This window comes from Salmo salar, chromosome 06, assembly GCF_965601325.2.
Source record: "Salmo salar chromosome 06, fSalSal1, whole genome shotgun sequence".
In the NCBI taxonomy this organism is placed as follows: domain Eukaryota; kingdom Metazoa; phylum Chordata; class Actinopteri; order Salmoniformes; family Salmonidae; genus Salmo; species Salmo salar.
The window spans coordinates 14,464,502-14,608,680 of NC_138296.1; the positions used below are offsets into that span (position 1 = coordinate 14,464,502).

The following is a 144,179-nucleotide window of genomic DNA, read 5'->3' on the forward strand; positions in this document are numbered from 1 at the left end:
CCGGGCTGCAGGCCGCCGCTGGAGGTTCCGGGCTGCAGGCCGCCGCTGGAGGTTCCGGGCTGCAGGCCGTCTCTGGAGGTTCCGGGCTGCAGGCCGTCTCAGTAGGTTCCGGGCTGCAGGCCGTCTCAGTAGGTTCCGGGCTGCAGGCCGTCTCAGTAGGTTCCGGGCTGCAGGCCGTCTCAGTAGGTTCCGGACTGTAGGCCGTCTCAGTAGGTTCCGGACTGTAGATCATCGCCAGAAGCTCTGGACTGGGAACTGTCGCCGGAAGCTCTGGACTGGGAACTGTCGCCGGAAGCTCTGGACTGGGAACTGTCGCCGGAAGCTCTGGACTGGGAACCGTCGCCGGAAGCTCTGGACTGGGAACTGTCGCCGGAAGTCGCCAGAAGCTCTGGACTGGGAACTGTCGCCGGAATCTCTGGACTGGGAATGCGCACTGGAGGCATGATACGTGGGGCTGGCATAGGGGGCGCCAGACTAGTAACACGCACCTCAGGGTGAGTGCGGGGAGCAGGAACAGGACACTCCAGACTGGGCAGGCGCACTGGAGGCCTGATGCGTGGGGCTGGCATAGGAGGCACCAGACTAGTAACACAAACCTCAGGCCAAGTGCGAGGAGCAGGCACAGGGCGTACCAGGCTGGGTAGACTCACTGGCAGCCGGGTACGTGGGGCAGGCACAGGATATACTGGGCCATGGAGGCGCACTGGAGATCTCGAGCATAGAGTTGACACAACCCGTTCTGGCTGGATGCTCAACCGAGGTTGACAAACCCGAGGCGCGGGCACAGATTGCACCGGCCTGTGAATGTGCACTGGCGACACAGTGCGCATCACCGCATAACACGGTGCTTGCTTTGTTACTCACTTCCCACGGTAAGCACGGGGAGTTGGCTCAGGTCTCCAACCTGACTCTGCCAATCTCCCTGTGTGGCCCCCCCCAAACATTTTTGTGGGGCTGCCTCTTTTGCTTGTCTTGTTGCCGGGCTAGTCCCTCCTCTCGTCGCCGCTCTGCTCTCGCTGCCTCCACCTGTTCCCATGGGAGGCGATTCCATCCAGCCTGCATCTCCTCCCATGTCCAGAATCCCTTTCCGTCCAGAACTTCCTCCCAGGTCCATTCCTTCCCACGCTGCTTGGTCCTTTTATGGTGGGTTATTCTGTCACGGTTGTTTGAAGGAGCGGACCAAGATGCAGCGTTTGTGTAGTTCCACATATTATTTAATCAGTGAAACTTAATGCAATACAATAATAAACTTGAATTTTACAAAAAAAAGCAACAAACCGTGAGGCAGAGAGAAAATAAACACTACTCATAAATGAATAACCCACAAACCCCAAGTAAGAAACACCCCTACTTAAATATGACCTCTAATTAGAGGCAACGAGGACCAGCTGCCTCCAATTAGAGATCAACCACAAAAAACCCAACATAGAAATAGAAAACCTAGAACTTAAACATAGAAATAGAAAACATAGAAAACACACAAGAAAACTGTCACGCCCTGACCTACTCTACAATAGAAAATGACATCTTACAAGGGTCAGGACGTGACAATTATTATTATTATTATTATTATTATTGATGGTATCATTAATATTTTGTCTCTCTCTCTCCTCTCTGTCTCTCCTCTGTCTCTCCTCTGTCTCTCCTCTTCTCTCTGTCTAAATTCATCAACACAACACATTCCATTGCAACTTGATGAGTCCACTAGGTGTTGTGCTAAGGATGCTACAATATCATTGAGTTACACAGCTACTTTAGCTACAGCTTTTATATCTTTGTTTTAAAACAACCTTCAACATGAGGCAGACAGTTCTTACTTTTCTCCAGTGTGTCAGCAAGCTCCTTCTGGTTCATTTTCCTCAGGACATGCAGTGCGATCTTCAGAGCCCCCTCTCTGGCACTGCTCTCCTGCTTCTCATCCTCAGCATCCACCACTTCCTTATCCTGCTTCTGACTCTCAAAACCTTCTGGGAGTTCTGAACCAAGAATCCTCTTGAACATCTTCAACTCATTCTTCACAAATGTCATAATATTCTCTTCAAGCAACTGAAATAAATAAAGTAAATAAGTTAAGCAAGAGAAGAAATGCTTTCTCATTAACACATTAATGAATGATTGACAGATCAACTTTACTTGATGTAAACAAAAGTAAATGTACAGAACAGGACCACATACACTGAATATGGAGGCCAGGTCTGTTTGATGACTCTGGGAAGACTGACCACTGAGAATCTCTGACTCTGATCTCTCCTGTTGGTTTCTGTGGACAAAACATGAGATTATCCAGGGAGTGCACACACACACACACACACACACACACACACACACACACACACACACACACACACACACACACACACACACACACACACACACACACACACACACACACACACAGAGAGAGAATGTTGTGTTTGTTTAACAAGTATTAGCCTGAATATTATGAAAATATTCAGGCTAAAAAGAACAAAACTAATTGGAAAATTAGTTAGGAGAAATGACTAGAGACAGTGTTATTTAACTCACTGACCATGACCCAAGAGTTATTCTTACCTTCGTTCAGTAGAAAAGTCTCCCTGTCTAAAATATATAGGAGGTTCCATAGACCGGTCACTCTTCATAGACACACAGCTGGGTACAGGAGAGGCTGGTCCCTCATGTTTGATTGGGCTTCAACACAACAGAGACAAACATTACATCTCTCTGAGCTCAGATGGTGAAACATAAGAGGAGTTTCATTCCAAAACGCTATATATCCAATTTCAGAAATGTTGGTAAATTAGCTTTCATTGTTTAAAGAAATGATAAAAAATGTGTTTTTTCCCTATCTAATCATGGCATGGGGTTTAAAACAAATACATGTCTATCACTTGATGGTTTCATTTTAGAGAGACAAATAATCATGTTTTTTTTTGCTAAATATTTGCCTCAATCTCAGAGAAATAAGTAGTACTGCTATGTTTAACACAGTCAAATGTAACAAATAACTAAATGTTTAATAAAGAACTGTACAAATGATTAATTAGTTATATATATATATTAAATATATATATATTATAATTCAATAAAGAAATATAAGATCTCTATGTAAATATTTACAATTTACATTTCAGTCATTTAGCAGATGCTCTTAACCAAGGCCCAGTTTCGCAAAGGTTTTCAGAGTTAATTCCCCAAACCATCAATATTAACGTTGCACTTGAACACGTCTATAATCTAACGCTTGCCTCAGACCAATCAGAACAGCTAAGTGAGTCGTTAGATACTTTTTTTGCCCTCCTGTTCCAATTTATACACAGAAGATCTCTACTAAACATAAAATCACATGGGTTATCTGTCTCTCTGTGACCATTGATAACTTTAGAACAAAGTTGACTACAAATACAAAGTTGCCAATGTCTTTGCCTATGATGCAAACAAGTGACGTAGAAAAATATTATTCAAATTAAAACAGAGATGACCGCATTAATGCATTAAAATATAAACAGTAGGCTAGGCCTATTTCAACCATATTGAAATACATTTCATGTTCTATCAATTGAGTTCTATTTTGCTACTTGTAGACTATGGTCTGTAATTTCTCTCAATATATTTCATGATGTGTAGCCTAACACGTACACAATGATGTGCCAAGTCCGTGATTGAATGCATTTTTATGGGGTACGCATTAAAATAAGCCGCCTCAATGTTTGCAGCCGTAAGTGGTAATATCTCTCTAGGAGTTGATCCGTTGTCAGTTTTGTGTAATAATCATAATGTTAAGGAAAGATTTGAATGTAGAAAGCTGATTTGAGAGCAGCGATCCCTTTCTTTCGATCCAATCAATTTCGACACATACTCCTAGGACGCACATAGCGACCGTTCTCTCTGCGTGGTGCATGTGTACGTAGGAACCACATGTTACATATTACATTTAAATGATCGAAACAGCCATAGAAGGAATTATGGGTTTGCGCTTTGAACATAGTGTGTCAGATTATTGTTATGTTGTGTTTTCATGCTTTTTGCCACCTGAACAGTCCACATGGGGTAGAGATGCATCCCCCTTCTATAGTCATATGTTAAGTCAAGTATACCTATATATAGAACCTGTCACATTCTGACCTGAAAAGGTGTGATTTGTTAGTGTTTAGTTTGGTCAGGACGTGGCAGGGGGTATTTGTTTTATGTGGTTCAAGGGTGGTTGTGTGTATGTGTCCATGTAGAGAGGGGTATTTGATTTATTAGCCCAGGGTTTTGGTTATTGTTCTATGTTAGTTTTATTTATTTTATTTATTTTATTTATTTATTTTATTTATTTATTTATTATTGTTCTATGTTCTGTCTAGTCATTTGTATTTCTATGTTTAGTTAATTGGTGTTGAGGCCTTCAGTTGGAGGCAGCTATCTATCGTTGCCTCTGATTGAAGGTCCTATAATTAGGGGTGTGTTTGTATTGTGGTTTGTGGGTAGTTGTATTCTGTTTTGTGCTTGTCACATGACAGAACTGTTAGTGTCATTTCTGTTAATTGTATATGTGTTTATTTTGTTTCTCCTTCTTATATATTAAAAAGAGAAGATGAGTATACACTTCCCTGTTGCGTCTTGGTCCTCCACACACGACAATCGTTACAGAACCAGGTGCTATTTACATATGTGGGGATCTTAACAGTCGAATTGGGAACTTAGATGACTATATAAATAATATTGATGATATTCCATCGCATTTTGATTTGGATGATTGTATTAATCATCATGGGGAAACCCTATTAGAATTCTTTCAGGGATTCTAAAATGTATATTACTAATGGAAGGATATGCCCCTTAAGTGATAACTTTACATCCATATCTGGCAAAGGAAAAGCTGTAGTGGACTATATAGTTACCCTCCACAACTGTCTAGAAACGTGTTTGGAATGTAAGCTGTTACCCCGTAACCAGATGGTTGAAGAATGCCGATGTTTTGACTTAATTGGAGAAAAAAGTAGACTTCCTGATCATTCTCTTTTATGATATTCCCTGTTGGTCACAAACTTTCTCAACCAGGTATTACTGTGCATCATTCGGGGCTAAAGATACCCCGTATAGGCCTAAATGTAAGAACATAAATATTCCAAATGACTTTCTATTTTCTGAAATGGCATGTAGAGCTCTGGTGGAACTCATCGAAACTCTGCAAAGATACAACATTAGATTTTTTTTGTAACTTTTATTTACAGAGGCAAGTCAGTTAAGAACAAATTCTTATTTACAATGACAGCCTACCTACAGGGTCAGACATAGCAGTACGGCGCCCCTAGAGCAAATTAGGGTTAAGTTCCTTGCTCAAGGACGCCTCAACAGGTTTTTTCACCTTGTCGGTTCAGGTATTCGAACTACCAACCTTTACGGTTACTGGCCTAATGCTCTAACAGCTAAGCTACCTGCCGTCTCTAAATGTATATGTGTGATATGAAACATTTTGTGATATCATATATTCTGAAATGGGGAACAACGATGCAAATAAAGAATACACCCCGAAGTCCAGGAAAGTTTACAAGCCGAACACGCCTTATAGGAATGATGAGTTAGGGGGTCTATGGTCAGTAATGATAGGAATACAAGATAACATTTTAGGAAGGAATTTAAGAAACAACAGCATATGTTTGATAAAAGACTGTGCCTATTCAAATGGTGATATCAGAGAGGGCACTTACTACACCTTAAGGAGATACAGACAAGAAATCCTGAACAGTTTTGAAGCCAAATAAACAAGTTAGGACCAAAACGCCATAATAAAATTCCAATGGAAGTCAGGGAAGAGCAGGTGGGCTGAACTCTGATATTACACAGGCTCTTAAGGAGTGGGAGAAGGGGTTTGCTAGTTTGTTCTCACGTAACGAAAATGTGGCATATTTTGAAGAATAACTTTTATAACGATATATGTTTCCTGAGAACTAAACTGGAAAATACAGTATTAGAAGACTCTTATAAAGTTGAAGTCGGAGGTTTACATACACCTTAGCCAAATACATTTAAACTCAGTTTTTCACAATTCCTGACATTTAATCCTCGTAAAAGATCCCTGTCTTAGGTCAGTTAGGATCACCACTTTATTTTAAGAATGTGAAATGTCAGAATAATAGTAGAGAGAATGATTTCTTTCATCACATTCCCAGTGGGTCAGAAGTTTACATACACTCAATTAGTATTTGTTAGCATTGCCTTTAAATTACTTAACTTGGGTCAAACGTTTCGGGTAGCCTTTCACAACAAGCTTCCCACAATAAGTTGGGTGAATTTTTGCCAATTCCTCCCGACAGAGCTGGTGTAACTGAGTCAGGTTTGTAGGCCTCCTAGATCGCACCCGCTTTTTCAGTTCTGCCCACAAACGTTCTATTGGATTGACATCAGGGCTTTGTGATGGCCACTCCAATACCTTGACTTTGCCACTTTGCCACTCCAATACCTTAAGCCATTTTGCCACAACTTTGGAAGTATGCTTGGGGTCATTGTCCATTTGGAAGACCCATTTGCGACCAAGCTTTAACTTCCTGACTGATGTCATGAGATGTTGCTTCAATATATCCAGATCATTTTCCTCCCTCATAATGCCATCTATTTTGTGAAGTGCACCAGTCCCTCCTGCAGCAAAGCACCCCCACAACATGATGCTGCCACCCCCGTGCTTCACGGTTGGGATGGTGTTCTTCAGCTTGCAAGCCTCCCCCTTTTTCCTCCAAACATAACGATGGTCATTATGGCCAAACAGTTCTATTTTTGTTTCATCAGACCAGAGGACATTTCTCCAAAAAGTACAATCTTTGTCCCCATGTGCAGTTGCAAACCGTAGTCTATGGGAGCCGTAGGAAGTGTCACGTTACAGCTAAGATCCTGAGTCTTCAATAAACAGAGACAAGAACAACAACACCTTGTCAGAGAGGCCACTTCCTGGTGAGAATCTTCTCAGGTTTTTGCCTGCCATATGAGTTCTGTTATACTCACAGACACCATTCAAACAGTTTTAGAAACTTTAGGGTGTTTTCTATCCAAAGCCAATAATTATCTGCATATTCTAGTTTCTGGGCAGTAGTAATAACCAGATTAAATCGGGTACGTTTTTTATCCGGCCGTGTAAATACTGCCCCCTACCCCCAACAGGTTAACACAGTATCCAAAGAGGGGCCAGAAGTATAAAGAATGGTATCGACTGCATAGAGGTGGATCAGAGAATCACCAGCAGCAACAGCGACATCATTGATGAATACAGAGAAAAGAGTCGGCCCGAGAATTGAACCCTGTGGCACCTCCATACAGACTGCCAGAGGTCCGGACAACAGGCCTTCCGATTTGAGACACTGAACTCTATCTGAGAAGTAGTTTGTGAACCAGGCGAGGCAGTCATTTGGAAAACCAAGGCTGCTGAGTCTGCCGATAAGAATGTGGTAATTGACAGAGTCCAAAGCCTTGGCCAGGTCGATGAATACAGCTGCACAGTATTGTCACTTATGGAAGGAGGTTATGATATCGTTTAGTACCTTGAGCGTGGCTGAGGTGCACCCATGACCAGCTCGGAAACCAGATTGCATAGCGGAGAAGGTACGGTGGGATTCGAAATGGTCGGTGATCTGTTTGTTAACTTGGCTTTCGAAGACCTTAGAAAGGCAGGGTAGGATAGATATAGGGCTGTAGCAGTTTGGGTCTAGAGTGTCTGACCGCGGCAGCTTTCCAATCTTTGGGGATTTCAGACGATACAAAAGAGAGGTTGAAGAGAGGTTGAACACTGCACTGAGGCTAGGAAACACTGTCACCACTGATAAATCCACAACAATTGAGAATTTCAATAAGCATTTTTCTACAGCTGGCCATGCTTTCCACCTGGCCACCCCTACCCTGGTCAACAGCCCTGCACCCCCCACAGCAACTTGCCCAAGCCTCCCCATTTCTCCTTCACCTAAATCCATACAGCTGATGTTCTGAAAGAGCTGCAACATCTAGACCCCTACAAATCAGCAGGACTAGACAATCTGGACCCTCTCTTTGTAAAATTATCGCAACAATTTCGGATGATAATTGTTGCAACAATTTCGGGTGATAATTTTACAAAGACAAATTCTCAATTGTCGTGGATTTAGCAGTAGTCACAGTGTTTCCTAGCCTCAGTGCAGTGGGCAGCTGGGAGGAGGTGTTCTTATTCTCCATGGACTTTACAGTGTCCCAGAACCTTTTGGAGTTTGTGCTGCAGGATGCAAATTTCTGTTTGAAAAAGCTATCCTTTGCTTTCCTAACTGCCTGTGTATACTGGTTCCTAACTTCCCCTGAAAAGTTGCATATTGCGGGGACTATTCGATTCTAATTCAGTACGCCACAGGATGTTTTTGTGCTGGTCAAGGGCAGTCAGGTCTGGAGTGAACCACGGGCTATATCTGTTCCTGGTTCTACATTTTTTGAATGGGGCATGCTTATTTAAGATTGTGAGGAAATCACTTTAAAGAATAACCAGGCATCCGCTACTGACGGGATGAGGTCAATATCATTCCAGGATACCTGGGCCAGGTCGATTAGAAAGGCCTGCTCGCTGAAGTGTTTTAGGGAGCGTTTGACAGTGATGAGGGGTGGTCGTTTGACCACAGACCCACCTTATTTACAGTATTCAGACCCTTTGCTATGAGACTCGAAATTGACATCCTGTTTCCATTGATCATCCTTGAGATGTTTCTTCAACTTGATTGGAGTCCACCGGTGGTAAATTCAATTTATTGGACATGATTTGGAAAGGCACACACCTGTCTATATAAGATTCCACAGTTGACAGTGCAAGTCAGAGCAAAAATCAAGCCATGAGGTCCAGACTACCTCTGTGGAGATGCAGCACTCCCCCAATCAGGCCTTTACGGTAGAGTGGCCAGATGGAAGCCACTCCTCAGTAAAAGGCACATGACAGCCTGCTTGGAGTTTGCCAAAAGGCACCTAAAGGACTCTCAGACCATGAGAAACAAGATGATCTGCTCTGATGAAACCAATATTGAACTCTTTGGCCTGAATGCCAAGCGCACATCTGGAGGAAACCTGGCACCATCCCTACGGTGAAGCAAAAATGTCTAGAAATCAGTTTTTACTATGTCATTATGGGGTATTGTGTGTATATTGATAAGGGGGAAAAAACTATTTAATCAATTTTAGAATAACTTAGCAACATGTGGAAAAAGTTAAGAGGTCTGAATACTTTCCGAATGCACTATATCAAACTAACTCGACTATTAAATATAACAGTTCTATGATAGTTCTATAATAGTTCTATGCCCGTCTTTCCTTCAAATCAATACATTTATCTGACTTGTAATGTTGCATATAAATGTGTGCCACAGTTTCAACCACCATATTCTAACTGCATAGGCTATGAACTTACTTTTAATTTCATATGATGAAATCACATAACTTCTGATGATCACTGGTGCTGCCACCTGTTTTCTTGCAGATGAAGTAGCCTGTCATATGTAATTCATTCAACCAGCCTGAACAACAGTGCATAAAATATGTCAAATGGTTAAACAAGAATGGTCAAAAGAGAATCCTGTCCTTCTGATATAGCCATGTACTTTAAAGGTATTCCTTTCCAGTGCTGTGGCCCTCACCAACAGACCATCTGGTCCATAGAGACTAAAATACTATACACTCTAAGCTGCACACCACATCAAGCCATCTCTGATCTGTACACTAAATAACGGCACTATACTGCATTTGCACTCTGTTCATCTCTCTTAGATATATTTATACTGATACTGTAAATGTGTACATCCTGTGGCGGATGAAACAGAATTAGTTGGGTAATATAGATAATTAAGATGTTTTATTTGCATAATATGCTTATGTGAGATAATTGTCATTAGAATGTATCCCTTTGGACTCTGGTGTTTTTCAGTTGCACTTTTCCCTCAGCTGGGGCTCAGTCACTTGGGGCCCAGAGAGGGGAGAGGTCAGGCTTGTCTTTTACATGTCCCTGGTGCTATGCAGAATATCAGAAAGGGAAGAGGACAGAATGGAACATTGTCTACATATGTGTGTGTGTTTTACTGAGGTGTCACGTCCTGACCAGCAGAAGGAGTAATTGTATTAGTTTTGGTCAGGACGTGGCAGAGGGTTTGTGTTTTGTATGTATTTCTACGTTCTGTCTAGTTTAGTTTTTCCTATGTTTAGGTTTGGGTGTTGGACTCTAGCCTTGAGGTGCGTGTCTCCAGGCTGGCACGTCCAGTACCAGCCCCACGCATCAGGCTTCTAGTGCGTCAGCCCAGCCTCGCAAGTCTGGAGCCGCCAGCCAGTCTGGAGCCACCAGAGCCGCCAGCCAGTCTGGAGCCGCCAGCCAGTCTGGGGTGCGTGTCTCCAGGCTGGCACGTCCAGTACCAGCCCCACACATCAGGCTTCTAGTGCGTCAGCCCAGCCTCGCCAGTCTGGAGCCGCCAGAGCCGCCAGCCAGGCGGGAGCCGCCAGAGCCGCCAGCCAGGCGAGCGCAGCAAGAGTTGCCCGCCAGCCGGGCACAGCAGGAATCGCCCGCCAGCCGGGTGCAGTCAGGGTCGCCCACCAGTCCTCCGATGCGGCCAGGGGCGCCACCTAAGTGGGCGACGCCGAGGGTGGAGCGGGGTCCACGTCCCGCACCTGAGCCGCCTCCGATATAGGTGGGTTGGGGAGGGGGGGTGTAGCACAGTGCCGTCGTTGACGGCAGCCACCCTCCCTTCCCTCCCTTCAGTTTAGGGGGATATTTTTGTTGTTTGGGGGTTTTTGTCTTATCTTTTAGGTGCTTTCGGGGTCTGCACCTTTAGGGGGGGTACTGTCACGTCCTGACCAGCAGAGGGAGTAATTGTATTAGTTTTGGTCAGGACGTGGCAGAGGGTTTGTGTTTTGTATGCATTTCTACGTTCTGTCTAGTTTAGTTTTTCTATGTTTAGGTTTGGGTGTTGGACTCTCAATTGGAGGCAGGTGTTTCTAGTTGCCTCTGATTGAGAGTCCTATATATAGGTGTGTGTTTGGTTTGGGTTTTTGTGGGTAGTTTTATTTGCGCTGCTGTTTGTTTAGCCTGCAAATCTGTTAGCTGTCGTTCTGTTTCTTGTTTTTTCCCGTTACTCACTTTAAATAATAATATTAAAGTAAGAGTATTCAGGTACCCGCTGCGCCTTGGTCTCATCTCTTCGACAGCCGTTACATGAGGATGGGCCTCTATGAGATAGCACTGACAGAGGAGATTTACGATGTCTTTTGATAATAACGCCTAAAGAGCATTCCAGAGGACATGAGCTAATGGTTCTGTTCTATACCGTACCAGGGAGGGACGGTTCCAGTTTGGAGTAGGAGGACCAGACACTAGTCTATACAATGAAAACTGTTGACACAGCAGTTGCTGTCTGCTATGTTTTATAGATATCTTTCATACAAAACGTAACCTTGTGACCCATTCTATGTATCTGTGGTTCGTCATGTACATTGAGAGGGGTGTATCTAGGCTATAAAAGATCTTTGTACTTTTGTGTAATCACTTTTCAATGGTTCATTAGAGATAGCGCATCATTGAAAGTCAAAGTGCTTTTGCAAAAGCTCTTAATGATTAAAGATGTAGTTTAAGTATAACTCTGACTGGTGTGTGAAGTTTGTAACTCTCCCCATTTGGTAATGCAGAGATTAGCCACCACAATCCACTGTATATCAACTGTATACCCACTGTACTGTATATGTGTACATACACTGTATATCAACTCTATACCCACTGTACTGTATATTTGTATATCCACTGTATATCAACTGTATACTGTATATGTGTATATCCACTGCTCATTCTCTTATAGCTCTATGCTCACTCTCCCTAGTTGTGTATAATGTTGTACCTAAACTTTGTGTAAACTCCTCTGTCTGTATTCTGTCTCTAAATGTTTACTGTCACTAGCAGCACCATATCACCATGTAAAGTTATGTGTACAGATGTAGAATCTTAATTTGCCAAATTATTGAGATATGTTCCGTCCTACTGAGAGAGCAACTTCCTGATGACTAGCGCTCTGTATATTCTTATGGATGTGGCCTGAGCTGGAATGTGAAGCTAACTGAAGCTGGCTAGCTTTAGAAAACCAGTACATCTAGCTTGCATCATAGTTTCCATATCAGGCAGAGATCAACAGCCGAGTCGTAGGCTACTACCTGGGTCGTATTCATTAGTTTACACCACAGCCAACAGTTTTAAAATGTTAAATAAACAGTTTACTCCAAACGCTGTACAATGTGACCTAAATAGTCTCCGTTGCCAAACGTTTGCTATGGTGGACACTAATGAACACACACTACCTGTGCCCCTCCTGAGGACAGTGTCCAAGTTGTTGTTAGTCAAATATATACAGTAAAAAAACATTCCAATATCATCAACTATATGAATACACAACAATATCATCAACTGTATGAATACACATAACAATATCATCAACAATATGAATATACATAACAATATCATCAACTATATGAATACACATTTTATTTATTTATTTTATTTCACCTTTATTTAACCAGGTAGGCAAGTTGAGAACAAGTTCTCATTTACAATTGCGACCTGGCCAAGATAAAGCAAAGCAGTTCGACAACATACAAAAACACAGAGTTACACATGGAGTAAAACAACATACAATCAATGATGCAGTAGAAAAAAAATAATAATAACAACAAAAAAAAAATACAAAAAAAAAATAAATAAGACTATATACAATGTGAGCAAATGATGTGAGATAAGGGAGGTAATGGCAAAAAAATGCCATGGTGGCAAAGTAAATAAAGTATAGCAAGAAAAACACTGGAATGGTAGATTTGTAGTTTGAAGAAAGTTCAGAGATAAAATATAAATAATATGGTGCAAAGGAGCAAAATAAATAAAATAAATAAATACTGTAGGGGAAGAGGTAGTAGTTTGGGCTAAATATAGATGGGCTATGTACAGGTGCAGTGATCTGTGAGCTGCTCTGACAGCTGGTGCTTAAAGCTAGTGAGGGAGATAAGTGTTTCCAGTTTCAGAGATTTTTGTAGTTCGTTCCAGTCATTGGCAGCAGAGAACTGGAAGGAGAGACGACCAAAGGAGGAGTTGGCTTTAGGGGTGACCAGAGAGATATACCTGCTGGAGCGCGTGCTACAGGTGGGTGCTGCTATGGTGACCAGTGAGCGGAGATAAGGGGGGACTTTACCTAGCAGGGTCTTGTAGATGACCTGGAGCCAATGTGTTTGGCGACGATTATGAAGCGAAGGCCAGCCAACGAGAGCGTACAGGTCGCAGTGGTGGGTAGTATATGGGGCTTTGGTGACAAAACGGATGGCACTGTGATAGACTGCATCCAGCTTGTTGAGTAGGGTATTGGAAGCTATTTTGTAAATGACATCGCCGAAGTCGAGGATTGGTAGGATGGTCAGTTTTACGAGGGTATGTTTGGCAGCATGAGTGAAGGATGCTTTGTTGTGAAATAGGAAGCCAATTCGAGATTTCACTTTGGATTGGAGATGATTGATGTGAGTCTGGAAGGAGAGTTTACAGTCTAACCAGACACCTAGGTATTTGTAGTTGTCCACAAATTCTAAGTTAGAACCGTCCAGAGAAGTGATGCTGGACAGGCGGGCAGGTGCAGGCAGCGATCGGTTGAAGAGCATGCATTTAGTTTTACTTGTGTTTAGGAGCAGTTGGAGACCACGGAAGGAGAGTTGAATGGCATTGAAGCTCGTCTGGAGGGTTGTTAACACAGTGTCCAAAGAAGGGCCAGAAGTGTACAGAATGGTGTCGTCTGCGTAGAGGTGGATCAGAGATTCACCAGCAGCAAGAGCGACATCATTTATGTATACAGAGAAAAGAGTTGGCCCAAGAATTGAACCCTGTGGTACCCCCATAGAGACTGCCAGAGGTCCAGACAGTAGGCCCTCCGATTTGACACACTGAACTCTGTCAGAGAAGTAGTTGGTGAACCAGGCGACGCAATCGTTTGAGAAACCAAGGCTACTGAGTCTGCCGATGAGGATGTGGTGATTAACAGAGTCAAAAGCTTTGGCCAGGTCAATGAATACGGCAGCACAGTATTGTTTCTTATCGATGGCGGTTACGATGTCGTTTAGGACCTTGAGCGTGGCTGAGGTGCACCCATGACCAGCTCTGAAACCAGATTGCATAGCGGAGAGGGTGCGGTGGGATTCGAAATGGTCGGTAATCTGTTTGTTGACTTGGCTTTCGAAGACCTTAGAAAGGCAGGGTAGGATGGATATAGGTCTGTAGCAATTTGGGTCAAGAGTGTCACCTCCTTTGAAGAGGGGGATGACAGCAGCTGCTTTCCAATCTATGGGAATCTCAGACGACACGAAAGAGAGGTTGAACAGGCTAGTAATAGGGGTTGCAATAATTTCGGCAGATAATTTTAGAAAGAAAGGGTCCAGATTGTCAAGCCCAGCTCATTTGTAGGGGTCCAGATTTTGCAGCTCTTTCAGAACATCAGCTGAATGGATTTGGGAGAAGGAGAAATGGGGGAGGCTTGGGCGAGTAGCTGTGGGGGGTGCAGTGCTGTTGAATGCAGTAGGGGTAGTTAGGTGGAAAGCATGGCCAGCCGTAGAAAAATGCTTATTGAAATTCTCAATTATAGTGGGCTTATCGGTGGTGACAGAGTTTCCTATCCTCAGTGCAGTGGGCAGTTGGGAGGAGGTGTTCTTATTCTCCATGGACTTTACAATGTCCCAGAACTTTTTAGAGTTGGAGTTGCACGAAGCGAATTTCTATTTGAAAAAGCTAGCCTTGGCGTTTCTAACTGCCTGTGTGTATTGGTTTCTAACTTCCCTAAAAAGTTGCATATCGCGGGGGCAGTTCGATGCTAATGCAGAACGCCACAGGATATTTTTGTGTTGGTTAAGGGCAGTCAGGTCTGGGGAGAACCAAGGGCTATATCTGTTCCTGGTTCTAAATTTCTTGAAAGGAGCATGCTTATTTAAGATGGAGAGGAAGGCATTTAAAAAAAATAACCGGGCATCCTCTACTGACGGATTGAGGTCAATATCCTTCCAGGATACCAGGGCCAGGTCGATTAGAAAGGCTTGCTCGTTGAAATGTTTCAGGGAGCGTTTGACAGTGATGAGTGGAGGTCGTTTGACCGCTGACCCATTACGGGTGCAGGCAATGAGGCAGTGATCACTGAGATCTTGGTTGAAAACAGCAGAGGTGTATTTAGAGGGCACGTTGGTTAGGATGATATCTATGAGGGTGCCAGTGTTTGTGGCTTTGGGGTTGTACCTGGTGGGTTCATTAATAATTTGTGTGAGATTGAGGGCATCAAGCTTGGATTGGACATAACAATATCATCAACTATATGAATACACAAAACACTATGATCTACTTTATGAATACACATAACAATATCATCAACAATATAAATACGCATAACAACTGTTGTCTTACCTTTTATCTCTCTCAACAGAAGCAATCGTTAAGCTCTTCTCGAGCCGGGTTGCAGTCTCTCCCCAGGGGTTGCAGATCCTCACTCCCCATGGGGGTAGCAACTCCTCTCTCCCCAGAGGTAGCAGCTCCTCTCTCCTCAGGGCTAGCAGCTCCTCTCTCCCCAGGAGTAGCAGCTCCACTCTCCCCACGGGGGTAGCAGCTCCTCTCTCCCCATGGGGGTAGCAGCTCCTCTCTCCCCATGGGGGTAGCAGCTCCTCTCTCCCCAGAGGTAGCAGCTCCTCTCTCCTCAGGGCTAGCAGCTCCTCTCTCCCCATGGGGTTAGCAGCTCCTCTCTCCTCAGGGCTAGCAGCTCCTCTCTCCCCAGGGCTAGCAGCTCCTCTCTCCCCAGGAGTAGCAGCTCCTCTCTCCTCAGGGCTAGCAGCTCCTCTCTCTCCAGGAGTAGCAGCTCCTCTCTCCGCAGGGCTAGCAGCTCCTCTCTCCCCAGGAGTAGCAGCTCCTCTCTCCTCAGGGCTAGCAGCTCCTCTCTCCCCAGGAGTAGCAGCTCCTCTCTCCCCAGGAGTAGCAGCTCCTCTCTCCCCAGGAGTATCAGCTCCTCTCTCCTCAGGGGTAGCAGCTCCTCTCTCCCCAGCAGTTGCAGTAGCAGAAATGGTAGTTGGTGGTGACGGTTGTAGCGGTGGCTGGAGTAAGGCCTGTCCCCGGCATTTCTAGGATTTGAAGACATTGGGGGCTTAGCCCGAAGCCAGTACGGGGGTCTGGGGCATTCCCTCCAACAATTTTAACAGCTAAATGCATACATTTGGTGGACTTTGAGAAGAACATTTAGAGATTAAGAATTTATTCTTAACTGACTTGCCTAGTTAAATACAAAAAAATATAAAAAATGTGAACATTGAGAGATTAGATCTTTTTCATGTAACTTGCACCTTCCCAGCTGCCACAGCAGACACTGCCAGTACTCAATTCTAGTTGCTAATGTGGGTCTCTCTACTCTAGAACACCATTTACTCTGGAACACCCTCTAATCTGGAACAGCCTCTACTCTGGAACACCCTCTACTCTGGAACACTCTCTACTCTGGAACACATACATCTACAATGTATTGCCAAAAACCACTCAACAATTTCAAACATAGACTCTGACCTGTCCAATGAGCCAAACTGATTAAAGAATCCCACAGTACCCAAACACCTCTCTCTCTCACACACACACACACACACACACACACACACACACACACACACACACACACACACACACACACACACACACACACACACACACACACACACACACACACACACACACACACACACACACAGTGCAGTAATTTGAATTCATAGACCAACTTTAAGTGATACAGTCTACTGTTTGATCTCCCCTCCTCTGCCTCTCTCCATCACTTTCTCTGTGCCGTCTGTTGCTGTCTCTTGTCTGCCCTCTTCTGAAGCTGTCTCTTGTCTGCCCTCTTCTGAAGCTGTCTCGTCTGCCCTCTTCTGAAGCTGTCTCGTCTGCCCTCTTCTGAAGTTGTCTCTCGTCTGCCCTCTTCTGAAGCTGTCTCGTCTGCCCTCTTCTGAAGCTGCCTCTCGTCTGCCCTCTTCTGAAGCTGCCTCTCGTCTGCCCTCTTCTGAAGCTGCCTCTCGTCTGCCCTCTTCTGAAGCTGCCTCTCGTCTGCCCTCTTCTGAAGCTGCCTCTCGTCTGCCCTCTTCTGAAGCTGCCTCTCGTCTGCCCTCTTCTGAAGCTGCCTCTCGTCTGCCCTCTTCTGAAGCTGCCTCTCGTCTGCCCTCTTCTGAAGCTGTCTCTCGTCTGCCCTCTTCTGAAGCTGTCTCTCGTCTGCCCTCTTCTGAAGCTGTCTCTCGTCTGCCCTCTTCTGAAGCTGCCTCTCGTCTGCCCTCTTCTGAAGCTGCCTCTCGTCTGCCCTCTTCTGAAGCTGCCTCTCGTCTGCCCTCTTCTGAAGCTGCCTCTCGTCTGCCCTCTTCTGAAGCTGCCTCTCGTCTGCCCTCTTCTGAAGCTGCCTCTCGTCTGCCCTCTTCTGAAGCTGTCTCTCGTCTGCCCTCTTCTGAAGCTGTCTCTCGTCTGCCCTCTTCTGAAGCTGTCTCTTGTCTGCCCTCTTCTGAAGCTGTCTCTTGTCTGCCCTGTTCTGAAGCTGTCTCTTATCTGCCCTCTTCTGAAGCTGTCTCTTGTCTGCCCTCTTCTGAAGCTGTCTCTGTGTCTTGTCTGGTGTCTCTCTTTAGTTTTGCAATCACAATTTGGAGCTATTGGAATTTTAACACATTGTCCCGTGTACATTGTGTAATTTACCAATGGTCCCTAACTAGCCCCATAGGGATATCCAAAGTCAACCCAAATTTACCACAGGCATTACAGTTGCGTGCAGCTGCATTCTGAATTGATTATGTATTGTGTGCTGCCAGCTGTGGGCATTTGCACATCCTTCATTTACGTTGTGATGCAGTCACAACCAAAAGTCTCACAAAACTCAAGTTTTTGACGAGACTGACTTTCTGACCAAAATTATCCTATTTACACTTTGGAGTCAATTTTGATGGTAGCATAAATGTTTCTGACTCATATCAATGCCACATAGGCTGTTTTCTAAATGAGAAGGTGCAGTTGCTCTTTAAAGTTATTGTTTACTGACATGACCTGGGCAACTCAACAGTAAATAAAAATGTAAGTGTCCACATAACAGAGCAACACAACTCCAAACTTGACAGATAAAAAGCTACACAGTCCCCAGGGTATATGAATATAAAGATACATGACAGATCAGAAGCTACATAGCCCCCAGGGTATATGAATATGAAGAGACATGACAGATCAGAAGCTACATAGCCACCAGGGTATATGAATATTAAAGAGACATGACAGATAAGAAGCTACATAGCCCTTAGGGTATATGAATATAAAGAGACATGACAGATAAGAAGCTACATAGCCCCCAGGGTATATGAATATAAAGAGACATGACAGATAAGAAGCTACATAGCCACCAGGGTATATGAATATAAAGAGACATGAGACAAAACAATTGACTTTTAGAATGGAATAAGTTATAAGACCTCTATGATTAATTTCATTTTGTCAGTTCTACCAGCTAATGTGAGATTTATAGATTACATTGAGGACACATAATTTAAGGGTCTATGTATTTTCAATGTCTTGTTCACCTACAATCTACTATTTAACTGGACTAACTGAAATGGCATTCTTCTGACATGTTTTAAAATAGTCTCAGACTAGATTGAAAAAGTCTGATTTCCAGAAGGACGATTAGAGTCTAGATCTAAGTGAAGTCTTAAAATTAACCTAGTCAGAAGTAGGTTTAAGTTCATATTAATGGATGTTAGCCCCAAGGTTGACCTTGGCAATGGAGGTAAATGGGTTATCCGACTGTATCAGGATAGTCCACAAAGTCTGCAATGCTATATGTGAACTGAAACACATTTACTTCAAGTTCCCTGATGCTGCTGCTGCCCAAGCCAACTACAAGGTAGAGTTCTATGAATATGGGAACTTCCCTGGAGTCATTGGCTGTATAGATGGATGTCATATTCCCAGTAAGTGTCCCTCTACAGCAGAGTACAGGAATCATAAAAACTGGTTCTCAATAAATGTACCGTAATTTCCGGACTATTGAGCGCACCTGAATATAAGAATATGAACCCACTGAATTTTAAAAATATATATATTTTGAACATAAATAAGCGGCACATGTCTATAAGCCGCAGGTGCCTACCGGTACATTGAAACAAATTAACTTTACACAGGCTTTAACGAAACACAGCTTGTAACAAAAATAAATAGGCTTTAACGAAACACGGCTTGTAACAAAAATAAATAGGCTTTAACGAAACACGGCTTGTAACAAAAAATAAAAAATTAGCAGTAAACAGTAGCCTTCCAAGAAAGTCATTTGTCACTATCTTCCTCCTCCTGTGCAAGGGAACAGTGAATTTGCGGAAGTTTGAAGCGTTTTCCTCGTAGTCGGGAGGGAGCTGCTGACACAGACTCGTCTGTACCCTGATAGACAGGCCTTTACGTCTCATAAATCTGAGACACCACGATGGTCCACCTCTACAATCCTCAAACATCATTGCGGTGGCGATTGTTTTGGCTTTCAGTCGGATCTGCACAGTTGAAACACCTCGGCCGTCTGCTCTCTGTGTGTTGACCCAGTCTTCGAGCTCATTTTCTAGTTCAGGCCATCTGCTTTTCTTCCCTCTGAAAGCTTTAGTTGTCTTTTTGCACTGAGTCAATTCCTCACGCTGCTGTTTCCAACGTCTTATCATCGACTCATTAAGACCAAACTCCCGTGCAGCAGCTCTATTTCCTTTTCCAACAGCCAGATCAATCGCCTTCAACTTGAAAGCTGCATCATATGCATTTCTCCGTGTCTTTGCCATGATGAGGGTGACAAAATGACTACCGTAATCAGAATGATGGGAAGTTTGAGAGCGCTCGATTTAATCTAAACAGTAAACAAAAAAGTTGTTTGGCCTTAACCCGTTCGGCAATTTCATTGGTCTAATGAAAGCTTCATGCCGCCAAAAAACTGTTTTTTTGTAGAAAAAAAAATTGAAAGTGGGAAAAATCCATATATTAGCCGCGTCATTGTTTAAGCCGCGAGGTTCAAAGCGTGGGAAAAAAGTTGCGGCTTATAGTCCGGAAATTATGGTACACTCACAATTTGCAGTTCTCCAACATTGTTGCACGTTTGAAAGGTGCAATTCATGACTCAAGGATTTTCCAGTACTCCTCTTTGTATGCGCAGCTTGAACGAGGACAACATAGTGGAATCATACTTGGTGACAGTGGCTATGCACAGACTAACTTCTTGTACACCCCATATCTTCATGCAAAAGGACCTGAGCAACAATGGTACAACCAAGTTCATATCCACACCAGAGGTGTAGTGGAGCGCATGTTTGATGTATGGAAGAGTTGTTTCCAGTGTCTCAGAAACACATTGTGCTTTCAACCAAAAATATGCAGCATTGTCATAATTGTAACAGCAGTGCTTCACAATGACCTCAAACAGCATGGCTGATCCACAATGACCTCAACGAGCATGGCTGATCAACAATGACCTCAAACAGCATGGCTGATCCACAATTACCTCAAACAGCATGGCTGCCCAGATCAATGACCTCAAACAGCATGTCTTCCCAGATCTATGACCTCAAACAGCATGGCTGCCCAGATCTATGACCTCAAACAGCATGGCTGCCCAGATCTATGACCTCAAACAGCATGGCTGCCCAGATCCTCACATTAAAGATGAGGTTGACCCCCATGTTCTCATGGTTGAGGCAGACAATGACAGAAATGGACAAGCCTGCAGAGATGCTTTTGCTATGCAACACTTCTCACAACAAAGATATCTCAAATGATTGAAGCAAACAATAGCCATGGATTGGTAACAAAAAGCTTTTTAATTCCCAAATGGAAATATTGGGACCCAGAACTGGTGCTGGTTTGAGAAGAACATTGGTACTGCTGCTGCTTCATGTTTCCCTCCTCCTCCTTCATAGACAACTCAACATGAAGAACATTGGTACTGCTGCTGCTTCATGTTTCCCTCCTCCTCCTTCATAGACAACTCAACATGAAGAACATTGGTACTGCTGCTGCTTCATGTTTCCCTCCTCCTCCTTCATAGACAACTCAACATGAAGAACATTGGTACTGCTGCTGCTTCATGTTTCCCTCCTCCTCCTTCATAGACAACTCAACATGAAGAACATTGGTACTGCTGCTGCTTCATGTTTCCCTCCTCCTCCTTCATAGACAACTCAACATGAAGAACATTGGTACTGCTGCTGCTTCATGTTTCTCCCCTCCTCCTTCATAGACAACTCAACATGAAGGATTCACATCTTCATATCATGCTATTCTTTTAAATACATTAGTTTGTGCTCATGAAATTCCATGGCCAGTTTGTCCTGCATGATCAGCCTCTTTGTCTTTGTCCTCCGGCCGGGTTAGTGACACAATCTTCCCTCCTGGCTGCTGCAGATGTAGCGGGCTGACCTTGATCCTGTCTTGTCCCCTCCAACCTACGGTGATCATCTGCCTCTTGAAAAGGATTACACTGCTGCATTAGAGAACGTTATTTAGTATTATTTCTTCCAGAGTTGTTGCCCATTGATAGCCAGCTACCCCTGGAAGCTATCCCCGACGATGACCATTTGGACAGTTCAGATGGGGGACTGTTCCAATCCTTAATTTGGTAGGACACATTCATTCAACATGTGCCATCCTCGGACTGCAGGGAATGTATAATAATAATGTAATGAACTCAACTGTTGAAGAAATAATGCAGAACTGTCCAAGTGGACATCGTCGGGGGATACCTTCCAGGGGTAGCTAAGCATGGTATGGGGTTGTTCAATGACAGACATTTACTTGTTTAAAATCTATCACTTGATGGTTTCATTTCAGAGAGACATATAATCATGTTTTTGCTAAATGCTATATATCTGCCTCACTCTCAGAGAAATATGTAGTACTGATAAGTTTTACACATTCAAATGTAACACAACTGCATTTTTAATAAAGAACTGTTTAAATAATATATTTGTGACATCAATTAACAATAAATAATAATCTATACAGTAATTTGAGATCTGTGTGAAAAATATTTTCATTTGACATTTTAGATATTTAGTAGATGGTCTTATCCAGGGTCCAGCGTGTCAATAGTATCTTAAGAGAACGTTCATCGTTAGAACCTTCGTAGGAGCATTGTTAAATCTCTAGATGTTTCCCAAAACCATTGTTATTATTGTTACACTTGAAAACACTCGCAATCTAATGCCTGCCTCAGACTATTCCAGTCCCCTTGCTTAGGGTTTCCGGGGTCCTCCTGGGGATACTTTTTGAGAAGCTCAGTTCTGGTGACAAAACAGCCCAAAATAATGATGCTGACCACATCTAAAATACAATTTCCACCTCCCGAAATGAGCCCAATAAGATATTGGTAAAATTACAATAAAATTATTTTAACATATTGTACCATATGACCACTGATCTGACCCATGACCCCTAAAATACCGATACTGTCTTTGTATGCCTTTAAACAACTATAGGGGTAATGCAAAAGCAAGTGCAGTATTTAAAATCTAAATGTGTTGATCAAACTTTCTTGTTGTTTTTCTGTTAGATGGAAATAGTTTGAGTTCTAACTACATTGCAACTGTATATACTGATGTTATGTAGTTTTGTTTTCATGTTTTGAATGTTGTATTGTAGTTACCCTCAAGCTTTATTTATCCATAAGGTAAGAACTAATTCAACACGGAGAATGTTTATACTTCAGATATATTTTGACGTTGTATTCCTATCAACGCTGTCATTTTCTTTATATTAGCTAACTTTTACATATTTTATTTGCTATATTTCTTACCATTATCTGGGTATTTGCATTTCAATGCGATTGAAATCATACTCCTAATACCTCTTCAAGGACTACATTTGAACATTGTTTTCTTTTAGGGGTGTGAACTGGTATGGTATGGTCAGATTACCTAGTGGTTAGAGCATTGGACCAGTAACTGAAAGGTCGCTGGTTTGAATACCTGAGCTGTCAAGGTGAAAATTTGTTGATGTGCCCTTAAGCAAGACACTTAACTCTAATGTGCTCAGGGGTGTCATACTACTATAGCTGACCCTGTAAAACAACACATTTCACTGCACCTATCCGGTGTCTGTGACAATACATTTTATTATTTTCATAATTTTTTATTGCAACGGTTCATTTAGCAATGCTGGTTAAAAATATTGTTGACATTCATCCAAGGACACCTTGACTTGCATTACACTCTCACTGCAAAAAAAATATTCTCATGAAATCATAGAACTTATAGTTAGAGAAAGGATTCCTGTAACCACGGCCTGCTACGAGCAGGAAACAAGTTATGGACAAACCAGAAATTTGATATATCTGTTTGACAGTAACCCTGAAGGATGAATGTGTGAACTATCCTGTCATCTTTTTGGCTAACCACATTGGAACATTCTAGTCTTTAAGGACATGAACTGGCAGAACAGGTTTAAGCAAAGTATGGAGTCATTGTTTTCAGGAAGGTGTACCCATGGCGGAAGGAGGGACAGGAGGCAGACTAAGGGCAAGGTCATCCACCTGAAATATATATATATCTACTGACTCCCTGTTGTATCTGCTGACTCCCTGTTGTATCTGCTGACTCCCTGTTGTATCTGCTGACTCCCTGTTGTATCTGCTGACTCCTGACTCCCTGTTATATCTACTGACTCTCTGTTGTATCTACTGACTCCCTGTTGTATCTACTGACTACCTCTCTCTACCTCTCTCTACTGACTCCCTGTTATATCTGCTGACTACTGACTCCCTGTTGTATCTGCTGACTCCCTGTTGTATCTACTGACTCCCTGTTGTATCTACTGACTCCCACCTGCTCCCATATCTGCTGACTCCCTGTTATATCTGCTGACTACTGACTCCCTGTTGTATCTACTGACTCCCTGTTGTATCTGCTGACTACTGACTCCCTGTTGTATCTACTGACCCCCTGTTGTATCTGCTGACTACTGACTCCCTGTTGTATCTACTGACCCCCTGTTGTATCTGCTGACTCCCTGTTGTATCTGCTGACTCCCTGTTGTATCTACTGACTACCTCTCTCTACCTCTCTCTACTGACTACCTCTCTCTACCTCTCTCTACGGACTCCCTGTTATATCTGCTGACTACTGATTCCCTGTTGTATCTGCTGACTCCCTGTTGTATCTACTAACTCCCTGTAGTATCTACTGACTACTGACTCCCTGTTATATCTACTGACTCCCTGTTGTATCTACTGACTCCCTGTTGTATCTACTGACTCCCTCTCTCTACTGACTCCCTCTCTCTACTGACTACCTCTCTCTACTAACTGCCTGCTGTATCTACTGACTCCCTGTTATATCTGCTGACTACTGACTCCCTGTTGTATCTACTGACTACTGACTCCCTGTTGTATCTACTGACTCCCTGTTGTATCCACTGACTCCCTGTTGTATCTGCTGACTCCCTGTTGTATCCGCTGACTCCCTGTTGTATCCGCTGACTCCCTGTTGTATCTGCTGACTCCCTGTTATATCTGCTGACTACTGACTCCCTGTTGTATCTACTGACTACTGACTCCCTGTTGTATCTACTGACTCCCTGTTGTATCTGCTGACTCCCTGTTGAATCCGCTGACTCCCTGTTGAATCCGCTGACTCCCTGTTGAATCCGCTGACTCCCTGTTGTATCCGCTGACTCCCTGTTGTATCCGCTGACTCCCTGTTGTATCTGCTGACTACTGACTCCCTGTTATATCTGCTGACTACTGACTCCCTGTTATATCTACTGACTACTGACTCCCTGTTGTATCTACTGACTCCCTGTTGTATCTACTGACTACCTCTCTCTACTGACTACCTCTCTCTACTGACTACCTCTCTCTACTGACTGCCTGCTGTATCTACTGACTCCCTGTTATATCTGCTGACTACTGACTCCCTGTTGTATCTACTGACTCCCTGTTGAATCTACTGACTCCCTGTTGAATCTACTGACTCCCTGTTGAATCTACTGACTCCCTGTTGAATCTACTGATTCCCTGTTATATCTGCTGACTACTGACTCCCGGTTATATCTGCTGACTACTGACTCCCTGTTGTATCTACTGACTCCCTGTTGTATCTACTGACTACCTCTACTGACTGTTGTATCCGGCGGCGGCCTGCAGCCCGGAACCTCCGGCGGCGGCCTGCAGCCCGGAACCTCCGGCAATGATCTACAGTCCGGTTCCTCCGATGACGATCCACGGTCTGGTGGCACTGAAGCAGAGGGATCAGCGGACGGTTACGCCGCGAACCGGAGCCGCCTCCTCTTTGGGAGGATCTGTGTACTGCACCAGTGGGGGGGGGGGGGGGGGGGTACTGTCACGTCCTGACCATAGAAAGATGTTCTTTTCTATGGTAGAGTAGGTCAGGGCGTGACACGTTTTTTTTTCCTCTCTGTTTTCTATGTTTAGGTTCTAGTTTTGTATTTCTATGTTGGGGTTTTGTTCGGGATGATCTCCAATTAGAGGCAGCTGGTCCTCGTTGTCTCTAATTGGAGATCATACTTAAGTAGGGGTTTTTCCACCTGGGTTTTGTGAGTGATTCTTTTTTTGTTGTGTCTGTGTTCATCTCTGCGTCACGGTTTGTTGTTTTTTCTTTCAGTGTATTTATGTATTGCATAGTTTCACAGTATAAATAAAATGTGGAACGACACACACGCTGCACTTTGGTCCTCTCATTCCTATGACAGCCGTGACAGCTATCTAGAACCTAAAAGGGTTCTTTGGCTGTCCCGATAGGAGAACCCTTTGAAGAAACATTTTGGTTTTCAGACTGAACCCTTTTGAGTTTGACGTTGAACCCTTTGCACAGAGTGTTCTACATGGAACCCAAAAAGGGTTCTACCTGGAACCAAAAAGGGCTCCCATATGGGGACAGCCGAAGAACCATTTTGGAAACCTTTTTTCTAAGAGTGTAGTGACATCCTCGACTTTTATCAGAAGAGAGACGTTACCAAGAAACGTGTGTGTATGCAGGTGTGCATGTTACTGTGTGAGTGTGTGGGGGGGAGTTTATATATGGAGTGTGTGACTATTTGAAAAGTTTATAGTTTATTCGCCGTTAGTCAGCACCTTCACACAAAATATTTTTTCTGGGTGTGCGCCAGCTCATGTTTTATATTCTACTAACATCATATCAAACATAAAACATTTAGAACTGCTCTTTTTTATTATACTGAACTAAAATATAAACGCAACAATTTCTAAGATTTTACTGAGTTACAGTTCGTATGAGGAAATCAGTCAACTGAAGTGACTTCATTAGGCCCTAATCTATGGATTTCACATGACTGGGAATACAGATATCCCTCTGTTGGTCACAGATATCTTAATTAAAAAGTAGGAGCGTGGATCAGAAAACCAGTCAGTATCTGGTGTGACCACCATTTGCCTCATGCAGCACGACACATCTCTTTTTGCATAGTGTTGATCAGGCTGTTGATTGTGGCCTGTGGAATAGTGTCCCCGCCTCTTCAATGGCTGTGCAAAGTTGCTGGATATTGGTGAGAATTGGAACTCGCTGTCGTACACACCTACATAGAGCATCCCAAACATGCTGGTGAGTACTCAGGCCGTGGAATAACTTCCAGGAATTGTGTACAGATCCTTGCGACATGGGGCCGTGCAATATCATGCTGAAACATGAGGTGATGGTGGCGGATGAATGGTATGACAATGGGATCTCATCACAGTATCTCTGTGCATTCAAATTGCCATTGATAAAATGCACTTGTTTTCATTGTGCGTAGCTTATGCCTGCCCATACTATAGCCTCACCACTACCATGGGACACTGTTCACAACGTTGACTTCAGCAAACCCCTCGCCCATATGATGCCGTACATGTGGTCTGCGGTTTTTAGGCCGGTTGGACGTACTGCCAAATTCTCTAAAACAACATTCAAGGTGACTTAGAAAAATTAATATTCAACAGCTCTGTTGGACATTTCTGCAGTCAGCATGCCCATTGCAAGCTCCCTCAACTTTTCTGGCATTGTGTTATGTGACAAAAGGCCACTAAAATGTGCAGTTTTAATGTCCCCAGCACAAGGTGTACCTTTGTAATATCATGCTGTTTAATCAGCTTCTTGAAATGTCACACCTGCCAAGTGGATGGACTATCTTGGCAAAGGAGAAATGCTCACTAACAGGAATATAAAACTTATACATTTTTTTTGTGTGTACAGTATGGAACATTTCTGGGATCTTTTATTTCAGCTCATGAAACATGGGACCAACACTTTACATGTTGTCTTCATATTTTTGATCAGTGTATTTACAGAAATAAACTGGCCCAAACTGGTGGGTGTCCAGTGTGTGTGAGTCAAGTGTGTGTGTGTCCAGTGTGAGTGTGAGTGTCCTGTGTGGACATGTTTAACTATTATTGTGGGGACCAGGATTCCTCATAAGAATAGTAAATAAACAAACAATGTGACCAACTGGGGACATTTTGTTAGTCCCCACGAGGTCAAATGCTATTTCTAGGGGGTTTCGGGTTAAGGTTATAATTACATTAAGGGTTAGGAGCTAAGCTTAGTTTTAGGGTTAGGTTTTTGGGTTAAGGTTAGGGTATGAGTACGGGTTAGGTTTTTGGGTTAAGTTTTTTTCCTTTATTTAAATAGGCAAGTCAGTTAAGAACAAATTCTTATTTTCAATGACGGCCTAGGAACAGTGGGTTAACTGCCTTGTTCAGGGGCAGAACGACAGATTTTGTACCTTGTCAGCTCGGGGATTTGAACCAACACTCTAACCACTAGGCTACGCTGCCGCGTAATATATATAAATAATTGAGTTAATAAAGCAGCAAACAAACATGGTCTCTTTTTAGTTTTCTTGAGTGAGGCAGCTCCAAAATGCAGGTGTTTCAGCCTAGCTCACTGCTTTGGTGGGCAGGCCAGCAGAAAATAGGAGCATTGTGCTTTGATTGGCTCAGTGGTCTGTCACTCTTGGGGTCATTGCGTAATCGCCTATTTTAAGTCTTTAGTAAGGTGGACATCCGACATTTCAGCCCTTTGGGTCCAGCCATAGAGTTATATTACAAGTGCACGTTCAAGAAGGCTCAAGGTAATTGGCCAAAGAAATTATGTCAAATCATGTTATATGTATAGCAGCTTTGATTGGACTGATCATGTCAACATCTTACTTTCACAATCTTAGCTAGCAGTCATCATGAACCAAGTCTACTGGCTAATCCTTGCCATATGAAGAAAAATAATGGAGAAGATATAGATGAAATGTATCGGTGCTCATCGGAAATTGGACAAATATTACACAACAAGTTGGAGATCTCAAATTCAATAATGAGTGGTTTGTAAGGAATCAGTGACAGTGGCTAACTGCAAGCATAGCAACTGGGAAGTCGGGAATAAACAGCTCAAACTGGGAAAATACATTTTCAACGGTCTTTCAACTCGAATTGTAAATCTGGCATCTTTCTCTTTGATGACAAAATTTGCCCACGAAGGACCGCCGCGCCGTTCCAGCACATCACAACAACGTGAGTCAAGAAATGTCTTATGCTGCTGTAACCGGTGAGAAACAGCTAGCTAGTTAGCAGTGCGAGCCGGTAGCATTTCAATCTATGATGTCACTCGCTCTAAGACCTTGACGTAGTTATTTCCCTTGCTCTGCAAGAGCCACGGCTTTTGTAGAGCGACAGTTAACTTCTTTGGGATAGGGGGCAGTATTTTCACGGTCGGATGAAAAAACGTACCCAATTTAACCTCTATGGGCTAGGCGGGACGAATTCGTCCCACCTACGTAACAGCCACTTGAAGCCTGTGGCGCGATTTTCAAAACCTTAAAAATCCTATTACTTCAATTTCTCAAACATATGACTATTTTACAGCTATTTAAAGACAAGACTCTCGTTAATCTAACCACACTGTCCGATTTCAAAAAGGCTTTACAACGAAAGCAAAACATTAGATTATGTCAGCAGAGTACCAAGCCAGAAATAATCAGACACCCATTTTTCAAGCTAGCATATAATGTCACAAAAACCCAGAAGACAGCTAAATGCAGTACTAACCTTTGATGATCTTCATCAGATGACAACCCTAGGACATTATGTTATACAATACATGCATGTTTTGTTCAATCAAGTTCATATATCAAAAACCAGCTTTTTACATTAGCATGTGACGTTCAGAACTAGCATACCCCCCGCAAACTTCCGGAGGAATTCGCTAACATTTTACTAAATTAATCACGATAAACGTTCACAAAAAGCATAACAATTATTTTAAGAATTATAGATACAGACCTCCTCTATGCACTCGATATGTCCGATTTTAAAATAGCTTTTTGGTGAAAGCACATTTTGCAATATTCTAAGTACATAGCCCAGGCATCACGGGCTAGCTATTTAGACACCCGGCAAGTTTAGCACTCACCATAATCATATTTACTATTATAAAAGTTTGATTACCTTTTGTTGTCTTCATCAGAATGCACTCCCAGGACTGCTACTTCAATAACAAATGTTGGTTTGGTCCAAAATAATCCATCGTTATATCCGAATAGCGGCGTTTTGTTCGTGCGTCCCAGACACTATCTGAAATGGTAAATCAGGGTCGCGCGCATGGCGCAATTCGTGACAAAAAAAATCTAAATATTCCATTACCGTACTTCGAAGCATGTCAACCGCTGTTTAAAATCCATTTTTATGCCATTTTTCTCGTAAAAAAGCGATAATATTCCGACCGGGAATGTCCATTTAGCTAAACTGAGGAAAATAAACAAAGCTTTCGGTCGACGCGGGCACGCGCCTGAGTCTCACAGTACTGTAACCAGCCACTACCCAAACGCGCTACTTTGTTTCAGCCAGAGCCTGCAAAGCCACGATTCAGCTTTTTGCCGCCTTCTGAGACCCTATGGCAGCCGTAGGAAGTGTCACGGGACAGCTAAGATCCTCACTCTTCAATAAACAGAGACAAGAAGAACGACACCTTGTCAGACAGGCCACTTCCTGCCTGAAACCTTGTCAGGTTTTTGCCTGCCAAATGAGTTCTGTTATACTCACAGACACCATTCAAACAGTTTTAGAAACTTTAGGGTGTTTTCTATCCATATGTAATAAGTATATGCATATTCTAGTTACTGGGTAGGAGTGGTAACCAGATTAAATCGGGTACGTTTTTTATCCAGCCGTGTCAATACTGCCCCCTATCCTAAACAGGTTAAACTGGTTACTACTCTTGCCCAGAAACGAGAATATGCATATTATTAGTAGAGTTGGATAGAAAACACTCTGAAGTTTCTAAAACTGTTTGAATGGTGTCTGTGAGTACAACATAACTCATATGGCAGGCAAAAACCTGAGAAAATTCCAAGCAGGAAGTGGCCTGTCTGAATTTGTAGTTCTTCTTTTGGTTCTCTATCGAAACTACAGTATCTGTGGGGTTACGTTGCACTTTCTAAGGCTTCCATTGGCTCTCTAAAGCCTTCAGAAAGCGGATTGAGGTGTCTCCTGTCTCTGGGCAGAGTATAGTAGCTCAGTTTCTCAGTTGTCTGCCTTGTGACAAAGAGATTGGATATGCGCTTTCACACGACCACGCTGTTTTTTATTTTCCTCTTTGAATAAACACACTATTGTCCGGTTGGAATATTATCGCTATTTTACGAGAAAAATACCATAAAAATGTATTATAAACAGCGTTTGACATGCTTCTAAGTACGGTAATGGAACATTTTTTTTTTTTGTCTCGAAATGCGCTCGCGCGTTACCCTTTGGATAGTGACCTGAATGCATGAACAAAACAGAGGTATTTGGACATAACTATGGATTATTTGGAACAAAAACAACATTTCTTGTGGAAGTAGCAGTCCTGGGAGTGCATTCTGATGAAGATCAGCAAAGGTAATGCCATTTTTCTAATACTAATTCTGAGTTTAGTGTGTCCCGAATTTGGTGGGTGTCAAAATAGCTAGCCCTGATGGCTGAGCTATATACACTCAGAATATTGCAAAATGTGCTTTCGCCAAAAAGCTATTTTAAAATCTGACATAGCGATTCCATAAAGGAGTACTGCATCTATAATTCTTAAAATAATTGTTATGTATTTTGTCAACGTTTATGATGAGTAATTTAGTAAATTCACCAGAAGTTTGCGGTGGGTATGCTAGTTCTGAACATCACATGCTAATGTAAAAAGCTGGTTTTTGATATAAATATGAACTTGATTGAACAAAACATGCATGTATTGTATAACATAATGTCCTAGGAGTGTCATCTGATGAAGATCAAAGGTTAGTGCTTCATTTAGCTGTGTTTTGGGTTTTTGTGACATATGCTTGCTTGGAAAATGGCTGTGTGATTATTTGTGGCTATGTACTCTCCTAACAATCAAATGTTTTGCTTTCGCTGTAAAGCCTTTTTGAAATTGGACAATGTGGTTAGATTAACAAGAGTCTTATCTTTAAAATGGTGTAAAATAGTCATATGTTTGAAAAATTTAAATTATTGCATTTGAGGTTTTTGTATTTCGCACCACGCTCTTCCATTGGATATTGGCGAGGCGTTCCGCTAGTTAACAATGCTTCGAGGGTGACATGTGCAGAGGGTCCCTGGCTCGAGCCCAGCTATGGGCTAGGAGAGGGACTGAAGCAAAACTGTTACTGCTTCATAAATTATGCAGGATGCTAGAGAGATATGTGTACTGTAGCTAAGAAAGTAATACTAAGTGCATGTTGTGTAGTAAGCTGTTAGTTGCCCATGTGCCTCACCCTAATAATTTGGTCTACATTCAACTCTTAATTTCACCTACTGTTCTAATTTGTTGGTGCACATGTAGCCTATAACCTGTTTTAGAGACACAGGAGTACATTGTAACAGGAGTACATTAGGAGTACATTGTAAGAACGTCCCATGTTCTGAATTCTGTAGCATGTACATTTCAAAAGTGCTGAACAAATAGTTAAATTGACTACGTCTATTGTCACTCGCTCGTTAAGGTCTTAATCAAAATGACTGATTGCCTCTTATCCGCTTGTCGTCCCTTTATGCCACAGTTTGTATATCTCAATTATCATTAGAAACCACATTTGTTTAAGCAAGTCAGCCATGTTTTTTTTAAAGGAGGTAAATGTGGCTGAATGAACTGCTTCGCTGCCAGACAAGGCTCTGCTGAAAGCCAGGTGTAGCAGTGGTAAGATGTTAGAACTGCTGTTGGGACTCTGCTGTTGGGACAGCTTTATATAGGCCCTAACAGTTTGTAGGCACCGTTATAGTGAAATTAATGTATTGTTTAGTGTAGTGTAGTGTTGTGGCTTTGCTGGCATGTATCTAAAACATATTTTTTTGTTTGCCCCACCAAGATTTACATGCTAAAATTGCCATTGCAAGTAAGTCATGATGGTGGTCTAGATTTTGACTTAAAGTAATTCAAGTTAAGACTTATTCTTAGTCATATTCTTCACAGCAGTCAACACTCACATTTTCTAAGCCCAGGTTCCATTGTGTACTCTCCATGTTCAACACTGTACCGGTAAGCAGAAGAACAGAGTCATTAAGTGATACAGGTTCACACACCTTTGTCCAAGTGGTGGTAAGAATGTTTGTTTTAACTAGCCTGATAACTCAAACATGTTTGATATGAACATTGACAAACCTTCTACATACTTGAGTTTCTCCAGTCTGCAGTGTGGATCCTCCAGTCCAGCAGAGAGCAGTCTGACTCCTGAGTCTCCTGGGTGATTGTAGCTCAGTTCCAATTCTGTCAGGTGTGAGAGGTTTGACCTCAGAAATGAGACCAGAGAAGCACAGCCTTCCTCTGTGACTAGACAGCCTAGCAGTGTGATTTAAAAATAATTTTAAAATCACACTGCTATTCTCTGGTGATGAAAATGTCAGCAGTATATTTTTTCAAAATGTTCAAATACAGTGTCATGAAACCTGCCATTTAAATTAATAAATGGATGTATCATTATTAGAAAACTACAAATCAAAGTATTGCTTGTAGAGAGAAAAATATAAAGAACAACCATTTGACCAGACCATTTAAAAAAAAAAAAAAAAGTGAGACAGAAAGCACTTTATGTATCTAGATCCCCCATTTGAAGAAGTCTTAGGTATTCTGACCAATTCACTTATAGTGTATTAAAGTAGTCAGACATTTAGTATATGGTCCTTAGCTTGTTGGTTGCATTTGCAGTTTGTTTTGGGTTATGTTTTGCCCAATAGTAACTGAATGGAGAATGATGACTAGGTTAATCTTCTAAGTGAGCAGATAACATGTTTCTAAAAATTACTAAATTAACCCTGATGATGCTATTGTAGTGGAATTTTACTGTAGCTGTGTTCGAATACTTATACTAACCGCACAAACCGTACTATTTGTGACGAGAATTGAGTATATAGTATGCTTATTGGTCATTGTATGGATATAGTTAGTATGCCAAAAGTTCCCAGATGTCGTACTAAATTCGCCAAAATACGAAGTATACACGCAGTGGACACCATCTGTGCTTTAGGGCCTATAATGCAATTCTTCAGAGAATGGGCGTGGCTTCACAACATTTTCAGATTTGAAGAAAATGGCGGAAAATATGCAGCCGAAGTCCGACGAGAGCACATACCAATTCATTGCTTTAAACTTCTTCGGGAGCGGTGTCCCTTCCACTGGACGGTTGAGCTAACGCGATTAGCATGAGGTTGTAAGTAACAAGAACATTTCCCAGGACATAGACATATCTGATATTGGCAGAAAGCTTAAATTCTTGTTAATCTAACTGCACTGTCCATTTTACAGTAGATATTATAGTGAAAGAATACCATGCTATTGTTTGAAGAGAGTGCACAATTATGAACATGAAGTTATTAATAAACAAATTAGGCACATTTGAGCAGTCTTGATACAACAGTTTGAACAGAAATGCAATGGTTCATTGCATCAGTGTAAAACTTTGCACATACACTGATTCCATCTAGTGGTCAAAATCAAAATTTCACCTGGGCTGGAATAATACATTATGGACTTTCTCTTTTTTTCTTTGTATTATCTTTTAGCAGATCTATTGTGTTATATTCTACTATATTCTTTCACATTTCCATAAAATGCAAAGTGCTTCCATTCAAATGATACCAAGAATATGCATATCCTTGCTTCAGGGCCTGAGCTACAGGCAGTTAGAGTTGGGTATGTCATTTTAGGCAAAAATTTAAAAAAGGGGCTAATCCTTTACTAATTATGACAAATGTTAAGAAAATGTTGAAATGAATTAATAGTATACACTCATTAAGCATGTAGTACACAATATGTTAGTGTGGGTATTCGAACATAGTTTGTGTCTCTTTCTGCTTTATAAGTGAATTTGTCCAAATTATTATGAATTTTTCAAATGAGAGAAGTAGATAGATAAAGTCCTTTCATTTCTAAACAGTAAAACAGGTATGTATGAGCACTGAAATAAAAGGTGACATTCTGTACTGTCGCCTAATATGAAACATTCTATCTCAAATCCAAAATTCTGGAGTATAGCGCCAAATCTCAAACTGTAAGCTTCAATGTCCAAACACATACGGTGTGGACTACAGTATGTGTGCCTGGTAAATGTGGATCTGGTCAACAGTTATCACTTGTTGACCAAGTACAGGAATACTGACTTCAGAGTCTCCAGTTTACAGTGGGGATGCCCCAGTCCAGCAGAGAGAAGCTTCACTCCTGAATCCCTCAGGTCATTGTTACTCAGATCCAGCTCTCAGGTGTGAGGGGTTTGACTTCAGAGCTGAGGCCAGAGAAGGACAGCCTTTCTCTGTGACTCCACAGCCTGACAGAGATCACCAGGACTTCACAAACACTCTTAATTTAACACCAGTAGTGTAGAAGGACAATGGTAGATGCATTTGGTTTATTCTCTAAAACAACGTATAGATTACGTCTCCTAGAATTTTATGGTCATATTGTCATACTAATGTGAACATCAATGCATTGATTCATTATGTTTTTCAATAATACATATTTTTGCCATAACTGAATATTTATTCCTGATATTAGTACTTAAATGTAATGTATGTACTCACAGAGCAGCTGTGGGGGCTTTGACTACTGGCAGCAGTCTCAGAAAACCCTCCTCTGAACTGGAGTATTTCTTCAGGTCAAACACATCCAGCTCCTTTTCTGAAGTCAGCAACTCAAAGACCAGAGCTGACCACTGTTCAGGTGACAGTTCGACTTCAGAGAGACTTCCTGAGCTCAGGAAGTTTTGGATCTCCTCCACTAGAGAATGGTCATTCAGTTAATTCAGACAGTGGAACAGATTGATGCATCTCTCTGGAGAGGGATTCTCCCTGATCTTCTCCTTGATGTACTAGACGGGTTCTTTGTGGCTCTGTAAACTGCTTCTTGTCTTTGTCAGTATACCTAAGTGCTTCTGATTGGACTCCAGTGAGAGGCCCAGAAGGAAGGAAAAGGTCCAGGGTTACCGTCTCACTTTGTAAGGCTTTATCCACAGCACTCTTGTAGAAAGTAACTTCAGGCTTGTTTCTGAAAAGAACAAATAAGTTGCTAGCAGCCAGAAACTCCTGAACACTCAGATGAACGAAGCAGTACACCTTGTCCTGGTACAGCACACATTCCTTTTTAAAGATCTGTGTCCACAATCCTGAGTACACAGAGGCTTCATTGACATCAATGCCAGCCTCTTTCAAGTCTTCTTCATAGAAAATCAGATTGCCCTTGACAAGCTGTTGAAAAGCCAATTTCCACAGTGACAGAATGCTCTCTTTATTCCAGTGTGGACCTGTCTCTTCTTTCCCAAGATACTTTTCATTATTCTGTTTGGTATGAAAACCACAAAGTGTGTGTACATCTCAGACAGAGTCTTGGGCATCTCTTCTCTCTTATGTTTCAGCATGTGTTCAAGGACTATTGCAGAAATCCAACAGAAGACTGAAATGTGGCACATGATGTGGAGGCTCCTTGATGTCTTTATGTGTGAGATGATTCTGCTGGCCAGGTCCTGATCACTAAATCTCTTCCTGAAGTACTCCTCCTGTGGGTCATTGAACCCTCGTACCTCTGTCACCTGGTCAACACACACTGAAGGGATCTTATTGGCTGCTGCAGGTTGGGAAGTTATCCAGAGGAGAGCAGAGGGAAGCAGATTTCCCTTGATGAGATTTGTCAGCAGAACATCCACTGAGGTTGACGCTGTGACGTCACAACAGATCTTGTTCTTCTGGAAGTCTAGGGGCAGTCAACACTCATCCAGACCATCAAAGATGAACAGAACGTTGTACTTGTCGTAGTTGGAGATCCTTGATTCTTTGGTTTCCATCGAGAAGTGATTGAGAAGTTCAATCAAAGTGCGTTTTTCCCCTTTCAAATTCAGCTCCCGAAAAGGGAATGAAAATACAAATTGGACATCCTGATTTGCATTTCCTTCAGCCCAGTCCAGAATGAACTTCTGCACAGAGACTGTTTTTCCAATGCCAGCGACTCCCTTTGTCAGCACAGTTCTGATAAGTTTGTCTTGTCCAGTTAAGGGTTTGAAGATGTCGTTACATTTGATTGCAGTCGCTGGTCTTGCTTGTTTCCTGGTTGTTGTCTCAATCTGTCTCAGCTCATGTTCATTATTGACCTCTCCTTTTCCACCCTCTGTGATGTAGAGCTCTGTGTCGATCTTATTGAGAAGTGTTGGGTTTCCTTGTTTAGCGATCCCCTCAAATACATATTGAAACTTCTTTAGATTAGATTTGAGTTCACGTTGGCAAATCACAGCAAGCTCATCTGAATGAAGAAATAACAGAGGTTATTGATATTATGTCTGTTTTAATGCCTACAGCATTGTAGGACTGTTATAAAGTTGTACTGACTGTATAAATGTGTCCATGTTTTCATACATTGGCTTGCGAAAGTATTCACCCCCCTTGGCATTTTTCCTACTTTGTTGCCTTACAACCTGGAATAAAAATTTATTTTTGGGGGGTTTGTATCATTTGATTTACACAACATGCCTACCACTTTGAATATGCGAAAACAAGAAATAAAAACAAAAAAAACTTAAAACTTGAACATGCATAACTATTCAACCCCCCCCAAAAGTCAATACTTTGTAGAGACACCTTTTGCAGCAATTACAGCTCCAAGTCTCTTGGGGTATGTCTCTATTGACTTGGCACATCTAGACAATGGGATTTTTGCCCATTCTTCAAAGCAAAACGGCTACAGCTCCCTCAAGTTGGATGAGTTCTGCTGGCGTACACCAATCTTGAAGTCATACCACAGATTCCCAATTGGATTGAGGTCTGGGTTTTGACTAGGCCATTCCAAGACATTTAACTGTTTCCCCTTAAACCACTCCAGTGTTGCTTTAGCAGTATGCTTAGGGTCATTGTCCTGCTGGAAGGTGAACCTCCATCCCAGTCTCAAATCTCTGGAAGACTGAAACAGGTTTCCCTCAATCATTTCCCTGTATTTACCACCATCCATCATTCCTTGAACTCTGACCAGTTTCCCAGTCCCTGCCGATGAAAAACATCCCCACAGCATGATGCTGCCACCACCATGCTTCACCGTGGGGATGGTGTTCTCAGGGTGATGAGAGGATTGTGGCAGACATAGCTTTTTCCTCAATGGCCAAAAAGCCCAATTTTAGTCTCATCTGACCTGAGTACCTTCCACCATATGTTTGGGGAGTCTCTCACATGCTTTTTGGCGAACACCAAACATGTTTGCCTATTTTCTTCTTCAAGCAATGGCTCTTTTCTGACCACACTTCCGTAAAGCCCAGCTCTGTGGAGTGTACGGCTTAAAGTGGTCCTATAGACAGAGACTCCAATCTCCACTGTGGAGCTTTGCAGCTCCTTCAGGGTTCTTTCGTCTCCTTGTTGCCTCTCTGATTAATGCCCTACTTGCCTGGTCCGTGAGTTTTGGTGGGCAGCCCTATCTTGGCAGGTTTGTTGTGCCATATTCTTTCCATTTTTTAATAATGGATTTAATGGTGCCTCGTGGGATGTTCAAAGTTTCTGATATTTTTTTATAACCCAAACTTGAACGGTACTTCTCCACAGGTTTTTCCCTGACCTGTTTGGAGATCTCCTTGGTCTTCATGGTGCCGCTTGCTTGGTGGATGGAAAGAACAGATGTATATATACTGAGAACTTTAACTAATTATGTGACTTCTGAAGTGAATTGGTTGCACCAGATCTTATTTAGGGGTTTCATAGCAAAGGGGGTGAATACATATGCATGCACCACTTTACCGTTTTTTATTTTTTGGAATTTTTTAAATAAAGTTATTTGTCATTTCACATCACCAATTTGGACTATTTTGAGTATGTCCACTACATGAAATTGTGACGTTCGTTGTTAGGAGGAGACCAAGGCGCAGCGTGAGTTGGGTTCATCATATTTATTGATAAATGAGAACCAGCAAAAACCAATACAACGAATGAAAAGCTAGGCGTGCAAACACATGCAACACAAAGACAGGATCCCAGAACTGAAGGTGGGAAAAAGGTCTGCCTAAGTATGATTCCCAATCAGAGACAATGATAGACAGCTGCCTCTGATTGGAAACCATACTAGGCCAAGCAAAGAAAAAAACAACATAGACATACAACACATAGAATGCCCACCACATGTCACACCCTGACCTAACCAAACAGAGAAAACGGCTCTCAGGTCAGGGCGTGACAGAAATCCAAATAAAAATCCATTTAAATTACAGGTTGTAATGCAACAAAATAGGAAAAACGCCAAGGGGGTGAATACTTTTGCAAGGCACTGTAATGCATTACACACTAGTGTGACAGATTATATTATTATTTGTATTAGTGATGGTATTACTAATGTTGTTTATCCCTTTCTCTCCGTCTAAATTAATCAACACAACACATCCCTTCTGTTACTTGACAAGGTTACTAGGTGTTGTGTTAAGGCTACAATATCATTGAGTTACACAGCTACTTTAGCTGTACTTTAGCTACTGCTTTTAAGTGTTTGTTATAAAACAGCATTCAACATGAGGCAGACAGCTCTTACTTTTATCCAGTGTGTCAGCAAGCTCCTTCTGGTTCATTTTTCTCAGGACGTGCATTGGGATCTTCAGAGCCCCCTCTTTGGCACTCCTCTCCTGCATCCACTTCTTCCTTAACCTGCTTCTGACTCTCAAAGCCTTGTGGGAGTTCTGGACTGAGAGTCTTCTTGAACCTCTTCAGCTCATTCTTCACAAATGTCATGATATTCTCTTCAAGCAACTGAAACAGATAAAGTAAATAAGTTAAGCAAGAGAATAAATGCTTTCTCATTAATGAATGATTGACAGATCAACTTTACTGGAGGTAAACAAAAATACATACACTGAATATGGAGGCCAGGTCTGTTTGATAACTCTGGGAAGACTGACCACTGAGAATTTCTGACTCTGATCTCTCCTGTTGGTTTCTGTGGACAAAACACCCAAGGGGAGCCACACACACACACGCAGGGAGGGAATGTTTTGTTTATTTAATTGTTATTGAAACATACAATCTACTTGCAGTGAAGCCACTCAACATTTACAATACAGTTATCTAACAGACTCCCATCCAGAGCGACCCACAGAAGCAACCAGGGTCAACGCCCTGCCCAAGGGCACGTCGACAGATCTCCCACAAGGTCAAAATGGGGACCCAAACCAGTGACCAACAAAATGAACAAAAGAACCAAAATAGAAAGACAAATGAAAACAAAAAACATCCAGGACAACAAAAATCACAACAGCAAGGCCAACTGAATACATCTGAGTGCATGTGTGGCACTATTTACATGTGTGCATGTGTGTGAATGTGTACATTTGATTGTGAGTGTGTGTTTATGCATGTGTACACGTGTACAAACAACTGCGCAGCGTCAACCTCAGGGAAAGAGGCATTAGATGTAACAATGTTGCCCCTCAGTGACATTCAAACGTTTATTTAATATTGTTTTAGGACTATGAAAATGGAAAAAAGGATTAGCCTATGGATTATGAAAACAACAAAATGGGAAAATGGGAGGAGAAATAACTAGAGACAGTGTTGTTTAACTCACTGACCATGAGCCATGAGTTCTTCTTACCTTTGTTCAGTAGAAAGGTCTATAGGAGTAAGTTCCATAGACCGGTCACTCTTCATGGACACACAGCTGGGTACAGGGGAGGCTGGTCTCTCCTGCTTGATTGGACTTCAAAACAGAGAAAAACCTTCAATCGCACATCTACTCTGAGTTCAGAAGGGGAAACTTAAGAACAGTTTCATTCCAAAACTCTATATTTCAGTTGTTTATAAATGTAGGTAAATTAGATTTTATTGTTTAAATAAATTATATCACTACAAGGCTTCTAAATGGTGTAATTTCCACTTAAAAATGTCAGACTTGATTTGCCCTAATGAAAATGTATCAACCCCTACAAAAGAATGTCCCTTAATTATAATCCACATTTCCTGTTGCTGCAGGATTATTTCCCTGCTGTGAGAAACTGGGTCAAATTAAGATGGCATCTGTAAATGCAGTCATCTTATGATAGCTAAATGAGACCATATATCACTATCACGGCTGTTCAAGTGATCGGACCAAAATGCAGCGTGTTCGTAGTTCCACATATTTATTTATTCCGTGAAACTAAATGCAATACACTAAATACTTGAAACACAAAAAAACAAACCGTGACGCAGAGAGGAAAACACTATTCAAAAGATTAATCACCCACAAAAACAGGTGGGACAAACATCAACTTAAATATGACCTCCAATTAGAGGTAACGAGGATCAGCTGCCTCCAATTGGAGATCAACCCAAACATAGAAATAGACAAACTAGAACTAAACATAGAAATAGACAACATAGAAAAACCACCCAAAACACCCCCTGTCACACCCTGACCACTCTACTACAGAAAATGACCTTTTACAAGGGTCAGGACGTGACAGTACCCCCCCCAAAGGTGCAGACCCCGACTGCACACAAACAAAACACAAAGGGAGGGTGACAAAAGTCTATGGCGGCTCATGTGCTACACCCAGAACCCTCCTCTTCCTCTGATCCTCCAGCAACGGAGGTGGCTCCGGCTCAGGGCGTAACCCCCATGCTGCCCGCAGATCCCTCTGCTTCTGTAACACCGACCTGTGGATCATTATCAGAGGAATCGGACTGTAGATCATTACCGGAAGCTCTGTGCTGCGGAGCGTCGCTGGAGGCTCCGCACTGAGGAGCGTCGCTGGAGGCTCCGGACTGAGGAGCGTCATTTGAGGCTCCGTACTGGTGAGTGTCACTGGAGGCTCTGGACTGGTGAGTGTCGCTTGAGGTTCCTTACTGAGGAGCGTCGCTGGAGGCTCCGGACTGGGGATGCGCACTGGAGGCCTGATGCGTGGGGCTGGCATAGGAGGCACGAGACTAGTAACACGCACCTCAGGGCGAGTGCGGGGAGCAGGAACATGACACCCCGGACTGGGCAGGCGCACTGGAGGCTGAGTACGTGGGGCAGGCACAGGATATACTGGGCCGTGGAGGCGCACTGGAGATCTCGAGTGTAGAGCTGGCACAACCCGTTCTGGCTGGATGCTCAACCTAGCTCGACTAATGCAGGGCACGGGCACAGATCGCACCGGCCTGTGAGTGCGCCCTGACGACAGTGCGCATCACCGCATAACACGGTGCTTGACCCGTCACTCGCTCCCCACGGTAAGCACGGGGAGTTGGCTCAGGTCTCTACCCTGACTCTGCCAAACTTCCTGTGTGCACCCCCAAACATTTTTTGGGGGGGATGCCTCTCGTGCTTCCTTCGTTGGGCTAGCTCCTTGTAATGTCGCCGTTCCTCCCTCGCTGTCTCCACCTGCTTCCATGGCAGGGTCTTGTCCCCTGCCATTACCTCCACCCATGTCCAGGACGTCCTCCATTCTCTCCTTTCCCTGGCCAAGGATCCCTGCTCCTCCTGGGCATGCTGCTTGGTCCTTTTTTGGTGGGTGATTCTGTCATGGCTGTTCAAAGGATCGGACCAAAATGCAGCGTGTTCGTAGTTCCACATATTGATTTATTCTGTGAAACTAAATGCAATACACTAAATACTTGAAACACAAAAAAACAACAAAGCGTGACGCAGAGAGGAAAACACACTACTCAAAAGATTAATCACCGACAAAAACAGGTGGGACAAACATCAACTTAAATATGTCCTCCAATTAGAGGTAACGAGGATCAGCTGCCTCCAATTGGAGATCAACCCAAACAACCCCAACAGAAATAGACAAACTAGAACTAAACATAGAAATAGACAACATAGAAAAACCTCCCAAAACACCCCCTGACCACTCTACTATAGAAAATTACCTCTTACAAGGGTCAGGACGTGACAATCACAGTCAAATATAGAGGATAGAACATTCCATTACAGCTAAACAATGCATATATAGCGTTTTGCAGGGGGAAAAAAACACATTTTCATACACATCTAAAATCTAGGACAGTTATATCAAATGTAATAAACAATCATTTCTGATGAAAAAACAGAAACATGAAACTTGTTTTATATATTGTTTTGGAATATAAATTTTTAATATAAATGATTAATTAAACAATATTGAAATCATACCTCTCAGCTTTGGTTTCATGTCCCACAGAGATACTCATTTCAGAAGCAGGCCCCCTCTGTAACGGTTGTCGTCGGGAATAGAGGACCAAAACGCAGCAGGAATGTGGATGCTCACCTTGTTATTTATTTTAACTAAAGCGAACACCAAAATAACAAAACCGTCTTGTCAGGCTCACACATGCAAAACAAGAAACAATCTCGCACAAACACTTAACCAAACACATACCCATATATAGGACTCTCAATCAGAGACAACGAGAAACACCTGCCTCCAATTGAGAGTCCAACCCCAATAAACTAGACAAAGAAATACAAAAGACTAGAGACCACATAGAAATACAAACCTAGAACATAACCCCAAAAACCCGGAAATAATAAATCAAACACCCTACTACATAAAACACCACCCCGAACCACATAAACAGAATACCCTCTGCCACGTCCTGACCAAACTACAATAACAAATAACCCTTATACTGGTCAGGACGTGCCACCCTCTCCTCTCTCTCTCCAGAGAGACTCATTTTTCGAGCACTGACCTCGAAACAGATATCCAGCATGTTGGCTGTGGTTAACACAGTGACAACTAACTCTTGAATGTCACTTGTTCTCATTTATTTATTATCTCTTAGAAATAAAACATTTACTAACAGACACATCCAAACAGTGAGGTGATTTAATGCAATTACTTTTTCTAGCCCAAAGACTCAAACCCACAAGGTATGAAAACTAGCCCAAAAAACTAGCCTGATAGGCCTACATCTTATCAGGCCAGATGTAAACTGAACAATTTAGCAGCTTGCTTAGTTCAAATTGACAGATGAATTTATTTAACATGAAAAGCAAGACAATTTTCAGGTAAGAAGTGCTTCTGTTTCCCAGTAGCCTGCTGGAATAGGCTACTGAGAAGGGGGTCGTAATTTCAATAACTAAATCAAATATTAATAATATAGATATGAACTGAATAGGCCTATGCTTGTCAACAACAGCCAGGGTTTTATTACCTGTAGCCTAATATGACTGACTGTTACCTTCAATCTAATGCATTCTTATATCTGATCAGCTTTTGCGATAGAACTGTGACCATGGTCACACTTCATAACTTCCAATTGAATTAACTAAACATTAATAATTGTATAATAACACAAGCCTACAAGAACAATAAATTGAAGTTATAGGCTATTTATTACATCCATTTGCCAGCTCCAGGTAGGCTAGACAAGTGGCACAAAATGATTTTCAATGACTCCATCATTTCAACATGTTTAACATGTTTATAATATAAAGTGGTTGGCTACAGTAGCCTACGTAGGCATAGAAATTAATAGGCTATTTAATGGCCAACAGACGTATCACTCTCCACATTTAATGTCAGTTTCAGAGTGTAGTTTTTCTCATAACAGCAGCACATGTGGGAGTTTCATAACTTTAATTTCAAATTTCCACTCCCGACACCCAAGAACTGAGCATGCATTAAAACCTTCACATGATATGGTTTTTCCATATGGAAAGTCATAACGCCAGCGTCCCACCTAGCCCATAGAGGTTTTAAACCACCTATGAGCGAATTTATCTAATACGCTCTAGAGCGCCTAAAGTAGTTTTCCTGTGCTTGGTGGCCTTATTTCTTGATGCGCATCACTTCTAAAGCGTTAATGTTTAATGGAAAAAGGGTTGTAAAATAGGTGTCTCCTTAATGACAATCTAAATAGCCTACCTTGTAACATGTAATGCTAGGCCTACTGATTAGTTTCCACTTTGAAAACTGCTGTCTGTCAGCATCTCAGCTCAAGTAGCAGTTCTACTAACCAGTAATTACTCATATCTCAGTCCTTTAGAATATATTACTGTTCAGAAATACTTAGAACTACTCATTTTATTTTTTAATTCTCTCCATATAGTGTTTTCTCCTCTGTCATCTCAAAATGGATCCTGTACAAAAGAACAACTTTACTTTCTGTTTCACTCAGCCTTCTCTCCACCATGATAATAAAGTGGTTTAATAGTGTCTTCCACTAGATGGCAGAAACACCTGCTGTAATTAGACTTCACGGCAGTAAGTGTTAGGATTCTTGGTCCTGGTGACTCCTGGGAAGTGTCTCAGAGGAGGAGTGCCCCACCTATTGTCCCTGTATGAATATTAGTTGGCATCTAATTGAACAGCGTACTGCTTTATAGATCCCAGCCTGACAAACAATTGTTTGGGCCTTACTTTGAGCACTTGCACTGGGCCTCCATTGAGACTCCATTTGTCAAGCAGTACAGAGAAACGCCCTCTAGATGACAGAGGGCTGCTCTTGGATCTATCCTATCAGTTTAGTGACCTTGTTCCATCAATTTGTCCATACTACTTCACAAATGATTTGAGGTCTAGACCAGCAATGTCTCATTGGGCTCAACAAAGCCGAGAGTGAGGTTCTAAAAAGAGGACTGACTTTCATACAAACTCCTAAACAGGATGACTGAGGGGAGCTCCAGACGGGATCTACACGTCTATCATAGAAGATTGAAGTTATAAGATAATTTAGAATATGAAACAGATTTTCCTCATATACTATTTTCAAACCCCTCACATTGGGAACCTCAGTTGGCATCAGTGTCAGAAACTATACAGACTATTTGTAGGGATGTGGCTTCCTTTTCACAATTCAGAACCAGACCTGTTGTCACGATCCTCTTCGTCAGAAGATATGTTGAAATCGCTGTCGGAAAAAGTGGACCAATATGCAGCGGATTGCGTGCTCATCATAATTTATTATAGTATGAACACCACGAACAAAACAAGAAAACAATGATCGACAGGAACAGTATAGCAGGCTACACACGTATAGCAGTGCTAAAACAACTACCCACAAACAACAAGACCAAAACACACCCTAATATATATAGGACTCCCAATCAAAGGCAACTAGAAAACACCTGCCTTTAATTGAGAGTCCATACCCCAATTAACTAACATAGAAACAGAACAGATAGAAACCCCATAGAAACACAAACATAGAAAAGAAACCCAAAACCCCGGAATACATAAACTAACTACCCTCTGCCACGTCCTGACCAAACTACAATAACAAATAATCCTCTATACTGGTCAGGACGTGACACCTGTACATCACTTCTACCTTACAAATCAACTAAATCAAGCTCTAAAAACACTGAACAGCAATCAGAATATAGTGATTAAACCAGAATATTGTTGTAATGGATAAAGTGCAATATATTCTTGAAGCAAATAAAACGTAGGATAATGTTAAACACTATGTTCCATTGCCCCATCTATATCGATATCTACATATTTTTGGGACAGATTCTCCAAGGCAGTTTTACTTACTGTCTAAAATACATATCTCCTGAGACATGGGGGGTTCCCTCCAAGAGTTCCTTTCGGCTGATCAATAGTATAGTGGTTGTGTCTCAGAATCTTACTGTGTTGGTAAATATACTGCTCAAAAAAATAAAGGGAACACTTAAACAACACATCCTAGATCTGAATGAAAGAAATAATCTTATTAAATACTTTTTTCTTTACATAGTTGAATGTGCTGACAACAAAATCACACAAAAATAATCAATGGAAATCCAATTTATCAACCCATGGAGGTCTGGATTTGGAGTCACTCAAAATTAAAGTGGAAAATTAAAGTGGAAAACCACACTACAGGCTGATCCAACTTTGATGTAATGTCCTTATTAAAACAAGTCAAAATAAGGCTCAGTAGTGTGTGGCCTACACGTGCCTGTATGACCTCCCTACAATGCCTGGGCATGCTCCTGATGAGGTGGTGGATGGTCTCCTGAGGGATGTCCTCCCAGACCTGGACTAAAGCATCCGCCAACTCCTGGACAGTCTGTGGTGCAACGTGGCGTTGGTGGATGGAGCGAGACATGATGTTCCAGATGTGCTCAATTGGATTCAGGTCTGGGGAACGGGCGGGCCAGTCCATAGCATCAATGCCTTCCTCTTGCAGGAACTGCTGACACACTCCAGCCACATGAGGTCTAGCATTGTCTTGCATTAGGAGGAACCCAGGGCCAACCGCACCAGCATATGGTCTCACAAGGGGTCTGAGGATCTCATCTCGGTACCTAATGGTAGTCAGGCTACCTCTGGCGAGCACATGGAGGGCTGTGTGGCCCCCCAAAGAAATGCCACCCCACACCATGACTGACCCACCGCCAAACCGGTCATGCTGGAGGATGTTGCAGGCAGCAGAACGTTCTCCACGGCGTCTCCAGACTCTGTCACGTCTGTCACGTGCTTAGTGTGAACCTGCTTTCATCTGTGAAGAGCACAGGGCGCCAGTGGCGAATTTGCCAATCTTGGTGTTGTCTGGCAAATGCCAACGTCCTGCACGGTGTTGGGCTGTAAGCACAACCTCCACCTGTGGACGTCGTGCCCTCATACCACCCTCATGGAGTCTGTTTCTGACCGTTTGAGCAGACACATGCACATTTGTGGCCTGCTGTCAAATAGGTTAGTATTGTGGCCTAACAACAATGTTGTTGATCCATCCTCTGTTTTCTCCTATCACAGCCGTTAAACTCTGTAACTGTTTTAAAGATGCAACTGAAATCCCTGAGCAGTTTCCTTCCTCTCCGGCAACTGAGTTAGGAAGGACGCCTGTATCTTTGTATTGACTGGGTGTATTGATACACCATCCAAAGTGTAATTAGTAACTTCACCATGCTCAAAGGGATATTCTACAGTATGTCTGTTTTTTACAAATATTTTTACCCATCTGCCAATAGGTGCCCTTTGTGAAGCATTGGAAAACTTACCTGGTCTTTATGGTTGAATCTGTTTAAAATTCACTGCTCGACTGAGGGACCTTACAGATAATTGTATGTGTGGGGTACAGAGATGAGGTAGTCATTCAAAAATCATTAATTCATCCATGTTAAACACTTGCACACAGAGTCCATGCAACTTATGTGACTTGTTAAGCAATTTATTTGTTTTACTCCTGTGCTTATTTAGGCTTGCCATAACAAAGGGGTTGAATACTAATTGACTCAAGACATTTCTGATGTTCGTTTTTAATCATTTCACTTTAACATTATTATTGGAAGACTCGCGAGGTTGCGTCTCTGGGTTCAGAAAGTCTGTGGGTATATGATTTCCTGATATGAAATTGAAAGTCAATTCGTAGCCTAACGCAGTTACAAAATGGCTGTTGAAACTGTGGCGCACCTTTCTCGGCAACATTAGATGTCTGATAAATGTATTGAAAGACAAGCAGACTCTGGTAAGTATAGAGGCTACCTAAAAACTAGTATAAAGTTAGTTCGTCGTCAGACATTCAATAGTCAAGAGTAGGTTTGAGCTATGATCACTTATCATCACGTGTGTAGTGCTGGTGGAGCGCGAGGGAGCTATTTTCTTCAAATTTGAGAATACACGAAAAAGAAAATCGTATCAATTCGAATTGAATGATATTTAATTACCACAAAATTCCATGAAAAACGATAGAATGACAAACCAAATAAATATGTTGCAGCATAGATGGTTGTTTCTTCCTTGTCTTCTCTCTGGCGTTGGCGAGAATGATAAAGAACTGTAGGCTACGTGTGTGCACTGCAGAGGCCCAGGCCCTTTTGGAGGCTTGACAACTTTGGCCAATTGCAGTAAAAAAAAAAAAAAAAATCACTGTGTCTGCCTTGATGTTTATAAAACTCCACCGTCCCCCTCTTGTGCAGTGGAACCCAGACCGATATGTGACCACTTGGTTATAGTGACGCTGTTGGGCCGAGGACACCCATACCAGGGTGGCCATCGCAAAGCCCAAGAGCCTGACCCTCTAGAAGATGTAGTAGCCCTTCTTGGGATATTTAGCCTAAATTGGCTATTGTATGTCAGCGTGGGAAATTGGAAATGTGAATTAGGCCAAGTTGGAGGTAATAATGCATTTAGGTTATAGTTTATTGAAATGCGTGAATGCACCACAAGAAAAGCTTGATTGTTATGGCTGTTTTAAAATGAATTTCCTGCAATTCTACGTAATGACTTATGTTCACTACTTGGTCAATTGATTTAATGATTTAAATCTATGCAAATAAATTATATGAATAGATAGTTAACTTATGTGTTTTATTTTATTTTGCAATAAGGAATATTGTAAACATGTGTTCAAGCTAATCAAATCAAAGTTTATTTAGCGCAGTCCTTTTAGATCCACGGATGGCGCTCCAATCGTTTAAAATAACACTCATCAAGATCTATTGCCTATGCCTAATAGTCCTACTCATGACTTATTATTATTAATATTACAAATAGAAGATCATCACTACTCACAATGGTGCTCGTTATTCAAGTTAGATCAAAGCTGAATCAATGTCTTGCAAGATCACATAGCGATTCATTTGTATTTTACGTAACATAACCGACTATAATAATATCATTGTAGGTCTATAACGTGGCGGATACAACTCGGATACCTAATTTCTAATAAGATTGTAGGGTGGTTAGCTGAAGCTGAATAATACTCTCATGCGCCAAAACTCAACAGAGCCACTAGCCAGGATATATGCTTTGATTGAAACAAAATACAAAGACTTATACTTTGTAAACACAATCTGCTTTAATTATTTCACGAAACAGTCATTCAAGAAGATCTAAATGGGTAGGCTATTCTGTTGTAACTGAGATCAATCAAATAATTGTCATGCAGATGCAATTTCACCAGTAAAATGTGAAGAATTATCATTCATGATTGACAGTGATGATGGCCTGTTTTGAAATGAGTCATGCCTAACTTGGTGTTTGAGGGTATTACAAATATTAAACTTTTTTTTACATTCTCTTGCGGGCATAGGCAGACGTTGCAATTGTAGGATGCATTTTATGCATATTCTGTAACAGCACTCTCCAATCCTTTTCCTGGAGCGCTACGCAACTGTAGGTTTTCATTACAACTCAAAACTAGCGCACCTGATTTAAATGATTCGTTTATAAGATTAATCAGGTTAGTTACATTTGGGGTTGGAGCAGTGGCGGTTTTAGCTTGTATGGCTCCCTGGGCGAACCCGCCCCCCGCCAACAAACAAAAAAAAGAACAATTCTGCACTAACTGTAATTTTTCTTCAGACATTTGGAACAACACAAATAAATAATCATAACATTTGAAGCTATTTAAATATAAAAATATATACAAAAATGAGTCTCATAAATATCAAAAGAAGTAACAAAGACAAATAAAACTAAATTGCACAAATCCTATATCACACAAATAGAATAACACACTTAGAAAAAAGAGAACCTGATTATTACACTATTGCACTTCAAACAAGACACACACAAACTAAATTGCACAACTAATTGCATTAGTACTGTACAAAGTTAGAGTTGTGCTATTTGATAGATTCCCCCGCTCCCCCTACCTCGGGCTTCCATTGGGGAGACCTGAGGTCAACATACCCCCACCCCCCTTCCCCATCTCGCACTTCTGAGTGGGAGACCTTCCCAGGCAGTAGCCTGCCTAGCTCACAAACTAGAATCAGGGAGCCCACTCCGACAAGGTTAATTGACCCACAGTCCCACACGGTGACATGATATAATTGATGTGATGTGCAAGTGAGCGAAAGAAAACCGATCGCGCAAATGTCACCATTCCGAATATTTATTATTATTTTATATATATATATATATATATATATATATATATATATATATATATATATATATATATATATATATATTTGGTGCGAGGGCCCTGTGCCGCCCCCATCAAGATACCGCCCTGGGCGGGTGCCCATGTCGCCTGCACCTAAATCCGCCACTGGGTTGGAGTGAAACCCTACAGCGTAGCGCTCCAGGAACAGGTTTGGAGAGCCCTGTAATGATACGCTATTCAATAGGCTACATCTGTCCTGACAAACTTTGATTGAGGAAATGATAACGTCATTTACATATTTGTTGCGCTCCCTCACCTAAAAATAAATACTGCTTATCATACATACCGACCTGATGGCCTCCGTTGGAAATGTTTTGAAAAATATCAGGCCTAGGCGACATTCTCTGTCCTACTACTGTTATGCCTATAACATTATGTGAACTGATCTGAACAGGTTGGTCATCGATGATATGTAGCTATAACCAGGGTATAGACCTCCATCTGCATTTAACTAACAAACCGCTATTATACATTATAACCTAGCCTACTTTACATGATATAAAATCTCTTACTTGTTACAAAAAACTTTCTGAATGTATCAATGATTTCCCCTCAGATCAATCATGCCCATTTTAGCCCTTCTGTCTACATTCTCAGATACTTTTAGAAAAGAACCAATTGAAAGACAATAAATAAGCCTACTTTTAATTAATTAAAATAAGTGTGAGACATGGCCTTGTGTTTCAGCACTGTCTATAACTACCTTAACAAACAGTGACTTGTTATTATTATTATTGTTATTGACAGTTACCATGGAGAAGAGATGTCACAACTTCATGTGATTGCATTAAATCACCAGACTGTTTGGATGTGTCTGTTAGTAAATGTTTTATTTCTCAAAGATATAATTAATGAAAGAGAACAATTGAAATTCAAGAATTGTTGTCACTGTGTTAACCACAACGAACATGTTGGATCTCTGTTTAGGGGTCAGTGCTCTAAAATGAGTCTCTCTGGGGAGAGAGAGGAGGTGGGCCCTGCCTCTAAAATGAGTCTCTCTGGGGGACATGACACCAAAGCTAAGAGGTGAGATGACAATGTATTCATTATTAATTGTTTATTTCCAAAACGCTATATCCACATTTTTTCACATTTGTTTTTCCATCAGAAATGATTGCTTATATATAACTTTAATATTACTGTTTTCAGATTTTTTGTTAATAGATTTGAAATATGTATATATATATATATGTATTTGTTTTCTAAATGCTATATATCCATGTATATTTGACTGTGATAGTGCATTCGGAAAATATTCAGACCCCTTGACTTTTTTCAAATTTTGTTACGTTACAGCCTTATTCTAAAATTGATTAAATATTTTTTGTTCCTCATAAATCCACACACAATACCCCACAATGACAAAGAAAAACAGGTTTTTAGAAATTTTAGCAAATGTAAATTATATATAAAAAAGAAATATAATTTACTTAAGTATTCAGACCCTTTACTCAGTACTTTCTTGAAGCACCTTTGGCAGCGATTACAGCCTCGAGTCTACTTGGGTATGATGCTAAAAGCTTGGCACACCTGTATTTGGGGAGTTTCTCCAATATTTCTCTGCAGATCCTTTCAAGCTCTGTCAGGTTGGAGGGGGAGTGTCGCTGCACAGCTATTTTCAGGTCTCTACAGAGATATTCGATCTGGTTCAAGTCCGGGCTCTGGCTGGGCCTCTCAAGGACATTCAGAGACTTGTCCCGAAGCCACTCCTGCGTTGTCTTGGCTGTGACCTTAGGGTTGTTGTCCTGTTGGAAGGTGAACCTTCGCCCCAGTTTAAGGTCCTGAGCGCTCTGGAGCAGGTTTTTGTCAAGGATTTCTCTGTACTTTGCTCCGTTCATCTTTCCCTTGATCCTGACTAGTCTCCCAGTCCCTGCTGCTGAAAAACATGCTGTCACCACCATGCTTCCCCGTAGGGATGGTGCCAGGTTTTCTCCAAATATACGCTTGGCATTCAGGCCAAAGAGTTCAATCTTGGTTTCTCAGGGTCTGACAGTCCTTTAGGTGCATTTTGGAAAACTCCATGTGGTCTGTCGTGTGCCTTTTACTGAGGAGTGACTTCCGTCTGGCCACTACCATACAGGCCCGATTGGTGGAGTGCTGCAGAGATGGTTGTCCTGCTGGAAGGTTCTCCCATTTAAGAGTGATGGAGGCCACTGTGTTCTTGGTGACCTTGAGTGCTGCAGACATTTTTTGGTACCCTTCCCCAGATCTGTGCCTCGGCACAATCCTGTCTGAGCTCTATGGACAATTCCTTCGACCTCATGGCTTGGTTTTTGCTCTGAAATGCACTGTCAGCTGTGGGACCTTATATAGACAGGTGTGTGCCTTTCCAAATCATGTCCAATCCATTGAATCTACCACAGGTGGTCTCCAATCAAGCTGTAGAAACAGTTAATAAGAAGGGGCTAGAAGCATCTTATATGGTGAACTACCAAGTGGCTAGAACAGGCAAGCCCATACTATTGTGGAGGACTTAATTCTTCCTGCTGCTATGGCTATGGCTGGGACAATGCTGGGGAAAAAGGCCAAAAAAACTATACAGACAATGCCTTCATCAAACAACACCTTTCCACAACGCACCAGTGACATGGCAGGAGATGTTTTGAAACAATTACTGCTTCGCATATAAGCCAGTATATTCTATGCGTTACAGCTGGATGAGTCAACAGACGTGGCACAGCTCCTGGTATTTGTCCGTTACGTTTAAAGGGGCTCAAATAAGGAAGACATCCTCTCTGCAACCCACTGGAAACCAGGACAACATGAGAGGATATTTTTTAAGTACTGGACAGCTTTGTGACATCAAATGGACTTTGGTGGTCAAGATGTGTTGGTATCTGTACTAATGGCGCAAAAGCCATGACAGGGAGACATAGTGGAGTGGTAACGCGCGTGCAAGCAGTTGCTCCCGACGCCACTTTGGTACACTGCAGCATCCACCGAGAGGCTCTTGCTGCCAATGGAATGTTTGACAGCTTCAAAGACATTTTGGAAACTACAGTAAAAATGGTTAACTTTGTTAAAGCAAGGCCCCTGAACTCTCGTGTGTTTTCTGCATTATGCAATAATATAGGCTGCGACCATGTAATGCTTTTACAACATACAGAAGTGCACTGGTTATCAAGGGGCAAAGTATTGACACGTTTTTTTTAATTGAGAGACGAGCTTAAAGTTTTCTTTACTCACCATACTTTTCACTTGTCTGACCACTTGCATGATGACGAGTTTCTCACACGACTGGCCTATCTGGGTGATGTTTTTTCTCACCTGAATGATCTGAATCTAGGAGTACAGGGACTCTCCACAACTATATTCAATGTGTGGGACCAAATTGAGGCTATGATTAAGAAGTTGGAGCTCTTTTCTGTCTGCATTAACAAGGACAACAAACAGGTCTTTCCATCATTGAATGATTTTTTGTGTGTGCAAATGAACTCAAGCTTACGGACAATGTCAAATGTGATATAGCGAAGCACCTGAGTGAGTTGGGTGCGCAATTGCACAGGACTTTCCCGAAACATACAACACAAACAACTGGATTCCTTATCCCTTTCATGCCCTGCCTCCAGTCCACTTACCGATATCTGAACAAGAGAGCCTCATCGAAATTGCAACAAGCGGTTTTGTGAAAATGTCATTTAAACAGAAGCCACTGCCATATTTCTGGATTGGGCTGAGCTCAGAGTATCCTGCCTTGGCAAATCAAGCTGTTAAGACACTGATGACCTTTGCAACCACGTACCTATGTGAGAGTGGATTCTCGGCCCTCACTAACATGAAAACTAAATACAGGCACAGACTGTGTGGGAAAAGGTTTTGAGACTGAGACTCTCTCCAATACAACCCAACATTGTGGAGTTATGTGCATCCTTTCAAGCACACCCTTCTTATTAACCTGTAGGGAGTTATTCACAATTTCTGATGAACAAATAAGGTTTTATATGTAAGATGGCTAAATAAAGAGCAAAATGATTGATTATTATTATTTGTGCCCTGGTCCTATAAGAGCTCTTTGTCACTTCCCACGAGCCAGGTTATGACAAAAACTCACACTCATTCTTATGTTTAATAAATGTATTTTATAGTGTGTGTGTCGCATGATGGCTTACAATGATGGCAAAAAACAACATTTGAGAGTGTGCTGACCCTGGTGCTAGAGGGGGAACGCAGCTGGAGGTTGAATGTTTGAAGGGGTACGGGACAATAAAAAGTTTGGGACCACAGCTCTAGGGCAACGGTGTCTAGATGGAATTTGTATTTGTGGTATTGGATTTCCCCCAAGGGCATAAGAGGGTAAGTGGAGGAGGGTGTGTCTTTAATGAGTTTGAAAATCAGCCAGTTCCCAGTTGTTCTGTTTGTATTGTGATTGTGACGTCATGTTGTAAAAACGTTCACAGCGTGAAAATATTCACAGTCAATAATTGCACGCACGTCTGTGTGGTGGCTGAGCTCATGGAGATGTTTCTCTCACACCCCATCGCCCTTGATTTAGCTAGCTAACTAGCATAATTAGAAGTAAACTGGTCGAGATGGCTTGTTTGTACAGCTAACTAACCAACATATATATATATATATATATATATATATATATATATATATATATATATATATATATATATATATATATATGCACTGTCAATCGAAAACATAGCGCCCATGTCTTTGCAGTAGCAAAAAATAAATAAAAACATTACAAATAAAAATAATTAAAATGAAAAGAATAATAATGTATAATAATAAAAAAAGAAAATCTCTCATATCAACTCTCAACACTTTGAACCGCAAGTCCAACTATTTATATACTTATCTCACGCCTCAACAAGCTTTTGATTGGTCAGAGTCAATACTCCTAGCCACCATTAATTGGCAGCTGTGTGAAAGAAATGCGCGTGCCCACAAAACACTTTCGAGGTCGAGGGAGGGTGTAAGAGAAACATCCGCATGAGCTCAGCCATCCACATAAAGAGATACGCATGAAATGATTGAACTGGGAACAATTTCAGCTGGGAGAGATTTTACTGCATTACATCTCAATCAGAAGAATTGGGAACTATTTCACGCTGGGATGATTTTTACATGACACCCTGCACAAATGGGACAGTTCGTTTTGCACGGCCCACCAATGGAATTCAGTGGTGGAAACAGTACCATACTTGAGTAAAAGTAAAGATACCTTAATAGAAAATTACTCAAGTAAATGTGAAAGTCATCCAGTAAAATACTACTTGAGTAAAGGTATTTGGTTTGAAATATATTTAAGTATCAAAAGAAAAGTAAAAGTATAAATCATTTGAAATTCCTTATATTAAGTAAACCAGACAGCACCATTTTTTTTTCAATGTACTGATAGCCAGGGGCACACTCCAACACTCAGACTTAATTTACAAACGAAGCATTTGTGTTTAGTGAGTCTGTCAGATCAAAGGCAGTAGGGATGACCAGGGAGGTTCTCTTGATAAGTGTGTGAATTGGACCATTTTCCTGTCAAAATGTAACGAGTACTTTTGGGTGTCAGGGAAAATGTATGGAGTAAAAACGACATTATTTTCTTCAGGAATGTAGTGAACTAGAAAGACATGCAGATTCTGGTAGGTAGGCTACAAACTATAATAAAATTAGGTTGTCGTCAGATATTCAATATTCACAGTAGGCCTGAGATACAGTATGATCACTTATCATGCTGACCGACCTGATGGTCTGCATTGGAAATATTGTGAAAAATATCTGGCCTAGGCTATAGATTAGGATATATACACTACATGACCAAAGGTATATGGACACCTTCTTGTCGAACATCTCAAATCAAATGTATTTATAAAGCCCTCTTTACATCAGTAGATGTCACAAAGTGCTAAACAGAAACCCAGCCTAAAACCCAAAACAGCAAGCAATGCAGATGTAGAAGCATGGTGGCTAGGAAAAACTCCCTAGAAAGGCAGGAACCTAGGAACAAACCTAGAGAGGGACCAGGCTCTGAGGGGTGGCCAGTCCTCTTCTGGCTGTGCCGTGTAGAGTTTATAAGAGATCATTGCCATTAAGGCCAGATTGTTCTTTAAGATGTTCAAAGGTTCATAGATGACCAGCAGGGTCAAATAATAATCACATCTCATTCCAAAAACATGGGCATTAATATGGAGTTGGTCCCCCCTTTGCTGCCTCAACTCTTTTGGGAAGCCTTTCCACTAGATGTTGGAACATTGCTGCATGGACTTGTTTCCATTCAGTCATGAGCATTAGGGAGGTGGGGCACTGATGTTGGGCTATTAAGCCTGTGTCGCAGTCGGTGTTCCAATTCATCCCTAAGGTGTTCGATGGGGTCAGGGCTCTGTGCAGGCCAGTCAAGTTCTTCCACACCGATCTCAACAAGCCATTTCTGTATGGACCTTGCTTTGTGAATGGGACATTGCCATGCTGAAACAAGAAACGTCCTTCCGCAAACTGTTGTCACAAAGTTGGAAGCACAGAATCGTCTACAATGTCATTGTATGCTGTAGCGTTAAGATGTCCCTTCACTGGAACTAAGGAGCCTAGCCCGAACCATGAAAACCCCCCCCAGACCCTTATACCTCCTCCACCAAACTTTATAGTTCGCACTATGCATTTGGGCAGGTAGCGTTCTCCTGGCATCTGCCAAACCCAGATTTGTCGGACTGCCAGATGGTGAAGCGTGATTCATCACTCCAGAGAACGCGTTTCCACTGCTCCAGAGTCCAATGGCGGCGAGCTTTACACCACTCCAGCCGACGCTTGGCATTGCGCACGGCAATCTTAGGCTTGTGTGCGGCTGCTCGGCCATGGAAACCAATTTCATGAAGCTCCCATTTCATGACGAACAGTTCTTGTGCTGATGTTGCTTCCAGACACAGTTTGGAACTGGGTAGTGAGTGTTGCAACCGAGGACAGGCAATTATTACGTGCTTCAGCACTCGGCATTCCCATTCTGTGAGCTTGTGTGGCCTACCACTTTACGGCTGAGCCGTTGTGGTGCCTAGACGTTTCCACTTCACAATAACAGCACTTACAGCTGACCGGGGCAGCTCTAGCAGGGCAGAAATTTGACGAACTGACTTGTTGGAAAGGTGCTATCCAATGACGGTGTCACGTTGAAAGTCACTGAGATCTTCAGTAAGGCCATTCTACTGCCAATGTTTGTCTATGGAGATTGCATGGCTGTGTGCTGGATTTTATACACCTGTCAGCAACGGGTATGGCTGAAATAGCCAAATTCACTAATTTGAAGGGGTGTCTACATCCTTTTGTAAATATACTGTACATTCTCTGTTCTGCTACTGGTAGGCCTATAACATTATGTGAACTGATCTGAACAGGTTTAGGCTGGTCATCTAGGATATGTAGGCTATAGCCGAGGTACAGACCTTGATCTGCATATCACTAACAAACTGCTATTATGCATTATATTACTTTACATAATATAACATATCTTACTTATTGCAAAAAAAAACATTCTAAATGGATCGATGCCCGTTTTAGCCCTTCTGTCTACATTCTAAGATACGTTTAGAAAAGAAGAGATTGAAAGACAATAAATAGCCTACTTTTAATGAATATAAATAAGTGTGAGACATGGCCTTGTGTTGCTGCACTGTCTATAACTACCTTAACAAACAGTGACTTATTATTATTGTTATTGACTGTTACCATGGAGAAGTGATGTCACAACTACATGTTCATGTGCTTGCATTAAATCGCCTGATTGTTTCGATGTCTGTTTGTAAATGTTTTATTTCAAAGAGAGAATGACTAAAATAGAACAATTGTCATTCAATAATTAATTGTCACTGTGTTAACCACAACCAACATGCTGGATCTCTGTTTAGGGCTCAGTGCTCTAAATTGAGTCTCTCTGGGGAGAGAGCGAGGGGAGGGCCTGACTCTAAAATGAGTCTCTCTGGGGGACATGACACCAAAACTAAGATGTGAGCTGACAATGTTGTTTAATAATTTATATACCAAAATACAGGAATCAGAAATGTTGGTACCTTCAATATAACTGTTCTAGATTTGAGATGTTTATGAAAATAAGTTCTTTGCAAAATGCTATGTATCCATTGTTTAGCTGGAATGGAATGGAATGGAATGTTTGTAACCTGTATATTTGACTGTGACATGTGGTTGTCTCACCTAGCTATCTTACACTTTTTTTTACAATCGCTATTTCTCAATACTTAGGTCACTTTTTCAGAACTCTTCTCACAGTGAACACAACAGCTGTGGATCATTTTTCATTGCTTTGGCACAAAATGCATTCAATGACTACATCTTTCAAATGTCATGACTTCTTTTCTCACTCAGACACAACCACCACCAAAACTCTATGTACCTACAGGCCAATTTGCACGTTTACATACTCTTTTCAAAACTGTTAAACAATTAGACCAACCACAGCTGATTACCATTGTAGCTGAACACCTATCTAGGTGTTAGTCTTTCAATTTCATTACCCTCTATACAAAAGGGGACATCTTAGGAATAATGCTGTACTGTAATGTAAACATGGACCCAGCCAGAGATAGAGAAGTGGCTGACAGAGGAAGAAAAAAATGAAAAAATGTAAGAAGAGTGGCTGGGAGAGGGAGAGGAGTACGTCTGCATGGTGGAAGAAGACTGAGAGGAAGATCAAGAGCTGCAGTCTCAGATGAGATTAGGGCTACTATAATTGATCATGTAATAAATCATGGTCTATCAATAACAGAGGCTGGTCTGAGAGTGCAGCCAAATCTGCAACGCTCAACAGTGGCATCTAGTGTGAGACATTTCCGGCAAAACATCAGGTAATATGTGCATTCTGCAAGGGCATCTGACTGAACTGCACATTACAGAAGTAAATTGAGCAAAGCCTCCAAACCCACTTGTGTGTAATTGTTTTTCTATTTCTGCTTAAGAGTAATTGATAATATTCAGAAGTCATCTTATATTCGACGTTGAGTGACGTCCTTTAATGAACCCAGTTTGATCTGGATTGATTCATTTTGTAACTACCTCCTCAATTCTTTTTGTTAAAATCTCAGTAAGGATTTTAGAGTCACAATTTAGTAAACTTACTGGTTTATGTGAACCACAGTCTAGTGGGTCTTTACCTTGATTCTTTAACACGGCGAAGATTGCTTCACACCAAGTATCTGGATATTTATTGCGCTCTATAACTTCATGAAGAACTCCTCTGATCAGCAGTATTAGTTCTTTCCTGAATGTTTTATAGAACTCACAGGGGAACCAATCGGGATGCATGCTTCTGATGGCTGCTTCTATCTCTGAGTCAGTAATGGGGGCGTCTATCATTTCCTTATCTTCACACGATAGCTCTGGCAGCTTCTAATGTGTGAGAAAGTCCTCTGGAGAAGAAATATCTTTAGGTTTCTTATATAGGGTCTCATAGTACTCAGCAAATGTCTTATTTATTTCTTTGGGGCAAGAAGTAACTTTTCCCTGCACAGTTCTGATATTGGGAATACATCGTTCAGATGCATCCTTTTTAAGTTGCAGTGCAAGAAGCTTCCCTGGTTTGTCTCCCTGAGTATAGTATTTATTTCAGGCAAATTTCATAGAACCCTCCGCTTTATAAGTAAGAAGCATATTAAGCTCCCCTTTCGCTGCATTCAACTGAATTAGTGTCCCGATCCCCTTGTTTCTTATGTCTTTCTTCTAATTGGGAGATTTTTCTTTGAATCTTCTCTTGTTTTTGTATACATACTTTTTTTTGCAGCGATGAATAGGCTATGATTTGACCACTAAGATAAGCTTTAGCGCTCTCCCATAAAAGGGTTGGGCTGATCCATTTTTGGAATTTAACTCAACAAAAGGTAAGTTCAGCTTGAATAACCTTTTGAAAAGAAGTTTCTCCAAGAAGAGAAGCATTTAGCCTCCACCTGTATGTTTCATGTTGTTGATCTTTTAACTTTAGTTTTAAGGATACCGGACTATGATCTGAGATGGTGATGTTATTAATAATACAGTTTTCTACCTGATGAGCTAAGGTCTGAGTGATAAGAAAAAAGTATATTCTAGAGTAAGTGCCATGAGGATTTGAAAAGAAAGTATAATATTTTGTTGTTGGGTTTAACGTTCTCCTAATATCAATAAGCCCTTGTTCTTCACAGTGAAATTGAACTGCTCTAGACATTTTTAATGTGGGACCACATGGTTGTGACTTGTACAAATGTGGAGATACTGTGCAATTAGTCACTTTCAACTACATAATGTGTATTTGAATGCTTAGCAATCTCTAAGAAACATCTATTAATAAATTGTGGGGAACCATCATTTGGTGCATACAAATTAGCAAAAGTAAAATTTACGCCAAATAATAGGCCTTGAACAATAACAAACCGACCCTCTGAATCAGTTACCTGATGTTTCAATGTAAAAGACAGCCTCTTATTAACCAGTATACAAACACCATTTATTGTGAGGAGGAGTGAGAGGAGAAAAGGTCTGACCTAGCCATTCATTTTTAAGCTTTTTGTGCCCCTCGTCTGATAACTGGGTCTCCTGGAGGAGGGAAATGTCACAATCCATTTGTTTTAGCTGTGTCAATATTTTTTTCCATTTAATCACATGGTTTTAGCCCTTCACGTTATACATTAAAATGTTAAGTAACTTCATTGTCAGCGTAAAGTGTCAATATAAAACACTACAGACCTTGATTTGAACTGGCCTTTTCCTTGTACCCAGAACTGCAGACAGAAATGCTCCTTTGTTTTTCATTTCAGTACAAAACACACAGAGGAACAACAAGAACATCAACACAAAAACAAGTGTCTCCACTGGAACAAAGGGAGCACGAACAGTGAAATTAAAAGTAGAACACTTAAGACTGCCACATTCCTGGGTGGCAGATCTAGGTGGTGTGGTGTTCTTTAAACAAGGGGGGGGGGGGCAAGACCCAGTAGCGGGGCAATTGTGGAAACTAAGTGATAGTTCGGCCTATATTATAGTATATCTGACCTAATATTTATCACTAGACAATTTTTCTTCAGCGACCTATCATTTAAAGAGTAACCTAGATGCAAAAATAAATAACAAACAAGTCGAGGAGCCCATAAACAGACACGCATGAATAGACATTCCCTGCACTCCGTTATAAACTATGAAATATAGCTCCATAGCCTATTAAATGTTTTCCCAACTCAAATAATATTAGGCTATAAGAAAACAGAATGCAAAAATAAAATAAATAATATAAGCATATGTGGGCAGGCTAACTGTCTCTCCCTCTAAACAGGTTGTCTTAAACAGTAAGGGTTAAATGCTGGAAATTCAACGTAATCCAAAAGCCTTGTATAAATAAATAAAGAATCAGCACATATTATGCTAATATTTTGACAAACCTACACTTGGGTAGCCTATATGTAATTGCCATAAAAAGCATTGTGTCATATGCGTCGTAATGATGGGACCAAACTGCAGCAGGGATGTGAATCATCTTCTTGATTTATTAAAGAAATTAACACTGAACAAAAGACCGACGATAAACAGTCCTGTAAGGTACATAGACTATACATGGAACAATCACCCACAAACACAAGAGAACATAAACCCACTTAAATATGGCCTCCAATTAGAAGCAATGACAACCAGCTGCTTCTAATTGGAGGTCGTTCCTAAAACTAACATAGAAATAGACAAACTAGAAAACCCACATAGAAATAGAAAACATAGAAACCAAAAACCCCAAAACACACTAAACAAACACACCCCTGCCATGTCCTGACCAAACTACAATAACAAATAACCCCTTTTACTGGTCAGGATGTGACACATTGATAATCTTTACTCTATACCCTACTAAAAGAGAATGTGGGAATGAGGAAAACAGGCTATTCTGTTTTTCCCCAGATTAAATAATTACCTTATCATCCCAATAAACTGTAGGTCAAAGATTGATGAATTAGTCCAGCAATAAGATCCCAATTATGAGCATAAATCGTGGTAGTTTCCAGTCCTTAAGAAGAAGGGATCGCTTCAGTAGTCAATGTGGACTGGACAGTGTTCCACGGTAGATTTGGCCAACTTCTTAGGCCTTGTGTCCTTCTGTCTCTCACTGCTTCTGTGCCCAACAATTTGCCACATAGTCAGCATATTTTTCTGGACCCTGTCCTCAGATCCGAAAGGTGGTGTAATCCCAATGGAGCACAGGAAGGACTTGGCATCAGGTACAGAATCCAAGCTGTGGGTCTTGCTCTCATGGGTGACGCGCAGCTTCGCAGGGAACATCAGAGAGTATGTGATGCTTTTGGCTGCCAGTTCTCTTGATCCTGTCGTAATCTTTTCTATTCCGCAATAGCTCTGCTGAATAGTCATTGAAGATAGATATGCATTTGTCTTTGTAGAAAAGTTCTCCCTTGGTTCTCGACAGCTGTATTATATCCTGTTTCGTTGGCGCATGATGATAGCGCTGGGCCTCTGTGTGTCCTTCGCTCCGGGCCTGCTCTGGGCTGCAGGTGCGGTTCTATGAGTCCTCTCTATGACCAAAGGTGTAGCAGTATCGATTTCTAAGATCTCCCTCAGCATTTTGTCAACAAATGTAGACATTTTCTGCATTGATTTCGACCCCAAAAATGTGAACTTTATTACGACGTGAAAGGTTATCCAACAAGTCTCTCTTCTTTTGCAATTCCTCTACCTGGCCCATCAGGTAGCTAATAGCCTGGTCTTGTATTAACTTTTCGACATGTTCCTCATTCTTCCTTTCAATGTGGGTCATCTGTTTATCATTTTTCTCTAGAGTAGCCTTCATGCCATCGATAGAGATTTGCATTTTGCCGAGTGAGGTGGCTGTGTCTCGTCTAAATAACTTAAACTCTGCCATGAGAGATGAACCTCTGATTTAAACACGGTGAACATAGCGGATTATCTTCTCTTTGATGCCGTCTTTTTCACTTCAATATTTATCTTTACTCATTGTCAGTCCGATTTAGAAGGTCAAATATGTATTTTTAACTTGTGAAGTTTAATTTAGGCCAAAATTGTCAAGGAGCTTGATCAGCACACAGCCTTTCCCCAGAATTCCATTCAGGAAGTCCGAACACACACATTTCTAATTTTACACGAACACGCCACACACATACATTGTCAAAGTAGACAGACCAGACCATTTTATAAAGCAGAATCAGTCCAAAGACAGTGAGGTATCAGATTTAGATTGTATTGAGTATACTGTCCACAACATATCTAATTTGACATTGAAGCTAACATTTCAAATGTTTTATATCCGGTGACAGTATATAATGTAATCTTTTATTTGAGGGTATTTTCAAACATATATTTGAAGTCGGAAGTTTACATACACCTTAGCCAAATACATTCAAACTCAGTTTTTCACAATTCCTGACATTTAATCCAAGTAAAAAGTCCATGTCTTAGGTCAGTTAGGATAACCACTTTATTTTAAGAATGTGAAATGTCAGAATAATAGTAGAGAGAATGAATTATTTCAGCTTTTGTTTATTTCATCACATTCCCAGTGGGTCAGAAGTTTACATACACTCAATTAGTATTTGGTAGCATTGCCTTTAAATTGTTTAACATTGGTCAAACATTTCGGGTAGCCTTCCACAAGCTTCCCAAAATAAGCTTCCCAATACTTTGACTTTGTTGTCCTTAAGCCATTTTGCCACAACTTTGGAAGTATGCTTGGGGTCATTGTCCATTTGGAAGACCCATTTGCGACCAAGCTTCAACTTCCTGACTGATGTCTTGAGATATTGCTTCAATATATCCACATCATTTTCCATCCTCATGATGCCATCTATTTTGTGAAGTGCACTGGTCCCTACTGCAGCAAAGCACCCCCACAACATGACGCTACCACCCCCGTGCTTCAAGGTTGGGATGGTGTTCTTCGGCTTGCAAGCCTCCCCCGTTTTCCTCCAAACATAACGATGGTCATTATGGCCAAACAGTTCTATTTTTGTTTCATCAGAACAGAGGACATTTCTCCAGAAAGTATGATATTTGTCACCATGTGCATTTACAAACCGTAGTCTGGCTTTTTTTAATGGAGCTTTTGGAGCAGTGGCTTCTTCCTTGCTGAGCGGCCTTTCAGGTTATGTTGACATAGGACTCGTTTTACTATGGATATAGATACTTTTGTACCTGTTTTCTCCAGCATCTTCACAAGGTCCTTTGCTGTTGTTCTGGGATTGATTTGCACTTTTCGCACCAAAGTACGTTCATCTCTAGGAGACAGAACGCGTCTCCTTCCTGAGCGGTATGACGGCTGCGTGGTCCCATGGTGTTTATACTTGCATACTATTGTTTGTACAGATGAACGTGGTACCTTCAGGCGTTTGGAAATTGCTCCCAAGGATGAACCAGACTTGTGGAGGTCTACAAAAAATGTTCTGAGGTCTTGGCTGATTTCTTTTGAAGGTAGGAGTTTGAAGGTAGGCCTTGAAATACATCCACAGGTACACCTCCAATTGACTCAAATTATGTCTATTAGCCTATCAGAAGCTTCTAAAGCAATGACATAATTTTATGGAAATTTCCAAGCTGTTTAAAGGCACAGTCAACTTAGTGTACATGTATGTAAACTTATGACCCACTGGAATTGTGATACAGTGAATTATAAGTGAAATAATCTGTCTGTAAACAATTCTTGGAAAAAATGACTTGGGTCATGCACAAAGTAGATGTCCTAACCAACTTGCCAAAACGATAGTTTGTTGACAAGAAATGTGTGGAGTGGTTGAAAAACGAGTTTTAATGACTCCAACCTAAGTGTATGTAAACTTCCGACTTCAACTGTATCTTCTTCACATTTCAGAATGAAAGCACTTCATGTATCTAGTCCCCCCATTTGAAGAAGTCATAGGTATTCTGACCAATTCACTTATAGTGTATTAAAGTAGTCAAAAGTTTAGTATTTGGTCCTAAACTCATTGGTAGCTTTTGCAGTTTGTTTTGGGTTATGTTTTGCCCAATAGTAAATGAACAGTGGATGACGACTGGATTAATCTTCTAAGTGAGTAGGTAACATATTTCAAAACAATACTAATCCTGATGATGGCATGATTAAGAAAGATCATGAATGAATCATGAACAATTATGAGTGAGAAAGTTAGAGGCTACCATGGTGTCCCTGATTTCTGCTTCTGCAGAACTACAGCTTATATTTAATATGACCAAGTCAGTAATGATGGTGGTTTTTGACTTTGACTTAACTTGAATTAAGATGTCACAACGTCCACAGAAGGTGGCGCCCCTCCCCGGTCTGGCGGTGTTCGGCGGTCGTCGTCGCCGTCCTACTAGCTGCCACCGATCTATGTTTCAGTGTCTGTTAGTCATGTCTGTTTTTTGGTTGCACTTGTCTTGTTTGTCATTAGTGGGGGGGTATTTAGTTTGTCTGTGTTTAGTTAGGATTCGTGCGGGATTGTTCTATGTTGCGTGTGGTAGGGGTTGAATTGATTTAACGTAGTTGCTTTTGCTACGCATTCATTTAGGCATTAGGGTTGCCGGGCTGCGCCCCGTCTGACTTTTAGAGTGGAGCTGCCACTCGTCATTTGACTTTTGTGCAACCTGCCTTATATGTGGATTTTGCCCCTTGGCAGCATTAAATACGTTTTGCTCAAACGGAACTCAGTCTCCTGCGCCTGACTCATCCTCCAGTGATTTATCTGCCCGTGACATAAGACTTATTCTTAGTCATATTCTTCACAGCAGTCAACACTTACATTTTTTAAGTCCAGGATTCATTGTGTGCTCTCCACTATGTTCAACACTGTAGAAGTAAGCAGAAGAACAGACAGTCATTGATTGATACACATGAACTCACACACAGAGGTAAGAATGTTTGTCTTAACTAGCCTCATAACTCACACGTCTGATATGAACATTGACATAAACCCTCTACATACTTGAGTTTCTCCAGTCTGCAGTGTGGATCCTCCAGTCCAGCAGAGAGCAGTCTGACTCCTGAGTCTCCTGGGTGATTGCAGCTCAGGTCCAGCTCTCTCAGGTGTGAGGGGTTTGACCTCAGAGCTGAGACCAGAGAAGCACAGCCTTCATGTGTGACTAGACAGCCTGACAGCCTGCAAAGAGTAAAATAATTTAAAAGTCACACTGCTATTCTTTGGTGGTGAAAATAGTGGCAGTATATTTTTTTAACATATTCATATGTCCTGAAATCTGTCATATATTTTTCTAAATGAATGTATCATTAGAAATGACAAATGTTCAAAGTGCTGCTTGTAGATATATAGCATAAATATTGGAGTAGACTGACCAGACCATTATACAAAGCAGAATCAGTCAAAAGACAGACAGTGAGGTATCAGATTTGGATTGTATTGAATATACAGTCGACAGCATATCTATTTTGACATTGAAGCTAACATAGTAACTGTTTCCTATGAGGTGACAGTATATAATGTCATCTTTTATTTGAGGGTATTTTCATATACACTGCTCAAAAAAATAAAGGGAACACTTAAACAACACAATGCAACTCCAAGTCAATCACACTTCTGTGAAATCAAACTGTCCACTTAGGAAGCAACACTGATTGACAATACATTTCACATGCTGTTGTGCAAATGGAATAGACAACAGGTGGAAATTATAGGCAATTAGCAAGACACCCCCAATAAAGGAGTGGTTCTGCAGGTGGGGACCACAGACCACTTCTCAGTTCCTATGCTGCCTGGCTGATGTTTTGGTCACTTTTGAATGCTGGCGGTGCTTTCACTCTAGTGGTAGCATGAGACGGCGTCTACAACCCACACAAGTGGCTCAGGTAGTGCAGCTCATCCAGGATGGCACATCAATGTGAGCTGTGGCAAGAAGGTTTGCTGTGTCTGTCAGCGTAGTGTCCAGAGCATGGAGGCGCTACCAGGAGACAGGCCAGTACGTCAGGAGATGTGGAGGAGGCCGTAGGAGGGCAACAACCCAGCAGCAGGACCGCTACCTCCACCTTTGTGCAAGGAGGAGCAGGAGAAGCACTGCCAGAGCCCTGCAAAATGACCTCCAGCAGGCCACAAATGTGCATGTGTCTGCTCAAACGGTCAGAAACAGACTCCATGAGGGTGGTATGAGGGCCCGACGTCCACAGGTGGGGGTTGTGCCAACAGCCCAACACCGTGCAGGATGTTTGGCATTTGCCAGAGAACACCAAGATTGGCAAATTCGTCACTGGAGCCCTGTGCTCTTCACAGATGAAAGCAGGTTCACACTGAGCACATGTGACAGACATGACAGAGTCTGGAGACGCCGTGGAGAACGTTCTGCTGCCTGCAATATCCCCCAGCATGACCGGTTTGGCGGTGGGTCAGTCATGGTGTGGGGTGGCATTTCTTTGGGGGGCCGCTCAGCCCTCCATGTGCTCGCCACAGGTAGCCTGACTGCCATTAGGTACCGAGATGAGATCCTCAGACCCCTTGTGAGACCATATGCTGGTGCGGTTGGCCCTGGGTTCCTCCTAATGCAAGACAATGCTAGACCTCATGTGGCTGGAGTGTGTCAGCAGTTCGTGCAAGAGGAAGGCATTGATGCTATGGACTGGCCCGCCCGTTCCCCAGACCTGAATCCAATTGAGCACATCTGGGACATCATGTCTCGCTCCATCCACCAACGCCACGTTGCACCACAGACTGTCCAGGAGTTGGCAGATGCTTTAGTCCAGGTCTGGGAGGAGATCCCTCAGGAGACCATCCGCCACCTCATCAGGAGCATGCCCAGGCATTGTAGGGAGGTCATACAGGCACGTGGAGGCCACATACACTACTGAGCCTCATTTTGACTTGTTTTAAGGACATCAGCCTGTAGTGTGGTTTTCCACTTTAATTTTGAGTGTGACTCCAAATCCAGACCTCCATGGGTTGATAAATTGGATTTCCATTGATTATTTGTGTGATTTTGTTGTCAGCACATTCAACTATGTAAAGAAAAAAGTATTTAATAAGATTATTTCTTTCATTCAGATCTAAGATGTGTTGTTTAAGTGTTCCCTTTCTTTTTTTGAGCAGTATATATCTGTTTCACGTTTCAAAATGAAAGCACCTTATGTATCTAGCCCACCCATTTGAAGAAGTCATAAGTATTCTGACCAATTCACTTATAGTGTATTAAAGTAGTCAAAAGTTTAGTATTTGGTCCCAAACTCATTGGTGGCATTTGCAGTTTGTTTTGGGTTATGTTTTGCCAAATAGTAACTGAATAGTGGATGACGACAGGATTAATCTTCTGTCTAAGTGAGTAGATAACATGTTTCTAAACATTACTAAATTAATCCTAATGATGCCATGGTTAAGAAGAATTATGAATAATAATGAGTGAGAAAGTTACATAGGTTACAACAAAACAGAACCTCTCAAGACAGAACCTCTCAACATTACCAATTACAGAGAGGGGTATGATATTTGTGCCTCTGTAACCTTCTCATTCATCATCATTCACATTTCATTCATGATTATTCATAATCATGGTAGGATCCACATGAATGTAGAAGTGTTCAGAAACATCTTCTATTCTTACTTACAATACAAGTGACTGCAAAATGACACAGGACATTATTCACCATTCAATTACTATTGGGAAAAACGTAATCCAAAACAAACTGTAAATACATTCAACAAGTTTGTAGAGTCACAAGCTTAATGTAATCACTGCGTTTAAGGAATATGGGACCAAATACTAAACTTATGACTACTTTAATACAATATAAGTGCATTTGTCCAAATAATTACAACTTCTTCAAATAAGAGCACTAGAGATATGAAGTGCTTTAATTTCTAAACGGTAAAACATATGTATGTACTGTTGCCTAATATGAAACATTCTATCTCAAATCCAAAATGGTGGAGCATAGTGCCAAATTTAAAACTGTAAGCTTCACTCTCCAAACACATATGGTGTGGACAATGTGTGCCTGGTAAACACATGTGGATCTGGGAACAGTTATCACTTGTTGACCAACTACAGGAATATTGACCTCAGAGTCTCCAGTTTACAGTGGGGATTCTCCAGTCCAGCAGAGAGCAGCTTCACTCCTGAATCCTTCAGGTCATTGCTACACAGATTCAGCTCACTCAGATGTGAGGGGTTTGAGCTGAGGTCAACACTTCACAGGATGTGTCTGTGAGTTTACAGCCAGCACGTACGCCAACACAGAAGAACTAGCATAACAGACTGGTTGTATTAAAATGGTACGCTTAGCTTTCCCTGCTTACACTGTTACCCGTGCACAAATAATGTGTACGTCGTGCATACATGGCTCAATGCTATAACTTTTAATGATCAGTTTGAGTTATAGTTTGTTAAGACTTTTCAGCTGATAGAAAGTGTAGTCAGCCGATGAAAATACTGTTGTTCCTACATACAGTAAAGTTTGGTCTGAGGGATAGTCACATGAGTACTTACAGATCCACTCAGACAATGAAAACACTGCTATAACTACAATGTATTTTGGTGTGCAATATTTACATGAATACTTACAGAGCTTTCCTGCAGCCTCTCACAGCTGGAACCAGTCTCCTACGACCCTCCTCTGATGTCTTGTAATCCTTCAGGTCAAACATATCCAGAACCTCCTCTGATATCTGCAGCATGTAGGCCAGTGCTGAGCAGTGGGCAAGGGAGAGGTTTTTGGATCTCTTCACTGACCTCAAGTACGCTTGGATTTCCTCCTGTAATGAATGGTCTTTCATCTCTATCAGACAGTGGAAGAGATTGATGCACCTCTCAGGGGAGATGTTCTTCCTCTGCATCACCTTAAGGGATCTGGACATGCCAGCCTGGAGACACGCACCTCAGGGCTAGTGCGGGGAGCTGGCCTGGGGCTCCATTGTTGCCCCGCAAAACTGCCCTTGTGCCCCCCCCAAAAAAATTATTGGGGCTGCCTCTCGAGTTTACTAAACTCTTCCATAGCCCTGGAAACGCTCATCCTTATCTCTGCCCACGTCCATCCTTCCTCCTCGTTCCTCTGCTGCTTGGTCCAAGTTTGGTGGGTAATTCTGTCACAGCTGTCTTCAGAAAAGGACCAAAATGCAGCAGAGTTAGTATTCATCCTTCAATTTAATTAGAACGAACACTATACAAAAACAAAAACAAGGAAACTGACAGCCAACAGTCCTGTCAGGTGCAACCACACTAAACAAGAAACAATTACCCACAACCCCAAAGAAAAACACACACTACTATATAGGACTCCCAATCAAAGGCAACTCAACACACCTGCCTTCAATTGGGAGTCCAATCACCAACACAACGCTTAACACAAAAAACCCTGCCACATCCTGACCAAAACTAATCCAATTGCTCCCTCTGCTGGTCAGGATGTGACATTATAGTAGTGACTAATGTGTTATATGGAATGATTAATGTGCAAATGTACACATGAGGCCTGTGTTTGAGACAGAATATTATGTGGGATGGAATGTGATCGGGGTGATAGAGTGGTATCATCCCCAGAGACCATGTATATTGTTACAGGAAATAGCTTGTAGGAAAGGGACGACAGCTAACTGTGCACCCTATAGAGACTAATATGAAGTTAAATTGAACGTTACACATACCCAGATAATGGTGAGAGTAGCAGAGATAGTGATGTCATTTCAGACACTATTGTCAACTTTCAAGAAATCTGTGACTGACTAAGAGTTTGTTAGGTTGGATATTCTTCCAACGTCACCAATCTCTTCCTCATTTCTAACAGACAGCAAACACCTGACATAACTCCCAGAAGATTGGGACCAATCTACCCTGAGCACAAGAGAGTATTATCCACAGGTAGGTCAAGGTGATTAGTGATGTTGGTGGCTAGGGGACCGGGTACGAGTTGCGAGATAGGTAGCGAGTATCTGAAAGGTTCAGTGCTAGATCTATCAGTGAACCACGGACCATAGAAGAGCAGGAGACAGATTACAGGCAGTAGTTATTCAGCAGTCGCTGTAGGGACAGTAACTGAAGGATGCTATAGTAACAGCATGGAATTGGACTATGCCGCAAATGAGGTGTTTTGAGGGCAGTGTTAGTAGTAGCAGGGGTTACTTTAGTAGCATTGTTGGGATATCATTTTATGAGGCCATTGATGTTGAAACGTACATACAGTGCTGAGTTACCTCAAGATGAGGTAAAGTTGATTAAGGCCACCGTACTTGTATATCTGGTGGCTATGGAGGAGGAAGGAGATGGGGAGCAAAGTGAAAATGACATGGCTTGGGAACACCTCTTGGAGCCTGTGGTCTAAGGTGGAAGACTGGGTGAAAGCATGAGGTTTTTTAGGGCCTTCATTTTTGTGGAACCCAGCAGGAAAGTATCCTGTAGGTATAGAGTCAGGTGAAAAGAGAGTGGGAATTGTCATGTCATCAAACTTTGGTTGTTCTTTGCATATATAATTATTATAATTATGCGTAGCTTAACACAGTACTAATATTTTCTATGCTTTGTGTTTCTCTTTGCTTTTCAAGCCTTGTGATATCACTCTCTTAGGAACCAGAAACTGTAATGGAGAAAGTCAAAAAACTCCAGCTGAAATGTCATTCTGTTGTTTGACGAGAAATGGAAATAAGAGCGTGCATAGTGTGATTAAAAAAAAGTTGTGAACCTAATAATTAACTGTGAATGTTTATAATGTTTTAATCTTTGTTCATGTTTTATTATCATTGTTTGTTCTTTTAATTAATTAATTAATTAATTTCCAAGTGTCACGACTTCCGCCGAAGTCGGTTCCTCTCCTTGTTCGTTCGGCGGACGATGTCACCGGTCTTCTAGCCATCGCCGCTCCACCTTTCATTTTCCATTTGTTTTGTCTTGTTTTCCCGCACACCTGGTTTACATCCCCTCATTGCTCTACGTGTATTTAACCCTCTGTTCCCCCCATGTCTGTGTGTGGAATTGTTTCATGTTAAGGGTGTTACGGTTCAGGCTGGTTTGCGCTGGGTTTGTTTAACCCAGGTTTTGTTTTGTTTATTCCAGTGCATTGTACCATTGTTATGCTTTGTGTTGCCTCGCCTATTCTTTGGGCCAGTTATTATTAAAGTGCTTCGCTTATCACCTATCTCTGATCTCCTGCGCCTGACTTCCCGGCAACCAGTCACGCACCTTTTGACACCAAGTTTATCTAATGTTGGAACAGCATGGAGTTAAATGTTAAATACGGGGGACTGGTGGATTCTGTGCTCTGACTCCTACACTTGGAATACTGTTAATTATCAGGTATCCTATTAATGGTTATCTGTAGGAGGAATGCATATGGTAGAGGCAATTAAGCTTGGAATGTTCTGGCCAAAGAGCCCTTATTTGGCACTACATAGAACCACTTGTTTTAGTGTGTAACTTACTAAATGCATTTGGAGTTACAAACAGACTGCAAATACCAAAGCTGTTATGATAAAATGTTACACATTTTTTTAGATATCGCAAATCTCGAAACATTATATTATGTTAAAATCTAAAGCCCTTTTGCAAAAACTCCTGCATTAAGTGTTGTAGTGATTTCACTTGCTGTAGTAGCTGACGTGTATAGTGTTGAGTCATCCGCATAAATAGACACACTGGCTTTACTCACAGCCAGTGACATGTCGTTAGTAAAGATTGAAAAAAGTAAGGGGCCTAGACAGCTGCCCTGGGTAATTCTTGATTCTACCTGGATTATGTTGGATAGGCTGCCATTAAAGAACACCCTCTGTGTTCTGTTAAACTGGTAACTCTTTATCCACATTATAGCAGGGGGAGTAAAACCATAAAACAAGTTTTAACAGCAGCAGACTATGATCGATAATGTCAAAACCTGCACTTGAAGTCTGACAAAAGATCCTCCACAATTGTTTTATCATCAATTTCTCTCAGGCAATCATCAGTCATTTCTGTAAGTGCTGTTCTTGTTGAATGTCCTTCCCTATGATGAAAGTATGTTGTCAATTTGTTTACTGTAAAATAGCAATGTATCTGGTCAAACACAACTTTTTCCAAAAGTTTACTAAGGGTTGGTAACAGGCTGATTGATCGGCTATTTGAGCCAATAAAGAGGGCTTTACTATTCTTGGGTAGCGGAATTACTTTTGCTTCCCTCCAGGCCCGAGGGCACAATCTTTCTAGTAGGCTTAGATTGAAGATATGACAAATAGGAGTGGCAATATCAGCCGCTATTATCCTCAGTAATTTTCCATACAAGTTGTCAATTGATTTTGCAGGGGCCAGAAGGTTGCAGTATTGTGTATGTTGAGGACTAGTGACTTACCTAGGATCATAGTGTGTTGAGCCACTTTTAAAATTGGCAGGATGGTCCATAGAGAAGTCACTCTTCATAGACAGATGACTGGGTACTGGAGAGACTGATCTCTGGATCTGGTTGGAGCTTCTGGGGGGGAAATATATAAACCACCATGAAACAACATTTAAAAATATATTACATAAAAAAGTATTAGCAGCTTTATAGTGAATACTCAGATACATCAAATACATCTTGTTTCAGATTTAGAACGTTCTCCTCTTCTATAGGAATATAATCAATTCTGACCAGTAACTTACCTAGGGTCAAAGGTCCCTGATCCACCACTAAAATTGGCAGGATGATCCATAGAGAAGTCACTCTTCATGGACAGACAACTGGGTACTGGAGACACTGATCTCTGAGTTTGGTTGGAGCTTCTAGAAAACATAATAAATCACCATGAAACTACATTTTCAAATATAGCAAAACTATATTTCAATAGATAAAATACATTACATAAAGCATTCAAATATATTAGCAGGTACTGTATATACTCAGTTATAGAAAACAAAAATATATTATTTCAGGTTTTTAGGTACTCCCCTTCACTAGTAATATCATAATTATGACCTTGGATCAAAGGTCCCTGATCCACCACTGAAATGAACAGGACAATCCATGGAGAAATTACTCCTCTGTCACACCCTGATCTGTTTCACCTGTCTTTGTGCTTGTCTCCACCCCCCTCCAGGTGTTGCCCATCTCCTCATTCTCCCCAGTGTATTTATACATGTGTTCTCTGTTTGTCTGTTGCCAGTTCGTCTTGTCTTGTTAGGTCTTACCAGCGTGTTTCCAGTCTCCCTGCTTTCTCAAGTTCTGTTTCCCCGGTTCTGACCCCGAGCCTGCCTGCCGTTCTGTACTTGCCTGACTCTGACCCGTTTACGAACATCTGCCTGTCCTGACCCCGAGCCTGCCTGCTCTTCTGTACCTTATTGACTCTGCCCTGGATTACGGACCTCTGCCTGCCTTTGACATGTCTTTTGCCTGCCCCCTGTTTGGGTCAATAAACATTTGGGACTCTAGCTGTCTGCATCTGGGTCTTATCCTGAGTTCTGATATCTTCATAGACAGACAGCTGGGTACTGAAGAGACCGATCTGAGTTTTTTTGGAGCCTCTGGACTAGTTAATAAATGTCCACAGAGCAATTACAATCACTAAACAATATAACTATATAAAGTTGTCTTAATCTTCAAAGTCATAGTACGAAAATGTATGCACTCACTACTTTAGCTCGCTCTGGATAAGAGCATCTGCTAAATTACTGAAATATAAATGTAAATACTTGTTTCAGATTTGGAAGATTCTTCTCTTCACTAGTAGTATCATACAGCTGACTCGTGACTTACCTGGGGTCAAAGGTCCCTGATCCACCATTCAAATTGACAGGACGATTCATTGAGAAGTCACTCTTCATAAACAGACAGCTGGGTACTGGAGATTGCTCTCTGGGCCTCGTGGCTTGGTCTATTGCCGCCCCACACACTTTATCCAGACAGAATTCAGTGTAGGTAGAGATAGATTTATTTCCTCCTCCTCACCAAGCAGACTGATTGTTGAGACATCTAGTATAGAGTACAGATCAGCAGATCTAAAACCCACAACATAGTCACATCACATTCATCACCGTATTTAATAAAACATTTAAGATAAAAAACATAGTGTGTCACTTTCTGGATAAACTCTAAAAGTCAAACAGAGAGACACACAATGTATCTGACACATAGGCTACAATAAATAATGAAACATAATATCACAAACGCACAAATAACATGATACATTGACAGAAAAAAAGATATTCCAACTTCTTATCATTTTACTTGTAGCATCTTCACATAAGCCTACTGTTTCACTTCCTCATCTCAGTTCCATGTACTGGGCTAAAGTAGCAGTACTTGGACACTAGTTCTGTTAATTCCAAGTTTTGTTCCCTCTGCTTTATTCTAGATTATTAACCTGAAATCCTCACTTTACTTTGAAACTCCGTTTCAGTTCAGTTTCATCTCAAAATGGCCCAATACAGATACTGTACTTTGTTCAGTTCCAACTGGTTTCAATGCGTCACCCCTTTATATATCAACAGTAACCAGAGGGTGGCGCTAATAGTCAGTTGCATGCGACAACAGTAACTCATGACATTTTGTTCTGAATCTTGCTTCAGTTTTTTTTATTATAGTCCTTCAAGACATCGCTCTTACATTATTTTAGCTAAACCTATAATTTACAAGGAACCAGGTTTAGTTGTGTTTTTCCCCCTAATAAATATAAATACAAATTACTGTAGGTGCATAATAATTGTAAACAGGTCTGCTTGTAAACAGGCCTACAAACCCAAAAGCTTTTCATTTGAGGATGTTCATTTGTGTGCCTCAAATATTAAACTGTCTTAAAATATTTGATGATTAGTTGAATCAGGTGTGTACTGTAAGTGCTGGGTAAGAACAAAACCCTAACATTTAAAAGCTCCTCCACCATCATTACCAGACATTTGACTGATAACATGTAGGTCTACTGATTAGTTTCCACTTAGAAACTGCTGTCTGTCAGCAATAAGCTCAAGTAACAGTTCTACTAACTCGTAATATATAATTCCAGGTATTCATTATCTTACTCTGTCCTTTAGAATAGATTACTGTTCAGTAATACTTACTTTATTTTTTACTCTCTATATAGTGTTTTCTGCTCTGTCGTCTCAAAATGGATCCTGAACAAAATAACACATTTACTTTCTGTTTCAGCTCAGCCGTCTCCCCACCCTGATAATAAAGTGTTTTATTGGTATCTTCCACTAGATGGCAGTAAACACCTGCTGTAACTAGACTTTACAACAGTATGTGTTCAGTTTCTTGGTCCTGGTGACTCCTGGTCCGTTATTCATAAAGGAAGTGTCTCAGAGGAGGAGAGCTAATCTAGGATCAGGTCCCACTGTCCATGTAATCTGATTCATTATGATCTAAAAGGCTATTCATACTCTTTTTTTATACTGTCACAGGTGACTCCTCAAGATGAAGCTCATAGTTATATACTTTAAGAATCAATTCATATAATTAATTGACCTGCTTTGCCATGAACATATCTGTGAGATCTTAACGTAAAGGTACTATATAAACCTTATGGTAATTTTAATGGGGTTGAACATCCATCCCATCAGATTGTGTAAAGGATTTTATGAGTTCAGAAAAATACAGACTTGGAAGCATCTCACTGACCTCACTCTGCTGAAACACACTCAAGTAAAGACCACATAACTCTTTGGTCACAGTTTACTTACTAATGGCACTACCTACTCCAGATTACTCGTTTTTAAAAATAATATGAGCAACAAATATTTCATTTTATTTGGAATGCTAAGCCAGACAAAATTAAATGTGCATATTTATATAATGAATATGATTTTGGGGGACTAAAATGATTAAATATTAAAGCTTTAAACCTCTCACTAAAAGCTTCACTCATACATAAGTTATTCTTAAACCCGAAATGGTTCTCCAGTAGATTATTAAGAAAGGCTCATCCTTTGTTCAAAAATTGCCTTTTTGCCTTTATACAGATTGCAACTTCTCATTTCCGACTAATTGAAAATGAAATTTTGTTTAAAGTATTGCCCTTTCTTAAAACCTGTTTGGGATAGGGGGCAGTGTTTTCACGGCCGGATGAAAAAAATGTACCCGATTTAAACTGGTTACTACTCTTGCCCAGAAACGAGATTTGGATAGAAAACACTCTGAAGTTTCTAAACCTGTTTGAATGGTGTCTGTGAGTATAACAGAACTCATATGGCAGGCAAAACCTGAGAAGATTCCAAGCATGAAGTGGCCTGTCTGCGAATTTGTAGTCCTTCTTTTGCTTCTCTAATGAAACTACAGTATCTGAGCGGTTATGTGGCACTTTCTAAGGCTTCCATTGGCTCGCTAAAGCGTTCAGAAAGCGGATTGAGGCGTCTCCTGTCTCTGGGCCGAGTATACTAGCACAGTTTGTCAGTGGACAGCCTGGTGACTAAGAGATTGGAGATGCGCATTCACGAGACCATGCTGTTTTTTCTTTTCGTCTTTGAATGAATACACTATTGTCCGGTTGGAATATTATCGCTATTTTACGAGAAAAATACCATAAAAAATGATTTTAAACAGCATTTGACATGCTTCTAAGTACAGTAAAGGAACGTTTAGATTTTCTTTGTCTCGATATTATCGCGCATTACCCTTTGGATAGTGACTTGAACGCACAAACAAAACGGAGGTATTTGGACATAAATATGGATTATTTGGAACAAAAACAACATTTCTTGTGGAAGTAGCAGTCCTGGGAGTGCATTCTGACGAAGATCAGCAAAGGTAATACCATTTTTCTAATAGTAATTCTGAGTTTAGTGAGCCCTGAAGTTGGCGGGTGTCTGAATAGCTAGCCGTGATGGCCGGGCTATCTACTCAGAATATTGCAAAATGTGCTTTCGCCGAAAAGCTATTTTAAAATCTGACATAGCGATTGCATAAAGGAGTTCTGTATCTATAATTCTTAAAATAATTGTTATGTATTTTGTCAACGTTTATGATGAGTAATTTAGTAAATTCACCGGAAGTTTTGGGTGGGAATGCATGTTCTGAACATCACATGCCAATGTAAAAAGCTGTTTTTGGATATAAATATGAACTTCATTGAACAAAACATGCGTGTATTGTATAACATAATGTCCTAGGAGTGTCATCTGATGAAGATCATCAAAGGTTAGTGCTTCTTTTAGCTGTGTTTTGGGTTTATGTGACATATACGCTTGCTTGGAAAATGGCTGTGTGATTGTTTTTGGCTATGTACTCTCCTAACATAATATAATGTTTTGCTTTCGCTGTAAAGCCTTTTTGAAATCGGACAATGTGGTTAGATTAACGAGAAGTGTATCTTTAAAATGGGATATAATATTTGTACGTTTGAGAAATTTGAATTAGGAGATTTTGTTGTTTTGAATTTGCCGCCCTGCTATTTCACTGGCTGTTGAATAGTGTGTCCCGCGGGTAACGCTAGCATCCCACATTTCCCAGAGAGGTTAACTTCTTGGTGACAGGGGGCAGTATTTGGAAATTCAGATGAATAACGTGCCCAAATTAAACTGCCTGCTACTCGGGCCCAGAAGGTAGGATATGCATATTATGAGTAGATTTGGATAGAAAACACTCTGAAGTTTCTATAACTGTTTGAATGATGTCTGTGAGTATAACAGAACTCATATGGCAGGCAAAAACTTGAGAAAAAAATCCAACCAGGAAGTGGTTTGAAGTTTTTCAAGTGATTCCCTATCCAGTATACAGTGTCTGTGGGGTCATTTTGCACTTCCTAAGGCTTCCACTAGATGTCAACGTTCTTTAGAATGTTGTTTCATGCTTCTACTGTGACTGGGGAGAGAATAAGAGGTCCTGGAGTCAGATGACTGAGAGAATGACATGAGTTCAGTGGCGCGTGCTCACATGAGAGTTAGCTGTGTTCCTTTTCTTTTCTGAAGACATTGGAATTGTCCGGTTGGAATATTACTGAAGATTTATGATAAAAAAAACATCCTAAAGATTGATGCTATACATCGTTTGACATGTTTCTACGAACATAAATATAACTTTTTTTCACTTTTTGTCGTGACATTTTGCGTGCGCTTCCTGCATTTGGAGTAGTGGACTAAACGCACGAACAAAAAGGAGGTATTTGGACATAAATTATGGACTTTATCGAACAAAACAAACATTTATTGTGGAACTGGGATGTCTGGGAGTGCATTCTGATTAAGATCATCAAAGGTAAGTGAATATTTATAATGCTATTTCTGATTTTAGTTGACTCCAAAATGGCGGGTATCTGTATTGCTTGTTGTTGTTGTCTGAGTGCTGTACTCAGATTATTGCAAAGTGTGCTTTCGCTGTAAAGTTTTTTTGAAATCTGACACAGCGGTTGCATTAAATATTTTTTTTATTTAAAACAGAATGATAGTGTGGTGTCCCACAGGGCAAGGATGTCAATTCAACATCAATGTGTGGGGGGTTTGAACACAACCCCTATTACTGTACTACATTTACTGTTGTAACGGTTGTTGTCGGGAACGGAGGACCAAAACGCAGCAGGAATGTGGATGCTCATATTTTATTTTAAATCAAGAAAACACCAAAATAACAAAATGAAGACCGAACGAACAACAAAACAGTCTTGTCATGCTCACACAGGCAAAACAAGAAACAATCTCCCACAACACTACACCAAACAATTACCCATATATAGGACTCTCAATCAGAGGCAACGAGAAACACCTGCCTCCAATTGAGAGTCCAGCACCCAAACCTAAACATAGAAAACCTAAACTAGACAGAATGCAGAAATACAACCTAGAACATACTAACCTAGAACATACACCCTAAACCCAGGAACACATAAATCAAACACCCCTCTACAACACACACAAAACCCCCACCATACAAAACAAACATCCCTCTGCCACGTCCTGACCAAAATATAAAACAACTACTCCCTCTGCTGGTCAGGACGTGACAACTGTACTGTCATATTCATATTCATATTAAATATTAAAACATTTACACCTCTCTTCTTTCATCTGTTTGATTAACCTTTATTAGTCAAATCTGTTACATGTACATTTCATTCAGTGGAATTGAGTTTATACAGAAACAAGATTATTGTGTCAAGAACTTTACAAAGAAACATTCTACAGACAACAATGTGTACAAACACCAAGATGCCCAATAACAACAAGATTTCTAAAGGAAAAACGTTTTTACAACACAGTGTGGTGATTCATTCTATTAATAAATGACTCTAGTTGACAATGTCTGACAACTTCAATGGTGTTTATTCATGAATATTTACAATCATATGTTTACACACTAGAGAGATATTCTACATTGTTGCTCCAGTGTGTCTTACTGAAAATGACTAGAGAGATATCCTACACTGTTGCCCCAGTCTGTCTTACTGAACATGACCATGATTAGAGTGAAACATCATGTTGTGTTTGACACAGCGACCACCTGGCACAGGGACACTGAGGAGTTATTCCAAACATAAAACCCTGGATAGAGGGGCTCAGTGAATGTGGTGTGGAATGTGTACAGGTGGGTCAGTGTGTCAGAGGAGACTCTGTAGAAGGACAGAGTGCCGGCTAGACAGTCCAGATACACTCCTACTCTGCGGGAGCCGGAGGAGGGGACGTCTATGGTAGTGGGATTATTATTGTGCCAGGCTCTGTAACTGCTGACAGAGCAGAACAGACTCCAGGTCTTTTCATTATATCCAATCAGACAGTCCTTAACTCTTCCCTTTCTGCTTATTCCTTTATATGTCACTCCTATATCAGCCCCTCTCCCACTCCACTCTACCTCCCAGTAACAGTGCCCAGTCAGACCCTCTCTACACAGCACCTGTCCATGGTCTGTAAATCTCTCTGGGTGATCAGGATATGTTTTCTCCTCTCTCCTCCATGTCACCTTTCTGTTCTCCTCAGACAGAGAGAGGTGTCTGTTTACGGTGTTTGGGTCCAGTTTGAGATCACAGGCATCTGATGGATGAAACCAGACCCAATAATATTATTAGAAATCATCATCAATCACATTAGAATGTTCACTCACTTGTCTCCTATTAATTTATGTACAGTGCCTTGCATAAGTATTCACCCCCATTAGACTTTTCCACATTTTCTTGTGTTATAACCTGGAATTAACCTGTTTGGGATAGGGGGCTGTATTTTCACAGCCGGATAAAAAAACGTACCCGATTTAATCTGGTTACTACTCCTGCCCAGAAACTAGAATATGCATATAATTAGTAGATTTGGATAGAAAACACTCTAAAGTTTCTAAAACTGTTTGAATGGTGTCTGTGAGTATAACAGAACTCATATGGCAGGCCAAAACCTGAGAAGATTCTATACAGGAAGTGCCCTGTCTGACAATTTGTTCTCCTTCTAGGGCATCTCTAGCAAAAATACAGCATCTCTGCTGTAACATGACATTTTCGAAGGCTTTCATTGGCTCTCAGAAGGCGCCAGAAAGTGGAATGAGAGCTCTCCAGTCTCTGGGCGAAAAACAGCAGGAGTTTTTGTGAGTGGTCCTTCTGAGAACAATGACACTGGAGCGCGCATGCACGAGACGACTCCATTTTTTTCTTTCAGTGTTTGAACGAATACAACGTCGCCTGGTTGGAATATTATCGCTATTAAAAATGTATTTTAACCTGTTAGGGCTAGGGGGCAGTATTGACACGGCCGGATAAAAAACGTACCCGATTTAATCTGGTTACTACTCCTGCCCAGTAACTAGAATATGCATATAATTATTGGCTTTGGATAGAAAACACCCTAAAGTTTCTAAAACTGTTTGAATGGTGTCTGTGAGTATAACAGAACTCATATGGCAGGCCAAAACCCGAGAAGATTCCATGCAGGAAGTGGCCTGTCTGACAAGTTGTGTTTCATCTTGGCTCTTTTTATTGAAGACTGAGGATCTTTGCTATAACGTGACACTTCCTACGGCTCCCATAGGCTCTCAGAGCCCGGGAAAAAGCTGAACGCTATCGAGGCAGCCTCTGGCTGAAACACTTTATCGCGTTTGGCAAGTGGCTGATCAGAGTACTATGGGCTTAGGCGCGTGCCCGAGTCGACCCCATGCTTTATTTTCTTTCGTCTGTTTACCTAAACGCAGATTCCCGGTCGGAATATTATCGCTTTTTTTATGAGAAAAATGGCATAAAAATGGATTTTAAACAGCGGTTGACATGCTTCGAAGTACGGTAATGGAATATTTAGAATTTTTTTGTCACGAAATGCGCCATGCTCGTCACCCTTATTTACCCTTTCGGATAGTGTCTTGAACGCACGAACAAAACGCCGCTATTTGGATATAACTATGGATTATTTTGGACCAAACCAACATTTGTTATTGAAGTAGAAGTCCTGGGAGTGCATTCTGACGAAGAATACCAAAGGTAATAACATTTTTCTTATAGTAAATCTGACTTTGGTGAGTGCTAAACTTAGTGGGTGTCTAAATAGCTAGCCCTGTGATGCCGGGCTATCTACTGAGAATATTGCAAAATGTGCTTTCACCGAAAAGCTATTTTAAAATCGGACATATCGAGTGCATAGAGGAGTTCTGTATCTATAATTCTTAAAATAATTGTTATGCTTTTTGTGAAAGTTTATCGTGAGTAATTTAGTAAATTCACCGGAAGTTTGCGGGGGGTATGCTAGTTCTGAACGTCACGTGCTAATGTAAAAAGCTGTTTTTTGATATAAATATGAACTTCATTGAACAAAACATGCATGTATTGTATAACATAATGTCCTAGGGTTGTCATCTGATGAAGATCATCAAAGGTTAGTGCTGTATTTAGCTGTCTTCTGGGTTTTTGTGACATTATATGCTAGCTTGAAAAATGGGTGTCTGATTATTTCTGGCTGGGTACTCTGCTGACATAATCTAATGTTTTGCTTTCGTTGTAAAGCCTTTTTGAAATCGGACAGTGTGGTTAGAAGACGTTCCGCTAGCGGAACACCTGCTCCAATATCCAATGATGGGCGTGGCGCGAAATACAAACTCCTCTAAAATACAAAAACTTCAATTTTTCAAACATATGACTATTTCACAGCATTTTAAAGATAAGACTCTCCTTTATCTAACCACACTGTCCGATTTCAAACTGGCTTTACAACGAAAGCAAAACATTAGATTATGTCAGCAGAGTACCAAGCCAGAAATAATCAGACACCCATTTTTCAAGCTAGCATATAATGTCACAAAAACCCAGAAGACAGCTAAATGCAGCACTAACCTTTGATGATCTTCATCAGATGACAACCCTAGGACATTATGTTATACAATACATGCATGTTTTGTTCAATCAAGTTCATATTTATATCAAAAACCAGCTTTTTACATTAGCATGTGATGTTCAGAACTAGCATACCCCCGCAAACTTCCGGGGAATTCGCTAACATTTTAGTAAATTACTCACGATAAACGTTCCCAAAAAGCATAACAATTATTTTAAGAATTATAGATACAGACCTCCTCTATGCACTCGATATGTCCGATTTTAAAATAGCTTTTTGGTGAAAGCACATTTTGCAATATTCTAAGTACATAGCCCAGGCATCACGGGCTAGCTATTTAGACACCCGGCAAGTTTAGCACTCACCAATATCAGCTTTACTATTATAATAGTTTCATTACCTTTTGTTGTCTTCGTCAGAATGCACTCCCAGGACTGCTACTTCAATAACAAATGTTGGTTTGGTCCAAAATAATCCATCGTTATATCCGAATAGCGGCGTTTTGTTCGTGCGTTCCAGACACTATCCGAAATGGTAAAGAAGGGTCGTGCACATGGCGCAATTCGTGACAAAAAAATTCTAAATATTCCATTACCGTACTTCGAAGCATGTCAACCGCTGTTTAAAATCTATTTTTACGCCATTTTTCTCGTAGAAAAGCGATAATATTCCGACAGGGAATCTCCTTTTCGGCAAACAGAGGAAAAAAATCACAAAGGCGGGGGCGGTCGGGTCACGCGCCTAAGCCCAGAGTCCCTTGATCGGCCACTTGAGAAAGGCGATAATGTGTTTCAGCCTGGGGCTGGTATGACGACATTCTGTTATTTCCCGGGCTCTGAGCGCCTATGGACGACGTAGGAAGTGTCACGTTAGAGCAGAGATCCTTAGTAAAAGATAGAGATGGAAAAGAAGTTCAAGAAATGGTCAGACAGGCCACTTCCTGTAAAGGAATCTCTCAGGTTTTGACCTGCCATTTGAGTTCTGTTATACTCACAGACACCATTCAAACAGTTTTAGAAACTTTAGGGTGTTTTCTATCCATATGTAATAAGTATATGCATATTCTAGTTACTGGGTAGGAGTGCTAACCAGATTAAATCGGTATGTTTTTTATCCAGCCGTGAAAATACTGCCCCCTAGCCATAACAGGTTAACGAGAGTCTTGTCTTTAAAATGGTGTAAAATAGTCATATGTTTGAGAAATTGAAGTAATAGCATTTCTAAGGTATTTGAATAACGCGCCACAGGATTCCACTGGCTGTTACGTAGGTGGGACGATTTCGTCCCACCGGCCCTAGAGAGGTTAAACAGCGTTTGACATGCTTCGAAGTACGGTAATGGAATATTTTGAAATTTTTTGTCACGAAATGCACCGGCGGTCACCCTTCGGATAGTGACTTGAACGCACGAACAAAACGGAGCTATTTGGATATAACTATGGATTATTTCGAACCAAAACAACATTTGTTGTTGAAGTAGAAGTCCTGGGAGTGCATTCTGATGAAGAACGGTAATCCAATTTTTCTTATAGTATATCTGAGTTTGGTGAGGGCCAAACTTGGTGGGTGTCAAATTAGCTAGCCGTGATGGCCGGGCTATCTACTCAGAATATTGCAAAATGTGCTTTCACCGAAAAGCTATTTTAAAATCTGACACTGCGATTGCATAAAGGAGTTCTGTATCTATAATTCTTAAAATAATTGTTATGTTTTTTGTCAACGTTTAATCGTGAGTAATTTAGTAAATTCACTGGAAGTTTGCGGTTCTGAACATCACATGCTAATGTAAAAAGCTGGTTTTTGATATAAATATGAACTTGATTGAACAAAACATGCATGTATTGTATAACATAATGTCCTAGGAGTGTCATCTGATGAAGATCATCAAAGGTTAGTGCTGCATTTAGCTGTGGTTTTGGTTTTTGTGACATATATGCATGCTTTGAAAATGGCTCACATTAAAATAATAATCAAAATAATCACATTATTTTTGGGAGGGTACTCTCCTGACATAATCTAACGCTTTGCTTTCGTTGTAAAGCCTTTTTGAAATCGGACAATGTGGTTAGATAAAGGAGAGTCTTGTCTTTAAAATGGTGTAAAATAGTCATATGTTTGGAAAATTTAAGTTTTTGCATTTTTTAGGTATTTGTAATTCGCGCCACGCTATACCATTGGATATTGGTGAGGCGTTCCGCTAGCGGAACGTCTGTCCCTAACAGGTTTAAATGTTACATTTTTTTATCAACAATCTACTCAAAATACTCTGTAATTTCAAAGTGGAAGAACAATTCATATTTTATTTTAAAGATTAATAAAAAATATTGTCTAGTAGTTGCATATAGTATTCACCACCATTAGTTCAGGAGTAAAATGTGGCTTAACAAATCATATAATAAATTATATGGACTCACTCTGTGTGAAAAAGTAGGGGTAGACATAATTTTTCAATGACTAACCCTTCCTCTGTCCCACATACATACAGCATATGTCCCTCAGTTAACTATTGCATTTCAAGCACAGATTAAACTTCAAAGAGCAGGGAGCTTTTCGAAAGCCTCATAAAGAAGGGCAGTGATTGGTAGACGGGTAACAATAAAAAATCTGACATCTCTTTAAGCATAGTCAAGTTAATAATTATGCTGTGGATTATGTATTAAACCACCCAGACACATCAAAGATACAGTCATCCTTCTGAACAGAGCTGCAGGATAGGAATGAAACTGCTCAGAGATGTAACCACTGTGATTTTAAAACAGTTACAGAGTTCAATGGCAAATATACAGAGTATGCATATTGTATGCAACACGGCACTAAAAATTAATACTGAAAACACAAGGCAAAGGAATACACCTTTTGGCCTAAATGCAAAGCCTAATGTTTGGGGCAAATCCAACAACACATCACTGAGTAAATGCTTCCTTATTTGGTGGTGGCTGCATCATGTTATGGGTATGCTTGACATCAGGAAAATACTGGTCAGTTTTTCAGGATGAAAAGAAATGGGATGGAGCTCAGCACATGCAAAATCCTAGAAGAAAACCTGCTTCAGTCTGCTTTACACCAGTCACTGGGGGAGGAAATAACATTTCAGTATGACAATAACCTACAACACAAAGACAAATCTATACTGGAGTTGCTTATCAAGAAGACAGTGAATGTTCCTGAATGGCCAAGTTACAGTTTTGACTTAAATCTACTTAAACATCTATGGCAAGACTTGAACATACCCGTTTAGCCATGATTCACAACAACTTGACAGAGATTGAAGAATTTTGAAAAGAAAAATGGGGAAATATTGCACAATACACGTGTGGAAAGCTCTTAGAGACAGAATATTTCTTCCACTTTGACATTACAGAGTATTTTGAGTAGATTGTTGATAAAAAATGACAATTAAATCCATTTTAATTCCAGGTTGTAACACAATAAAATGTGGAAAAGTCTAAAGGGGGTGAATACTTATGCAAAGCACTGTAGATGTTTCTAGGTATGAAAAGGCGAGGTTACGGTAACTTGAGACTTGTTGAATACTCTATGTTCTTGTCACCCCAATCAGAACCCTATTAGAACTTTTTTTCTTAATTGAACCTCTTAAATTATAGTTTGTTGTCATAAGTTCCAGTACAATTTCCAACCCCCTCCTGTACTCCCTGTTCACCTATGACTGCGTGGCCACGCACGTCTCCAACTCAATCATCAAGTTTTCAGATGACACAACAGTGGTAGGCCTGATTACCAACAATGACGAGACAGCCTACAGGAAGGAGCTGAGGGCCCTGCTGGAGTGGTGCCAGAAAAACAACTTCCCCCTCAATGTTAACAAAACAAAGGAGCTTATCGGGTACTTCAGGAGACAGCAGAGGGAGCACACCCACATACACATCGACAGGCAGACAGTTGTCGCAGTGACATCATGAACATGGTTTCCGACATCAAACTTGTCGTTGATATGGTCATTATTTGATTTGGATAGCCAGATAGCTAGCTAACAAGCTAGAAACTAACCAAAAACATTGTTTAGAAAGTTGCTTTTAGTTGCCTGGTTTGGTAGATTGACATATAGTACAGTCCAGGTAAAGCTGATTGAGAGAATGCCAAGAGTGTCCAAAGCTGTCAACAAGGGTGGCTACTTTGAAGAATCTCAAATATAAAATATATTGCAGAAAATAGTAAAAATGAATAAAAAAACCCTTGAATGAGTAGGTGTGTCCAAATTTTTGACTGGTACTGTACAGTCATGGCTAAAAATGTTGAGAATGACACAAATATTAATTTCCAAAGTTTGCTGCTTCAGTGTCTTTAGATATTTTTTGCCAGATGTTATTATGCAATACTGAAGTATAATTACAAGCATTTCATAAGTGTCAAAGGCTTTTATTGACAATTACATGAAGTTAATGCAAAGAGTCTATATTTGCAGTGTTGACCCTTCTTTTTCAAGACCTCTGCAATCCGCCTTGGTATGCTGTCAATTAACTTCTGGGCCACATCCTGACTGATGGCAGCCCACTCTTGCATGATCAAAGCTTGGAGTTTGTCAGAATTTCCACCCGCCTCTTGAGGATTGACCACAAGTTGTCAATGGGATTAAGGTCTAGGGAGTTTCCTGGCCATGGACCCAAAATATCAATGTTTTATTCCCTGAGCCACTTAGTTATCACTTTTGCCTTATGGCAAGGTGTTCCATCATGCTGGAAAAGGCATTGTTCGTCACCAAACTGTTGCTGGATGGTTGGGAGAAGTTGCTCTCGGAGGATGTGTTGGTACCATTCTTTATTCATGGATGTGTTCTTAGGCAAAATTGTGAGTGAGCCCACTCCCTTGGCTGAGAAGCAACCCCACACATGAATGGTCTCAGGATGCTTTACTGTTGGCATGACACAGGACTGATGGTAGCACTCACCTTGTCTTCTCCGGACAAGCTTTTTTCCGGATGCCCCAAACAATCAGAAAGGGGATTCACCAGAGAAAATGACTTTACCCCAGTCCTCAGCAGTCCAATCCCTGTACCTTTTGCAGAATATCAGTCTGTCCCTGATGTTTTTCCTGGAGAGAAGTGGCTTCTTTGCTGCCCTTCTTGACACCAGGCCATCCTCCAAAAGTCTTTGCCTCACTGTGCATGCAGATGCACTCACACCTGCCTGCTGCCAATCCTGAGCAAGCTCTGTACTGGTGGTGCCCCAATCCCGCAGCTGAATCAACTTTAGGAGACGGTTCTGGCGCTTGATGGACTTTCTTGGGCGCCCTGAAGCCGCCTTCACAACAATTGAACCACTCTCCTTGAAGTTCTTGATGAGACGATAAATGGTTGATTTAGGTGCAATCTTACCGTTAGCAATATCCTTGCCTGTGAAGCCCTTTTTGTGCAAAGCAATGATGACGGCAAGTGTTTCCTTGCAGGTAACCATGGTTGACAGAGGAAGAACAATGATGCCAAGCACCACCCTCCGTTTGAAGCTTCCAGTCTGTTATTCGAACTCAATCAGCATGGCAGAGTGATCTCCAGCCTTGTCCTCGTCAACACTCACACCTGTGTTAACAAGAGAATCACTGACATGGTGTCAGCTGGTCCTTTTGTGGCAGGGCTAAAATGCAGTGGAAATGTTTTTGGGGGATTCAGTTCATTTGCATGGCTTTGCACTTTGCAATTAATTGCAATTCATCTGATCACTCTTCATAACGTTCTGGAGTATATGCAAATTGCCGTCATACAATCTGGGGCAGCAGACTTTGTGAAAATTAATATTTGTGTCATTCTCAAAACTTTTGGCCATGACTGAATGTGAACCTTATATGCATGTTCTTAAGATTATTTTAGGAATTATGTAAAATGTTTAGATTTTGAATTTGTAAATACATGTTTCTGAGTATCATCAAGGCATATATAGACATTTAGACATGACAATGATGATTACATATAATTAAAACTTCCAAATAGTAAAAAAAATATATATATATTTTTTGTGAAATGTTATATAAAATACCTTAGGCACAATTTCTCTAATTTCCTTTTCAACTAAAATAGCACATTTTATGACGTGGTGGTAATGACATTTATGGTCTCAGCCACTATTATATCTTGTTTCCAGACAGAGTGAAGAAAATATTCAGATAGATAAAAAGCAGTTTCTGGAGGAGTCATTTTCAAAAACATTAAAACATGCCCGTATTTGCAAAATCAACCTTTTCTTGTTTGTTATTGGTGTATGTGCCTTATTATAGACAAGTCAAACCCGTTTTCATGATTTATGGTAGATCAAAATAAATAAATCATATCATGTTTTTGGACTCAATCAGCAGTTTTTACCTAATTAAGAAGAATACTTTTGGAAATAATTTTGAAATTTCCAATAATATTCCTAAAACATAAGTCAAAAATTACATGAAGTTGCTTCCTGCTGACAATAACTTTTGATAAATAGCCCAATGTCAAAAAATGTATTTGAATAATCAATAAAGAGTTTGTGACATATTGAAAACCTAAACATAAAAATGTATTACTTACACATACATGTACCATAATAGTAAAAATATGACTTGTATCTTTTTATCAAGCACCTTATTGTCACGCCCTGATCTGTTTTCACCTGTCCTTGTGCTTGTCTCCACCCCCTCCAGGTGTTGCCCATCTTCCCCATTATCCCCTGGGTACTTATACCTGTGTTTTCTGTCTGTCTGTGCGAGTTCATTTTGTTACTCAAACCTACCAGCGGTTTTCAGCCTTTTTTTTCTCTTTTTTTTTCACCTAAAATGACATACCCAAATCTAACTGCCTGTAGCTCAGGACCTGAAGCAAGGATATGCATATTCTTGATACCATTTGAAAGGAAACACTTTGAAGTGTGTGGAAATGTGAAATTAATGTAGGAGAATATAACACATTAAATCTGGTAAAAGATAATACAAAGAAAACAATTTAAAAAATTTTTTTTTTTTCGTCATCTTTGAAATGCAAGAGAAAGGCCATTATCTGACTTAGGCCTCTAGGCACAATTTAGATTTTGGTCACATGATGGCAGCAGTGTTTTAACTGATCCACTGAACCATTGCATTTCTGTTCAAAATGTTGTATCAAGTCTGCCCAAATGTGCCTAATTGGTCAATATATACACTGCTCAAAAAAATAAAGGGAACACTAAAATAACACATCCTAGATCTGAATGAATGAAATAATCTTATTAAATACTTTTTTTTACATAGTTGAATGTGCTGACAACAAAATCACACAAAAATAATCAATGGAAATCCAATTTATCAACCCATGGAGGTCTGGATTTGGAGTCACACTCAAAATTAAAGTGGAACACCACACTACAGGCTGATCCAACTTTGATGTAATGTCCTTAAAACAAGTCAAAATGAGGCTCAGTAGTGTGTGTGGCCTCCATGTGCCTGTATGACCTCCCTACAACGCCTGGGCATGCTCCTGATGAGGTGGCGGATGGTCTCCTGAGGGATCTCCTCCCAGACCTGGACTAAAGCATCCGCCAACTCCTGGACAGTCTATGGTGCAACGTGGCGTTGGTGGATGGAGCGAGACATGATGTCCCAGATGTGCTCAATTGGATTCAGGTCTGGGGAACGGGCGGGCCAGTCCATAGCATCAATGCCTTCCTCTTGCAGGAACGGCTGACACACTCCAGCCACATGAGGTCTTGCATTAGGAGGAACCCAGGGCCAACCGCACCAGCATATGGTCTCACAAGGGGTCTGAGGATCTCATCTCGGTACCTAATGGCAGTCAGGCTAACTCTGGCGAGCACATGGAGGGCTGTGCGGCCCCCCCAAAGAAATGCCACCCCACACCATGACTGACCCACCGCCAAACCGGTCATGCTGGAGGATGTTGCAGGCAGCAGAACGTTCTCCACGGCGTCTCCAGACTCTGTCACGTCTGTCACGTGCTCAGTGTGAACCTGCTTTCATCTGTGAAGAGCACAGGGCGCCAGTAGGCGAATTTGCCAATCTTGGTGTTCTCTGGCAAGTGCCAAACGTCCTGCACGGTGTTGGGCTGTAAGCACAACCCCCACCTGTGGACGTCGGGCCCTCATACCACCCTCATGGAGTCTGTTTCTGACCGTTTGAGCAGACACATGCACATTTGTGGCCTGCTGGAGGTCATTTTGCAGGGCTCTGGCAGTGCTCCTCCTGCTCCTCCTTGCACAAAGGCGGAGGTAGCGGTCCTGCTGCTGTGTTGTTGCCCTCCTACGGCCTCCTCCACGTCTCCTGATGTACTGGCCTGTCTCCTGGTAGCGCCTCCATGCTCTGGACACTACGCTGACAGACACAGCAAACCTTCTTGCCACAGCTCGCATTGATGTGCCATCCTGGATGAGCTGCACTACCTGAGCCACTTGTGTGGGTTGTAGACTCCGTCTCATGCTACCATTAGAGTGAAAGCACCACCAGCATTCAAAAGTGACCAAAACATCAGCCAGGAAGCATAGGAACTGAGAAGTGGTCTGTGGTCACCACCTGCAGAACCACTCCTTTATTGGGGGTGTCTTGCTAATTGCCTATAATTTCCACCTGTTGTCTATTCCATTTGCACAACAGCATGTGAAATGTATTGTCAATCAGTGTTGCTTCCTAAGTGGACAGTTTGATTATTATTATTTTTTTTTTTGAGCAGTGTACATTTAAGTACATAACTGTGCACTCTCCTCAAACAATTTCATTGTATGTTTTCACTGTAATAGCTACAGTAAATTGGACAGTGCAGTTAGATTATAAGAAAAGTCTATGTCCTGGGAAATTGTCTTGTTACTTACAACGTCATGCTAATCACATTAGCACACATTAGCTCAAGTGTCCCGAGGGTAGGACACCGATCTGTAGAGATCCATAAGACGATAAGACTTAGTAATATTCTTCACAGCAGTCAACACTTACATTTTATAAGCCCAGGTTTCATTGTGTACTCTCCACCATGTTCCACCCTGTAGCGGTAAGCAGAAGAATAGACAGTCATTGAGTGATACACGTGAACTCACACACACACACACACACACACACACAGTCAGCATATAACTTTGTCCAAGGGGTGGTAAGAATGTTAATCTTACATACTTGAGTTTCGCCCGTCTGCAGTGTGGCTCCTCCAGTCCAGCAGAGAACAGTCGGACTCCTGAGTCTCCAGGGTGATTGTTACTCTGGTCCAGCTCTCTCATGTTAGAGGGGTTTGACCTCAGAGTTGAGGCGAGAGAAGCACAGCCTTCCTCTGTGACTCCACAGCTTGACAGCCTGACAAAGAGATAATCATAATTTCACAAACACACTGTTAATTTAACACCAGTTGTGTAGAAGGACAATTGCAGATGCATTTGGTTTATTCTCTCAAACAACAAAACAACATATAGATTCATCTTCCATCTCCTAGAATTGTATGGTCATACAAAATGCTATATATCTGCCCCCTCTCAGAGAAATTAATAATACCGCTAGGTTTTACAGAGTCAAATGTAACAAATAACTACATGTTTCATAAAGAACTGTACAAATGACACATTTGTCACATCAATATTACAAATATATATAATTTAACAAAAAATGTAATACAGTAATATGAGATCTGTATGTAACATTTTTACATTTTAGTAATTTAGCACACATGAATAAAACATCTGAGAACAGTAATATTGAAGACACCCAGAAGCAATCATTTCTGATGTAAGAACACAATTGTGTGTTTTGGAAATAAACTTGTCATCTCACCTCTTAGCTTTGGTGTCATGTTCCCCAGAGAGACTCATTTTAGAGGCAGGGCCCCTCTCCTCTCTCTCCACAGAGAGACTCATTTTAGAGCACTGAACCCTATATTAACATATGCAGCCTGAGAAACAAGGTACATGAAGTCAATAACTTGCTTGTAAGAGATGACATTCATATTCTGACTATCTCTGAAACTCACTTAGATTATATCTTTAATGATACAGTGGTAGCAATACATGGTTATAACATTTACCGAAAAGACAGAAAGGCCTATATAAAGGACCACATTCTGGTAAAACTTTGAGACGATCTAATGTTAAGTACTGTTGAAGTAATATGGCTACAGGTTCATCTGCCTCACCTAAAGCCCATTCTTGTGGGAAGCTGCTATAGACCACCAAGTGCTAACAGTCAGTATCTGGATAATATGTGTGAAATGCTTGATAACGTATGTGATATCAATGGAGAAGTATATTTCCTGGGTGATTTAAATATTGACTGGCTCTCATCAAGCTGCTAACTCAAGAACAAACTTCAAACTGTAACCAGTGCCTGCAACCTGGTTCAGGTTGTCAGTCAACCTACCAGGGTAGTTACAAACAACACAGGAATGAAATCATCAACATGTATTGATCACATCTTTACTAATGCTGCGGAATTGTGCTTTATTAAAGCAGTATCCAAATCCATAGGATGTAGTGATCACAATATAATATCCATATCTAGGAAAACCAAAGATCCAAAGGCTGGGCCTAATATAGTGTATAAGAGGTCATACAATAAGTTTTGCAGTGATTCATATGCTGATGATGTAAAGAATATGTGCTGGTCTGTGGTGTGTAATGAGGAGCAACCAGATGCTACACTTGACACATTTATGAAATTGATTATTCCAGTTACTAATAAGCACACACCCACTAAATTACTGTAAAACTGTTAAATCCCCTTGGATTGATGAGGAATTGAAAAATGGTATGGTTGAGAGGGATGAGGAAAAAGGTATGGCAAATAAGTCTGGCAAACTTACTACAAATTAAGAAATCATGTGACTAAGCTAAACAAAAATAAAAATAAACAATACTATGAAACAAAGATAAGTGATATAAAGAATGATAGTAAAAAGCTTTGGAGCACCTTAAAACCTCTTCGGGATAGGGGGCAGTATTTTCACGGCCGGATGAAAAACGTACCCAAATTAAATTGCCTGCAACTCGGGCCCAGGAGGTAGGATATGCATATTGTTAGTAGATTTGGATAGAAAACACTCTGAAGTTTCTAAAACTGTTTCAATGATGTCTGTGAGTATACCAGAACTCATACGGCAGGCAAATACCTGACAAAAATCCAACCAGGAAGTGGGAAATCTGAGGTTGTAGTTTTTTCAAGTGATTGCCTTTACAGTATACAGTGACTATGGGTTCATTTTGCACTTCCTAAAGCTTCCACTAGATGTCAACAGTCTTTAGAACCTTGTTTGAGGATTCTATGGTGAATTTGAAGGGAATAACAGCCCAAGGAAGTAAGTGTCCCATTATAAGGCATGGGTACAGTCAAGCGCAAGGACTTGGGAGCGAGCTGAGTTCATATTCACTCCTAAAGAGAACGGATAGATCCGGTTGGAATTTTATTGAAGATATATGTTAAAAACAACTTAAAGATTGATTCTATACATCGTTTGACATGTTTCTACAAACTGTAGTATAACTTTTTTGACTTTTCATCTGGACTAAGTAAGCATGCGCGTTTTGGATTTGGATAGTGAACCTAACGCGCAAACAAAATGGATGTATTTGGACATAAATATGAACTTTATCGAACACATTACAATATCATCAACTATGTGAATACACATAACAATATCATCAACTATATGAATACACATAACAATATAATCAACTATATGAATACACATTACAATATAATCATCTATATGAATACGCATAACAATATCATCAACTATATGAATACACATAACAATATCATCAACTATATGAATACACATAACAATATCATCAACTATATGAATACACATAACAATATCATCAACTATATGAATACAAATAACAATATCATCATCTATATGAATACACATAACAATATCATCAACTATATGAATACACATAACAATATCATCAACTATATGAATACACATAACAATATCATCAACTATATGAATACAAATAACAATATCATCATCTATATGAATATACATAACAATATCATCAACTATATGAATACACACAACAATCGTCGTCTTACCTTTTATCTCTATCTCAACAGAAACAGAGTCGAAAGTTACTTTCATTTGTTCAACTCATCTAGCGAGGAGGTTCTGCCTCCTCGGTAGATGGGATCCTTGGGACGACCCTACCCTAAACCTAACCCTAACGCATAGCCTTACCCTGACCATGACCCTTACTGGTTGGATACAAGATATTAGGCCTACATTGGCTGCATCCCTTATTCCCAGTATAGTGCACTGTACTCTATACTAACTCCCTGTTGTACCTACTCTCTACTGACTCCCTGTTGTACCTACTCTCTACTGACTCCCTGTTGTATCTACTCTCTACTGACTCCCTGTTGTATCTACTCTCTACTGACTCCCTGTTGTATCTACTGACTCCCTGTTATATCTACTGACTCCCTGTTATATCTACTGACTCCCTGTTATATCTACTGACTCCCTGTTTTATCTGCTCTCTACTGACTCCCTGCTGTACCTACTGACTCCCTGTTGTATCTACTATCTACTGACTCCCTGTTATATCTACTGACTCCCTGTTGTATCTGCTCTCTACTGACTCCCTGCTGTACCTACTGACTCCCTGTTGTATCTACTATCTACTGACTCCCTGTTGTATCTACTATCTACTGACTCCCTGTTGTATCTACTGCCTCCCTGTTGTATCTACTGACTCCCGGTTGTATCTACTGACTCCCTGTTATATCTACTGACTCCCTGTTGTATCTACTATCTACTGACTCCCTGTTGTATCTACTATCTACTGACTCCCTGTTATATCTACTGACTCCCTGTTGTATCTACTGACTCCCTGTTGTGTCTACTCTCTACTGACTCCCTGCTGTACCTACTGACTCCCTGTTGTATCTACTGACTCCCTGTTGTATCTACTGACTCCCTGTTGTATCTACTCTCTACTGACTCCCTCTTGTATCTACTGACTCCCTGTTATATCTACTGACTCCCTGCTGTATCTACTCTCTACTGACTCCCTGCTGTACCTACTGACTCCCTGTTGTATCTACTGACTCCCTGTTATATCTACTGACTCCCTGTTATATCTACTGACTCCCTGTTATATCTACTGACTCCCTGCTGTATCTACTCTCTACTGACTCCCTGCTGTACCTACTGACTCCCTGTTGTATCTACTGACTCCCTGTTGTATCTACTGCCTCCCTGTTGTATTTACTGACTCCCTGTTGTATCTACTGACTCCCTGTTGTATCTACTGACTCCCTGTTGTATCTACTGACTCCCTGTTGTATCTACTGACTTCCTGTTGTATCTACTGACTCCCTATTGTATCTACTCTCTACTGACTCCCTCTTGTATCTACTCTCTACTGATTCCCTGTTGTATCTACTGACTTCCTGTTGTATCTACTGACTCCCTCTTGTATCTACTCTCTACTGACTCCCTCGGTCCGGACCGATGTCTGACAACTGTGCACCTCTGTTATAAACCATTAGGCTATATCTCACACACACACACACACACACACACACACACACACACACACACACACACACACACACACACACACACACACACACACACACACACACACACACACACACACACACGGGTTATGTGACATCTAAGTGGTAGTCTGTCAGTGAGGGTCAGAGATCCAGAGACAGCTAATGGGAAGGCAGAGAGATACTAGTGAATACTGCATTAATTTACTGTTGAATATTCTCAGTTAACCGCACAAAGGCAAACTGGAAAAGTCATTCACTTTGAGCTCCCTCTCAAAAGTATCACAAAGCCAAACAGGAAGTTAAATAAGTCACAAGGTTGTGCTAACCACAGTTGCGTTGCAAAAGTCTCTACAACCCACCCCACTCCTCCCCATCGGTCTAGAAAACTAAACCTGTGGTTTCATGCAGAGACATGTAGATACAACATACGCCTACTAAGCATTTAACAAACTGTCTAGAATGTTGGCAAGCAAAAAGATCAGAAACAAGATGTGGTACTTTCAAGTTCTCTTTTACCAGAGCAGAGACGTTTCCGAGAAATGTGTGGGTGTGTAGCAGAAGAGGCTGGTGGGAAGAGCTATAGGAGGACGGGCTCATTGTAATGTCTAGAATGGAATAGATAAATTATGTGTTTGATACCATTCCATTTATTCCATTAGTCTTTACTATAGCACCACCACAAGCCTCCTCTGGTGTGTACGTGCAAGTATGCAGGGGTCCATGTTGGAGGTAAATTGTGTAAAAAAACTAACTTTTAAAGGTCCAATGCAGCCATTTTTACCTCAATATCAAATAATTTCTGCTGAACAAGTAAGTACTTTACTGTGGTTTCTGTTAAATTAAATAGTAAAAAAAAAAATTGCTTCTCTTAGCAAAGAGCAATTTCTCAAGTAATTATTTTGCTAGGACTGTCTGGGAGTGGTCTGAGATGGAAGGGGAAAACTGAAAACAAGTTGTTATTGGCAGAGAGGTTTGGAACTCTCTTATTGGTATATTGAGTGTACCCTCAACAGGAGCATTTATGTTTTTATTAAAAAAGAAAATCTTATCTTTTCATCATTAAATGATAGATTGTCCAAGCTCACCTCTCTCAAGAGGGCGGGAGTATGGGAGTGTGATCCATGGGCCGCTCCTCTGTGTCATACATCTGGGACAGTGCGTCTGCCTTTGCGTTCTGGGAACCTGGTCTGTACGATAGGGTGAAAACAAAACGGGTAAAAACATGGCCCACCTTGCCTGGCGAGGATTCAGTCTCCTCGCCGCCCGGATGTAATCCAGATTGTGGTGGTCAGTCCAGATGAGAAAAGGGTGTTTAGCCCCCTCAAGCCAATGTCTCCACGCCTTCAAGGCCTTGACGACAGTCAACAACTCCCGTTCCCTCACGTCATAGTTTGGCTGAGCTTCTTCGAAAAGAAGGCACAGGGGCGGAGCTTTGGTGGCGTACCCGAACGCTGAGAGAGCACGACTCCTATCCCAGCCTCAGACGGGTCCACCTCCACTATGAATGCCAAAGAGGGATCCGGGTGGTCCAGCACAGGAGCCGAGGTAAACAGAGCCCTCAGCTGACCAAAAGCCCTGTCCGCCTCAGCTGACCACTGCAAATGCACCGGTCCCCCCTTCAGCAGAGAGGTAATGGGTGCTCGCTACCTGACCATAGCCCCGGATAAACCTCCGGTAGTAGTTGGCAAACCCTAGAAACCGCTCCACTTCCTTTACCGTGGTGGTAGTTGGCCAATTACGCACGGCTGAAATGCGGTCACTCTCCATCTCCACCCCTGAAGTGGAAATGTGGTACCCTAGGAAGGAGACGGACTGTTGGAAAAACAGACATTTCTCAGCCTTGATGTACAGGTCATGCTCCAACAGTCAACCAAGCACCCTGCGCACCCGGGACACATGCTCGGCGCATGTAGCGGAGTATATCAGGATGTCATCAATATACACCACTACACCCTGCCCATGCAGGTCCCTGAAAATCTCGTCTACAAAGGCCTGGAAGACTGATGGAGCATTCATCAACCCGTACGGAATGACGAGGTACTCATAGTGCCCTGAGGTGATACTGAAAGCTGTCTTCCACTCGTCTCCCTCCCGGATACGCACCAGGTTGTAAGCGCTCCTGAGATCCAATTTGGTGAAGAAGCATTGACTCAATCGCACTGGCTATGAGAGGTAGCGGGTAACTGTACCTAACAGTGATCTGGTTGAGACCTCGATAGTCAATACACGGGCGCAGACCTCCATCCTTCTTCTTCACAAAAAATAAACTCGAGGAGACAGGTGAAGTGGAGGGCCGAATGTACACCTGCCCCAGGGATTCGGAGACATATGTTTCCATAGCCGCCGACTCCTCCTGGGACAGGGGATACACGTGACTCCTGGAAAGTGCTGCGTCTACCAGGAGATTTATCGCACAATCCTCCCGTCGATGGGGTGGTAATTGAGTTCCTTCTGTAAGAAGAAAGCGAGAGCCAAAACGGCAAATTCAGAGGGGATGCGCACGGTGGAGACCTGGTCTGGACTTTCCACCGTAGTCGCACCAACGGGAACCCCTAAACACCTCCCCGAGTACTCTCGTGACCACCCCGTGAGAGCCATCTCTTGCCACGAAATAGTGGGGTCATGACAGGCCAACCAGGGTATGCCCAGCACCACGGGAAACGCAGGAGAATCAATAATGAAAAAACAGATTTTCTCCTTGTGATCCTCCCACGTCACCATGCCCAGTGGAGCGGTGGCCTCCCTAATTAGCCCTGACCCTAATGGTCAACTATCTAGGGCGTGAACTAGGAAGGGCATATCCACTGGAACAATAGGGATCCCTAAACTATGGGCAAATGATCTGTCAATAAAGTTCCCAGCTGCGCCTGAATCTACGAGTGCCTTATGCTGGGAATGCGGGGAAAACTCCGAAAAATGAATATACACAAACATGTGTGCAACAGAGGGCTCTGGGTGAGCCTGGTGCTGACTCACCTGGGGTGACACAAGAGTGCCCTGCCTGCTGCCTCGACTCCCAGAGGAACCTACTATACTACTATACTGTGAACCATCAGATCCTCCTCTCCACCCTCTCCGAGTTGGGCATCTTCGGCGTGGCCCACGCTTGGATTGTGTCCTACCTGACAGGTCGCTCCTACCAGGTGGCGTGGCGAGAATCTGTCTCCACACCATGCGCTCTCACCACTGGTGTCCCGCAGGGCTCTGTTCTAGGCCCTCTCCTATTCTCGCTATACACCAAGTCACTTGGCTCTGTCATATCCTCACATGGTCTCTCCTATCATTGCTATGCAGACGACACACAATTAATCTTCTCCTTTCCCCCTTCTGATAACCAGGCGGCGAATCACATCTCTGCATGTCTGTCAGACATATCAGTGTGGATGACGGATCACCACCTCAAGCTGAACCTCGGCAAGACGGAGCTGCTCTTCCTCCCGGGGAAGGACTGCCCGTTCCATGATCTCGCCATCACGGTTGACAACTCCCTTGTGTCCTCCTCCCAGAGTGCTAAGAACCTTGGCGTGATCCTGGACAACACCCTGTCGTTCTCCACTAACATCAAGGCGGTGACCCGATCCTGTAGGTTCATGCTCTACAACATTCGCAGAGTACGACCCTGCCTCACACAGGAAGCGGCACAGGTCCTAATCCAGGCACTTGTCATCTCCCGTCTGGATTACTGCAACTCGCTGTTAGCTGGGCTCCCTGCCTGTGCCATTAAACCCCTACAACTCATCCAGAACGCCGCAGCCCGTCTGGTGTTCAACCTTCCCAAGTTCTCTCACGTCACCCCGCTCCTCCGCTCTCTCCACTGGCTTCCAGTTGAAGCTCGCATCCGCTACAAGACCATGGTGATTGCCTACGGAGCTGTGAAGGGAACGGCACCTCCGTACCTTCAGGCTCTGATCAGGCCCTACACCCAAACAAGGGCACTGCGTTCATCCACCTCTGGCCTGCTGGCCCCCCTACCTCTGAGGAAGCACAGTTCCCGCTCAGCCCAGTCAAAACTGTTCGCTGCTCTGACACCCCAATGGTGGAACAAGCTCCCTCACGACGCCAGGACAGCGGAGTCAATCACCACCTTCCGGAGACACCTGAAACCCCACCTCTTTAAGGAATACCTAGGATAGGATAAAGTAATCCTTCTAACCCCCCCCCCCCCCCTTAAAAGATTTAGATGCACTATTGTAAAGTGGTTGTTCCACTGGATATCATAAGGTGAATGCACCAATTTGTAAGTCGCTCTGGATAAGAGCGTCTGCTAAATGACTTAAATGTAAATGTAAAGGTAACCTCTCCAGCACCGACCGGCAGTGTGCCCTCTGCGGCCACAGTGCATAGACCGACCCCTCCTCCGGTCGCCCTAAGTGCAGCACCTCCCAGCTCCATGGGCGTAGGAGCTGTGGTGCTGGGGAATGGAATCGACAGACCCCAATCTGGACGTCCGCGGGTAGCCAGCAGGTTATCCAACCGAATGGACAGGTCCACCAAGTTGTCAAAGGTGAGAGTGGTGTCCCTGCAGGCCAACTCCCAACGGACGTCCTCGCTCAAACTACAACGATAGTGATCGATCAGGTTCCTGGCGTTCCATCCCGCGCTGGCAGCCAGGGTCCGAAAGTCCAGAGAGAACTCCTGTGCACTCCTCGTCCCCTGCCTAAGTTGGACGAGACGTTCACCCGCCGCTCTAACCTCAGGCGGGTGATCAAAAGCTGCCCAGAAGCGGCGGGTGAAATCATCGAATTGGTCCAACACCGCTTCTCCTTCCTCACATACGGCGTTGGCCCACTCCAGGGCTTTCCCTGAGAGACAGGAGACGAGGGCGGACACACTCTCACGGCCCGAAGGAGCCGGGTGGACGGTTGCTAGGTAGAGCTCCAGCTGGAGTAGGAACCCCTGACATCCCGCAGCTGTCCAATCATACTCCTTTGGAAGATCGAGCTGAATCCCACTGGGACCGGGTGAAGGAGGGGGGAGTAGTGGTGCCCTTGGTGGTGCTGGTGGAGGCGCTGGAGGAACTCCTCTTCTCTCCCAGTGGTCCATATTCTGCAGGACGCGATCCATGGCGATGCCGAGATGTTGTATCATGGCCGCGTGCTGCTGAACGCGCTCCTCGACCCCTAATCTGGGGGTGTCTGCTTCTGCTGACTCCATATGGTATGGTGCGTGATTCTGTCAGTTGGTGCATGAAGTCAGGCGCAGGAGAGAAAAATGAGTGAGCAACGTACTTTACTCAAAAAGAAAGGCACAAGGTAAAACAAATACACTTGACCAATAACAAACGGTAAATATTACGCACGGGTGAAAACAGCACCCGTCGAAAAACCAGCATCATGTACCGAAATGAACATAGAAGCAATCACGCACAAAAACATGGGGGAAACAGAGGGTTAAATACATGAACATTTAATTGGGGAATGAAAACCAGGTGTGTAGAAAACAAAGACAAAACCAATGGAAAATGAAAGGTGGATCAGCGATGGCTAGAAGACCGGCGACGTCGACCGCCGAACGTCGCCTGAACAAGGAGAGGGACCGACTTCGGCTGAAGTCGTGACAATCATAGGTGGGTCCAGCTGCTCAAAAATGAGTGTGGTATTCATGGGATCCCAATTTCTGATCCGCTGTGCATAGTTTACCCAGATCTTCAGGAGGGCTCAACAGGTGAAGTTGCAGATCCCTATTCCCATCGCCAAAATTGTAGTGGAAATTCTAATCAATAATGAGGAGAGACAAGGTCAATCATCAATCAGGATATTACTTTATTCAAAACGTGTTAATAACATTGATTAATTATTGCAATAATGAAGCTTGTCGACAAAATGACATGAATCATAGAGGTCTTATAACTTAGTCCACTCTAAAGGGAATTGTTATTACAGTGGCAAGAAAAAGTATGTGAACCCTTTGGAATTACCTGGATTTCTGGATAAATTGGTCATAAAATTTGATCTGATCTTCATCAAGTCACAACAATAGACAAACACGGTGTGCTAAACTAATAACACACAAATTATTGTATTTTTCTTGTCTATATTGAGTACAATAATTTAAAGATTCACAGTGTAGGATGGAAAAAGTATGTGAACACCTAGGCTAATGACTTCTCCAAAAGCTAATTGGAGTGAGGAGTCAGCTAACCTGGAGTCCAATCAATGAGATGAGATTGGCAGCTGGCAGCTGCCCTGCCCAAAAAAAGACTCACTAAATTTGAGTTTGCTATTCACAAGAAGCATTGCCTGATGTGAACCATGCCTCGAACAAAAGAGATCTCAGAAGACCTAAGATTAAGAATTGTTGACTTCCATAAAGCTGGAAAGGGTTACAAAAGTATCTCTAAAAGTCTTGATGTTCATCAGTCCATGGTAAGACAAATTGTCTAGAAATGGAGAAAGTTCAGCACTGTTGCTACTCTCCCTAGGAGTGGCCGTCCTGCAAAGATGACTGCAAGAGCACAGTGCAGAATGCTCAATGAGGTTAAGAAGAATCCATAAAGTGTCAGCCAAAGACTTTCAGTAATCTCTGGAACATGCTAACATCTCTGTTGATGAGTCTACGATACGTAAAACACTAAACAAGAATGGTGTTCATGGGAGGACACCACAGAAGAAGCCACTGCTGTCCAAAAAACATTGCTGCACGTCTGAAGTTCGCAAAAGAGCACCTGGATGTTCCACAGCGCTACTGGCAAATATTCTGTGGATAGATGAAACTAAAGTTGAGTTGTGTGGAAGGGACACACAACACTATGTGTGGAGAAAAAAAGGCACAGCACACCAACATCAAAACCTTATCCCAACTGTGAAGTATGGTGGAGGGAGCATCATGGTTTGGGGCTGCTTTGCTGCCTCAGTGCTAGGACAGCTTGCTATCATCGACAGGAAGATGAATTCACAAGTTTAGCTGTGTTGTCCTGGTCATGTCATTATACATCAACTTTAAAGAGCATCTGCACCTAAAAAACAACTTCCCATTAGCAAACAGCCTATGTGGCATTGATATGAGTCAGAAACAGTTATTCTACTGTCAAAATTGACTAATGTCAGTCTCGTCCAAAACGTAGTTTTATGAGACTTGTGGTTGTATCACAGCATAAATGAAGGTTGTGAACATGCCCACAGCTGGCAGAACACAAGCAATCATCAATTCGCAGTGCAGCTGCACGTGACCCAATCATAATGCCTATGGTAAATTTGTGTTGACTTTGGAAATCCCTATGAGGCTAGTTAGGGACAATCTGTAAATTACACAATGTACATGGGATAATATGTAAAAATTCCAATAGCTCCAAATTTCAAATACTTAAGTGGTACAGTCTACTGTGTGCTCTCCCCTCCTCTGCCTCTCTCCATCACTTTCTTTGTGTGGTCTGTTGCTGTCTCTTGTCTGCCCTCTTCTGATGCTGTCTCTTGTCTACCATCCTCTCACGTACTGTCCTGGTTGCGATCCACCCACCTCTGTGCTCTCTCCATCTGCCCTCTTCTGTCACTTTCTCTGTGTCTTGTCTGTTGCTGTCTGTTTCTTGTCTGTTGCTGTCTCACATTCTAGTTTGTTACTGTCTGCTTTGTCTATTCTCTTCTGTTATGGCCTGTTTTGTTCTGCTGGTGTCTCCCTTCCTCCATCATATCATATTATTCTGTTGCTGTCTCTGTTTCTTGTCTGGTGTCTCTCTCCATCATATCCTATTCTTCTGTAGCTTTCTCTGTGTCTTTTCTCGTGTCTCTCTTTTAGTTTTGCAGTCCAAATTTGGAGTTATTGGAATTTTTACATATTGTCCCATGAACATTGTGTAATTCATCGATGGTCCCTAAATAGCCACATAGGAATATCCAAAGTCAACCCAAATTTACCACAGGCATTACAGCTGAACCCTGAACTGATGATTACTTGTGTGCTGCCAGCTGTGGATATATGGGCAACCTTCATTTACGTTGTGATTCGGTCACAACCACAAGTCTCACAAAACTCTGTTTTGGATGAGACTGACTTGATGACCAAAATTATCCTTATTTACATTTTGTAGTCAAATTTGACAGTATAATAAATGTTTCTGGCTGTTTGCTAAATGAGAAGTTGATTTTTAGGTGAAGTTGCTCTTTAAAGTTACTGTATACTGACACAACCAGGGCTACTCAACTGTAAAGACAAATTCACATAACAGCGCAACACAACTCCAAACATGATAGATAAGAAGCTGCATAGCCCTTAGTGTATATGAATATAAAGAGAAATGAGCCAAAACAATGGATCTGTAGAATGGAATAAGACATTTATGATTCATTTGATTTAGTCAGTTCTATCAGCTAATGTGAGATATTTTAGATTACATTTGAGGACACATCATTTAGCTGGCCATCTTTTCCCCTCCTTTTCTAGCAGCCCTCTGTAATGAGGGTCGTAGAAAGGGGACCAAGGCGCGGCATGTAAAGTGCTCATATTTTATTAATGATAACACTTAAACAGAAAATAACAAAAACGACAGCCAACAGTTCCGTCAGGTAACTAACATACAAAACGCAAAACAACTACCCACAAAACCCAAAGGAAAAACAGGCTGCCTAAGTATGGTTCCTAATCAGAGACAACGATAGACAGCTGCCTCTGGTTAGGAACCATACTCGGCCCAACACAAAGAAATACAACACGTAGAATGCCCACCCCACACCCTGACCTAACCACATAGAGAAACAAACCCTCTCTCTCAGGTCAGGGCGTGACATCCTCCCCCTTCCCTTCTAAATTCAAGTGTGTTTATTTGTAATATACAGTACCAGTCAAAAGTTTGGACTTTTTCTACATTGTAGAATAATAGTGAAGACATCAAAACTATGAAGTAACACATATGGAAATATGAAGTAACAAATCCAAATATATTTTAGATTTTAGATTCTTCAAAGTAGCCACCCTTTCTTTGCCTTGATGACAGCTTTGCACACTCTTGACGTGGAATTGCCCAAGAACGGGTCCGCTGAAATTAACACCAGTTGCGTAAACGTTCAAATTAGCCCCGCTCTCACTCAAAACCCTATCCAGGGCCCTCTCGATCTAGAAACAAGCCCTCTAGTTTTGTCTATAGACTCTGATACAAATGTTGCGACACACAAGGCAAGCAACTGCAATAGCTGATTCCACTCAAATTCCGATAAAGGACCTACTTGGTCACGAAGTAAGGCAGTCTTGACAATTGACACAAACAACACATCACTCTGTTCTTCCAACACACTCCACTTTGTTGGTGATATGACGAGTAAAACCAACTCAAACAGGCCATACCTCAAATCAGTCTTAGAGGACTGCTTGACCTGTGATGCGCTGATAGATTCGGGTTCGACAATTTCCCTCATATTTCAAACATTGTTGGATGAACTCAAAAGGGCAGTGGACCCAACAAAACATTGGTTAAAAACGGAACGATGCGACACTAAACTCCAAGGTCTTACTCAGGCTACCTCGCCTCTCACAAGGCATCTCCTACTAAAACTGAACTTCCAAAGCGTGTCACTTATCCACCCTGTGTGTGACTAGCATTGACACTGAGGAGATGCTGACTGGAGTAGATTTAATAGACCGATTGGTACCACTAATGGAAAAACAACCAAGTACGGTCACAAATAACTATGCCAACTCTGCTGTCACCATCACCTTCATCGAAGGTTACCTTCAATACATTATGCAACGACGAAGGAATGGCAACATCAACAGACAAACCCCTGGTGAACTTGGTCATAAGTCCACCATTAGTGGCAGGTGACAGGGTGACAAGCTCAACTCGTAAGTAACCGAACATTAGGTTTTCCTGTGTGGCTTGGGTGAATCCCCAACCCGAAACATACCGCCCTCCTCTGATAGGTGGCATGTGACATTTCAAAAGCAGCTTACTGCCACCCCATTTTTCCAAAAATGTTCAGATTCCCACTGGGAATCACAGACAACACTCACCGCTTTAGGGTGACTGGAAGTCTGGAAGTCGACTCAGACCACAAACTGTTGATATACTCCATCATCACGGAGGAAGATACTGCTTCTCCTTCTGAATTTGAGGTAACAGCAAATGATTCCCCCACCACTGACCAGCCATCACCAACTGATGACGACCTGTACGATATCACTGAACCATATCCTGGTTCCCATTCACAGGTACAGCAGCTAATGACGGTGGCAGACGCACTTGTCAATGACACTGAACAACATCAGTTGTGGGACTTGTTTAACAGACACAGGGATATCTGGTCGACAGACTCACTGGATTGCGGGGTTATGGGTATTCATATGGTGCATATTCCTATGCCACCCGGAGCAGCTCCTACGTTTGTGAGACAATACAAATTCCTGCTTGCATCATACTCGGTGGTACGGGAGATTATCATCCCCTATTAGCTAAACAATTAATCAGGGAACGTAAGAGTACGTACAGCGCTCCCGTATGGCCTGTTTTGAAACCAACGGGTAAATAGCATCTCACCATTGACTATAGGCAACTCAACAAGCTGGTTCCGTTTTCTCATTGGCCAATGACACAGCTCGACCAAGAATTGCCAAAAGTAGCAAATGCAAAGAACTTCTCCACCGTCGATGTGGCGAATAATTTCTGGACCATGAAAGTCGACCCTTGTGAACAATACAAGTTGGCCTTCTCTTTCTCGAACAAGCTCTTCACATTCAATCACTGCCCGTTCTGGTATGCAAACTCTCCCGCAGAATTCAACATCTTCTTGCACAAGGCAATGCCGGATAAAACCACCAGGGGGACGATTGTCTATGATGACAATGTTCTCATGAGGAGTGAGACTTGGTCACACCACCTCAACGAGATGGACCACATTCTTACCCAACTAGGGGCAGCCAGGGCAAAGTTGGCTATCATGAAAGGACAATGGTGGACCAAGGTAAACTATGTTGGACTTCTGGTGGGTGCTGAGGGCATCCTGCCACAATCTAGCAGAATCCAAGCAGTCCGCAACATCAAAATGCCTACGAACCTTCATAAGGTGAGCAGCTTCTTGGGAGTATGTAATTACTCCCGTCAGTTCATCAAACATTATGTCGACTTATCAAAGCCTTTGATTCATCTTCTTCAGAAAGATATCGTTTGTTTGGGAAGCCACTCAAGACGAAGCTGTGACTTCATTTAAAAACCTGCTTTGTGAGGCACCCTGCCTGGTATACCCCAACAAAGACGTTATTTTTGGAAGTCGGTTTCTCAGAGCACTGTCTTAGTGCTGGGTTGTACCAAAAATACAACCAAGACAGACTGCGAAAAAGCACTGCTGTCGACAGTCTGGGCGGTCAAGCACTTCACCAGTTACGTCGGCAGACACAAAGTGATCAAAGAAAATGTTCACCATCCTGTGACTTTTCTGACGAGCCAACGACTCCATGAGGGAGTTGTACACAACAGCAGGATAGCAGATTGGCTAATGACACTGCAGAGCCATAATGTGGTAGTAAACTACACAAAAGCAAAAAACCTGCCATTGCGTGGGGCTTTGACGGTGTGTCAACACTTTGGTGATGATGACACCGACTTCAAACCGCCCCCGTGTGACGTAGCTCCGCCATTGCCTTCAAACCATCACTACTTCGAAGATAACATAGATGGCTGTTCGTGGATGGCTGTTCTTACCGTAATCTAGACCACTTGCAAGCTGATGTACGATTGGTATGGCACAATGAAAATCCATGCACACCACTTCCCTTTCAGCTAGGCAACCAGACCAGCCAGTACTGAGTTTTGAGTTTATTGAGTTTATTTTATTTTTACAGGGACAGTGCACATGAATCAACGTTTCAGTAAAAGTGCCGGTTTTAGCCAGCCGGCTAATTTTCAACCGCAGTCCCTGGGCAGGTTATTAAAAACAATTACAATATAGACAATCATTGAACAGTGAGCACACGCAGAGTAACATAGTACAAGCAAGACATAGCATACAGACAGAGCAACATAGGACAAGCAAGATGTAGCATACAGACAGAGCAACATAGAACAAAAAGCAACAAGACAAAATCCATAAAAACAATAAAGTGTTTCCACACCTCACAAGCTACAGACAACAGACAACATGGAAAGCGGCAATACACAGCTAGGGATTATGTTCACAAGTCTGATTGACCTTTAGCCATGTCTTCATGTATTTTGTGAAAGTGTGATATGTGGTGCAGTTATGTGTGTCTGATGGCAGTGTATTCCAGACATGGGAAGCTCTCACAGAGAAAGCAGATTTACTAAAGGTGCTTTTCCTTAAGGGAACTATACAGTCACCTCTCATGGCAGACCTTGTGGATCTGCTGCCATATGTTTGGGTTTTCTGTTTTACAAAAATACTGAGTGGAGGGGGAGCCAGACCATTTAGGATCTTGAATACAAGACATGCGTCGGTGTATTGCACAAGATTTTCCCAACTCAGGAGCTCATGCTTTCTGAGGATGTAACAGTGATGATGGCTATTGGGCTTTCTATCGAGCACTTTGAGAGCCTGTTTGTAGACAGACTGAATAGGTTTTAATGTTGTATAGCAAGCTTGGGTCCAACTAGTCAAGCAGTATGTTAAGTGGGGGAGTATCATCGATTTGAAATACAGTTTTGCTACCTCTGTGGTCAAACAATTTCGTATAAATCAGAAATTAGCTAGGTTGAATTTGGTTATTTGAATTACCTTTTTCACATGCTTTTTAAAAGAGAGGTTGGAATCAAGTATGATTCCAAGGTACTTAAAATCAGATACCACCTGGAGCTTCTCCCCTGACACATAGACATCTGGCTCAGTAGCATCTGTTGCCCTCTTTGTGAAGAACATGCAAACTGTTTTTTTCACATTGAGATGCAAACACGAGTCACTGAGCCACTTTGTAACCTGGACCATTACAGTAGTGAGTTCTTGTGCAGCTTGTTGTTTGCTCTTTGCATGCACATATATCACTGTATCATCTGCATACATTTGAACTTCAGACCCAGTGCAGACGGAAGGCAGATCATTAATGTACAAGCTGAACAGGAGGGGCCCCAGTACTGACCCTTGGGGCACGCCCACATCATAGCTAAGAGTGGGCGACAGCTCATTGCTCACTCTGACACACTGAGTTCTGCCTTCAAGGTATGATTTCATCCATCTCAAGGCATCGGGGGAAAAGTTGAACTTGGACAATTTTGTGATGAGAATCTCATGGTTAACAGTATCGAAAGCCTTCCTTAGGTCCAGAAACACAGCCCCAACAACGCCCCCTTTGTCCATCTTGGACTTCATATTTTCCAGAAGAAAGCAGTTGGCCGTTTCTGTGGAGTGTTTCGCTCTGAAGCCAAACTGCATGGAGTGTAATGTGAAGGGGCTGTTGTTGAGGTGGGAAATCAGTTGTTCTGCTACACACTTTTCAACAACCTTCGACACTACAGGTAGTATACTAATGGGCCTGTAGTTACTCACATCAGCAGGGTCGCCCGATTTAAAGATGGCCGTTATTATGGCTGACTTCCATACCCTTGGAAACACCCCCAGACCAATAGATGTGTTGGTGACCTTAGAAATGGGGCCAATGAGTGACTCTTTGTAGTTTTTAAGAAAGGTAGAGTCCAGCCCAAACACATCTTTGGATTTAGAGTTCTTTAGTGAGCTAATCACCTTGTTCACCTTTGACTCAGAAACCTCCCTTATGATGAAGACAGGTTGAGCGTCATTCACTAGCACTGAGCCCAATAAACCAGTGGAGGGGTTCTTTGTCAGTACCTTGACAGAGTCAATAAAGTAGGAATTGAAGGCTATTGCTATTTCAACTGCATCCTGTGTTAGATTGTTATTCACCATGATTTCTAGTCTTTTTGCGGTGTTACTATGGTCTTTCCCTGTTAACTTTTTTAGATTCTCCCAGATCAATTTAGAATTTCCCTTTGCCTCACCAATTATGTTAATAAAAAAGTTTGCCTTGGCCTGTCTGATTTCTTTCATCACCTTATTTCTCAACATGGTAAACCTACGCAGAAGTTGCTGGGGTACTTATCACCCTGCAAAATGCAGTGAAACACGACTTGTCTGAACTTGAGCTGGCAATCTGCACCGACTCGAACTGTGCCAGACTCACCTTCTTATGCCACTTGCCATTTTGGAAACAAAAACACATGACTACTTCAAGTGGCAAAGAAGTGAAGAACAAATAGCTCATTCTAGCTTGTGACAACCTAATAACCAAACACAACATACAGGTGTATTGGATGAAAGTCAAGGGACACTCCAAATCAGCTGGTCATGACAACTTGGCAACGACCATGCAGACAGCATGAAGAAATCGGGTACAATTCACCGCACCCCTTGGGTGTTCAATTCACCGCACCCCTATGGTTCCTGATGTCTCGCATTCGTCGCCGCATGCACGGTATGTACTCAGAACAACACTCCTCACAGGCATCTGAGGGATGAAAACCAGACACAATATTGGAAATTATCATCATTCACATTAGAATGTTAACTCACTTTTCACTAACTAATTTAATGTAGATGTTTCTAGGTATCAAAAGGAGAAGTTAAGGTAACTTGAGACTTGTTGAATGATCATATATTATACTGTATGGTAATGTAAAACACACTTATTCCCATTAATTACACACACACTCACTCACACACACACTCACAACCTTATGCATGCATGAACACAAACACAGATATTTCTAATGTAACACGAACACACCACACACATACACAGACACACACATTGTCATAGCAACTGTTTCTAAAATGTGGTGTCCCTGAATTCTGCTCCTGTAGAACTACAGCTTATATATAATATGACCAAGTAAGTAATGATGGTGGTCTTTGACTTTGACTTAACTTCTTAGTCATATTCTTCACAGCATTCAACACTCACATTTTCTAAACCCAGGTTTCATTGTGTACTCTCCACCATGTTCCACACTGTAGCGGGAAGCAGAAGAACAGAAAGACATTGAGTGATACATGTCCCCACACACACACACACACACACACACACACACACACACACACACACACACACACACACACACAGCATTTAACTTTGTCCAAGGGGTGGTAAAAAGCAGCCTGATAACTCAAACAAGTCTGGTATAAACATTGATATAAACCCTCTACATACTTGAGTATCTCAAGTCTCCAGTGTGGATCCTCCAGTCCAGCAGAGAGCAGACTGACTCTTGCGTCTCCTGGGTGATTGTTGCTCAGGTCCAGCTCTCTCGAGTGTGAGGGGTTTGACCTCAGAGCTGAGACCAGAGAAGCATAGCCTTCCTCTGTGACTAGACAGCCTGACAGCCTGAAAAATAGTAAAATCATATTAAAACACACACTGCTATTATTGGGTGGTGAAAATAGTAGCAGTATATTTTTTCAACATATTCAGGTACAGTATATCAGTGTCCTGAAACCTTTCATATCTATTCCTAAATAAATTAATGTATCATTATTAGAAATGAGAAATTATCGAAGTATTGCTTGTAGAGAGAAAAATATAAAGTACAAATATTTGAGCAGACTGACCAGACCAGTTTAAAAATCAGTATCAGTCGAAAGACAGACAAGACAGTAAGGTATCAAATGTAGATTGTATTGAGTATACAGTCCACACCACATCAATTTTGACATTGAAGCTAACATTTTATTGTCTCTACACAGTTTTCAGATTTCAGATCAAATGTTTCATGTGAGGTACAGTATACAGTATATATTGTCACCTATTATTTGAGGGTATTTTCATACGTATCTGTTTCACTGTTTAGAAATGAAAGCACTTCATGTATATAATCCCCCCATTTGAAGAAGTCATAAGTATTCTTACCAATTCACTTATAGTGTATTAAAGTAGTCAACATTTTTGAATTTGGTCCCAAACTTGTTGGTTACATTTGCAGTTTGATTTGGCTGTGTTTTGGGTTATGTTTTGCCCAATATTAAAATGGTGGATGATGACTGGAATAATCTTCTGTCTAAGTGAGTAGATAACATGTTTCTAAACACTACTAAATTAATCCTGACGATGCCATCATTAAGAAAAATCAAGAATGAATCATGAAAAATGACAAGTGAGCAAGTTACAGAGGCTAAAACAAAACAGTGAACCTCTCACCATTACCAATCACAGAGGGGGATGATATTTGTGCCTCTGTAACTTTCTCATTCGTCATCATTCATGAGTCATTCATGATTATTTATAATCGTGGTAGGATCCACATGAATGTAGCAGTGTTCAGAAACATCTTCTATTCTTATTTACAATACAAGTGACTCCAAAATGACACAGGACATTTTTCACCATTCAGTTACCATTGGTAAAAACATAATCCAAAACAAACAGAAAATGCATTCAACAAGTTTGTAGAATCACAAGCTTGATGTAATCACTGCAGGCAATGAATATGGGACCAAATACTACACTATGTGTGCTTGGTAAACATATGTGGATCTGGTGAACAGTTACCACTTGTTGACCAAACAAAGGAATACTGACCTCAGAATCTCCAGTTTACAGTGGGGATTCTCCAGTCCAGCAGAGATTAGCTTCACTCCTGAATCCTTCAGGTCATTGTTACTCAGATCCAGCTCTCTCAGGTGTGAGGGGTTTGACTTAAGAGCTGAGACCAGAGAAAAACAGCCTTCCTCTGTCACTAGACAGCCTGACAGCCTGCAAAGAGTAAAATCATTTTAAAATCACACTGCTATTCTTTAGTATTGAACATGGAGTAGCAGTATATCTTTTCAACATATTCATATATATCAGTGTTCTGAAATCTGCAATATCTGTTCATGAATTAATGTATCATTATTAACAATGACAAATCATCGAAGTACTGCTTGCAGATAGAAACATGTATAGTACAAATATTTGAGTAGACTGACCAGACCATTTAAAAAAAGCAGTATCAGTCAAACGACATACAGTGAGGTATCAGATTTAGATTGTACTGAGTGTACAGTCCACACCATATCTATTTTGACAGTGAAGCTAATATTTAAAATGTGTCTCTATACTCCAGCATTTTGGATTTGAGCTCAAATGTTTAATATGAGGTAACAGCTGTTGTGACGTGACTTGCATTAATGTGATGACTGTTATTTATCAAATCAATGAACTATGTTTAACTAGTACATGTTTAAATTAATCATGTAACAATTAACTCATTAGGAATTTGGGGCACCACGGGAAAAGTTGTTTAACCTGTTAGGGCTAGGGGGCAGTATTGACACGGCTGTATAAAAAACGTACCCGATTTAATCTGGTTACTACTCCTGCCCAGTAACTAGAATATGCATATAATTATTGGCTTTGGATAGAAAACACCCTAAAGTTTCTAAAACTGTTTGAATGGTGTCTGTGAGTATAACAGAACTCATATGGCAGGCAAAAACCTGAGAAGATTTCATGCAGGGTGGCCTGTCTGACAAGGTGTCGTTCTTCTTGTCTCTGTTTATTGAAGAGTGAGGATCTTAGCTGTCCCGTGACACTTCCTACGGCTGCCATAGGTTCTCAGAAGGCGGCAAAACGCTGAATCGTGGCTTTGCAGGCTCTGGCTGAAAAAAAGTAGCGCGTTTGGGTAGTGGCTGGTTACAGTACTGTGAGACTCAGGCTCGTGCCCGCGTCGACCGAAAGCTTTGTTTTCTTTCCTCTGTTTAGCTAAATGGACATTCCCGGTCGGAATATTATCGCTTTTTTACGAGAAAAATGGCATAAAAATGGATTTTTAAACAGCGGTTGACATGCTTCGAAGTACGGTAATGGAATATTTCGATTTTTTTTGTCACGAATTGCGCCATTCGCGCGACCCTGATTTACCATTTCAGATAGTGTCTGGGACGCACGAACAAAATGCCGCTATTCGGATATAACGATGGATTATTTTGGACCAAACCAACATTTGTTATTGAAGTAGCAGTCCTGGGAGTGCATTCTGACGAAGACAACAAAAGGTAATCAAACTTTTATAATAGTAAATCTGATATTGGTGAGTGCTAAACTTGCCGGGTGTCTAAATAGCTAGCCCGTGATGGCTGGGCTATGTACTTAGAATATTGCAAAATGTGCTTTCACCAAAAAGCAATTTTAAAATCGGACATATCGAGTGCATAGAGGAGTTCTGTATCTATAATTGTTAAAATAATTGTTATGCTTTTTGTGAACGTTTATCGTGAGTAATTTAGTAAATTGTTAGCAAATTCCCCGGAAGTTTGCGGGGGGTATGCTAGTTCTGAACGTCACATGCTAATGTAAAAAGCTGGTTTTTGATATAAATATGAACTTGATTGAACAAAACATGCATGTATTGTATAACATAATGTCCTAGGGTTGTCATCTGATGAAGATCATCAAAGGTTAGTGCTGCATTTAGCTGTCTTCTGGGTTTTTGTGACATTATATGCTAGCTTGAAAAATGGGTGTCTGATTATTTCTGGCTTGGTACTCTGCTGACATAATCTAATGTTTTGCTTTTGTTGTAAAGCCTTTTTGAAATCGGACAGTGTGGTTAGATTAACGAGAGTCTTGTCTTTAAATAGCTGTAAAATAGTGATATGTTTGAGAAATTGAAGTAATAGCATTTCAAAGGTTTTGAAAATCGCGCCACAGGATTCAACTGGCTGTTACGTAGGTGGGACGAATTCGTCCCGCCTGCCCCAGAGAGGTTAACCTGTTGGCGTTCCCCTAGGATAGGGTGCGCTAAAGCGATTTTTGAAAAAAATTCGTGCCCATTTTAAACGGCCTCCTACTCAAACTCAGAAGCTAGGATATGCATATAATTAATACTTGTGGATAGAAAACACCCTAAAGTTTCTAAAACTGTTTGAATGGTGTCTGTGAGTATAACAGAACTCATATGGCAGTCAAAACCCCGAGACAGATGGAAACAGGAAGTGGAATTCTGAATTGCGAACTCAACTTCATCACGTTGCCTATTAATCATACCGTGAGCTATGGTTCATTGAGCACTTCCTATTGCTTCCACTTGATGTCCCCAGTCTTCACAAATTGGTTTGAGCCTTCTACTGTTAAAATTGAATGAATGAGACGCTGTGGAACGTGGTCACACGGAGAGGGCCATCACCATTATGACGCCGGCGCCCCTGGTTACCCTCCCCTTTCGAAACACAATGCAATCGTCCCCCTCGAATCTTATTGGCTCTCTTGTTGAAAAACGCCCTGGAGATTTATGTTATACAACGTTTGACATGTTTGAACGAACCTAAATGGGGAAAAAATGCATTTCCTCGAAATGGCTGTCCCGTGGCCGACGAAGCATTTGGATCAGCCTTCAGACGCGCTAACAAGAACAAGCTCTTGGAACATAAAGGAGTAATTTTTTCGAACGAAAATACATTTGTTGTGGACCTGGGATTCCTGGAAGTGCTTTCTGATGAAGACAACCAAAGGTAAGGGATTATTGACAATAGTATACAAGACTAGATGTGATATGCGATTGTTCAGAACAGGGCTCCGGGCAGCCGAGCGGAAATGGAGGAAAACTCGCCTCCCTGCGGACCTGGCATCCTTTCACTCCCTCCTCTCTACATTTTCCTCTTCTGTCTCTGCTGCTAAAGCCACTTTCTACCACTCTAAATTCCAAGCATCTGCCTCTAACCCTAGGAAGCTCTTTGCTACCTTCTCCTCCCTCCTGAATCCTCCTCCCCCTCCCCCCCCCCCCCTCCTCCCTCTCTGCGGATGACTTCGTCAACCATTTTGAACAGAAGGTCGACGACATCCGATCCTCGTTTGCTAAGTCAAACGACACCGCTGGTCCTGCTCACATTGCCCTACCCTGTGCTTTGACCTCTTTCTCCCCTCTCTCTCCAGATGAAATCTCGCGTCTTGTGACGGCCGGCCGGCCAACAACCTGCCCACTTGACCCTATCCCCTCCTCTCTTCTCCAGACCATTTCCGGAGACCTTCTCCCCTACCTCACCTCGCTCATCAACTCATCCTTGACCGCTGGCTACGTCCCTTCCGTCTTCAAGAGAGCGAGAGTTGCACCCCTTCTGAAAAAACCTACACTCGATCCCTCCGATGTCAACAACTACAGACCAGTATCCCTTCTTTCTTTTCTCTCCAAAACTCTTGAACGTGCCGTCCTTGGCCAGCTCTCTTGCTATCTCTCTCAGAATGACCTTCTTGATCCTAATCAGTCAGGTTTCAAGACTGGGCATTCAACTGAGACTGCTCTTCTCTGTGTCACGGAGGCTCTCTGCACTGCTAAAGCTAACTCTCTCTCCTCTGCTCTCATCCTTCCAGACCTATCTGCTGCCTTTGATACTGTGAACCATCAGATCCTCCTCTCCACCCTCTCCGAGCTGGGCATCTCCGGCGCGGCCCACGCTTGGATTGCGTCCTACCTGACAGGTCGCTCCTACCAGGTGGCGTGGCGAGAATCTGTCTCCGCACCACATGCTCTCACTACTGGTGTCCCCCAGGGCTCTGTTCTAGGCCCTCTCCTATTCTCGCTATACACCAAGTCTCTTGGCTCTGTCATATCCTCACATGGTCTCTCCTGTCATTGCTATGCAGACGACACACAATTAATCTTCTCCTTTCTCCCTTCTGACAACCAGGTGGCGAATAGCATCTCTGCATGTCTGGCAGACATATCAGTGTGGATGACGGATCACCACCTCAAGCTGAACCTCGGCAAGACGGAGCTGCTCTTCCTCCCGGGGAAGGACTGCCCGTTCCATGATCTCGCCATCACGGTTGACAACTCCCTTGTGTCCTCCTCCCAGAGTGCTAAGAACCTTGGAGTGACCTGGACAACACCCTGTCGTTCTCCACTAACATCAAGGCGGTGACCCGATCCTGTAGGTTCATGCTCTACAACATTCGCAGAGTACGACCCTGCCTCACACAGGAAGCGGCGCAGGTCCTAATCCAGGCACTTGTCATCTCCCGTCTGGATTACTGCAACTCGCTGTTGGCTGGGCTCCCTGCCTGTGCCATTAAACCCCTACAACTCATCCAGAACGCCGCAGCCTGTCTGGTGTTCAACCTTCCCAAGTTCTCTCACGTCACCCCGCTCCTCTGCTCTCTCCACTGGCTTCCAGTTGAAGCTCGCATCCGCTACAAGACCATGGTGCTTGCCTACGGAGCTGTGAGGGGAACGGCACCTCCGTACCTTCAGGCTCTGATCAGGCCCTACACCCAAACAAGGGCACTGCGTTCATCCACCTCTGGCCTGCTCGCCTCCCTACCTCTGAGGAAGCACAGTTCCCGCTCAGCCCAGTCAAAACTGTTCGCTGCTCTGGCACCCCAATGGTGGAACAAGCTCCCTCACGACGCCAGGACAGCGGAGTCAATCACCACCTTCCGGAGACACCTGAAACCCCACCTCTTCAAGGAATACCTGGGATAGGATAAAGTTATCCTTCTAACCCCCCCCCCCCCTTAAAAGATTTAGATGCACTATTGTAAGTGGTTGTTCCACTGGATATTATAAGGTGAATGCACCAATTTGTAAGTCGCTCTGGATAAGAGCGTCTGCTAAATTACTTAAATGTAAATGTAAATGTTCCAAGATGGCTAGCCTATTGCTATTGCTAGCCTATTGTTCTGAGTATCGCATCTCCTTTTATCGCAAAGTGTGATTACCCAGTAAAGTTATTTTTAAATCTGGCATTACAGGTGCTTTCAAGAGATATTCATCTATAAAATGTTAGAATGACAATATTACATTTTAAAAATGTTTTCGAATAGTAATTTAGTAAATTGTAGCTCTGTTTCATCGGATGCATTTGAGGGAAAATAGTTAGTCAACGTTCTGCACCGATGTAAAATGCTGTTTTTATATATAAATATGAACTTTATCGAACAAAAGAATGCATGTATTGTGTAACATGATGTCCTAGGTGTGTCATCAGATGAAGATTGGTAAAGGTTAGTGCTGCATTTAGCTGTTTTTTGGTTATTTGTGATGCATGTGGTTGGTCGGAAAATGGCTATGTGGCTACTTTTACGATATACTCCTCTAACATAATGTAATGTTTTGCTTTTGCTGTAAAGCCTTTTTGAAATCGGACAACGTGGTTCGATTCAGGAGAGGTGTATCTATAAAACGATATAATTGTAATTTATTTTATTTTTTTTTAATTAAATTTTGTTATGCTAATGGCGATATGATTTTTCGTTGGATGTCGGGACGGAGGCCGCACAGGGGTTTAATTCAATTTGCTTTTGTAAATTCATTCATGTCCAACATGTTCATCAACGTCTATAAATAGATTAAAATTGTCTTTGCAGCTCCCAACATATTCCAAAACCAAACTTTGGAAAATTAGGAAAAACATTTTTCCTTTCAAATGTTCTAATAATGTGCAAAGCTATCAGAGGGGGTAGTCCCCACTCGCCCGCTAATTAGTGAACCTCCACCCATAAATGGATTGATCTCTGACCTCAGCAGTGATACCAACCCTAATTATGCCATTAGCAGAAAAACAGCAGACAACAACGTTTTCAAAATCAACCATCGGGCGCAGGCCTCAAAGGTTCTCTCCAGTCTAGCCCTGATGTCTTGCCACCCGAGATTGACATCGGTCCAATACCGCAGTGCACAGCTGAAGCACGAGCAGGTAACGGTAGACATAAAGGGACAGGTGGAGAGAACCGGGAAACAAATGACAAATGCAGAAAAGGGAAAAATTCTGCTAGCTTTGGAACTGTGCTTGAAAACTGAACAATGTAATTGCAAAAACGTATGACGATGAACAAGCACAAGTTCTTCAACAAAATCGTCTTCTGGAGGAACAAAATTATATGCTAAAGGAACAACTCGATTTAGCCAAAACTAAATACAATGATGTCCACGCCAAACTAGATAAATCTGAAGAGTTATCTACAAACAGGAGCACTCAACTTGATAACATGCATGCAGTTTTGTTGAATGTTACTCAAAGTAACACGGTTCTACTCTAAAAGCTGCAGACCATAGACGATCAGTTAAATTGCATTCTAATGTTGACTTTGCTTATGCAAATCATAACATGATAACGTTTTTGTGCATGCTCAGTTCTTTGAAATGAAAGTTATGGAACTCCCTCATGTGCTTCTGTTATGAGAAAAACTCCACAATGAAACTGACATTAAATGTGGGGAATGATACATATGTTGACCATTAAGTAGCCTATTAATTTATATGCCTATGTTGGCTACTGTAGCCTACCATTTTATACTATAAATATGTTGAAATGACTGGAGTCATTGCAAATCGTTTTGTACCACTTGTGTAGCCTACCTGGAGCTGGCAAACATATTTAATAAATAGCCTATAACTTCAGTTTATTGTTGTTGTAGCCTTGTGTTATTCTGAAATTATTAATGGCCATGTTTAGTTAATTCAATTGGAAGTTATCAAGTGTGACCATGATCACAGTTCTATCTCAATTGTTGATCTGACGTCAGATACAGGTAAAAACAAAAACCTGTCTGTTGTTGACAAGCATCGGCCTATTCAGTTCATATCCATATTATTAGTATTTGATTCAGTGATTGAAATTACGACCCCATCCTCAATAACCTATTCCAGCAGGCTAATGGGCAACATAAGCACTTCCTCCCTTAAAATTGCCTTGCTATTCATGTTGAATAAATTAATCTGTCAATTTGAACTGAGCAAACTGCTAAATCGTTCAGCTTACATCTTACCTACATCTTGTCTAGGCTACATTAGCCTATCTGAAATAAGATGTAGGCCAATCAGGGGCTATTTTTTGGGGCTATTTTTCAGGCCTTGTGGGAGGGTTTTGAGTAGTCATTGGGCCAGAAAAAGTAATGGCATTGAATCACCTGACTATTTGGATGTGCCTGTTAGTAAATGTTTATTTCTAAGAGATAATGAATAAAGAGAACAATTGACATTCAAGAATTAGTTGTCACTGTGTTAACCACAACCAACATGCTGGATCTCTGTTTAGGTCAGTGCTTAAATTAGTCTCTCTGGGAAGAGTGAGGAGGGGGGCCCTGCCTCTAAAATTAGTCTCTCTGGGGGACATGACACCAAAACTAAGAGGTGAGCTGACAATTTTGTTTGAGAATTGATATTCCAAAATGCTATCTACAAAAAAAAATGCATTTGTGTTGTTTCATCAGAAATTATTGCTTATCGGTACCTTCTATATAACTGTTCTAGATTTCCAAGCATTTTGCTACACTCGCAATAACATCTGCTAACCATGTGTATGTGACCAATACAATTTGATACAAAAAAATATACAAAATGCTAAATATCCATAGTTTAGCTGGAATAGAATGTTTGTATTCTGAATATTTCACTGTGACATGTGGTTGTCTCACCTAGCTACCTTGAAATGAATGCATTGACGGATGACTTTTTAATTTGACTCAGTTACTCACAGCAGGAAAGTAATCCTGCATCAACAGCAAATGTGCATTATTATGTGGGTTATAATTAACGGAAATGTTTTGTAGGGGTTGGTACATTTTTAATTAGGTCATATCAAGTCTGACGTTCTAAAGTGTAATTTCCCACTTTAGAAGCCTTTATAATGCCTTGTAGTGGTTTAATAATTCATTTAAACAATAAAAGATAATTTACCAACATTTCTGAAAATGGATTTATAGTGTTTTGGAATTAAACGCTTCTTATGTTTCCGCATCTGAGCTCAGAGTAGATGAGAGATGTAATGTTTGTCTCTGTTGTGTTGTGAGACCATCCTCCCCTGTACCCAGCTGTGTGTCGATGAAGAGTGACAAGTCTATGGGTCATCCTATAGTGTTCAGAGAGGGAGACTTTTCTACTGAACAAAGGTAAGAAGAACTCATGGGTCATGGTCAGTGAGTTAAACAACACTGTCTCTAGTAATTTCTCCTCTCCCATTTCCTTTTGTTGATTTCATAATACATAGGCTAATCCTTTTTTCCATTTTCATAGTCCTAAAACAATATTAAACAAACACAACATGCCCTCCCTGTGTGTGTGTGTGTGTGTTTGTGTGTCTGTGTGTGTGTGCTGGATGAGGAGATGCAATCTCTATCCTGATTGCCTAGTCACTTTTACCCCTACCTACATGTACATATTACGTCAATTACCTCAACTACCTGGTACCTCTGCACATTGACTCAGCACTGGTACTCCTTATAGTCTCATTGTTGTTATTTTATTGGGTTACTATTTCCTTTTTTATTTATCTAATTTTTTAACTGCATTGTTGGGAAAGAGCTCGTAAGTAAGCATTTCATGGTAAAGTGTACACCTGTTGTATTCGGTGCATGTGAGAAATACAATTTGATTTGATTTGAAGCTCATTGGCAGAAACACGTCATTGGGTCAAACGGTCATCTCGTGCCTAACAGTGCATGTGCAGGCCATCAAATCAAAGGCACTCCTTTGATATAAAGTTGTTTTTGACGAACATGAAAACGTGTGAGATTGTTCCTTTCAAGAGGTTGGAGTAATAACATGTTCAACTACTTAAGCCAGAACATTTAGATAATTAACAACTAAGGAAGTCATTTTTACATCTCTCTTTGACTTCTCAAACCCCAAACCCTGGCCTGGTCGGCTTCATATGTGTTCCCAGAAGACATTTTTTTACATCAGCAGTTGTCACAAAGTGCTTATATAGAAACCCAGTGTAAAACACCAAAGAACAAGCAATGCAGATGTAGAAGCATAGTGGCTAGGAAAAACTCCCTAGAAAGGCAGGAACCTAGGGAGAAACCTATAGGGGAACCAGGCTCTGAGGGGTGGCCAGTCCTCTTCTGACTGTACCGGCTGGAGATTATAAGAGTAAAGGCCATAAAGGCCAGATCACTCTTCAAGGTGTTCAAACGTTCATAGATGACCAGAAGGGTCAAATAATAATCACAGTGGTTATAGAGGGCGCAACAGGTCAGCACCTCAGTTGGCATTTCATAGCCGAGCATTCAGAGGTTGAGACAGCAGCTGTGGTATAGAGGGAGAGAGACAGAGGGTCGAAACAGCAGGTGTCATGTCTGGTGAAAAAGTCAGGGTTCCAGTAGTGGATTAAACAACACTGTCTCCAGTTAAATAATTAAAATGTATTTTTGTTGTTTTCATAATTCATAGGCTAATCCTTTTTTCCATTTTCATAGTCCTGAAACAATTTTTAACAAATACAACATTCCCTCCGTGTGTGTGTGTGTGTGTGTGTGTGTGTGTGTGTGTGTGTGTGTGTGTGTGTGTGTGTGTGTGTGTGTGTGTGTGCGCACTCCCTGGATGAGGAGATGTAATGTCATGCTTTGTACACAGAAACCAACAGGAGAGATCAGAGTCAGAGATTCTCAGTGGTCAGTCTTCCCAGGGTCATCAAACTGACCTGGCTTCCATATTTAGGGTATGTGGTCCTCTTATGTACATTTGTTTTGGTTTACCTCAAGTAAAGTTGATCTGTCAATCATTCATTAATGTGTTAATGAGAAAGCATTTCTTCTCTTGCTTAACTTATTTGCTTTGTTTATTTTAGTTGCTAGAAGAGAATATTATGACATTTGTGAAGATTCTTAGTCCAGAACTCCCACAAGGCTTTGAGAGTCAGAAGCAGGATAAGGATGTGGTGGATGTTGAAGATGAGAAGCAGGAGAACAGTGCCAGAGAGGGGGCTCTGAAGATCACACTGCACGTCCTGAGGAAAATGAACCAGAAGGAGCTTGCTGACACACTGGAGAAAAGTAAGAGCTGTCTGCGTCATGTTGAATGCTGTTTTATAACAAACATTTCACAGCTCTAGGTGAAAGACAGCTAAAGTAGATGTGTAACTCAACAATATTGTAGCAGCCTTAACACAACACCTAGTGATCTCATCAAGTAGCAGCAGAGATGTGTTGTGGTGATTAATTTAGACAGAGAGAAGAGGAGAGACAGAGAGAGATAGAGATAATGATACTATCAGTAATACAAATAAGAAAAATATATTCCGTCACTCCAGTGTGCAATGATTATGAAAACTTTTACACATTTATACAGGCAGTTAAGAGAATAAATGATTATAATGTAGAACTTCATAACAAAGTCCAAAACTACTTGTAGGCATTAAAACAGACGTAATATTAATATCTTCTGTGATATTTCTAGATTCAGATGAGATTGCTGTGATTTGCCAACGTGATCTCAAATCTAATCTAAAGAATACGTTTCAATGTGTATTTGAGGGGATGGCTAAACAAGGAAACCCAACATTTCTCAATAAGATCTACACAGAGCTCTACATAACAGAGGGTGGAAAAGGAGAGGTCAATAATGAACATGAGCTGAGACAGATTGAGACAAAAACCAGGAAACAAACAAGGCCAGAGACTGCAATCAAATGTAACGACATCTTCAAACCCTGAACTGGGCAAGACAAACTTCTTCTATAATTTTAATGGTAGGTTTATTTGAACAGTGAGAGACAGAATAACAACAAAAAAAATCACAAAAACTCATGTCAAAAATGTTAGAAATTGATTTGCATTTTAATGAGGGAAATAAGTATTTGACCCCGCTCTCAATCAGAAAGATTTCTGGCTCCCAGGTGTCTTTTATACAGGTAACGAGCTGAGATTAGAGCACACTCTTAAAGGGAGTGCTCCTAATCTCAGCTTGTTACCTGTATAAAAGACACCTGTCCACAGAAGCAATCAATCAATCAGATTCCAAACTCTCCACCATGGCCAAGACCAAAGAGCTCTCCAAGGATGTCAGGGACAAGATTGTAGACCTACACAAGGCTGGAATGGGCTACAAGACCATCGACAAGCAGCTTGGTGAGAAGGTGACAACAGTTGGTGCGATTATTCGCAAATGGAAGAAACACAAAAGAACTGTCAATCTCCCTCGGCCTGGGGCTTCATGCAAGATCTCACCTCGTGGAGTTGCAATGATCATGAGAACGGTGAGGAATCAGCCCAGAACTACACGGGAGGATCTTGTCAATGATCTCAAGGCAGCTGGGACCATAGTCACCAAGAAAACAACTGGTAACACACTACGCCGTGAAGGACTGAAATCCTGCAGCGCCCACAAGGTCCCCCTGCTCAAGAAAGCACATATACATATGTATAGGAGGAGGAATGCTGCCTATGACCCCAAGAACACCATCCCCACTGTCAAACATGGAGGTGGAAACATTATGCTTTGGGGGTGTTTTTCTGCTAAGGGGACAGGACAACTTCACGGCATCAAAGGGACGATGGACGGGGCCATGTACCGTCAAATCTTGGGTTGGTGAGAACCTCCTTCCCTCAACCAGGGCATTGAAAATTGGTCGTGGATGGGTATTCCAGCATGACAATGACCCAAAACATACGGCCAAGGCAAGAAAGGAGTGGCTCAAGAAGAAGCACATTAAGGTCCTGGAATGGCCTAGCCAGTCTCCAGACCTTAATCCCATAGAAAATCTGTGGAAGGAGTTGAAGGTTCGAGTTGCCAAACGTCAGCCTTGAAACCTTAATGACTTGGAGAAGATCTGCAAAGAAGAATGGGACAAAATCCCCCCTGAGATGTGTGCAAACCTGGTGGCCAACTACAAGAAACGTCTGACCTCTGTGATTGCCAACAAGGGTTTTGCCACCAAGTACTAAGTCATGTTTTGCAGAGGAGTCAAATACTTATTTCCCTCATTAAAATGCAAATCAATTTGTAACATTTTTGACATGCGTTTTTCTGGATTTTTTGTTGTTGTTATTCTGTCTCTCACTGTTCAAATAAACCTACTATTAAAATTATAGACTGATCATTTCTTTGTCAGTGGGCAAACATACAAAATCAGCAGGGGATCAAATACTTTTTTCCTCACTGTACATCAAGGAGAAGATCAGGGAGAATCCCTCTCCTGAGAGGTGTATCAATCTGTTCTACTGTCTGAATGAACTGAATGACCATTCTCTAGAAGAGAAGATCCAAATATACCTGAGATCAGGAAACCTCTCAGAAGCCAAACCTTCACCTGCACAGTGGTCAGCTCTGGTCTATGTTTTGCTGACTTCAGAAATGGAGCTGGATGTGTTTGACCTGAAGAAATACTCCAGATCAGAGGAAGGTCTTCCAAGGCTGCTGCCAGTGTTCAAAGCCTCCAGAGCTGCTCTGTGAGTGTATAAAATGACATTTAAGTACTAATCATCAGGAATTAATACGAATTTTAGAGAAAAATATCTATTATAATATATATATATATATAATATTATATATACATTATAATATTTTATACATAATCCAGGTAGAATCAGGAATTCTCCAGGGTAGCTGTTTAGGCCCCTTGCTTACATTTTTTTACGAACGACATGCCACTGACTTTGAGTAAAGCCAGAGCATCTATGTAGGTGGATGACTAAACACTATGCTCGTCAGCTACTACAGTGACTGAAATGACTAAAACACTTAACAAAGAGCTGCAGTTAGTGTCAGAGTGAGTGGCAAGGAATAAGTTAGCCATAAATATTTCTAAAACTAAAAGCATTGTATTTGGAACAAAACATCCTCTAAACCTTAAACCTCAACTAAATCTTGTAAAAAAGAATGTGGAAATTGAGCAAGTTGAGATCACTAAACTGATTGGAGTAAATCTAGATTGTAAACTGTCATGGTCAAACCATATTGATACATAGTAGGTAAGATGGGGAGAAGTCTGTCCATAATAAAGCGATGCTCTGCCTTCTTAACAACGCTGTCAACAAGGCAGGTCCTACAGGCCCTAATTTTGTTGCACCTTGACTACTGTCCAGTCGTGTGGTCAGGTGCCACAAAAAAGGACGTAGCTTTGCAATTGGCTCAGAACAGGGCGGCACGGCTGGCCCTTGGATATACACAGAGAGCTAAAATAATAATATGCATGTCAATCTCTCCTAGCGCAAAGTGGAGGAGAGATTGACTTCATCACTACTTTTATTTATGAGAGGTATTGACATGTTGAATGCACCGAGCTGTCTATATAAACTACTGGCCCCCAGCTCAAACACCCATGCATACCCCACAAGACATGCCACAAGAGGTCTGTTCACAGTCCCCAAGTCCAGAATAGACTATGTGAAGCACACAGTCCTACATAGAGCCATGACCACATGGAACTCTATTCCAAATCAAGTTTTTTATTTATTTCACCTTTATTTAACCAGGTAGGCAAGTTGAGAACAAGTTCTCATTTACAGTTGCGACCTGGCCAAGATAAAGCAAAGCAGTTCAACACATACAACAACACAGAGTTACACATGGAGTAAAACAAACATACAGTCAATAATACAGTAGAAAAATAAGTCTATATATAATGTGAGCAAATGAGGTGAGATAAGGGAGGTAAAGGCAAAAAAGGCCATGGTGTCAAAGTAAATACAATATAGCAAGTAAAACACTGGAATGGTAGATTTGTAGTGGAAGAAAGTGCAAAGTAGAACAGAAATACTGGGGTGCAAAGGAGCAAAATAAATAAATAAATAAATACAGGAGGGGAAGAGGTAGTTGTTTGGGCTATTTATAGATGGGCTATGTACAGGTGAAGTGATCTGTGAGCTGCTCTGACAGCTGGTGCTTAAAGCTAGTGAGGGAGAGAAGCGTTTCCAGTTTCAGAGATTTTTGTAGTTCGTTACAGTCATTGGCAGCAGAGAACTGGAAGGAAAGACGGCCAAAGGAGGAATTGGCTTTGGGGTTGACCAAGTAACTGATGCAAGCAGTAAAATTCGATTTAAAAAACAGATTAAAAAAACACCTTATGGAACAGAGGGGACTGTGAAGCAACACAAACATTGGCACAGACTCATGCATACACACACACACACACACACACACACACACACACACACACACACACACACACACACACACACACACACACACACACACACACACACACACACACACACACACACACACACACACACACACACACACACACACACACAATAATAAATGCACTATACATACACATGGATTTAGTACTGTAGATATGTGGTAGTGGTGGAGTAGGGGCCTGAGGGCACACAGTGTGTTGTGAAATCTGTGAATGTATTGTAATGTTTTTAAAATTGTATAAACCGTTTTTGAGGAAAGGGGGGCAGTATTGAGTAGCTTGAATGAAAAACATGCCCAAAGTAAAATGCCTGCTACTCAGACACAAAAGCTAGAATATGCATACAATTAGTAGATTTGGATAGAAAACATTCTGAAGTTTCTAAAACTGTTTGAATGATGTCTGTGAGTATAACAGAACTCATATGGCAGGCAAAAACCTGAGAAAACCCCAACCAGGAAGTAGGAAATCTGAGGTTTGTAGTTTTTCAAGTGATTGCCAATCTAATACACAGTGTCTGTGGGGTCATTTTGCACTTCCTACGGCTTCCACTAGATGTCAACAGTCTTTAGAACCTTGTTGCAGGCTTCTACTGTGAATGGGAAGAGAATAAGAGCTGATTCAGTCGTGTGTCTGGAAAATTGGCATGAGCTCAAACATGCACGCGGCTGTGAGAGCGAGCTGCCTTTCCTTTCAATTCTAAAGACAATGGAATTGTCCGGTTGGAATATTATTGCAGATTTATGATAAAAACATCCTAAAGATTGATTCTATACATCGTTTGACATGTTTCTACGAACTGTAATGGAACTATTTTGACTTTTAGTCTGGACTAAACTCACGAGCTTAGTGAATTTGGAGTGCTGGACTAAATACGCAAACAAAATGGAGGTATTTGGACATAAATATGAACTTTATCAAACAAAACAAACATTTATAGTGGAACTGGGATTCCTGGGAGTGCATTCTGATGAAGATCATCAAAGGTAAGTGAATATTTATAATGTTATTTGTGACTTCTGTTGACTCAAATGGCGGGTATCTGTATGGCGTGTTTTGATATCAGAGCGCTGTACTCAGATTATTGTCAAGTTTGCTTTCGCCGTAAAGCTTTTTGGAAATCTGACACAGCGGTTGCATTTAACCTCTTACATCTAGACGTTCCGCTAGCGGAACACCTGCTCCAATATCCAATGATAGGCGTGGCGCGATTTACAAATTCCTCAAAAATACAAAAACTTCAATTTTTCAAACATATGACTATTTCACAGCATTTTAAAGACAAGACTCTCCTTTATCTAACCACACTGTCCGATTTCAAAAAGGCTTTACAGCGAAAGCAAAACATTAGATTATGTCAGCAGAGTACCCAGCCAGAAATAATCAGACACCCATTTTTCAAGCTAGCATATAATGTCACAAAAACCCAGAAGACAGCTAAATGCAGCACTAACCTTTGATGATCTTCATCAGATGACACACCTAGGACATTATGTTATACAATACATGCATGTTTTGTTCAATCAAGTTCATATTTATATCAAAAAACAGCTTTTTACATTAGCATGTGACGTTCAGAACTAGCATACCCCCCGCAAACTTCCGGGGAATTTACTAACAATTTACTAAATTACTCACGATAAACGTTCACAAAAAGCATAACAATTATTTTAGGAATTATAGATACAGAACTCTTCTATGCACTCTATGTCCGATTTTAAAATAGCATTTTGGTGAAAGCACATTTTGCAATATTCTAAGTACATAGCCCAGCCATCACGGGCTAGCTATTTAGACACCCGGCAAGTTTAGCCTTCACCAAAATCAGATTTACTATAACAAAAATGTTATTACCTTTGTTGTCTTCGTCAGAATGCACTCCCAGGACTGCTACTTCAATAACAAATGTTGGTTTGGTCCAAAATAATCCATCGTTTTTTTGGTTCTAGTCAGGATTCTAGCAGCCGTATTTAGCACTAACTGAAGTTTGTTTAGTGCTTTATCCGGGTAGCCGGAAAGTAGAGAATTGCAGTAGTCCAGCCTAGAAGTAACAAAAGCATGGATGAATTTTTCTGCGTCATTTTTGGACAGAAAGTTTCTGATTTTTGCAATGTTACGTAGATGGAAAAAATCTGTCCTTGAAACAGTCTTGATATGTTCTTCAAAAGAGAGATCAGGGTCCAGAGTAACGCCGAGGTCCTTCACAGTTTTATTTGAGACGACTGTACAACCATCCAGATTAATTGTCAGATTCAACAGAAGATCTCTTTGTTTCTTGGGACCTAGAACAAGCATCTCTGTTTTGTCCGAGTTTAAAAGTAGAACGTTTGCAGCCATCCACTTCTTTATGTCTGAAACACAGGCTTCTAGCGAGGGCAATTTTGGGGCTTCACCATGTTTCATTGAAATGTACAGCTGTGTGTCGTCCGCATAACAGTGAAATTTAACATTATGTTTTCAAATGACATCCTCAAGAGGTAAAATATATAGTGAAAACAATAGTGGTCCTAAAACGGAACCTTGAGGAACACCGAAATGTACAATTGATTTGTCAGAGGACAAACCATTCACAGAGACAAACTGATATCTTTCCGACAGATAAGATTTAAACCAGGCCAGAACTTGTCCATGTAGACCAACGTTTTTCAAGACACTGGAATTGTCCGGTTGGAATATTATTGAAGTTCTAAGTGAAAAAGGCCCTAAAGATTGATGCTTTACAACGTTTGACATGTTTGAACGAACATAAATAGAACTTTTTTTACTTTTCGTCGTGACATTTTCCGCGCGCTTTCTACATTTGGAGTAGCTAACTGAACGCATTAACAACAAGGAGCTATTTGAACATAAATTATGGACTTTATCGAACAAAACATTTATTGTGGACCTGGGATTCCTGGAAGTGCCTTCTGATGAAGATCATCAAAGGTAAGTGAATATTTCTAATGCTATTTATGATTTTAGATGACTCCAAAATGGCGGGTATCTGTATTGCCTAGTGTATTGTTCTGAGCGCAGTACTCGTGAAGCTTTTTTGAAATCTGTCACAGCGGCTGCGTAAAGGAGATGTTCATCTATAATTCTTTGAGTAACAGTTTAATATTTTATCGATGTTTATGAGTATTTTTGTAAATTGTTGTGCTGATTCACCGGCAGTATTGGAGGCAAAATATTTTCTGAACGTCACGCGCCAATGTAAAATGTTGTTTTTGGATATAAATATGAACTTTATCGATCAAAAAATGCATATATTGTGAAACATAATGTCCTAGGAGTGTCATCTGATGAAGATCGTCAAAGGTTAGTGCTTCATTTAGCTGTGTTTTGGGTATTTGTGATGCATCTAGTTGCTTGGAAAATGGCTGTGTGGTTATTTTTATCTATGTACTCTCCTAACATAATCTAATGTTTTGCTTTCGCTGTAAAGCCTTTTTGAAATCGGACAACGTGGTTCGATTCAGGAGAAGTGTATCTTTAAAATGGTGTAAAATAGTCGTATGTTTGAGAAATTTTAATTATTAGATTTGTGGTTTTGAAAATGGCGCTCTGATTTTTCACTGGCTATTGTCAAACTCAATCCCACTAACGGGATTGGTGTCGTATGAAGTTTTTAACCAGGTAGGCCAGTTGAGAACAAGGTCTCATTTACAACTGCGACCTGGCCAAGATAAAGCAAAGCAGTGCGACACAAACAACAACACAGAGTTACACATGGAATAAACGAACATACAGTCAATAACACAATATAAAAGTATATATACAGTGTGTGCAAATGATGTAAGATAAGGGAGGTAAGGCAATAAATAGGCCATAGTGGTGAAATAATTACAATTGAGCAATTAAATACAGAAGTGATAGATGTTGTCATGACATTGCCCTCTTTGAGTACAGGGAGGACAGTTGACCCCCTCCCCCTTGCACCATCCCCCAACCTACCTCCCCCCACCCAGGCCCTGTGTGAAGGGGTCGTAAAATTCTAAATGAGAATGTCCTGCCGCATGGCCCAGTTGAGACACAGAAGGGTTTCATAGAGAGACAAAGGAAATTCTTCCAACTCACAGAATTGGGGAACCGAACGACATTTATGTTCTGGAGAAGGTATAAAAGATCGGTGAAGAATCCAGCTACAAACTGGTCCGCTTGGTACAATTTTGTGATACTCAGAATAGACAATATATTACCATAATACTGTTTATATAATAGCCTCAGCTATGGGACTTGCATCTAAATGGTTGAATAAAATGTATTAATAAGGATAAAGCTATTTGGAATACGTTGAGATGCTATGTACTGATGTTAATGTGATAGAATGTATTTCTGTTCAAAGCTTAAATCAGTCATCGGCACGCCCCCAGAGACACAGACCAGACCTGGCGTCATGACACAGCCTTCTTCAGTCATTCCGAATAAAACCCCCACCCTGATTTTCTTTCACTAGACCAGGCCTCCACTCCATTACGAGTTGGCCAATAGGTTTGACCCTGCATCCCTCTACTTAACTTTAACCATACCACGTGGTTAAACTTTTAGACTATTGATACCGACAGAATAATAACAAGTCTTTGATAGAATTTCTAGCTGCAGACTATTAACCTGTTATGGCTAGGGGGCAGTATTGACACTGCCGGATAAAAAACGTACCCGATTTAATCTGGTTACTACTCCTGCCCAGTAACTAGAATATGCATATAATTATTGGCTTTGGATAGAAAACACCCTAAAGTTTCTAAAACTGTTTTTATGGTGTCTGTGAGTATAACAGTACTCATATGGCAGGCAAAAACCTGAGAAGATTCTGAACAGGAAGTGGCCTGTCTGACAAGTTGTTGTTCATCTGGGCTCTTTTTATTGAAGACTGAGGATCTTTGCTGTAACGTGACACTTCCTACGGCTCCCATAGGCTCTCAGAGCCCGGGAAAAAGCTGAATGATATCGAGGCAGCCCCAGGCTGAAACACATTATCACGTTTTGATAGTGGCTGGTCAGAGTACTCTGAGACTCACGCTTGTGCACGAGGGCACGAGATGTTTTTATTTTCTCTCTCTTTGTACGTACACACGCTTTCCCGGTCGGAATATTATCGCTTTTTTACGAGAAAAATGGCATAAAAATTGATTTTAAACAGCGGATGACATGCTTCGAAGTACGGTAATGGAATATTTCGATTTTTTTTGTCACGAAATGCGCCACGCTCGTCACCCTTATTTACCCTTTCGGATAGTGTCTTGAACACACGAACAAAACGCGGCTATTTGGATATAACAATGGATTATTTGGGACCAAACTAACATTTGTTATTGAAGTAGAAGTCCTGGGAGTGCATTCTGATGAAGAACAGCAAAGGTAATAACATTTTTCTTATAGTAAATCTGACTTTGGTGAGTGCTAAACTTGCTGGGTGTCTAAATAGCTAGCCCTGTGATGCCGGGCTATCTACTTAGAATATTGCAAAATGTGCTTTCACCGAAAAGCTATTTTAACCTGTTATGGCTAGGGGGCAGTATTTTCACGGCCGGATAAAAAACGTACCCGATTTAATCTGATTATTACTCCTGCCCAGAAACTAGAATATGCATATAATTATTAGCTTTGGATAGAAAACACTCCAACGTTTCTAAAACTGTTAGAATGGTGTCTGTGAGTATAAGTATAGTCTGGCCCAGGAGTGTGAAGGTGAACAGAAAGGCTGGAGCAACGAACCGCCCTTGCTGTCTCTTTCCACTGGGATTCTCTGCCTCTAACCCTTTTACAGGGGCTGAGTCACTGGCTTACTGGTGTTCTTCCATGCCGTCCATGGGAGGGGTGCGTCACTTGAGTGGGTTGAGTCACTGACGTGGTCTTCCTGTCTGGGTTGGCGCCCCCCCTTGGGTTGTGCCATGGCGGAGATCGTTGTGGGCTATACTCGGCCTTGTCTTAGGACGGTAAGTTGGTGGTTGGAGACATCCCTCTAGTGGTGTAGGGGCTGTGCTTTGGCAAAGTGGGTGGTGTTATATCCTGCCTGTTTGGCCCTGTCCGGGGGTATCATCAGATGGGGCCACAGTGTCTTCTGATCCCTCCTGTCTCAGCCTCCAGTATTTATGCTGCAGTAGTTTATGTGTCGGGGGGCTAGGGTCAGTCTGTTACATCTGGAGTAGTTCTCTTGTCTTATCCGGTGTCCTGTGTGAATTTAAATATGCTCTCTCTAATTCTCTCTTTCTCTCTTTCTGTCTTTCTCTCGGAGGACCTGAGCCCTAGGACCATGCCTCAGGACTACCTGGTATGATGACTCCTTGCTGTCCCCAGTCCACCTGGCCGTGCTGCTGCTCCAGTTTCAACTGTTCTGCCTGCGGCTATGGAACCCTGACCTGTTCACCGGACGTGCTTGTTGCACCCTCGACAACTACTATGATTATTATTATTTGACCATGCTGGTCATTTATGAACATTTTAACATCTTGACCATGTTCTGTTATAATATCCACCCTGCACAGCCAGAAGAGGACTGGCCACCCCTCATAGCCTGGTTCCTCTCTAGGTTTCTTCCTAGGTTTTTGGCCTTTCCAGGGAGTTTTTCCTAGGGAGTTTTCCCTAGCCACCGTGCTTCTTTCACATGCATTGCTTGCTGTTTGGGGTTTTAGGCTGGGTTTCTGTACAACACTTTGAGATATCAGCTGATGTACGAAGGGCTATATAAATAAATTTGATTTGATTTGAACACAGCTACCTCCTCACGTTAATGCGCGCCAATGAACTGATGTCCTTCCCTGAGTCAACAACTTCCCAGCCTTCTTGTTCGCTCTCTGTTCACTGCAAAAGGCTGAAACAAGGCTCAAAAGACTGTTGACATCTAGTGGAAGCCTTAGGAAGTGCTAAATGAATCCTTAGTCACTGTGTGTTAAATAGGTAATGACTTGGAAAGATTCCACGCATCAGATTTCCACTTCCTGGTAGGATTTTTCTCAGGTATTTGCCTGCCATATGAGTTCTGTTATACTCACAGACATCATTCAAACAGTTTTAGAGACTTCAGAGTGTTTTCTATCCAAATCTACTAATAATATGCATATACCAGCTTCTGAGTTGGAGTAGGAGGCAGTTTAATATGGGCACGTATTTCATCCGAAAGTGACAATACTGCCCCCTATACGATTGGTGTCGTAAGAGGTTAAATAAAGGTCAAATAACATTTAATTTCACCACCATAGCCACCATAGCATTGTGATTTTAAAATGATTTTACTCTTTTCAGGCTGTCAGGCTGTCTAGTCACAAAGGAAGGCTGTGATTCTCTGGTCACAGCTCTGAGGTCAAACCCCTCAAACCTGAGAGAGCTGGACCTGAGCTACAATCACCCAGGAGACTCAGGAGTCAGACTGCTCTCTGCTGGACTGGAGGATCCACACTGCAGACTGGAGAAACTCAAGTATGTAGAGGGTTTATGTCAATGTTCATATCAGACATGTTTGAGTTATCAGGTTAGTTAACCTGTTATGGCTAGGGGGCAGTATTTTCACGGCTGGATAAAAACGTACCCGATTTAATCTGATTATTACTCCTTCCCAGAAACTAGAATATGCATATAATTATTAGCTTTGGATAGAAAACACTCCAAAGTTTCTAAAACTGTTTGAATGGTGTCTGTGAGTGTCACAGTATCTAACGAAGGTGGCGCCCCTCCTCGGTCGGGCGGCACTCGGCGGTCGTCGTCGCCGGCCTATTAGCTGCCACCGATCGTTGTTTCTGTGTCTTTTGGTTTTGTCTGTCTGTCTATCTCGCACCTGTTTTGTGTTTGTCATTAGTGGGGGGTTATTTAGTGTGTATTTTCAGTTGGGGTTCTCGTGCGGGATTGTTTATTGTCCACTCAGGACAGTTGTGATGATAAATTGTTATTGTAGATTATTATTGCCGGGCTGCGCCCCGTGCGCTTTCGTTTCCAGTGCGCTTATTTTGGGGAGGTGTTTTTCCCCTGGCAGACTTCGCCACGCGCCTGGTGCCCTACGGCTATTGCGTGTCAATAATATTATTAAAACACCGTTGCTCCGGCCCTCTGTCTCCTGCTCCTGATTCCACCTCTCCACTGGTCCTAGACAGTCGTGACAGTGAGTATAACAGAACTCATTTGGCAGGCCAAAACCTGAGAAGATTCTGTACAGGAAGTACCCTGTCTGACCATTTCTTGGCCTTCTTTGTCATCTCTATCCATTACAAAGGATCTCTGCTGTTACGTGACACTTCCTACGGCTCCAATGGGCTCTCAGAGCCCGGGAAAAAGCTGAATGACGTAATTCAAAGCCCTTGCTGAAACACATTATCGCGATTGTCAAGTGGCCGATCAGGGGACATTGGGCTTAGGCGCGTGCACTGGCCGCCCCCGTCTTTCTGTTTTTCCCTCTATTTACCGAAACGCAGATTCCCGGTCGGAATATTATTGCTTTTTTACGAGAAAAATGGCATAAAAATAGATTTTAAACAGCGGTTGATATGCTTCGAAGTACGGTAATGAAATATTTAGAAATCTTTCGTCACGAAATGCGCAATGCGCACGACCCTTATTTACCATTCGGATAGAACTCACGAACAAAACGCCGCTGTTGGACATAACTATGGATTATTTTGGACCAAACCAACATTTGTTATTGAAGTAGAAGTCCTGGGAGTGCATTCTGACGAAGAACATCAAAGGTAATCAAACTTTCCTAATAGTGAATCTGATTTTGGTGACTGCTAAACTTGGTGGGTGTCTAAATAGCTAGCCCTGTGATGCCGGGCTATCTACTGAGAATATTGTAAAATGTGCTTTCACCGAAAAGCTATTTTAAAATCGGACATATCGAGTGCATAGAGGAGTTCTGTATCTATAATTCTTAAAATAATTGTTATGTTTTTTGTGAACGTTTATCATGAGTAATTTAGTAAATTCATCGGAGGTTTGCGGGGGGTATGCTAGTTCTGAACGTCACATGCTAATGTAAAAAAGCAGTTTTTTGATATAAATAAGAACTTGATTGAACAAAACATGCATGCATTGTATAACATAATGTCCTAGGGTTGTCATCTGATGAAGATCATCAAAGGTTAGTGCTGCATTTAGCTGTGGTTTTGTTTTTTGTGACATTATATGCTAGCTTGAAAAATGGGTAGTCTGATTATTTCTGGCGGGGTACTCTGTTGACATAATCTAATGTTTTGCTTTCGCTGTAAAGCCTTTTTGAAATCGGACAGTGTGGTTAGATTAACCTGTTATGGCTAGGGGGCAGTATATTCACGGCTGGATAAAAAACGTACCCGATTTAATCTGGTTACTACTCCTGCCCAGTAACTAGAATATGCATATAATTATTGGCTTTGGATAGAAAACACCCTAAAGTTTCTAAAACTGTTTGAATGGTGTCTGTGAGTATAACAGAACTCATATGGCAGGCAAAAACCTGAGAAGATTTCATGCAGGAAGTGGCCTGTCTGACAAGGTGTCGTTCTTCTTGTCTCTGTTTATTGAAGAGTGAGGATCTTAGCTGTCCCGTGACACTTCCTACGGCTGCCATTGGTTCTCAGAAGGCGGCAAAACGCTGAATCGTGGCTTTGCAGGCTCTGGATGAAACAAAGTAGCGCGTTTGGGTAGTGGCTGGTTACAGTACTGTGAGACTCAGGCTCGTGCCCGCGTCGACCGAAAGCTTTGTTTTCTTTCCTCTGTTTAGCTAAATGGACATTCCCGGTCGGAATATTATCGCTTTTTTACGAGAAAAATGGCATAAAAACTGATTTTAAACAGCGGTTGACATGCTTCGAAGTACGGTAATGGAATATTTAGATTTTTTTTGTCACGAATTGCGCCATGCGCGAGACCCTGATTTACCATTTCGGATAGTGTCTGGGACGCACGAACAAAACGCCGCTATTCGGATATAACGATGGATTATTTTGGACCAAACCAACATTTGTAATTGAAGTAGCATTCCTGGGAGTGCATTCTGACGAAGACAACAAAAGTTAATCAAACTTTTATAATAGTAAATCTGATATTGGTGAGTGCTAAACTTGCCGGGTGTCTAAATAGCTAGCCCGTGATGGCTGGGCTATGTACTTAGAATATTGCAAAATGTGCTTTCACCAAAAAGCTATTTTAAAATCAGACATATCGAGTGCATAGAGGAGTTCTGTATCTATAATTCTTAAAATAATTGTTATGCTTTTTGTGAACGTTTATCGTGAGTAATTTAGTAAATTGTTAGCAAATTCCCCGGAAGTTTGCGGGGGGTATGCTAGTTCTGAACGTGACATGCTAATGTAAAAAGCTGTTTTTTGATGTAAATATGAACTTGATTGAACAAAACATGCATGTATTGTATAACATAATGTCCTAGGTGTGTCATCTGATGAAGATCATCAAAGGTTAGTGCTGCATTTAGCTGTCTTCTGGGTTTTTGTGACATTATATGCTAGCTTGAAAAATGGGTGTCTGATTATTTCTGGCTTGGTACTCTGCTGACATAATCCAATGTTTTGCTTTCGCTGTAAAGCCTTTTTGAAATCGGACAGTGTGGTTAGATTAACCTGTTATGGCTAGGGGGCAGTATTTTCACGGATGGATAAAAAACGTACCCGATTTAATCTGGTTACTACTCCTACCAGTAACTAGAATATGCATATAATTATTGGCTTTGGATAGAAAATACCCTAAAGTTTCTAAAACTGTTTGAATGGTGTCTGTGAGTATAACAGAACTCATATGGCAGGCAAAAACCTGAGAAGATTTGATGCAGGAAGTGGCCTGTCTGACAAGGTGTCGTTCTTCTTGTCTCTGTTTATTGAAGAGTGAGGATCTTAGCTGTCCCGTGACACTTCCTACGGCTGCCATTGGTTCTCAGAAGGTGGCAAAACGCTGAATCGTGGCTTTGCAGGCTCTGGCTGAAACAAAGTAGCGCGTTTGGGTAGTGGCTGGTTACAGTACTGTGAGACTCAGGCTCGTGCCCGCGTCGACCGAAAGCTTTGTTTTCTTTCCTCTGTTTAGCTAAATGGACATTCCCGGTCGGAATATTATCGCTTTTTTACGAGAAAAATGGCATAAAAATTGATTTTAAACAGCGGTTGACATGCTTCGAAGTACGGTAATGGAATATTTAGATTTTTTTTGTCACCAATTGCGCCATGCGCGAGACCCTGATTTACCATTTCGGATAGTGTCTGGGACGCACGAACAAAACGCCGCTATTCGGATATAACGATGGATTATTTTGGACCAAACCAACATTTGTAATTGAAGTAGCATTCCTGGGAGTGCATTCTGACGAAGACAACAAAAGTTAATCAAACTTTTATAATAGTAAATCTGATATTGGTGAGTGCTAAACTTGCCGGGTGTCTAAATAGCTAGCCCGTGATGGCTGGGCTATGTACTTAGAATATTGCAAAATGTGCTTTCACCAAAAAGCTATTTTAAAATCAGACATATCGAGTGCATAGAGGAGTTCTGTATCTATAATTCTTAAAATAATTGTTATGCTTTTTGTGAACGTTTATCGTGAGTAATTTAGTAAATTGTTAGCAAATTCCCCGGAAGTTTGCGGGGGGTATGCTAGTTCTGAACGTGACATGCTAATGTAAAAAGCTGTTTTTTGATGTAAATATGAACTTGATTGAACAAAACATGCATGTATTGTATAACATAATGTCCTAGGTGTGTCATCTGATGAAGATCATCAAAGGTTAGTGCTGCATTTAGCTGTCTTCTGGGTTTTTGTGACATTATATGCTAGCTTGAAAAATGGGTGTCTGATTATTTCTGGCTTGGTACTCTGCTGACATAATCTAATGTTTTGCTTTCGCTGTAAAGCCTTTTTGAAATCGGACAGTGTGGTTAGATAAAGGAGAGTCTTTAAAATGCTGTGAAATAGTCATATGTTTGAAAAATTGAAGTTTTTGTATTTTTGAGGAATTTGTAATTCGCGCCACGCCTATCATTGGATATTGGAGCAGGTGTTCCGCTAGCGGAACATCTAGATGTAAGAGGTTAACCTGTTGGGGCTCGGGGGCAGTATTGAGAAATTTTGAAAAAAATATGTGCCCATTTTTTACTGCCTCCTACACTAACTCAGAAGCTAGGATATGCATATTATTAACACATTCGGATAGAAAACACTCTGAATTTTCTAAAACAGTTTGAATGGTGTCTGTAAGTATAACAAAACTCATATTGTAGGCAAAAACCTGTGAAAAATAGATAAAAAAAAAATGTGAATTTTGTGACTGTACTATTTAGTGTCATTGTTTTATAGATACCATAGTGAGAAAGGATTCATTTCGCAACACCTACGGCTTCCACTAGATGTCAACGATCTTTATAAAGTTGTTTGAAGCGTCTATGATAAACAGAGAGCAAATTAGAATGCAGGGAATTTGACATGTCATCACTTCATTTTTTTGCGCCTGCGCATAAATCTGAGAAGCGTGAGTTTGTCATTAATTGTTTATCAAGACATAGGATAGGTTGTGTGAAAATATTACTGATGTTTAACGTTAAAAATGGACGAAAAGATTAATGCTAAACAAGGTTTGACATGTTTGAACGAACGTAAATAGATTATTTACTAGGTTTTTTTAGCTTTTCTGCGTGATTTTACAACCCCCCCACCACGTTTTGTGGGAGCATAATGAACGCTAACTGCTTGGTGTTATTTGGACATAAATTATGAACTTTGTCAAAAGAAACCACATTTGTTCCGGACCTGGGAAATCCTGGCAGTGCCTTCTGATGGAGATAATCAAAGGTAAGGGGATATTTACAATGTTATTATCGATATTAGATGATGCTAACTGTATAGCATAGCTTGTTGTTCTTAGCATAACACCCCGTTTATTGCAAAATGTGATTTCCCAGTAAAGTTATTTTGAGATCTGGCCATTCGGTAGCAATTACGAGATGATAATATATTATTCTTTGAATGACAATATTATAATTTACCAATGTTTTCGAATAGTAATTTTGTTATGTTCACCGGAAGCATTTCAGAGAAGAAAAAAATCTGAATTTCACGCTACTGTAAAATGCTGTTTTTGGATATAAATATGAACTTGATGGAACAAAAAATGCATGTATTGTATAACATCATGTCCTAGGAGTGTCATCTGATGGAGATTGACAAAGGTTAGTGCATAATTCTAGCTGGTTTCTGCTTTTGGTGACGCCTGACCTTGAATTGAAAATGGATGTTTGTACTTTTGTGGCTATGTACTGTCCTAACATAATCTAACTTTATGCTTTTGCCGTAAAGCCTCTTTGAAAATCGAACAATGTGGTTAGATTAAGGAGATGTTTATCTTTTAACCTCTATGGGCTACCTACTTAACAGCCACTTGCAGCCTGTGGCGCGATTTTCAAAACCTTAAAAATCCTATTACTTCAATTTCTCAAACATATGACTATTTTACAGCTATTTAAAGACAAGACTCTCGTTAATCTAACCACACTGTCCGATTTCAAAAAGGCTTTACAACGAAAGCAAAACATTAGATTATGTCAGCAGAGTACCAAGCCAGAAATAATCAGACACCCATTTTTCAAGCCAGCATATAATGTCACCAAAACCCAGAAGACAGCTAAATGCAGCACTCACCTTTGATGATCTTCATCAGATGACAACCCTAGGACATTATGTTATACAATACATGCATGTTTTGTTCAATCAAGTTCATATTTATATCAAAAACCAGCTTTTTACATTAGCATGTGACGTTCAGAACTAGCATACCCCCCCGCAAACTTCCGGGGAATTTACTAACAGTTTGCTAAATTACTCACGATAAACGTTCACAAAAAGCATAACAATTATTTTAAGAATTATAGATACATTACTCCTCTATGCACTCGATATGTCCGATTTTAAAATAGCTTTTCGGATGAAGCACATTTTGCAATATTCTAAGTACATAGCCCGGCATCACAGGGCTAGTTATTTAGACACCCACGCAGTTCAGCCTTCACCAAAATCACATTTCCTATAAGAAAAATTTTCTTACCTTTCTTGTTCTTCGTCAGAATGCAGTCCCAGGACTTCTTCTTCAATAACAAATGTAGGTTTGGTCCCAAATAATCCATCATTATATCCAAACAGCGACGTTTTGTTCGTGAGTTCTAGACACTATCAGAATGGTAATCCACGGTCACGAGCATAGCGCATGGCGTGACAAAAAATGTCTAAATATTCCATTACCGTACTTCGAAGCATGTCAACCGCTGTTTAAAACCAATTTTTATGCCATTTATCTCGTAGAAAAGCGATAATATTCCGACCGGGAATCTGCAATAAACTAAACAGCCGAATTAAAATACTCCACGGGGGCTAATCGCGCACGCGCCTCACTCCATTGTCACCTAATGGGACACTTGAATAAGATGATAATCTGTTTCAGCCTGAGGCTGCCTCATCAACCTTCATGATTTTCCCGCGTCCTGAGAGCCTATTGGAGCCCTGGGAATTGTCACGTTACAGCTAAGATCCTTACTTTTCAATAAACAGATGCAAGACGCACGACTCCTTGTCAGACAGGCGACTTCCTGCATGAAACCTTGTCAGGTTTTTGCCTGCCATAGGAGTTCTGTTATACTCACAGACACCATTCAAACTGTTTTAGAAACTTAAGGGTGTTTTCTATACAAACCTGAACAATAATATGCATATTCTAGCTTCTGAGTTGGTGTAGGAGGCAGTTAAAAATGGGCACATATTTTTTCCAAAATTCTCAATACTGCCCCCTAGGCCAAACAGGTTAAGACCCAACTCAAACAAACAGTTATGCCCTCTCTCTATGCTGAAAAGGCATTTGACCACGTCGACTGGGTCTTTCTTTTAGCAACATTAAAGAAGTTTGGTTTTGGGAAGCACTTTTTGAAATGGATAGAGCTGAAATATTCAGGTCACAAATCATCTGTTAGAACTAATTGGAATATGTCACATTCCTTTTCGCTACAACGAGGAAATCGTCAAGGAGATTGTTTGTCGCCACCTAGTATAGAACCTCCAGCGGAAGCTATTCAAAGTGCCATAAACATTCATGGTCTGCAGGTGCGGCCAAATGAACACAAGATATCTCTATATGCAGACGATGTCATCCTGTACATAAGAGGCTGAGACAACGATTCCAAATATATTCAAATGAATAGGTGAATATGGTGCTACATCAGGCTATAAAATTAACGTTGGTAAAACTATTGTTATGATGACATTTGGTGATGCACCCTCAAGTATCAAAGACAACTACGCATTAGTGGACTGATACAAGCATGCTGTTTTCATTGCTTCCTGTTAAAATCCCTGCTAAAACCTTTACTCGCCTAAATGCAGCAATAGGCGCATTTTTATGGCAAAATAAAAAGGCTCATATTAGTTATAAAAACTACAGATGTTCAAAGAATTGTGTGGGCTTTGCCCTACTAACCTGTAATCATATTACTGGGCAGCACAACTTAAATCACATAGCATCATGGATTCAACAACCGAAGGATTTGTCATGGCTTGAAATTGAGAGTCAATATTGTGATATGCCTTTACATTGTCTTCTCTTTATAGCAGATCCTATTTCTATAGACAGGATTAAACAAAACTAAATTATTACTCTTACATTGAAGACATGGAGGGAAGTTCAAAGTCCAATATAAACTGAGTAATGACATTTCTAGACACTCGCCTATATTTCACAACCCAGCCTTTCGTTCCTGCTACTATGTCCCAAGGATTTAGGGAATGGGAAGAGGGCTTTATAGAGTTTCTCAACTATTCAAAGGCTCAATTTTTTTTAGAATTTAAAGAAATCCAGGAGGAATTCATTATATCCTAAACCAATTTTTATAGGTACCTTCAAGGCAGTTCATTGTTAAAAAAAGGACTGTTACAAAAAATGACTGAGACGATTACGCCTATTGATGAGATGATTGAATCACTTTATCATCACTTTATTTTTCCAAAATGCTGGAAAAATGAACATGCACCCTCAAAAGATGTGGTTAGGTCTATGTGGGGAACTTGTTGACATGGAGAGAATTACATCCATCTTGCAACATAGACAGCATGTATGAAGGTGTCTGGTGAGAGTTCCTGTCATATCGTACAGGTCTTATGTACTTTATTGTAAAGGGTGCGTATCTGGTGGCAGGGAAGTCAGACGCAGGAGAGCAGAACTCGGTAATAGCCGGAGCAGTTTAATATAAAAACTAACGGCATCAAAATGAACAAAACACATGGGTACAAAACCCGTCGCGCACCAGAACAGAAGTGCACAAGAACTTATAATAAACAATTCCCAACAAGGACATGGGGGAAACAGAGAGTAATTATACAACATGTAGCAAGGGAATTGAATCCAGTTGTGTGGGAAAACAAGACAAAACAAATGGAAAATGGATCGGCGATGGCTAGAAGACCGGTGACGTCGACCGCCGAACACCGCCCAAACAAGGAGAGGCACCGACTTCGGCAGAAGTCGTGACAGTACCCCCCTTGACGCGCGGCTCCAGCAGCGCGCTGACACCGGCCTCGGGATGACCCGGAGGGTGAGGTGCAGGGCGATCCGGATGGAGACGGTGGAACTCCCGCAGCATTGAAGGGTCCAACACGTCCTTCACCGGAACCCAGCATCTCTCCTCCAGGCCGTACCCCGACGCCTCGAATCTAGGATGGCGCGAACGGAGTACGCCGGGGCCCCCCTCAATGTCCAGAGGGGGCAGAGGAACCTCCCGCACCTCAGACTCCTGGA

At 41.5% G+C, this 144,179-nt stretch overlaps 2 protein-coding genes and 1 long non-coding RNA gene across 6 annotated transcripts; all 3 read right to left on the minus strand.

Annotated features, from left to right (window-relative positions):
- Window positions 1-12,485: 12,485 nt before the first annotated feature.
- On the minus strand, window positions 12,486-50,222 carry LOC123743390 (uncharacterized). The gene is made up of 6 exons (XR_006770155.2): window positions 40,072-50,222; window positions 39,333-39,417; window positions 39,016-39,230; window positions 32,652-36,759; window positions 32,466-32,509; window positions 12,486-16,107 (listed from the first exon to the last, which is right to left on the minus strand). It is a non-coding gene; the product is annotated as an uncharacterized LOC123743390 (long non-coding RNA).
- An 11,460-nt stretch (window positions 50,223-61,682) lies between these two features.
- LOC123743385 (ribonuclease inhibitor) lies at window positions 61,683-76,228 on the minus strand. Of its 4 annotated transcripts, none has more exons than XM_082976090.1 (7): window positions 76,128-76,228; window positions 74,827-75,042; window positions 73,737-73,856; window positions 73,447-73,563; window positions 69,702-70,232; window positions 66,128-66,301; window positions 61,683-65,991 (listed from the first exon to the last, which is right to left on the minus strand). In XM_082976090.1, exons 5-7 carry the CDS (start codon window positions 69,992-69,994, stop codon window positions 65,934-65,936), a joined length of 525 nt encoding a protein of 174 aa, XP_082832216.1. In that variant the 5' UTR covers window positions 69,995-70,232; window positions 73,447-73,563; window positions 73,737-73,856; window positions 74,827-75,042; window positions 76,128-76,228; the 3' UTR covers window positions 61,683-65,933. The 4 variants fall into 4 exon arrangements, with proteins under 4 accessions (XP_082832216.1, XP_082832217.1, XP_082832214.1 ...); XM_082976091.1 differs by having other exon boundaries at window positions 69,702-70,228; window positions 73,447-73,566; XM_082976088.1 differs by having other exon boundaries at window positions 73,447-73,566.
- A 3,350-nt stretch (window positions 76,229-79,578) lies between these two features.
- Window positions 79,579-96,674, minus strand: LOC123743386 (stonustoxin subunit beta). Its single transcript, XM_045719793.2, has 5 exons — window positions 95,267-96,674; window positions 93,011-93,128; window positions 92,366-92,539; window positions 92,189-92,235; window positions 79,579-81,023 (listed from the first exon to the last, which is right to left on the minus strand). The coding sequence occupies exons 2-5, from the start codon at window positions 93,091-93,093 to the stop codon at window positions 80,470-80,472; spliced, it is 858 nt and encodes a 285-aa protein (XP_045575749.2). The 5' UTR covers window positions 93,094-93,128; window positions 95,267-96,674; the 3' UTR covers window positions 79,579-80,469.
- Between the last annotated feature and the right edge of the window lie 47,505 nt (window positions 96,675-144,179).

Coding starts and splice junctions, on each gene's coding strand:
- LOC123743385 (XM_082976090.1), bottom strand. CDS start 69,994: ATGTCCAGATCCCTTAAGGTGATGCAGAGGAAGAACATCTCCCCTGAG. Junction 66,302..69,701: donor AGAGGCTGCAGGAAAGCTCT/GTAAGTATTCAT, acceptor TACTCTTTGCAG/GCTGTCAGGCTGTCTAGTCA. Junction 65,992..66,127: donor TGCAGACTGGAGAAACTCAA/GTATGTAGAGGG, acceptor TTACTTCTACAG/TGTTGAACATAGTGGAGAGC.
- LOC123743386 (XM_045719793.2), bottom strand. CDS start 93,093: ATGAGTCTCTCTGTGGAGAGAGAGGAGAGGGGCCCTGCCTCTAAAATG. Junction 92,540..93,010: donor CATGACACCAAAGCTAAGAG/GTGAGATGACAA, acceptor TCTCTTTGTCAG/GCTGTCAAGCTGTGGAGTCA. Junction 81,024..92,188: donor GAAACCTGGGCTTATAAAAT/GTAAGTGTTGAC, acceptor TTCATCCATCAG/ATGCCTGTGATCTCAAACTG.